This window comes from Trichosurus vulpecula, chromosome 4 (genome assembly GCF_011100635.1).
Source record: "Trichosurus vulpecula isolate mTriVul1 chromosome 4, mTriVul1.pri, whole genome shotgun sequence".
Classification (NCBI taxonomy): domain Eukaryota; kingdom Metazoa; phylum Chordata; class Mammalia; order Diprotodontia; family Phalangeridae; genus Trichosurus; species Trichosurus vulpecula.
In genome coordinates, this window is record NC_050576.1 from 129,296,485 (window position 1) to 129,440,663 (window position 144,179).

The 144,179-nt window shown below is 38.6% G+C and overlaps 3 protein-coding genes across 4 annotated transcripts; 1 reads left to right on the top strand and 2 right to left on the bottom strand.

Moving 5' to 3' along the window:
• Positions 1-860: 860 nt before the first annotated feature.
• CNIH4 (cornichon family AMPA receptor auxiliary protein 4) lies at positions 861-16,576 on the top strand. 2 transcript variants are annotated; one of them, XM_036753422.1, is made up of 5 exons: positions 861-979; positions 3,075-3,143; positions 8,796-8,908; positions 15,274-15,414; positions 16,361-16,576. In XM_036753422.1, the coding sequence occupies exons 1-5, from the start codon at positions 911-913 to the stop codon at positions 16,386-16,388; spliced, it is 420 nt and encodes a 139-aa protein (XP_036609317.1). In that variant the 5' UTR covers positions 861-910; the 3' UTR covers positions 16,389-16,576. The 2 variants fall into 2 exon arrangements, with proteins under 2 accessions (XP_036609317.1, XP_036609318.1); XM_036753423.1 differs by lacking the exon at positions 16,361-16,576 and having other exon boundaries at positions 877-979; positions 15,321-15,414.
• A 7,282-nt stretch (positions 16,577-23,858) lies between these two features.
• On the bottom strand, positions 23,859-67,570 carry WDR26 (WD repeat domain 26). The gene is made up of 14 exons (XM_036753867.1): positions 67,030-67,570; positions 64,961-65,060; positions 64,800-64,856; positions 58,631-58,767; positions 54,144-54,241; positions 52,877-53,033; positions 48,777-48,915; positions 43,175-43,315; positions 41,139-41,258; positions 39,470-39,615; positions 39,112-39,190; positions 38,728-38,857; positions 28,562-28,747; positions 23,859-25,958 (listed from the first exon to the last, which is right to left on the bottom strand). The coding sequence occupies exons 1-14, from the start codon at positions 67,470-67,472 to the stop codon at positions 25,933-25,935; spliced, it is 1,959 nt and encodes a 652-aa protein (XP_036609762.1). The 5' UTR covers positions 67,473-67,570; the 3' UTR covers positions 23,859-25,932.
• A 55,843-nt stretch (positions 67,571-123,413) lies between these two features.
• On the bottom strand, positions 123,414-123,605 carry LOC118845828 (cytochrome c oxidase subunit 7C, mitochondrial-like). The gene has a single exon (XM_036753869.1). It carries the CDS (start codon positions 123,603-123,605, stop codon positions 123,414-123,416), a length of 192 nt encoding a protein of 63 aa, XP_036609764.1.
• Positions 123,606-144,179: the final 20,574 nt, after the last annotated feature.

Genomic DNA, 144,179 nt, shown 5'->3' on the forward strand with positions numbered 1-144,179 from the left:
TACAAGGTTACACATAAAACAGACAAAACCCCCAAAACTCAAGAACTCGAGGTAGCAGAGATTCACGGTTATAGATAGATTGATGGATCCCGCTTTTCCTGTTCTTTGTATATTGAAATTTATGTTCGTGTTTGTTAAAAGGTAATAATAAAAGAAAAAGTTAAAAATTAAGGGAGCAGAGAATAAGATTCATAACGTGGAGTAGAGGATGCTAGGCTGTGGACACTCAGTTAATGGCCTTGCTGAGATCTTGACGATGTTTATTTAACTCAAGGGCCATGTCTAGTTCTTCAGCGACACAGGTTTAGAGCCTGGGGTTGACCTCGGGGGTCAGTTAGTCTGATCCCCTCCTTTTACGAAAGAGGAAACTGAGGTCCGGAGAAAGGAAGCGACTCGGTCAAGGTCACGAAACTAGCAAGAGTCGAAATTCCAAGGCAGGTCCTCCCTCCAGACCCCGACCGAACTTCCCCGAAATTCCTACTTGTTTCTGCAAGCAGCTTTAACGCAAACCCCGCAGAAGGGGATGGGATTCCACTCCCGAGCAGAACTCGCCTCCGGAAGACGAGCCTCGCCTCGCTCGGGGTGCGAAACGCCGGGGCTGCGGACTCTCAGGAATTACCCCACCGTCAGAGGCCGCGGTCTTCAAACTTTGCACCTGCCCGGCCCCGGGGACCCCGCTCCAGAAACTCGGGGAACGGAATGGGGCGGGGAGCGGGCTGCAGCGCCGCACTTCCCAGCATGCAGCAGGCGCCGCCGCGGAGCCGGGCGTTGGGAGGGCGGGGGGCAGTGGGGGGCTGACAGGCGGCGGACTACCATTCCCGTCATGCAGCGGCGCGGGGAGGCCATTGGTGGGCGGTTCCGCGGACGGTAGCCGGTTTGGCGGAACTGGCGGCGACGAAGGCGCCGAAGGATGGAGGCGGTGGTTTTCGTCTTCTCGCTCATCGATTGCTGCGCCCTCATCTTCCTTTCCGTCTATTTTGTATCCTTGCCACTCGTCTGCTGTCCTGCCTGGGACTCCGTCCGCCGCCCCGTGGCGTGGCGTGGCGTGGCGGGCTCGGGCCCGGGCCCGGCTCGGGGGAGCCCCAGCCTCAGGGCTGAGCGGCCGCGGGCAGGGGAAGGTGGGGGGCTGCCCGCAGCCGCCGCGGAGCCGGGGTGCGCGCGAGCAGAGCCGGCCGTGGCCCGCTCCAGGGCAGGGCGGACTGCGTGGGTGGGGGGGTGCCGGGGTGGGTGTGTCGGGCGGAGGAGTGAGGGAGCCCCCGCGCGGTTCCGATCTCTTGATTTCCTGGGTCCGGGCTTTGGCCGCGGTGGGGTGGGGTCTCCCTGGCTGGGCCCCCTCCCCGCCCAAGTCCTATGTGCAGCCTAACCGGGGATGATTCATTGCCTCGGTCCCCGTCCCTCGGCGCTGTTCGGGGAGAAAGGTTAGGCTTCCCCAGGAGCTTTTTTTTTTTTTTTTTTTTTGCGGGGAATCTTAAGTGTGGAGCCCGGCATCGTGGGCACTGGACACCCCGTCGGGCTGATCCCGGCTGGGAGCCCAGCCTCCCTTCGGCTGATCCAGTGCTAGGGAGCCGTCTTGTCATTCCCTTTAACATCCATCCCCCTCCTTTGTTCTCCTGAGTATTGCAGCCCAGGCATTTCCCACCCCAAGCAAGACTGGGTTCATTTCTAGACGCGAACTCTGCTTTGGAATAACGTCCTTTTCTGGATGTGTTATGTTAAAACTTCTTGAAAAAGCAGTTTCGAAGAAATGTTATATCTATAAATACACTATTGCTTAACTGCCTCTATCCTTTTTGCAAGTACTTTCAACATGCTAAAAGTGTTTTACAAAACCAGGCCCATTTGAAATTGGCTACAAGTCTCATGGAGATTTCATATTTATTCTTTCACGTGTTTATGCAAGGCAGAAAGTAGTTATTGAAGCTTAGGACAGAGCTAAGGAGGCACTTCAGGACCTTGAAAAGAAACAAACTCTCAGCTCCAGAACACCAGTCTTATTAACAGTATTGCATAATAATGCCACATCACATTGTGATTAAAATTAAACTGCAATCTGCTTCCTATTCTATAGTGCCTGGAACATAATAAAGTACATACTCAGTAATTGTCGAATAAATGAACAAACGGCTTAGAAATTAATGTTCTTTCCCACCCTTTTTTTGTGAGACTTTAGGTCATGAATTTTTAGCCTTTTTTGGTGTCATGAACCCTTTTGTCAGTCTGCTGAAACATGTGGACCCTTTCTCAGAACAATATTTTTAAATGCCTATGATCATAAAGGAAACCATTTGCATTGAAATATAGTTAGCAAAATATTTTTTTTAAAGTTCATGGATGCCAAATTAAGAATCCTCATTGTTTAGACAGAATTAAACCTTCAGTTTGTTAGAACATACTGCCTTTTGGTTATCCTACAGCAGTTTTAAAATTCTTTTAAAATTGATAACTTTTGTTTTGACACAAAACAACCCCAAAGCTCCAAGGATGAACAAAACAACCTCTCCACCTCCCCCCACCCCCCCAGTGCTTTTCTCCAATGCAGTTAAGCAAAATCACCCAAAAGAGTGTTTGTAACTGATAGTGCTTATCACTTTTCGATAGAATGGTGAGCATGAAAGTCAGAATGTTGGAGGTTAAGGAGACAAGGACATTGAGGAAATGGAGGAAAGGGGTATATATATGCTGAATAATCCCATTTCTTTTTAATTTTTAAAATAGGTGTTAACTTTTACTACTTTTATAATTTCATTTTGTATCTTTTTAATCTCCCTGTTTTCCACATTGTGTTACATTTGGGGGACCCAGATGTAGAAATAAGGAATACTGGTAGGGCTATCCATGAATGTCATTGGTTGAAAAGGGAATAAGGATAAAACAAATAAAAAATTTAAGTTGTTTTAATAATCTGACTTTAATGTTCTTTGGTAAAGAAATAGCAAAACTTTTTATCTGGTCAAACCTCATTCTTCCCTTGAGCAATGTGGGTTGTATACGTAGTCATTTTCTGAGGCTTTAAAATGAAATCAGTGTTGTATTATTAGAGAACAAATTTAATGGTTCCTTATCTTGGTCTTCAGATAATCACATTATCTGATTTAGAATGTGACTACATCAATGCTAGGTCTTGTTGCTCAAAATTAAACAAGGTAAGACTTTAAAAATGTATCTTCTAATATTCTCATCAATAGGAATGTAGTCAGCTCCCAATTTCCTGCACCAACGAAGGGGAACAGTTGACTTTAGAATACTTGTTCTTTAAGTTTGAATTATGGCTGTAATATATTCAAAATAATAACAGGAAGACAGTAGGCCAGAATGAACCCAAGCTTTCAGAATTAAAAAAAATATTCCAAGGACAATAAAGAACTTAAAAAAGTATGTTTGATGTAAAGATACCAGGGAAGGGCTCAATCTGCTCCTTGGGGTAGATAATATAATAATGCTACCAAATGCAAAAGAGGAGGGAAACTAAATACTCAGCTAGTCTGCTTTCACCTTCTCAGTTGAGAAAAAGGATCCTCAAACTGATAGCGTAGGACACACTTGGTGAAGAAGAAACTGAAACTCAAGGCAAGCAACTAGATAGTAAGAAAGCACACTGAGCTACTTTAAATGACTTCAAAGAATCATGGAATCTTAGAGTTTGAAGGAATCTCAGCAGTCTTCTAGTCCAGGCTACATCTGAAGCATGAATCTGTACTATAGTCTCCCTGACATGGGATCATCTGGCTGCAGCTTGGACACATCTGATGAGAGGAAACAGAACTATTCTCTCACCCCCTCAAAGAGATCCCCATCTCATTTTGGGGCAGCTCTTAATTCTGAAGACCTTGTTTCTTACTTGAACCAAAATTTGTCACTCCCTAGTTCTGGTTCAGTTCTCTGGAGCCAAGCAGAACAAAAGTGATCTCTGTTCTCCATAAAAATATCCCAAAGAAGTCCTGTCTTAGGTGATCTACATCAACAAAGAACTAGATGAAATTGTAGAGTCGCTCAGAATCGTGAAAAATGTGAAATGTGTTAAGAGATGAAAATAGAAAAATGCTGATTTGTGGGGGAGGGGGAAAAGGAAGAATTGGATTCTCTAGAAGGTAGACTCTTGAGCTTGATGTTAATGCCTGGCAAAATACAGAGCTTTCGCAGGTGGTTTGTGAGAACTTAGAAGGTGAAATATGTAGGATAGTGGAGAGCACTGTACTTGGAATCAGGAGAACCCAGCTTTGTGACCTTAGCCAGGAGGTGGATTAACAGAGTGCTCGAATCTGTACCTCAGGAATATTAGTTAATGGGTAGATGTTAAACTGGAGAGAGGTCTTGCTACTGGTGTGCATGAATAGAGTGTCTTAAACTCTGACCTTTTCAACATTTTTATCAGTGATTTTCATGAAGCCATCAATGGCATGTATATCAGATTTGCAAATGATATGGAGCTGGGAGGGTTAGCTAAAATACAATGAATGACAGAATTTTTTAAAAAAAGGTGGATCCAGATTCTTTCAAGAGTGCCCAAATTTAACAAGATGAAATTTAATTGGTATTCTCAAATATTCAAATGGATATGTGAGCTCATTGATTCTGGAAACCCTCCCCACCCCCCCATACAGGTTGGACCGTACCCATGCCTGCCCATCCTGTGCTACTCTTGTCCATGACCTTATATAAATTTGCTATAGGGTGTGCAGTCAATATGTAGGAGGCCATCATTTCTTCTGACCCATGAACTGGAATTACGGTGCTTACAATAGGTTACAGTCATATAGTACTTTATAATTATAAAAACTTCCTTCAGAACAGTCCTGTGATATAGGTAGTATAGATATAAGTTCCGTTTTATAGCTGAGATAACTGAAGTTCAAAGAGGTTGTTACTTTGTCTCCTCTTACACAGATAGGTAAGTGGTAGGGTCCAGACTTCTAACTCCCAGTAATTTTCACTACACCAGGCTGTCTAAGATTCAAAGTTCTTAGATTCAAAAAGTTAACTTCATAAATATGGGATAGGAGAGATGTGTCGTAAAATCAGTTCATATAAAAAAGATTTAGGGGTTTTAGTTGACTGTAAATTCAATTAGAGTCATCAGTATGGTTTATCTGCTGAAAAACTCTAACATTAGGCTCCATGATGAGAAGTGTATTTCTCAGAATAAGGAAGGTATTTGTACAGCTGTTATCTCTGTTGGTGAGATCACATACAGTATATAGTATGTTCATTTCTAGGCGAGACATTTTAAGAGAGACATTGGACAAAACGAAAATCATCTGTAATGATGAAAGGACTTGGAACCAGGTCAGAGGAGGATTGTTTGAAGGAACTAGAGTTGTTTAGCCTGGAGAAGAGCAGGTTTAATGACAAACACTGTCCCTGTCTTCAGGTATTTGAAGGGTTGTCATATGGAAGTGGGGTTGAAGCTTACTCTGTGTAGCTCCAGAGGGCAGAACTAAAACAGTGGGTAGTAGTTACAAGGAGACACATTTCAGTAGAAAGAAGAACTTTTTAATAAGGCTATCCAAAGGGGGATGGCCTGACTCAAAAGGCAGTTGGGAGGGATCACAAAGGCCATTTAGTCCAAGCCTGAGGAATTGAGGCAGAGAGTCGTTAAGTGACTTGCCCAAAATCACACAGTTAACAAGCAGAGCCTGGATTAACCCCAGGCCTTCTGACTCTAAAGCCGGTGCTTGTCACTGGAAGATTCAAGCAAAGGCTAGATGACTGTCAAGGGTACCCATGCGTGAGGTAAGAGATGAGAAGGGCACCAGGTGGCTTCTGAGTTTCCTTCCATCTCACAGATTTGGTTGGTTCTGACATTGCTCAATACTTGATGTAATAAAATGCCGCTAGGAATGGAAAAAAATCTGTCTCTTCAGCTCCTCCTTTTTCCCCCTTTCATTTCCCCCCACATTTACAGCAAAGGCTGAGGAAACCTGAGGAAAGCAGCTCTCTTTCTCCAGTCTGTGTTTCCTTCACCTTGGAGTCTCATCTTCTGTGGCTGAGGATGATAACTGAAAAGGCAGACACCCTCTTAGTGATACTACTATTATGATACCTCTTTGAAAGGAAACACACACACACACACACACACACACACACACACACACACACACACACACACACACAAAACACTTAAAGGTAGGGATGCTGGAGCCATTTTAAAATTGTTTAGCATGAGTATTTACATCTCAGAAGTTGGCAAATAATACAAATCAGTGCTTGATTTACTGTTGTTGATTGTCTAGACTAAAGAAAGTGAGGAGAAAGGAGAAAATATTAACAATGCAGATTAAGTTTACAAATCTGTCCTTTGTACTCCACTACCCACTTCCTTGTTAAACATCTATCAGCACACTGCAGTTTACAGGCCATACGTTGAGTTTATATATAATTCAGATTTGGGAGAAAAAAATTCAGCTGCTGTCAGACTAAAATAGTGGGCATTTTTGTTTAAGAGATTCCCTTCAGGAAGCTGAGGCAACATCACCTTTAATTTAGCCAGAGTTTTATTTTTTTTTTCATAAATTTGTTTATTTTTAGTTTTCAGCATTCACTTCCATAATTTAAATTTTCCCCACCCCTCCTCCCTTCCCCAAGATGCAGAATTTTATTTTGGTAAAAATAATTTGAATTGCAGAAACTAAATATAAGTAAGTGAAACAATTGGTATTAGTTCCTCCTGGGGGAAGGATGGATCTATGCTTTGTGCATAAAAGGTGTTAAATACATACTTGACTTTTTAAAAAACATTTTTATGTGTATTTTCCATTTTTTTCTACTGATATTTCTCTTGCCCACGATAGAAATAAAACAAAATTTTAAAGTTGAATTTTTAATTAATTGTATCTTAATTACCTAGTAGTAATAGTTATTGAATTCTTTCAAATAAATTATTTCTTGTTAGTTGAGTGGCACTTTTTTCGTTTAGTGTGTAGGATGTTTTGTAGGTTTTTCTTTCTTTTTTTGAGGGGGGAAGGCATGGCAATTGGGGTTAAATGACTTGCCCAAAGTCACACAGCTAGTAATTGTGTCAGGTGTCTGAGGCTGGATTTGAACTCAGGTCCTTCTGACTCCAGGGGCAGTGCTCTACTCACTGCTCTACCTAGCTGCTCCTTTTTTCTTTCTTTTCTTTTTTTGAACCTAACTCTGTCATACAGAATAACTATTTCTGCTAGCTTTATGTCATTTAAGGATTTGAAAAGGATACTATCTATACCTTCCATTGATAAGAATATTAAGCAGCATACAACCAAGCATACATTCCTTTGAACTCCATTGGAGAGCACCTTCCAAGTTGATATCAAATGATTAGTGACTATCTTTTTGGTCTAGCCTTTCAGCCAGTTCAGAATTCATATAACTAGAGGGACATATACCCCATCTCTCTCCATAATTTTCCTAAGAATAGCCTGAGATATGTATTCAGATACTTCACTAAAGACTAAACAGCATTACACTATTTAAAGAAAAGAAAATAAGGCTAGTATAAATAAAATTACTGACTGCTGAACTAAATTATACATTTGCTAGTAGTTTGAAAGTTTGACTACACTTTCAGAAAATGTGAAAGAAGGAAGTATCTTATGGTTTGTCCCTAGAGAGTAACTTACCCAGTGGGAGGATTTGGTTGATTGGGAGTTATTTTAATATTCCATTTTGTTTAGCTTATTAAAATACATTATTAAAAATGATAAAACATAAGGTAATACAAAACATTTTATTAGGTCCTTCTGTTCCCACATCCTCTGCTCCCCCTTCCCCCCATTCAGAGCCAACCATAATAGTTGTCAGTGCATGAAAAATGGAATTATAAGTGAAGGAAACTAAAATTGTGTTACCATGTTAGCGTAGTAATGTAATCTTAAATTTAAGTCCTGGTTTTGCCACTGCCTCTCTGCTCTTCCAAGTGTTTACTTTAAGCTTTATTCAGTATTTAGGTTTATATCCTTCCTTGAGTTGAATGGTTGTCTCCACAAGAATGTTGTGTTTGTAAAGTACATTGAGGCTTCTGGTCGAAAGGCCGTATGGAGATGTCAGTGGTTGCAGGCATAGTGGGTACTGAGCAGGCCTTGCAGCCAGGACCACCTGAATTCAAGCCTTACCTCTGATATCCACACTGTGTGAACTTGGACATGTTATTTTTCAGTGCTGTAGGCCAGAGGCAGCAAATGTGGGGCCAGAGTCTGGCTAGAAACAGATTAAAATGTAATTGAGACATGTTTAGCAAAATAAATAAAAATACAATAAAACATAGATAATATCACATTTAAAACTAAGTTACTCTGCAGGTCCAGGGACCCTCATGTATGGATTAGTGGCCCCTGGTTCCATTTGAGTTTGACACCTCTACTCTGAGCAACTCTTTAAAAACCAGAAGTTGTATGGAAGGTACCGGCTGGCCTGTGTGGTAGAAGTTTCTTACCAGGAGCTCCTTATGCCACTGAAATTATGGTTCAGTTCCTGTCTGTTTCCAGCTGTAGTACCCTAATTTGTGTTCATGTAGTTTTTTTTTTTTTCATAAAGCACAGAGATTGAAATAAAAAGTAAACCAGACTCCCCCCACCCCCATCCCCTTTTCAGTCAAGGCTTCCAATGTGTGTGATAAAATCAAACATGAAATTTAAAACAACCTTGAATTGGTCACATAGGCAATAAATTGGTTGCACAGGCAGGTGAAGCTGCTTGGAGATCTGAGGCATCTAACCTTGGGTAAAGTTGTCCCAAGGTCTCAGCATGGAGGTTTTTTACTCTCATAGACTTGGCTGCAAGTAATATGAACAAAATGTAAAATGTGCTTCCTTTCTTTTCAGTGGGTGGTCCCGGAATTGATTGGCCACACTATTGTTACTGTATTAATGCTTATTTCATTGCACTGGTTCATCTTTCTCCTCAACTTGCCTGTTGCTACCTGGAATATATATCGGTGAGTACAGCACATTTAGTTATTTCATTAGGGCAGGTTTTTTGGCCTAGAGTAGTAAAAATGAGGGTGTACTAAGTCACATTTGAAAGTTAGCCAAAATATTTATTGTACTTTTTAAAAAATGGCCTATTCTTTTTTTTTTTTGGAGGGGGGAAGGCAGGGCAATGGGGGTTAAGTGACTTACCCAAGGTCACACAGCTAGTAAGTGTGTTGAGTGTCTGAGGTCGAATTTGAACTCGGGTCCTCCTGACTCCAGGGCCGGTGCTCTACTCACTGCACCACCTAGCTGCCCCTGGCCTACTCTTAATAAGGAGTTATTGGATAATATAGTAAATGAAAGAAAGATTATTACTTCTGTAACATGTACTTCAGAGTGGAGAAAATAGCTGTTTTCAAGATTCTCTTTTGGCAGGAAAGGCATAAATTTATGTTGTAAATATTTTTTCAAGTCTGTAATATTTAGGTATTATAAATTTGAAAAATGCTTTTTCATTCAGTATTTAAAAAGTTTTCAAACTGACTGAAAATGTTAGGTTTTTTGTTGCATTTAATATCTATAGGCATGGATTAGTCCAAACCACAGATCATTGCAGATTATGTATTACAATATGGAAATTAGATAACTGTAACAATTACTAAAGTCTTGACTTAAACATATAGTTTTGTTCCAATACAGCAAATTGGAAATACCCTCATAGTTCTATGAACATACAGAATACTTTCTAATTTGAAAAGAACTCTGAAATAACAAACAGGCTTAAAACGTTATTTGTTTTGGTAGTAGTTTAGTGCTTTTGGAAACTTTTAGCTTTTTTCTTTTGTATTTTACGTGATCAATTGACTGAGTGTTGCTTTCCTATTTTAAGAAGTCTTTTCTTTCCACTTATATTGTTACTCCTTTAGTTAAGACTCTCTTCACTCAAAAATTAGTATCTTTTGTTTTGAAATCATCTTCAGATCTCTTCTTCCCTCATTCAGAGAGCCATGCCTCGTAACAAAGAAGAAAAAAGGGGAAAAAAAAGTTTCTGCAAAACTAACATATCATTTGAGTCTGAAAATATATGCAATATTTATACCCTTGGGAGGTACATTTTCTCATCTCATTTTTCAGGCCAAGTATATTGTTATATGTCTAATAGATAGTGATCGGTTTGATATATTTTTTGTTTATTTACATTGTTGCAGTTACAAAACGTGTTTATTATTTTTTGGTACTGCTTACTTCATTTTGTATTATGTATTTTCATGCTTCTCTGTATTCTTATTTGTCCTTTCTTATAGCATAGTAACATTTCATTACATCTGCGCACCGCAATTTGTTAACTTTTTACCGTTTGGTGGGCACCTACTTTCTTTCTGATTCTTTGCTATCACAAAAAAGTGATATAATGAATATTTTGATGTAAATGAGACTTTTCATTCTATTTTTGCCTTCCATGGGGCATAGATGTAGCAGCGGCATGTATGGCTTAAAAGTGTCTGGACATTTGAGTCACTTTTTCAACGTAATTCCAACTTGCTTTCTAGAATCGTTGGATTAATTCACAGCTCCACCAGCAGAGTACTGATGGGCTTGTTTTCCCACAGTCCCTCCAACATTGTAGTATACCTATCAATTGATATCTTTGTGAATTTGATGGTGAGATAAAATCTCAAGTGATATTTTGATTTGCATTTTTTAAAATTATTAGTGAGTTAGAGCTGTTTCATGGTTGTTAATAATTTGTAGTTCTTATTTTAAGAATTGTTTGTTAAAAACTTTTGACTTCTTATCCATTGGAGAGTGGCTCTTGATTATAATACGTGTGTGTGTGTGTATTCATGTTAATTCCATTTACATCTTGGATATCAGGCTCTAATCAAGAATATTTTTTGTAAAGATTTTTTTTCCCATTCAGCGATTTCCCTTCTTATTCTTATTGCATTGATTTTGTTTGGTTAAGAATTCTCTTGTTACCCACAGTTGTTAGTGATAAAGTTTTTCTCTTTTTTTTGGTGTATGTGATATGACCTTTTTATATTTTTAAGGTTTCTGTTTGGGATTTGTTATGATATATGATATAAATGCTGGCCTATGTTTTTGAGGGTTTTTTGGTTTTGTTTTTGCCAGTCGTGGCCAAATAGGGAATTAATCTCTAGGTAGTTTATGTTCTTGGTTTATTGAACACTGGGTCATTGAGGTTAGTTATTTCTGATTCCCACTTATCTAATTTGTTCCACTGATCTTCTCGTGTATTTTTTTTAACTGGTACCATAATGTTTTGATGGTTGCTGCTTATAATATATTTTAGATCTCGCCCCTTCATTTCTACTTTTTGTCATTATTCCTTGGAGAATTTAGACCTTTTGTTCCTACAAATGACTTTTGTTATTATTTTGTCAAGCTCTATAAAGTATTTTTTTAGTAGTTTGATTGGCATAATACTAAATCTGTAAATTAGAAAATTACTTTTTATCTGTCAGTCTTTTTAAAAAAGAAGGCAGATAGACTTAAGCAGAATCAACATGTTTATGTCTCATAGATCCACCTACTGACCTTGAACTTGGTGCTAGATAAATCAAGACTTCACTACTTCTAAAGTGCTGTCTCATTCTGACTATAACACACTGTATGAGAACTACAGTGGGAACTGAAATCTTTATTCTCTAGGTCTTGCGTATACTCTTAACTAACCACAAACCATACCATCAGGAGCTTACTGCATGCAAGTGCTTACTTATCTTATTGGAAACTCAAACATACACGGAAGAAATTAAGAGGTCTGAAGTAGCCACCTTTGTACTTACAGTTAGATTGCAACAGAAGAAGGCGCTCCCCTTGGTTGCTTTTGGCTGTCAAGTCCAAAGACCGCCCCCCCCCTTCCTTGTAATTACGTGAGGACAGAATATAAGTATATGTGTTTGAAGGATAGGTTCTGTAAGAATACTTCAAAAATAACTTCCTCCTCAGTTTGTCAATCAAGTGTTTATTAAACATCTGCTATGGACAAAGCTTTACACCAAACACTGTGGGGAGACATGAAAAATTATGAAATGTAGTTCCTGGCCACAAGGACCTCATTTCTGGAAACAAGATATAAGTACATGGAAAATTAAATAATAACACAAGCATGAAATAGATGTCCCAAGAAAGTACACTACTTATTGCCAAATAAGTGGTATTGTCAGTATATGGAATGAGAGAGGATGAGATCATCATGTCACCTCAGCACAGCCTTGAAGAATAAATAGGATTTAGGCATGTCATAAGCAAAACACAGAGGCAGGAAATTGTCTAAGATCATATTTTTATAAAGAAGAATAATGGAAGAGAAAACTGGAAAGGTAGTAGATAGTATTTACGTAGCACTTTAAGATTTCCAAAGCACTTTACAAGTATCTCACTTTATCCTCACAACAGACCTGGGAAGTAGGTGCCACTATTATTCCCATTTTTCAGATGGGGAAACTCAGGCAGACAGCAGTTAAATGACTTGCCTACCATCTCACACCTAGCTGACTGAGGCTGAATTTGAACTTGGGTCTTCCTGACTCCAGGTCTAGTGCTTTATCTACTCTTCCTTCTAACTGCCTAGGTAGGTGATGGATTTGTTGTAGAGTTCCAAGTGAAGGAGTTTGACCTTAATCCTTTAGGTTTGTCATGTCAGACTCAAATAGGAGCCACTAAACTAAAAATGGGAGTCACTAAAGCGTACATAAGAATCCCTGAAGGCCACATATTAGCTGAGAAAATTTCATATTGATATCATCTATGTTATATTATATTTCTGTGTATTTTGTCACGTATTTCCCAATTATATTTTAATCTGATCTGGGCTGCACTCAAGAGTGTTGTGGGCTGTGTGCTTGACACTTAGGCTTTAGGCAATGGACTGCTGTTCTTCCCAGGAAGAGGGAGAGACACTGAGTCCAAGAGCCCTATGGGAGTTCCCTCCTATAAGGGACTAAAGGAACAGCTACGTGAATTTCAGACTAGAAGACGCTTATTTGGGGGAGAGATAATTAATGGGATCATAGATTTGCAGCTAGAAGGGACTTCAGAGGCTATTGAGTTCAGTCCCCTTATTTCACAGTTGAGGAAACAGGCCAAGGGAGTTGGTCATTTGACTTACTTGCGCTCATAGTAGTGAGCTTCAGAGGCAAGATTCGAGCCCATGTCTATCCTTTGACTCTTTCTCATGCTTCCTTAATCGTAGTTTCTTCCTTCTGAGACTACCCCTAACTTACCCTGTCAGTATCTTGTTTGTTGACAGTTGTTTGCATGCTGTCTCCTCTTGTTAGACTATGAGCTCCTTGAGAGCAGGGACTGTTTGTTTTTCTTTGGGGTTTTTTGCCTTTCTTTGTATCCTTAGTGCTTAGCGCGATGCCTGGCATGTAGTAGATGCTTCATAAATGCTAGCTGACTGATAAGAATGTTCACCCTTTATATGCAATTAGTTGCCAGATCTTGTTGATTTTACCTCCACAATATGTCTCCCAAAACCAGCTCACCTGGCTTCCAAATGATATGATAGGAGTCATCTTTCCTCACTTACACCTTATATCCAAATTTGGACAGGTTTTGGTGCTAATGCAGGTACTTGGGAATAATGGAGGGCTCTCATGGCTGTCAACGCGTTTGCTCTCATGCTGTTTTACCAGTGCTCTGCATTGGCAACGACTGGGAACTAAGTTTCGTTGTACAGTTCCAAGTGAAGGAGTTCTATAGAAGCACTGTACGTTACTTCCCAGAATTTTCTGTCTTGTGCTACTTTTGTCCCAGTTACTCTAGTTTAGGCCCTTATCACCTCTTACCTGGATCATTACAATAACCTTCTAATTGGTCTCCTTGCCTTTAGCCCCTCCTGTTTCTATCTCATCCTCCACATGGCTGCCAAGATATACCTACACCATGGATCTGCTAATGTGAAGAGGCTGTACAGGCTCGCTCTTTTGTGTAGAATAAAATACAGACTCTTTTGATTGGCTTTTCACTGTGGCTTGAGTCAGCCTTTTCAGGCTTCCTGTCACAACAAGGCTTTGCCCTGCCTTTCAAAGCTTATCACACGTTACTGTCCTTCATCATTCTATGTGCCAGCCAGATTGGCCCACTTGTATTCTCTGTACCTGATACCGAAGCCTGTGTCACCATGCCTTTGCACAGGCTGTCATGTCTGGAGTGAACCTTCTTCACCTCTGCCTCTGAGAATCCCTTGCTGCTTTCAAAGTTCAGCTGAAGTACGTCATCCTATAGGAAGCTTATCCTGATATCGCTAATTGTTACTGCCCTTGCCTCAGAAATTACTCTGTATGTAATTTGTATTGAATTTTCTATATATAAGTGTTTCCTCCCAATAGAATGTAAGCTCTTTCAGGACAGGCCCTGTTTTGTTTTTGTCTTTGTATTTTTCTTCTATTAACCCTATACACTTATTCTATATTAATCTTCTTTAAAACATCATTTTTATCGTATTACCTCCTATAAAACCTTCAATTTAATTCAGTAATTCATTAAATTCTATTACTGTGCAAGGTACTGAGGTTACTTTTTCTGATGGAGTACATGAAGGAGGGGGACAATGAGAACATATTATTTGGAGTTGGAAGGGCCTATAGAGATAATCAAAAAGAACATAAGACTGAGGACTGAACCTTGGGAAGTGGGAAGAAGCAGAGCCATGAAATAAGATAGTTATACTTTTATTAGAAATGTTAGGATAGTGTGTGTGTATGTATGTATATATATGTGAATGTATACATACACGTATATATGTATTTATAATAGTAATAGCCAATGTTTATATAGTGCTTTAAGCCTTGTGAGATGCTTTACATATATTATCTTATTTGACCCTCATTACAATTCTATGAGGTAGGTGTTATTTTACAGATTAGGAAATTCAAGTACAAAGTGGAGTGAGATTTGAACTCAAGTATTCCCCTCTCCAAGTGCTGTATTCACTATCCCAACCTGCCTGAGACTGAATTTGAACACAGGTTTAGCCACTTATACACTTTGATCATATTAAAAGACTGAAATGAGGAATCATGAGTATGAAAATAATTACTTTTCATGATGTTGTTTTTAAAATCTATTTTAATTTGATTGACTTGTAGTCAGTGGGTATATTGCTGTTTGGGTTCTTTATGTTCTTCATATTTTAATTTTTTATGACATAGTAAAATACCATATTCTGTTAAGCCATTCTACAGTCAGTGGACACATAATTTGTTTCTTCATTCCCTTCTTCCCTTATAGTTTCGGTAGTAATATTTTTGTTCGGGTAGATTGACTTTTCCTATTAGCAATTTCTTTCCTGTGTATTCCTAGTAATTGGATCAGTTGGTCAGTGAGTATGAACATTTTTAATTCTTTTAACTCCCAGGTTCATTATGGTGCCAAGTGGGAACATGGGAGTGTTTGATCCTACAGAGATACACAACCGAGGGCAGTTGAAGTCACACATGAAGGAAGCCATGATCAAGCTTGGTTTTCATTTGCTTTGTTTCTTTATGTACCTTTATAGGTAAGTCTAATATCACTGGAGTTTTCCTGTATGCTGGGGAATTTTACTTTCTTAATGTTCAATATAGTAGAGCACAGATGATTTTTGCATTGATACCGAAAGCAAAGGTGACTGGTAGAGATCACTTGTATTTCTTTTAGCTGTGCAGAGTTATCATTGTCTTTGTATCTATATCCCAAATTTTTATTTAGCTTGTTTGGAACCAATGAACTTTCAACATTAAAATTCTATTCATCAGTTAAGAATTAAACCCATTATTCTTATGCTCCTATATCTGTGAGTTTTCCCTTCATGACAAAGTCGCTGAATTCTGTGTCCTGTGCAGAATTCATAGTGCTGTTGGCGCCAGCAACATTGGCCCAGTTTGGCATCCGCAAGACAAACTCCCGCTCATCCAGTTTCCAAATGGTCCTCATGTTATATCCAGATTGCAAACAATTGGGAATGATGGGCCCTCAGGAGGGAATCATCAGAAACTGAGCAGAAACATCTACAGAAACCCTACATAGTTCTTAAAATTTCAAACATGAAATCCTTTCCTGTGTCTTCCCTGTTACTATTATGTGCTTCCACCTTCATTCTCCAGGATAAGGGAATGAAAGAATCTTATGTGTGTATTTGGATAAACTACTTCATTTGGCTTGTGAAAAACATTCTTTATGACTCTGGAAATTAGAATAGGGTATTGTTTCAAAACTTATGAGGCTTGTTTCTTTTTTAGGTAAACAAAGGAAATACATTAGGAACAGCATGGATTGAATATTAAGTAGAATACTGGACTTAAAAGTCAGGAAGTCCTGGGTTGGAATTTTTCTAATCAAAACAGTATTACCTGCTAGGCTGTACAGATTCAAAGTAGGAATTCCATTGTGTAGTTGAGAGTGGTTGGACAACTCTTGTAGGTCCTCCTTAAACACATGTTAACAACAATCTCTTTTTTTTACAGTATGATTCTGGCTTTGATAAATGACTGAACCTGGAAGGAGATGCCTAAGTTGGAGTCTTACACTACAGTGAACAGTTGAGGAGCCAGACAGAGATGAGTTTAGTTCGTACCTAGAACCGTGTCCATTAAACAGTATATTTTTTTTCCTCTTTGGACAAAAAACCCCCAAAAAACTATTTTTGCTGTATTTTTACCACATAAAGTATTTAAAAAACATGAACTGAGTTTTTGTAGATTTGTTGTTCTCAGCCTCAGCCCTAGCCCACGTAATCAAGGCACCCATTTGATCTTCTCTTTGTTGAAAATTGTCATTTGTTGGAGGAATGGTACTATCATTGAAGAATTGCAAGCCAAAGAAATAAAGAATAAATATAACAAGAAAAGTTTCTTGGATTAGCAAAAATATCCTTAAGTTTACAGTGATAAGGCAAAGCTCACCATGTCAGTATTAGTCTGGCTAAAAGAAAATTAGTTCTTTCCCTATGATTCTACAATTTCATGTACTTAATATGCTTTAAAATTTGTAAGACATACAACCAAAGGTTTTTTCACATGAATGTTTTAAAAAATGACATCTCAAGAGAATTCTTACAGAAGTTATAAAACAGTGTTGAGCTGTTTAAAGATAGGACAAACACAAAGAGCAAAATTATAGCCAGGACATTTGATTAATTTATTTGCTTCATTCACAACTCCAGTTCCTTAAACAGTCTTAATGGCTTTTGCCAATTCTGAATTTGTATGTCATGGTTTGAAATCATTGAACCAGCATTCATTCTTTCTGATTTTTGATGGTTTTAGAGTAGGAATATTTATTTGGTAGAAGCCAACTGAATTGTAACCTGGGGATGGTTGTAGTTGGAATCAGTTTGAAGTCAAGCCTATTATTTTTTGTCTGAAGCCAAATAAACAATAACTAGTCTGGCTGGCTGCATTACCACTGCTCTAATACTTTCACAGCTACCCCATAGAAATTATATTTCATTACTCTAAATCAGTTGCAGCTGATAAGGGGAATTAACCACATCAGCACTACTTGCCAAATCTAGGTTACAGTGTGAATCTTTGCAATTGAGTGCATAGACAGAATGTGGTTGTGGCCTCCCCAAGAATATTAATCACCATCTGCCATTAGAGCTGAGCCGTCAAATGTGCTCAAGGTGTGTGATCATTAGAAGATTAAATGGGCTACCCTCTCATGCCCGTGTTAGATCCAGCCTTGGTGGAATATGGTGTTCTGGCAAGAGAGAAAAGGGGCTGTGAAGGGGTAGTGAATTCCTCAACAAGCAGGCCAGAAACATGGTCCTTGTAGATACACTGTATGCTTAGAACTTATCCCTTGTAGTAATCCTGTGGTCTGCCTGCTGGGTAAAAAATTGCAGAACTATTTTTAAAAATGCTATTTTCCTTGTACTACCCTTTCCCCCTTCCCTAATAAATCTCTTTACTTCGTAATTTTAAAATGAATTTTCCTCCTTTTATTGATCCAAATTAATTTCAGTTGTTTTAACTTTCAAAGTCTCATGCATTAGGTCTACCACCTCACTGGCACGAGCTTTTTTCCTTTAAGCAAAAGGCTTTTTTTTTTTTTTTGAGCAGCCCAGCTGTCAAGTTAGTCAAGGCTGGAAGTTTAACTGTGGGTCCAAATAAGGGAGGAGTAAGCATTAATTAATCTTAATTAAGTGAGTAACTCTTACATCTTTGAGGAGACTGAAGGTCCTTCTCTGCAAAATGACTGACTTGGCAGTAACATATCTCTTCAATAAATATTTAACAGGAATACCCACTGCACAGAGTAGTGGCTTATTTGTTTTGAATATCAACTAAAAAGATTTTAATATTAACACAGATATTCTGCTTGCTGCTATATTTTAAACATTCAAATAATTCAATTTGGCTTATGGCAGAATCCTACCAGGCATTCCTCTGGTTTTCCCTGATTGCTTGAGGCCTCTCACCACACTTAAGACTTGAAGGATCACAGGATTGAAGCAGGCCTAGGGAGATCATCTAGTCAAACCCATAGCTTAACAAGAAATCCCTTTATACCATATCCAATCAGTATACATCCAGGCACTAGTTGAAGACCTCCAGTGCTTGTCCTCAGGCAGCCCAGAGAGCTCTAATGTAACAAGGGAATTTTTTCCTATTATTAATCCCAAATCTGCTGCTATACAACACATACCCATCACTCCTAGCTCTTCTTTCTAGCTCAAACAAAACTACTCTAATTCTTCATCCATAGGACAGTCCTTCAGATATATTTTTAATGACCAAATGCCCCCCATAAATCACTTCTCTAGGTTAAATGACCCCTTTAAAGAATCCTTGGATGGTATGGCATTAGTAAGGAAGTGTGGAGAGCAAACATACATCTGCCTCTGTTAATAAAGAGCCAATCATTTTTCTCCTAGGCAGCCTGAAATTCAACCTCATCCATGCTCAGATTCAGAGAAAGGGTGGATATAAGGCAGCAGCAGCATGAAGCCATGGCCTGTGATGTAAATGGAATAGACTTCATCCACAAATTATCACTCGCATTTGGTTAACACACCGTAGTTCTGAGGTTTGATGGAAGTCTGGGTCATGTTGGATGCTTCATTGATGTTTCAGTGTTAAGAAAAGCAAAGAACCTTGGATTTCACACAACCTCTTCTCCATCACAAAGACAACAGTAGAAAGCTAAGTATTATAATAACGGTTGGCACCTGATTACTAAAACCAGTAGAAAGAAAACACTTGATTTGGACTTCTGGCTTTTCATATTTCATCAAAACTACACAATATTAATACTATCTTTTGTTCCTTCACCGCAAACCTGTTTATAGACTTAAGAAATGTTACCAGTCAGATATTTACAGGAAAAGTTCCTACTTGTTCTGACTATAAAGCTTTTTATTCATCTATAAAAATATGTAAACCCAAGATTAATCCGTAATAGCCAAGTCAATCGTTCCTTGTTAGCCCAGAAGTTACCATTTCACTTACAGTTCATGGTACAGGGGGATTAAATGACACGTCAGATTTTGGGGGAGCAGATTTCAAAGAGATCAAAGAAAGGATAGGCAATGTCTTGAAGCCTAAAGTTATCAGGGAAAGTGGGCAAAAAGGGATGAAAAATAGTAACTCATCAGAAGAGGAGCTGCTTAAAGATACTAGAAAGTGGATGCACAGGGAGGTCAAAGAATGTTATGTTTATAAGGATAGGTAGAGAAGATGGACACACAGGTAATTGAAAATGTAAATGCTGCATAGTCCTCTAAGAAATATTGGAAATGATAAACTTCGCAATGAACCAAGAAATGGTAAAAACGGAAAGCTTTTAAAAAGCTTTTCTAGGAGCTAAAACGCAGTGAATAGGATCACTGCTGGTGGGGCAGTAATGATCCTGGTCTTGATTTCAAGTCCAGCACTTCATTATGCCATATTCCTGTTCTTTTATTTTAAGCTGGAAGGGACATTGTAGGTCATCTTTTCAATCTCTACATTTTACACCTGGATTGTCCAAGGTGGCGCAGGTAGTAAGTAGCCAAGCTGGGATTTGAACCTAGGGTCTTCCAATTTCAAATCCAGTACTTTTCTTTGCAGCGCTTGACACTGTTGCTAGGACTGTACTCATATGGTACAACTCTTCAGACCTTGAACTTCCTGGCATAGCCTTAAAGATTACAAGGTTGCCTCTCCCACCAAGATTACACTTTCAAGAAGAACTTTCATCACTTATTAAACACCTACGTATTTAGCACCAGGTAAGGTGAGACAATAAAAAGTTCCTGCCCTCAGGGGATTTATGTTCCACCGGAAAGATACCTGTATCCAGATGTGTATAGGATAGCATCTAGATTGGCATAGGGCACTTGCAAATGGGGAGATTCCCTTTACTGATGCAGTTAGACACTTTTATTTCAATTACTCATAGATTTAGAGGGTTGCCTATGACAGAGTTTAAGTGGCTTGCCTAAGGTCACAAAGGCAGTATGTCTCTCTTAGGTCAGTAATATAACTTGGAGAGAGCAGTTTCAGTCAAGTGGTGACAGAGTGGTACTAGCAGGGCTGCAGGGAATTTATAAAGTGGGTAAGAGATGGGAAGATAAAGGTAACCTTGCCTAGGAATTTGACTGTGAAAGTAAGAAGAAAAATAGGGCATCATATTAAAAGGATGGCTAGCAGGGGTTAACGGAAAGACCAACACTTTTAAAAGCGCAACACTGTTCTTGATGATGACAATCCAAAGGCTTATTTTTCAAGTACACTAATTTAGACCAAAGTATATTACTTTTAGAACCAGAGTAGGAAGTGTGTGTGCTTTCGAAGTTCATGTATATTGATTCTTTTCTCTAAAGAACTTTTTAGCAGTACAAATTTCACATTAGGAAATGGGTTTTATCATGAACTTTTAAGTAGTTGTTTTCTCTGCTTGTTCCTGAATAGGGATTGCTGTTTGTGAAAGCTACAGGACCAAAATGTTTTCCTAAAATTTGCTAAACCTTCCAATCAAGGTATCCATGTGTTGTGCCCAATGTCCACTGAGAAGGGTTCTCTGACGTTAAAGTGGTCCAGATAACATGATCTATTCTTTATATTCAACAATAATAGAATATGAATTCTAAATTGGGGAGATGTCAAATTCAGATCCTACAAATTGGAGTAAATTAATAATATATAAATGGTTTTTAAGTAAAAAGTGTTAATACTGAAAAATCCAGGGAGGATTAACACACTAAATTCAGTTATTCATTCTGTTTATTGAATTGAAAGAAAGGGAATACAAACAATTTGTTAAGTGCTGTGCACTGACATGGAAAAAAGTGTAATTATTTTTTTAAAAACCCTAGTAAAACAAATCAAAAGTTAATGTATCAATTGAACAAAAAAATCTTTTAGATATGTTTAATATACTACACATTTATAAAATAAAAAAGTTAACATAGGGTGTCCTGTAAATAATTAGTGAAACAAGTGAAAATAAATAGAGACCCAAAGTTCTTATGTTTTAATATAGCAAAGAAATTTTAAACTACTAAATATAATCTGAGGAAAGTAACAAAAAAAAAAAAACCCAGAAAATTTAAGAACGCAATCCTTTAAAACATTTAATATCAGTCCATAGCAAATAGTCATTACATACCCAAAGCTCTAAGTGTTAACTAGTTCCACCACAACTTCATAAAACTCTTGACAATTTAGAAATCTTGGGATCAACAATAAAGTTCTTTTCTTGATCTCTACAGCTTGGTTTGTAAGTACATACATGCTTTGTGGATCCTTTTTTCCCCATACATTTTCAAGGAGCCAATAACTTTTCCATCTGTGCCTAAAAATGTTAAGATTCAATTCTAGCACATTTGCCCTAATAATGAAAATGTTTAAGTAAAAGATGGGGCACATTTAATTTCAAGCTTATAAAAATATACTAGTATTATTAACCAAACCTTAAAGTCAGAGAGGGCACTTCACATATGCACAAGACTTGAAAAGTTTTTAATAAAACATGACAAGTACCTAGAACAGCTGGTTCCATGACTTATGTAGTCCTCTCTATTTTTCTTTCATACACACATGCACACAACATACACACACACTTTTTTAAATATTCCTTCAACTATTTTGTTTCAATGAATCCAGATTGCCTGGACTAGGAAGGTAGGAAATGGGACTTATAATTTTATTTTAGCAACTAGAGGGCAGCTACTATAGCAATAGCTTAACACCACTGAAAATTTTCAATTACTATCCTATTTTAAGAAATTATCTAAGTGTCAATGAAATTTTGCCTTTTTTTTTTTAAAGTAGCAGTTTCCATTAAATCACAGTTACTAAAATGGACTCATGATATTCAATTTTTGAAGGGGGGAACCAAAAAAAGGATAGTTGCTACTAGTTTAAATTGTAGAAAACAAACCCAAATAAATCAAATGCAGATTTTATACATTTTGGAGTTGGGGCAATAAAGGATATTAAGAAAAATGTCTTCTTTCTCCCCATTCAAAATCAGCCATTCTTCTGCTGTGAAAGATATGACATGGATATTTTTCCCTTCAGTGTATCAAAAGATGTACCATACATTTACCCACTGTGAGGCAGAGGTGGTAAGGTCAGTTCTGGTTTGCAGGAACCAACATCCTAAAAAAGAAAATTTCAAGATGGGGAGGGGGTGGGAAAGAAGAATTTTCTATTAATGTCATGAAATGCCACTAGAGGCAAAACACTCCTAATAGCAAATCACTTAAACATTACGTGTGTATTTCAGATTAAGAAAATTATCAATGAATTGGATGGTTCAATTTCAAGCTTAATGGTTTAATTGAAGCTTTCTTCAAATATTTATTGTTTGTATTTAAAACTAGGGAATTCGCTTCCCTCCGGCTAGCCAGTAATTTATGACCATAGCCCCAAATGAAGTTGTGCTCCATCTTTAAACTACTTACCTTATTCAGTGTAACTCAGAATTTACCTCGCCAATGAGAACATAAATGTAGTTGCCGTGACTTTTATCATAAACTATTAAAATAAAAAACAAAACTTATTCTGAATATCCCATTACCCCTTCCCCAATTCTACCCCCCCAAAGAACCTCCACAACCCTAAAATTTGAGTATTTTATATTGACAAATTATTTGGGAATAAGAATCTTTCATCCTTGCTCTGGCCCTTAAAAATACCAGACTAGAAACATTTTTAAGCACATGGAAATTAATCTGCTACTAACCTTATTTTTTGTCAGTCAAAATCTCCATTTTCATATGTGCAAAAAGTATTGGTACTTTTCATTTCACACATTTATTAATATCTCGTGGTTGGCTTGCTAGAAATTTAAGTTGCTTTTCTTCTTTATCTTATTATAAATTCTACAGCAGTTATCAGAAGTTCGAAATTACTGTCTGTGGACTTATTGATTATTCTGCCGGCAGGGTTTAAGTTCCATAAAATCCTAGATTGCTTCCCCATACAAACTTGACCTTTCTATCACAGTCACTTACTGGTATGTGTAAGAAACAGATGTTAACAGTAAATTGGCACAGCAAAGTACCAGAGAGTACAGGAAACTGTCAGTAAGACAATACACTTGGAAAATGAACTTGCCTAGCTGCTATAGAAACCTTTGCATAGTTAGTTGTGTTGCCCCACTTGAATGGAGCTATGTTCCTGTAAAATGGGCCTCCATCTCCTCTGCTTTTGAAGCATTCTTACTGGACTGTACTTTAAAAGTGCACTTTGAAAATTCACAAATTATGTAGAGGGGCTGGTCAGAGAGGGATTTTTTTGTTCCATCCAGATTGCCTCTTGAACGGGCATGAATTTCAATGTTACAAATGTACCCACAGCACTTTTGTAACCAAACTTGTAAACAGCTGTGGAATTTCTACAGCTCATAATTTACTAGAGATGTTACTGCAGAGACTAGGGTGTATTAACGGCTTCAGGGTATACACAAATCATTTAAAATATGAATGGTCTGAACTGTACTGAGGTAAAGAGAAGTTGCCACTTAGTTATATACAGTTACCAATAGACTTTTATTCAAGCTTAAAGTAAAAAGTAATTTTAGTTAAGAAAAATGAAGTACCAGATAAGCTGTAACATATAGTTCTTATTCTAACTCAGAAGTATCAAAACAGACAGGAATTCTTTGATTCTCTAAGTGGCGATCTCTGCAAAATGGAGAGTAAAGACACTATGAAAATCTTTAAGGTTATATACCAATTTGATAAATAATCTGTTGACCACAATCTATTAATTTCTCTCTTACTGCAAGCTTTGGGGAGAATCTGCTATTTTAAGGCCAATTTGTGTTTCTCTCTCCTCCCCCACCCCCGTATTATTCCTCCCACCAACCAAGTTTTCCTCCCCCTCTCCCCCCAAATAATGGAAGAATCCGTGATATCCAAGCCACCCATGCCTTTTCCTTCCCCACGTGGATTCTGGAGAAGTCTATCCACAGTGGTTAACTATAGTGTAGACGGCTGGTCCTAAAGGGAGCTGTAACTCCAGTTCAAGACTTGTACTGATCATGATCTTTCACTCTGGGTTCATCCTGATACCTTTTCCCCTAACCAAAAGCTGTGGTCTACCCTATCTTGTCCTTTACCTGAAAAAGAAGGGAATTTCAAGGGAGACCAAGTGTGCCATATTCAACTGTGATGGGGTAAAAAGCACAACATGAACATCAGGCTCTTGGCTTATTTTCAGAAGTGTAAAATATTCAAAATAAAAGTGCTTTTTTGTTTTTTGTTTTTTTGTTTTTTACAAAGGAAACCATTCCTTATATTTAAAAACAAAAACCAGAAAAAAGAAATCTATCCACAGCACCAGTTTAGAATGAGGTCCAGTATGGCAATATTTTTAACTTCAACTTAAAAGGGGTATTCTTTAAAATCTATGCATCCCTATAGATCAAAACATAGAGGAAAAACTTGTAATGTAGGGAAAAATGGATGTTTATAAACTCAATATGTATTATAATCTGGATATGAGCCTCTTAAATTACTTTTGAGATTTAAAAAATGTAGCCAAGATTGTAGCATTTCTTTAGGTTTCTATTCTTTTTCATCTTTTGATTTCCAATTTCATGAAAAACTTGGATAAGCATTTGAGAAATCCTAAGTTGACCTTGTTCTATTCTATCACGTTGGTTGTGCATCTAGAAGTTAGCATTTTAAAGATGAGTGATGGCTGTAAGAACAAAAACAAAAGACCTCAAAAATTTTACTCTTAATTGCCTGTGTAAAGTCCTTCTGAGCACTGTTTCTGACCATGTCTTGTATGGTACTCCAGAAGATCATCAGTTATACTGCATATCTATGTCATAGATGACACTGTTTTTAAGCTGGTTTAAGTTCCAAATGTATACAAATGAAGTCACTTTAATCCTATAAATACTTCTTAATTTATTTAAAAAAAATTGTGCTGTTAACCCTTTACGGGGCAACGAGCTATGTGAAAAGTACAAAACTTTTTGTCAAATGTGATATTGAGAGTGCTTTTGACATAGTTCACTGGTTTATCATCTGGATCAGTATATACTGCGCAACGGGCAAGGCTAGAATCCATGAACCAAGCTGCAAAGATCTCAAGCTAAATAAGGCGGAGAGATTTAGAGAAACAAGAGAAGGAAATAACTTTCCTATCCAACGTATACTCTTCAGACTAAAGCACTCTTTCTATCAAGCCTTCTAAACTGTTAAATAAAGTTTTCCAAACAAGCATTTAAACTTCATTACACAGAAGAGCAACAAGAATGGTAGCCCGCCAGACAAAAAGGCAGGAAGGAAAAAAATATATATACTGAGTTCAATGGGTAGCCTGAATGTAGCACAGTTCTTCACAACCGATGGGGGGGTAATTCAACACGGTGTCCAACAACGTTCTAACGACGTGCTTCATCTCAACTGGTTACTATGAAGCAAGGTGGTAAATGTTTGGCCCCGATCGGGCTTCAGAAATGGTTCTTTTTTTTTCATGACGAGCATGTCTGTCCAGCTATCAATCATGTTTGTTTGCACCAAATCCCAAGCCATTTAAAATACGACTAATTTTAAGTTAAACAGAAGTCGTCTGCTCCGAATTCGCCATCAACTATCCATGCTACTGCATTCCTCTGAATGAAGACAAGATGAAATGTGTGTATATGGAGGAGAGAAAGAAAAAAGTTGCTGGTTAGAAATTTTAAAAACAGCATGTTACTACAAGTTATAGTATCACTAATAAAATATTTTAAGTTATATTTTCGCCAATATTCATTTCAGGGCAAAAAATTTTAGACACATTCGCCTTACTGTACACTGGCTTAACTCCAAAGAGAAATAATTTGTTCCCATAATAACAGTTATTTCTATACCAGAAAAGTATAGTTTTGAGATTATAACCAGTTTAATTACAGCTAATCTTACATACAGATCTTGATAAATTCTCACACTACATCACCTAGCAAGTTCATCATGGGCTTCTGGGTACGATTTTACTGGAAACTACTGAGGTTCACTTTGTTCTCCCTACTCATATTCTTTTGTATTTTACTATCATGATGGTGCTGCTAATAATTAAATAAAAATGGAAACCTAAAGCACAGACATTCCTGAATTCTCCTTAAGTTTCTCTATTATCACTATACCTACTTCATCCTAAAGTCCCAGTTAAAGTGTGAGTGTATATGCTGGTCAACAGGAGCTCTCTCTGTTCTGTAGATGACTCAGGAAACACCTCAGCCAAATGGAGTCAGTGCCTTCTTTCAGTTTTTTTTCCAGAGGATCTTCCAAGATCCATTAAGACCCTCCTCAGCCATTCTAGTTTGGGTTCTTAGAAGCTGAAGAGCAATGCCATCTCTCTCTTCACCCCCTTTTTGTTTTTATTCCCCTGAAAGATGAAAAATTAATTTGGCTCCTAAATCCACTGCTGAAGGTCTTTAATCAGATGCTGGAAGCCTACTTGTTAGTGACATAGACGAAATTCATTATGTGGGTAAGGGCCAAATTACAATGAGCTCTCAAGTCTCTTCCAACTATATGATTTGAAGCAAATTTATTGAATCTTTCCTTTGTGATGATGTGGATAAAACTCAACAGATAACTTCCTGTGTGGTTATGCCCTCAGTGATACATCTAAAACAAATCACTTAAAGATCTATTTTCCTGTCACTCACATGAATTTCTTTGAAGGAAGAGTGCCAAAGGACTAAGAGAATTGTTAGAAAACTGCATATCACCACAATGTAGATTCATAAAGCATCTACCCACCCTAGAGGTTTCAGAATTGGCAACGGGATAACAGATGGCAAAATGAGCCTGCCCTTTCACAGGTAGGATTTTCTAGAAGTTAAAGTCAGAACGTTGCATGATAATCTGAAGATGTGAAATTGTCAAACAAGATTCTGAGTAGACAAGGGCTAAAATAACAAAAATAATTGGAACTATTCTTCTTCCTGCCTTGAGACATTTTTTGCATAAGAGTCAGAGATAAACTATATGAAAACGCTTCTGTTATAACCAAGATCAATTTAGTTCCCTCCAAACAAGCTAAAAAAAAAATCACAATTATAGCTAGCAATCACTGAAACTGCCACTAAATGACCTAAGTAAAACTTCCCTCTTATCTTACCACCACGTTCTACAGGTTCAGTGTTTTCACAATAAAACTTAACTCATCGTTCTAAAGCTGCTTCATTTCTGCTCTAAAGCCAAGGCTTCATCTTTAAAATTCCCAATTAAACGAAGATGCCCTAATGAAGCTCAAATCCTAAGTCATGTGGCTGAAGTAAGACCTTTAATAGCCAAAAACCCTTTTGCCACTGGAGAATTTGAATATCAACTAGCTGCCAAATCTTCAGGTGCTCCCCCACAGTATTATTCAGCAATAGTCCCTAAACCTTGGGCTGCACACCAGGTCTACACTCTCTTTTACACCCCTTTAACTCTTGATCCTGCTTGACTTACACAAGAACCCTATGAAAATCTACCAGGCTTTACCAGTTTGGGGCACCTTATTCCATCTGGGACTCCCTTGGTCTTGACCACCATCTTTCTCAACTGCCCCCTTCTTAACATATTTCTTTCTGCTGATCCATCTCATGCCACAATTTCTCTTGTAGTGTTCTGCCCTTCCTGTGTACCTTGGAAGACCAAGCCTCATTCACTGAGATACAACCCTGGTTTCATTTTTAGGTTACATATGATTAGCATGCAACTAACATGTAAGAGGTACTAAGAAAAAAAAATCTACAGTCAAGATCAGTAGAAAGTCTAAGATGGACATCTCCATTTTGTATACTGGCTAGAGATCATTTTCTTTTAGTAAAGTTATTATGTTAACCTGGACAATGTAATTTTTTTGTGCTCTTCAGTAATTAGTACAGTGCCTTACATTTGGTGGGTATTTAATAAATGCTGAATAAATAAAATTAGGTAGCATACGTGGCAATAAGACTTTTTAATATAGTAGAATTTAGTATATAATTAGATGAGGTCAAGGGAATTCTTTCTAGTTCTACCCATAAGAACCATAAAAAGGCTGTAAATATGAAATTAAGTGACAACAATGTTTAAAAGAATATGCAATACCAGTGTACAATACTCATAGGATAAATTTCTCCCCCAACACACATGCCACATACATATGCTTCAAAAATATCAATGATTATTGTAACCAATATGTACAATGCAGTTTTCATTGAAGAAAGAAACCTAAGAATGTTGTAAATGGTGTTACCTTCAATATCCTGGTTGTCTACAAAAGGTGCTGGTCCCCATATTCTAACGGTGCCATCATCTGAAGCACTGGCCATCATGGATGGAATCTGTGGGTTCCAGCTCACACAGTTAACTGTGCGTGTGTGTCCTGTTAGCTCTGCAATTGGCAGCTCACTACGTTTGTGCCAGATGTATACTTTATGATCTGAATAAAATAGCAATTCAGAGAAAAAGGAAAAAAAGAGAAATTCGCATTAACTACTATCATTTAACATTTTCAAATTATCCTGTAAGCCTAACAATAATACATACAGTTATTGACTAATAATATAGCTTGACAATAAATGAACAGAGTTTATGAAAGCTTCTCTTAAGCAAATATTCAACATCATCATCTTTCCTTATAAAGGTGGTATGATCAAACAAATAATATTTCAAGGATCTGTGACCTTTATTGCTATGTTCCTGATTCAAAACACAGTTTCTGAAAACTGCTATGGCCCAAAACCATCTCCAGGTGGATATATAGTCATCGAGCTTCTATAGCTTGGTAGAACATATTAGAGCTTATGTTTTGAGAACTTAAGTGCCCCTCCATACCAAAAGGAGGCAATAGAGGGAGACTTTTGTGGAGGGACCACACCCATAATGATTTGAATGCTAAGATAATAAATGTTAGGTTCTTTGCTAATATTAAGATAATAAGTGTTAGATTCTTTAAACCTAAGCAGACCAAGGATAAATTAATTTTGTCTATGTATGTAGTTGTCACTCACCTGTTCCCACAGTGTATTTTGTGACTTGTGATCATGTGACTGATTTTAAAACATACACTCAACTGAACCTTGTCTTTCTCAGTAGTCACCTTTCACTTTGTTTCCTTTGTGTCTATATCCAGTTCAAAGGGCTATCTTACTTTGTGTTTTATTTCTTCTTTCATTTCAATTCATATAAAGGAATTCATTTTACAAGTTAACAACTTTCCCCCACACTGCCTTCTCAAAACATGTATCTACTAACATTTTCCCCCACACTTTTATCAAGTCCCTCTCTTTGGGAGGGCAGAAAAAAACTTTTACTTTTTACCACAGTTGAATTGCAACCATCAAAGTAAATAAGATGATTGCTAACATACTAAATAAGAGCTCTGGACTCAGACTATAGCACCAAATAACCCGAATTTCAGCTCATTTATACAGCAGGCTGCAAACCATTCAATGTGTCCCTTTATAACCATGTTGGGCAGACTGGTAATAGATTATTATTCCCACCTAATAAGAAGGTTAAAAAGCCAAAACTTGAATCCAGATCTTTTGATTCCACATCTCCTTCTCAAGTCCCTAAGTCACGCAAGAAAAATCTATCCTATTACATTATATCAGCACCCAATTTTTTATTTAAAATATTAACACCTACCTTGATTACTCATTTCACTGGCTTAGTGATAAATGAATTAACTTAAAATCTAGCCCATCTTCAAAGCATGGAAGATTTGCTACTGCTGAAGGAGGAGAATGCTTTTTAGCTCTGGCGGGCGGTAACTCAACATGAGGAGGGGCTTTTGCTTCCAAATGTCTAAGAGTTGACTGCTCCCTAATTTAAGATTATGGTCGGAAAGGAATTTGAAAGGCATTTGCAACATATTTTGAGCAGTGGCAATACTGATACGATATGTAGCCTCTCCAGGCAGCCACCATGAAGGAGACACATCCATCTGCATCTAAGTGTTCGTGTACCTGTCAACAATCCAGCCAGTAAAATAAACATTAAGCACCTACTGCGTGCCATCATCTTATGGTTTTGGCTCATGTGCAGGTGCCACATTTCAGCAACGGGCTGCTTTGTTTATTATTATGAAAACTGAGTAGTGATAATTTACATTTGTATAGCACTTTCCAATCTATAAAATGTTTCCCACACAAAAAGCTTATGAGGCAGGCTTGCATCCATTCATTCATTCAACAAGAAGAGCCTAGACAGGCATTGTCAACGGAAACAAACATAAATGAATCTGCATCATCAAAGAACTTAAATTTTATTGCAAGTAAAGTAACATGAAGGGATAAGTAAATACAAAACAAATACAAAGTAAATAAAAATTATTTTGGAGAAGGCACTAGCAACTTGGTAAAGAGGAGGGGATTAAGATAAAGTACTGAGGGAAGCTAGGGATCCTAAGAGGTAAATGTAGGGAGGAAATGCATCCTGGGGATGCAGTCTATACAAAAGATGGGAGATGGGATACGGTGTCCAGGCAATAGTATTTAAATCAGTTTGCCTGGAATATAGAGTGAATGAAGGAGCATAATGTTCATTAAATATGGGAAGGATGAAGCCAGACTGTGAAGTGCTTAAAATGCTAAAGAGGAATGAATATTTAACCCTAGAGGCAGTAGGGAGCCAAGAGACATTAATGACCAAGGTAACACTGTTAGACTAGAGCTTTATGAATATCACTGTCAGATATGTGGGGTATGAATGTAAGTATGGGACCGAAAGCCAGGAGACCACTTAGGTGGCTACTGTAATAGTCCTGATCAGAAATGGTAAAGGCCTGAATGAGGACCGCAGTCATGTGAGTATAAAAAGAAGGGGATGAATACGGATATAAGTGACGTTGTGGTGGCAGATCAACAAGGCTTGACCTGAAGTGATCTATAGAGGGTGGGGAAGAGGGGAGAGGTAAGGATGACTCAATAAATTGCAAATTGGAGTGACTGGAATGATGGCAGAACACTCAACAGAATTAGCAGCTAGGAAGAGAGTAGTTTTGATTTGGATATATTGAGTTTGAGATGCCCATTGAACATCCAACTAGAAATGCCCATTAGGAAGTTGGTGGTGCATGCCTGGAGCTCTGGCCTTACTTCATAGTTATCTGGAAGAGACAGTTGAAACCTATGTCCAAAGGAGCTGATGAAATCACACAGAAAGAAAAGAGAAAAGAGTCTAGGGTAGGAGTGAGGAACCAGTGGCCTCGAGGCCACATGTGTCCTCTAGGTCCTCAAGTGCAGCCCTCTGACTGAATCCAAACTTCACAGAACAAATCCCTTAGTAAAAGGATTTGTTCTGTAAAACTTGGAATTAGTCAAACAGGATATGTAGCAGGCGAACAAAGAGAGGGCAGCGTTAGGAAAATGAGGAAGAAGAATACATCCAAGAGGAGGGGTAGCAGACTGCGTCATATTCTGCAAAGAGGTCAAGAAATATTAGGGTTGATGAAAGGCCATTAGATATGTCAATATCAGTGATGATCTTGGAGAGAACAGTTTGAGTTAAATGATAAAGTTAGAAGCCAGGATGCAAGTGGTTCAGAAATTAGGGAAGAAATGGAAAGCAGTGTGCAAAAACAGGTTTTCCTATTTCTTTTGGTTGTGAAAGGAAAGAGACATAAAATGACAGCTTGAGCAAATAGTCAAGCCAAATAAAGTTTTCTTGGAATCTTTATAGAGAATAATGGTAAGACTGAGCTGGTAGGTGGGAGTTGAAAATTAGTGGGAAGGATGGTTGTGATGGGGTAGGTTGTGAGGATTCGCTGCTGGAAGAGATGGGAACAAAAACACAAGAACATGGGTCAGCTTTGGGTAAGGAGAAATGGCTACTTCATTAGAGATAGGAAGAAAGAAAAGCATGGAAGTGGGGTGGGTATATGTGATGATGTCCAAAGGTCCTGAGATATTAGAAAAAGATAGTTCAAAGCAACAGCAAATAGCCTCTACCAACGCGTATGAGGTGAGGTCTGTCCTCTGCAAAGAAAAAAGTGGAGGTGGAGGGGGCAGGAAAAGTGGTATGAGAGGTTTGAGTAAAGAGGAAAAGACTGCAAACAGTCACTGTCGGCTGTGGGTTCTTCAACTTTCATCTCAAGATCCTTTTACACTTTTAAGGTCCCAACAGAGCACTGTTTATATGGGTTTTATCTGAGAATATTTACACATTAGAAATCAAAATCATTAAAATACCAATAAATATAGAACAATGAACTCATTATAGTTTAACATAAACTTTTTAGAAAAAACCCTAAAGTAATTTAGTGAGAAAGAGTAGCATCATTTTATATTTTTGTAAATATCTTTAATGTTAACTGGCATAACAGAAGGCAGATTTTCATATCTGCTTCTTCATTTGATCTGTTGCAATGTTATTTGAAGTACGTGAAAAGAATTTGGCTGCTCAAAGATATGTAGTTGGAAAAGGGTGGAAATACTACAATAGGCAGATAATAGTTTATTATGAAAATAGTTTGGGCCTAATAGACCCCCTGAAAAGGTCTCAGGGACCCTCAGGGGTCTGCACACCTTGAAAACTGCTGAGGTAGCATAAAAACATCAATTAGGGAAGCAGGAAAGATTGATTGCCTTATTGCAATAAGGGACCAGTTGAAATTAGGTAACAAATTTGTAGTGGGCCCACAGTGCACATTTGATCCTGGTTATTTAATATTTGTTAATATCTTTATCCAAGTGTAACAATAGGATTTCTTTTCCTAAATTAGCACTATGCCTGCATGATAAGTTTTTCTTACCACTTATCAGATGTAACTTTTAAAAGAGAAAACAAATTAATTTTTTGGGAGATTTGAACTAAGCAATACTCTACTATTTGACCACCCAATCAACTGAAAAAGGAAGCTATTCTGTTATGGTTATTCAGTTAGTGGAGTATTCATGCTTTGATATCAGGGAACTCAAGAGGTTTGAATTACTAGTAAATGGACTGGTGGTTTCAGAATACAGTCTAGTACTTAAAACAGACATATGTAGCTAAAGATCTTATTCTATTCTCCTTTGATCCACCCTGCACATTGAAACCTGATTGCCTCAAAGTAAACCATAGACAACAGATGTCTACAAATTTAAAATCTGAGACCAGATTACAGAAAGTTAACAATTATAATGCCATTTCCTCAAACTGGAAAAGAGGGCCAGAGGGAATTTTGTTTCCTAATTATAGGATAGAGAGGTATATTAATGTTCTGGCCCTACAAAATAAGGGTGCAGAGGGTAGGGCAGAAATTTGGAGAGATATTTCACATAGGAGGAGGAAAAGGTACAGAGACTGTGGTAGGGTAAGAATGATTCAACAGAAAATATGATTGACCAGAACAATGAGGAAGCAATGAAGTCACAGAATGAAAGAGATAAAAAGGTTACCAGAGACAGTGGCTTCTGAAAGCTACTGTATACCTCTGAACCTAAGGCAATGCTGTGAGATGAAGTTGCAGACTAGCTGATGATCTGCGTTGGTAGAGGGAGTTTGCTTACCCAAAAGAAGTCTATAGCAATAAAATGACAGACACTGATCAAAAATGACAAAAAGTATTCAGATTTGAGCTTCTGTCTTCTTTTCTCTCTCTACTTCAAAGGCTAACCTATTCCATGTGAATCTTTGATTCCCTCCTACCTCCCCTAAGAGGTAATGTTCCCCTTCTCTTCTTGCATTTTCCATTTCCTTTTCTTTATTGGTTTCTCGTCCCTTCTGTCAGATCTTCCCAGCTGTACTTCTGTCCCCTCAAATCAACCCTGCTACCCTGAACTAGCTTATCTCTTCTCTCAAATACTGTCTCTATCTCCTCTCCATCAATTTATTTGTTCCTCCACCTCTTACAATCTGGATCCATTCTACCCTTTCACTTTACTGAAACCACACTCTCAAAGGTCACTAATGACCAGGTCCTAATTGCCAAACCTAGCAGACACTTCTTAGTAACTGACCTTTTAAAACTGTTTGAGGATGTGTCCAGTGTCTAGTACAGCGCTTTGCACACAGCTGTCATTTAATATTTGCAGAAGTGAACACCCTTCCTTTATTCTTGAAAAGCTCTTTTTCCTTAGCCCCCACAATACCACACTCTCCAAGACCTCCTTTTTCTGCAACATCTCTTTTGTTTCTCATGGTGGTCTACTCTCCTGGCTTCAACTGTCTCTTTTATTCAGAAGACTCAAATCTAAATCAACTCATCTCTCAAGCTAGAATTTTTCACTATTTGCCAGGCAGTTCCACTTGGGCAAAGAATTAGAAATTGAGGAAATGTCCATCAATTGGGATGGCTGAACAAGTTGTGGCATATAAATGTAATAGAATACTATTGAGCTAGAAGAAATGATGGACAGGTGGATTTCAAAAAACCTGGAAATATTTACACGAACTTATGCTGAATGAAGTGAGCAGAACACACTGTACACAATAACAGCAATACTGTGCAATGACCAACTTTGATAGACTTAGCTCTTCTTAGCAATGCAATGATCCAAGATAGTTCCAAAAGACTCATGATGGAAAATACTAACCACCTCCAGAGAAAGAACTGATTGATGGAGTCTGAATACAGTTTGAAGCACATTATTTTTACTGTTTTGTTTTTTTGTGGCTTTTCCTTATTGTTCTGTTTCTTATTTCACAATATGACTAACGTGGAAATGTTTCCACGACTGCACATGTATAACCTACATCAGATTGCTGGCTGTCTTAGAAAGTGGGAAGGGGGGGGGAGAGAAAAACTTGGAACTCAAAATCTTATAAAAAAGAATTTTGAAAACTATCTTTATATGTACTTAGAAAAAATAAAATACTATTAAAAAGATACTTCTACCTGTTTATTCCAACAAATTTAACATGACCCCAAGTGAATTTATCTTCCCTCCAAAATCTGTTCTTCCTCCTGACTTCTTATTTCTCATAGTAGTTCCATTAGTTTTCTAGTAAGCCACACTTAAAACCTATCAATTTTTACTCTTGTTTTTCAGTCCCCATTCACTATCCCCAATTCAACAGGCTGCCAAGTCCTATTATTTCAATATCTACTCAATAAGTTGAATACAACCCGTCCTTTCCACTCTACCAACCTCGTTCAGGCCTTCTCTGTTACACTATTAAAAAAAACTTTCTTACTAGTCTCTCTTTTATTTTATATATTTTGTTAAGTCAGATGAATTTTCACAGAGCAGTACTCTGATCTTGCCAAGGCTTAAAACAAAAATCCTTAGTGCTTCTCCATCACTCATGAAATAAAATAAAGTCTAAACTTCTCTGACTGGCTGCCAAAGCCCAAGACTTGGCCCCAACCTATCTTTCCCTATACTCAAAGCAAAACAGGGCTACTATGTACTTCCTGAACACCTCCATTTTCACTGCTAGTGCTAGCTTTGCTCAGACCATCTTTTCTTGGAAAACACATATTTTCCCTAAATCCACTTGTGTAACACATTCTTCCAGGTCCAGAGTAGATACATGTTTTCGATGAAGCCTTTCTTGATTACTCTAACTTGAAGGTCTCTCTCCCTTCTGTACCAGTCTCACTGTACTTTCACAGTCTAAATTTGTATTATTGTGTATGTTTTTTTGGATAAATTCTATTAGTTAGGGGATAGTTTCTAGAACAAAAAAGGCCTTAAATATTTATTGAAGAACAAATGGTTGAACTTTACCTTATGCCAAAATCTAAAGCTATCATTTCCAATTTCATCTGTCCCATGCAAACACTTTAATGAAAAAAATATTTTAACGAAGCCAGAATAATAAGGCAACAAATATGACGTGAATTCTAGTCCCAAATCTGCCAATGTGAGATTAGCTGTGTGACCCTGGGCAAGTTGGTTCATCTCTCTGGGTCCAAGTTTTATGTGTAAAATGGATGAGTTAGATCATATAATCTCTAAATTTCCTTCTAGTTCTAAAGTAAAATGTGATAGTATTTGTGATACCCTGACCCATTTTCTACAAGATTTTTTTTTATTAGGACAAGAATGTTGCTGTAAAAGTTGTTTGGTAAATATAATTCACCCCAATTTGTCTATAAACAATTTAGCTTGCAGTAGCATCCTATTAACTGAGGGCTGCAAATTTAAATCAGCTACAATAATTAATGCTTGAATGCTTTAGCTGGTAATAACTGAGTAAGAAACAAAGGGAAAATACTTGTTTTGTATTTGGCTGAGCCTTTACAATTTAATTCATATAAGATTTTGGTGGTTACACATTACCTTTTGTAGTTTACGTTTTATACTTCTATCAGCTTGGGAAATTTACTGGATCCATTTTACATTTTAATTGATAGTGTCTCTAAGATCTGTGTAGATCTCCAGATTTTCTTGTCATCATAGCTATCTTTGTTATATAACAAATACAGTAATAATATGCCATTATAAAAAAAAGTTTAGCACAGCACCAAAGAATGGCTGATCTGGTTTATATGCCTTCACTTTTGATCCTTATAGAAGTATTTGAGATGTTACACCCATTTTCCAGATGACACTCAGGTCCAGGAAGGTAAGGTAACCAGTACAGGCAGAAGAGAAGTTTCACCAGCATCTCAAACACAGCATCCTCCCCTAAACCTGGGCCTCCTTTCAGACCAATGAAGGCCCCCACCCCCACCCCCAATCCACTGTCGCCTTGGGCATACCCTGGAGATTCACTCCTGACTCTGCCTCCTGCCCCCACAACCACTTTCATGCTGCTCTCCTCTAGGCCAGACCTTCCTGCTTTCTCATCTAAACCAGGGATTTTTAAATTTTTTTCCACTCCCCTTTTTGCATTTCAGCAGCCTTAACTGGGCACTGTGTGGTCTGAGGGCATGTACAGTGCAAAGTGCACATGCTGTGTGTTCAGATTCATTTTGCATTTGATTTTTAATTAATTTTTGGTTGTTTCGAGTTCAGAAAACTTTCACTATTGCCAAATTTTTCGTGACCCCTTGAGGGGTTGGCCAACTATACCCTGAAGGACAAAAGAGCATTTAAAAATACAATAAACTTATTTAAAGATGTGAAAACCATTTTTAGCTTGGCCATTCAAAGTGAGGTAGCTGGCAGAGTTTGTTAGACCCAGATATCAGCCTCTCAACCGGGGCCCTTTCCCATCCATCCACACAGATATTAAAGTGACATAATTAAGGCATAGATCTGATGACGTCAGTTTGCTGCTCAGGAATTTCCAGTGGCTTCCTATTGCTTACAGGTTCAAATACTAACACCTCTGCCTTTCAACCCAAATGGCCTATTTGCTGTTCCCCAAATACAACATCTCACTGTTCCAGCTCTGTGTTTCTGGACAGGTTCTCCATGCCTGGAGAGCCCTATCTCCTCCAACTATCAGAATCCCTAGCTTCTTTCAAATCTGAGCTCAAATGCCATCTCCTTCATAAACCCTCTCCTGATCCTTCCAGCTACCAGTGCCTCCCCCCAAAGTTAACTTATATTTATAGTTACCCATACAGCTATATGTTGCTTCGTCCCCTGAAGGCATTGTTGTTTTGTATCACAAGCATTTAGCACAACACGTAGCACTGACATTCATTAATGTCTGGTGCTCAACAAATGCTTGATTGATGCGGATCCTGGCTTCGTGTACAGCAGTCTGATACTAACACTGAACACAAAGTGACCAAAATGCTTCCAACTGGTAAAGGAGAAAACCTGATCCAAAGAGTGCAGGCATAATTATAATCAGCTTGCCTAAAATGCTAAGTGGAAGAAAAATTATATTATCTAGATTACTACTGATTTAAAAACAAAAAGAGACGTGCTTTGACTGATTACCTTTAACAGATGACTTGAAAATCATAGCTGAGTTCGACTGATCTCACCCAAGTAAAGCATAATTAACAATGGATTTTTAAACCTCAACCTACTTCTAAAGAAGCATCGATCTAATGAAATGTCCTGACTCTTACAACTATGAAAAAACAATGATTTAATCAATCTGATGCATGGACCCAAGAACCGCACCTCCCCTCCTCCTACCTACACATGTAGCCAAGATTATATGCTGGGAATTTAGCATCAGGAGAGCTTTATGTCTTTGACTGACAACTGCTACCAGTGAATAATAACTCCTACACATAAATACAATGGACAGAACCAGATCTGTGATTTCATGGGCAAAAGAAACATCTGAAGAAGAAGCTCCCTCTTACCAATGTAGGTCTTGGACTTTTTCTAACTTAAGAGTCAGTGTTGGAGCCACTTCTCAGAGCACTGAGAGGGTAAGTGATGTCCCAAGGGTCAGAAAGTCAGGATATATCAGAAGCCAGTCTTGAACCCAGGGCCTCCCTGGTTCTGAGGATGGCTCTCCATCCCTTCTACTACGTTTTCTTTCATTAACACATATTCTGAATAATTATGGATCTTCAATCTAAGCACATTAAAAATGGCATTTAATTACAATCACACATTCAACTACTATTACCTTCACTGCCACTAGCGATGAAGTCTTCATTATGGCCTCCAAAACATGAGTGAATTGTGTAAAATCCTTGTGTAACACCTTGATACTTTCTCACTAAAACTCTGTCTTGTAAGTCCCATAAATGAACTCCCTATAAGCAAAAGAAACCATAGGAATTTATTTTACCTTAAAGTAACAACATTCATCTTTTTTCTTATTTTTATTTTCTATCTGTTATGAACAAGTGAAATAGTGATCTTTTGATAAAATTCAATGTTATTAAGTATCATAGATACAGCAATTTAATATGTGACAGAACTATTTCTATTCACTTACATATAAATAAAAAAATCACAATTAGAATTCCATTTGAAGACACATCTTGGAAAATTATTATAAATTTACCTGAGTTGCTACATTTAACAAAGCTAATCGGCCATTTTTTGAAATAGTAAAAGACATAATAGGGTGATCTTCTTGTACTCTGTAATAAGAACAAACAGAAAAAATGCTAGTCAGTGTGGTAAAGATTGGAATATATTTAAAATTTCCAAGAAGGGCAGCCCCTCCCCCAGATTTTTGGTAAAAACAGCACAATTTCTGTCTGTAATTAACATGATCTTTATACTTGACAGGGGAAAATGAATTTCAATGCCATTTAACAATGCCATTGATGCCATTTAACCACTTGTTCCAATGCATTTTTTAAAACGCTTAGCATTATCTGTTATTTAATAAAAAAAAAACCCAAAACAATAGTTACATGTTCCTATCTGTAAGGTCCTCAAAGTTGTAGCCCCGAATTCGCTGGTGTGTGTCTGATGCCAAAACAGTCTTCCCATCACTTAAGCACCAAAGGCATTGCACTCTTACCCCTTCCCAGGAGTCAAGGAGATTACCATCTAAATCCTAATCAGGAGAGAATTATAATGGACAAGAGTGGTCAGAGGACACCAGAACAATTTTCCAAAATAAAAGCAAATGTTTTTGTTAGTAGTATCTTTTAAAAACATTTTCCCTACTTGATGTTAATCTCAGCCTATTATTTCCAAGTATTCCTACTTAATCATAGGAATCTAAGCACAGATCAAGTCCCATTAAAACAAATATAATCAAGACAAAAATCTTAGTGATGAAGTTCTCCAAGCTTTAGGCAAGGGTTTACTTACTGAAAGAATTACCTATAAAGAGAAACTATTTTGACACTTGGACTTTGGTCTTCTGAAGTTGACCAAGATGGGATTTTTGGAAATGTGTTTCACTAAAAATTTATCAGGAATTATGACATTAAACAGAATCTGTTTTAAGTAGGCTCATGAACCCATTATGGGCATTTGAGTTTCTTCCTGTAGAGAGACTATAAATGCAGAAATATCAGCAAAAGGACATATGGTTCTCCCTCAGAGTTTTAAGATTTACCATTTAACGAACTTTCATTTACTAGTGAGGCCAAGATCAATTCTGTATAGTTTCACAAATAGTTGACTAAATGTGTCAAGTTAAGAGATTTAAATTTTCAAGAGAAACACTTGTCATGGATCCACAGGAAATGTTTTTGAAAGGGGTTCTGCAACTATAGATAACCCCAATTTAACTAACCTATACTGTAGTGAAACTTTTAAAATTTCTTAATAACCAATACTACAATTAAATTGTTTACTGTGTACTTTGTACTGTGCCAAAAACAATGAAGTACAAAGAACACAAATTTTTTCATAATTGTACTTGTAGAATCCTGTATTTTTTCCATAGCATTTTTAATGTTATCCAGTTGTAACTTCCAATTAATCCTTCTACTTTTGCTTAAAATTTGAATCACTTCACTGCTAAAGAAGGTTCATCTAAGGAAGAATTCACATTAAATCAGACCAAATTTGGTGGGCTTAAAATGAAATCCAATCCTTTATCTCCAATACAATTTGGCAACAAATTTAGTAACCAGAAAGAATAAAATATATTGGGGCGGCTAGGTGGCGCAGTGAGTAGAGCACCAGCCCTGGAGTCAGGGTGACCTGAGTTCAAATCCAGCCTCAGACACTGGACACTTACTAGCTGTGTGACCTTGGGCAAGTCACTTAACCCTAATTGCCCTGCCTTCCACCCTTCAAAAACAAAACAAAACAAAAAAGAATAAAATATATTTTCCATATTTTATCAAATGCCTTAATAAACTCAGAAGGCAGCTTGGTATGGACAAGGAAAACAATGAAATACTGCCCTGGTCTTATTTTTAGTCACTTTATTTTTGTAAGCACATTTAAGTTTTTTTTTTTTTTTAAAGTTCTATATTCTGGCAAATATTCTGATCTAGTGAAATGGAACATTGAATCTTAAGTTAAATCAATACTTGGTAATAGATTCTATTTTCTCTGAGTGAACAAATTAAGAACTTCATTCATAATGATTCTTGAAGGCAACACAGTAGCACTTACACACTGGTAGAACTGTCCACGCTGCCCTCCAGTTACAAAGCGTTTCCCATCTGGATTCCAAGCCACACTTGTTAAACTGTCTTCATGAGACTGGCTCATCTTTGTCCTCAGCTCCCCTGTCTACAAAGAAAAAAAAATTGGATAAGACCTATCCTTCCTCACCACTACTTTAGGGAAAATGTGTAAAAAAAAAAAAGTGTGAATTAATGCCAACTATGGAGGCCTATGAGAACAGTGCTACATACTTAGAGAAATACATAATTTTAACAGCAATACTAAATAAAGATTACTTAAAGGAAATTATCTCATTTGAAGTAAACTAAGGACTTAAACCTCAGCATGCGGTATAAATGATTATTTTAAGACACAGTAGATCAAAAGAATAGATTTCATATGATATACCCCCTCTCAAAACAAAATTATCATCTGACAATTTACTAAACAGCTATGTGTATGCAATGAGATAGGTGTGCTATTTTTTCAGAATAACAGCATAAAAATAGCCCAAGGCCACTACCCCTTCAACACTTTGGGGGTAAGGATTGTCCTCTCCTCTCTCCCTCTATTTTTACTAACGCACCCCCCCACCAAGAACATGGCTTTCAGGGGACTGAAAGCAATAAATCATATCCAGGTATCCAGGAAAGGTTTGAAGAACAAGACATTTTCTAAATAAGCTGATTAAAAACTATTTTCTTTTCAAGGAGTTTCTGAAGTAAATTAAAGTGTTACAGAGTAAAAGCAGTCAGGATGTCAAAATATACTTGACTGAATGGAAACTGGTCCAAATGAAAACCCGAGATTTTTAAATTTAGAAAACAAAATACAAAGCCCTACAATCATTGCAATATTAAAGCATACACTGCCCTTTCTGTGTCACGCCAGAAATCTTAATGGAGGATTAATACTAGAATCAGAGTTGCAATTATGGCATTTCAGCCTCAGCCACATCCTAGTATTCCTGCTTCTATGGTCTTCATTTTGCTAAGTTCTTTAAATCCTCCTTTCCAACAGCTGTTCAATGAAGCAACAATGAACACATTTATAGATATGGTGGACTCAAGCCTACCCATGTGGGTTTTATCTCAACCTCAGAACCTAACTGAATTATCCTTATCCTTCTTTGAGAGTTGGGGAAAAAAAAAAAAAGCTTTGTTTCATGAGGCAGCTAGCAAATAAACTCTTTTTGGGGCTTGATGAAGAAATGAAATGGTCCTAAATGAAAAAGGCCTACTTCCAAGGCCAAAACGAAAGTAAGTATCTTATTTAGGGTGAAAAGTAAATTCCAAAACTTGAACTGTGGTGAAGCTGTGAATGGCACCCGGGTAAAAGAGTATCTGGGCATCACTAAGTTAAATCTGATTATATTATTAAAAGTTAAAAGTATTAAGTAGAAAATTGAGATTAATGCCAAATTTACCACACATATCCACAATGACAAAAGTAATTTCAATATCCTTAGATTGTTATAAAACCCATCCTATTATTACAAAGCATAAACTAAAAAAAGACTCCTGAAAGATGTTTATTAGACATGTTTTCATTTGCTTTCACAGTACCACAGTGTAGACCTATAAATCTGTAATACAAAATTAAAAGAAGTGCTGTTTGACAGTTTCTTTCTACTTAGCTACTCTGATTAATACGATGATCCCTAAAAATTCCAAAGGACTCAGGATGAAAAATGCTAGATTAGATTAACTGAGTGAAAATTGAAGCATACTTTTTTCACTTTATCCTTCTTGGTTTGGGTTTTTTTTTTTTTTTGGCAACATGGCTAATATGGAAAAATGTTTTGCGTGACTACTTCACATGTATAATTGATATCATATTGCTTGTCTCCTCAACGGGTGGTGGAAGGGCAGGAGGGAGAAAGAATCTGGAAATCAGAAAAACTTTTAAATGAATGCTAAAAGTAAGTTTTAAGAGTTTGTTTTTTATAAATGGATTAAGTTTATCACAATAAATTCACCCTGACCTTAGTCATCAAATTGAGTACATCTACAATGAATACAAAGAACAGAGTTGTCACTTACTTGTACATTCCAGAGCCAGAGCTCAGAGCAGTCATCTGGGCCACAAGCAACAAGATAGTTGTCATCTGGACTCCAAGCAATATAAGAAACACCATAAGCATGCCCTTCTAATGTTTTAAGCAATTTTAGCTGGTGTGTATCCTGAGAAAGAAAAAAAATTAAATTGACAAACATTTCAAACAAGTGTCATTTTTCTTTGGTTTGTCACTTTATTAAAATACTTGAATAGCACTCTTTGGGACAAATCTGCTTGGCTTTTCTTTCCAAGCTACCGCTTAAACAGAATGCTTCTTTTTCTTTTCTTTCAAATTTATTTTAATGAAAAAAAAATCTATTTTCTCTTCTTCCTATTTACCTCTATCATTGAAAAAGAAAAAATCTTGTAGCAAATAAGAAAGATTAATTCCTACATTATGTCTAAAAAAAAAGTCTCAATTTACACAGTGAAACTGTTGCCTGCCTCTAGGTAAGTAGATGGACATTTCACTGATTTCTGAAATCGTGGCTGGTCATTTTTTAACAGATTGCAGCTTCTCCTTTTTTAATTTTTTTGGAGACTTGGTCTCTTCAACTTGGCTAGGCTGTTAAGTGAAGGTGGCCTCTTACGGGTCCAATTCCACAAATGACTGGCATGGAAGTTTTGACCCACTCTGCTTCTGACCTGATACCTGATTGGTTTTAGCCATAGTAAGACAAGCAAGAATTGTGATCTGCATCAGAAACTTCTTTACATTACTTTTCACTCCAAATCCACTCCCTTTGCTCACTTCTCCTTTACTGTCAAGGGTACCACCATTCATCCAATTTTGCAATCTCAGTGTCATTTTTTAATTCTTCATTCTACCTCACGCCACATATAGATCTCTCTTAACATTTCTTACATCAATCTGTTTTTATCTACTCACAAAACCACCATCACTGTATAGAACTTGATGGCTTCCTAATTGGTTTTCCTACTTCAGGTCTTTTACTTCTCCAATCAATCTGGCAAAATGATTTTCCTAAAGCACACATCTGACCTATCAACTCTCCTACTCAAATTCCAGTGGCTTCCTATTTACTTTAGGCTCATATAAATTCATCATTATCTCATCCTTTTATTATTTATATTTTGGTATAAGTTATAAAATGTATAAAATTATTAGTATGATAATACATACATGAAATTAAAAATAAATATACCTATACTGGGGAAGAGATGCCCCAAAATTTATAATCTGACTACCTGGCATTGTGCTTAAGTGCTGGGGACACAAAGAAAGGCAAAAGACAGCTCCTGCTCTAAAGGAGCCTACAGCACAATGTGGGAGACAACATACAAACAATGACATACAAACATGAGGATAAAGTGGCGATAATCAAAAGGAGAGAAGCATTAGCATCAAGTGGGACTGGGAAAGGATTCTTGCAGAAGGTGGGACTTTAGCTGAGACTTGAAGGAAGGCCGGGAAACTAGGAGGTAGAGATGAGGAAGAAAAGAATTCCAGGCATGATCACAAAAGTTTGAAAACCACCGGAATAAAGGATACTCCTCAACTTTGAGAATATTAAGGTCAAAATTAAAATCACAATTTCAGGGCATGTCACATTCAAAAATCTCATTAGGCTTTAACTCTGAACTAGTATTTTATATTTGTACTTTATATCTAACTACTTAAGTGGATTTTGAACGCTGAGAAGGTCACTTTTAGGACATCTCCAAGGGCCCTCAAGCTCCATATCCTGAAAAACCCAAACATTTTGCTTTATGTAATTCAATACAGTTAGTTCTATGTGTTTAAGACAAAATCTCTAAAGAGCATTAGTCTTCCATAGCAGCTTGAAAAAAATCGTTAGACCCAGATTTTCTTCCCTTTAGTCCACATATATTTGCCTTATCCACATTCATTAACACCAACCTTCCAGCTCCTCTCTGTATTATAATAATAGAATCACACTGGTTATCTTATTAATAGAAAATACATCTAACTACTCACTTATTATATGAAACCATATCAAAAAAGAATGGAAAGATGAGGAGTTTAATTATTTTAAACCTCATTATCTAATTTTCTTAAAGCTTATTTACTTCCTCTAGTAGCAGATACATAATATTTATAAAGTGCTTTACAACAATTTTACTTGGTCCTCCTGTGAAATAAATATTTTAAATATACCTATTTGTTTCAGCGTATTAAGTTTAGAGATTTGGTCAGCCAAAAGTTAAGTCAAGTACCACGCTAAAATTTTAAATTAATTATTCACAACTCTATCAGTAGACTATTGACATTCAGTGGCCTGAGGGTACCTAGCTGGCTCAGTGGATAGAGCCCTGGGCCTGAAGTCAGGAAGACCTGAGTTCAAATCCAGCCTCAGACACCTACTAGCTGTGTGACCCTGGGCAAGTCACTTAACCCTGTTTGCCTCAGATTCCTCATCTGTAGATGAGAAAAGGAAATGGCAAACCACTACAGTATCTTTCCCAAGAAAACCCCAAATGGGGTCACAAAGCACCTAAATGACCGAACAACAAACAACAATTGTGGTCTTGGTAAAGACAGTATTTTCCCCCAAATTCATATTCATGGAAAAAGACAAGAAAGCTTTCAAATAAGTTCTGTAAAAGTTATTTTCTTGAATTTGAATGAGAAAGGTAACTTCAAATTTGCTATTTTTTGTTAAGTCTTGTAAAATCTTTTCATTGGTTGACTGAACTAGCCAAATATCTTCTATTTCTAAGCCTGAACATTAACAGAATAAATGATTAAGAAAGCAATCACTTCTCTTACACTGTTTCTCTTTCTCTAAGGGACCTGGTATAATTTATTAGATTAGTACAGCATTCAACAAAGCAAAGTAGTCTATATAGTTTAATAAGCACAAAGTCTCCCTGACTGTTTTACTGATTTTTTTTTAAATACTTCACTTTCCAATACCTTCTCCCTCTCCAATAGAACATTCTTATGTAGCAACTATAGTTAAGCAACACGTTGGCCTTGTCTGATAACATGCCTCATTCCATAGAGAATTCTGAGATCTTTCAGCAGCACTACTATTTCATAACTCCATTATAAGGATAGACACACAAAATCCTTCATTTAAGATTACCCCTGTATCTTCAACTTATTAAACTCCATTAAAAATGCTTAGTGCACGACGCTGATGTCTCTTTCAAACTAGCACGTTACAATACAGTGCTATAAAAGACAATTTTGAAGAAAAGCACTGATATAGCATTAGGTATTGAGCCCACATTATAATCACAGGACCTCTTTATAATGACAGTTCTCGATTATATGGTATTTTTCCCCCACAATAACCCTATGAAGTAGGTTGTTCAGATACTATTATCGCCATTTAAAAGATGAGGAAACTGAGGCTCTGAGCAGTAACTGCCCAAGTTCACAGAGAGATCAAATGGCAGAGCTATGATACAAAACATTTCACTATATCTGGAGGCATCTAACTAGTGCCAGGTCTTTTGGGGTAAGACTGATCTGCTAACAGGGGGCAGGAGCTTTAAGAAATTAAGGAAACACAATAATAATATCAGAACTGTAATCTTGAACTTCTAGCTAGGCCTTTCTACCCTTCTTAAAGATGCCATGAATAGAAGGAACATCAGAGATCAAATCAGATAACAACTATTTCCATGAAATATATAGAAAACATTTCTAATCCTCTTATATCAATTAACTAAAATATCAAAATCCTAGCAGCCTCTTACAGCAGTGGTGTCAACTCAAATAAAAGTGGGGGCGACTAAACAGTGTGTAAGGATCCCTGATTTAAAAAAGCCATCCATTAATATCACCTATGTTTTAATGTATTGTTTACTTACTTTGTTAAATATTTCCCAATCACTTTTTTATTTGGTCATACCATACCCAGGAGTGTTGTAGGCCACATGTTTGACCTCTGCCTAAGAGCAGACTGATAATCAGACATGATACACATCATAAATCTATTCTAATACTACACTAATTCAAACTGGGACGAACATTAACTAATTTCAGATCTGAGTTTCCCTTTGAAACTATACTCTTCCCTGCAGCAGTTTCCTTCACTTCTATTTCTCCATGCAACCAATACTCATCTCCTATTGATTCAAGGGAAAAACATTAACAACCCTATTACTCACATTTCCTATTTGGTATAGACCCCATGGACACTAATTTGCTCCTGCCACCTGCCCTAAGGCCCCCTCTTCTTGAATACTATTCATAAACTCTTCCACATGCACATTCATCTATTTTTCTAAGCTTTCACCATGGCCAAAGGATCCCAGCTCCCTCTATTCAGTCACACATATTCTGCTTCAGTTCTCAAAAAGTCATCTGCATTTGCCACATACTTTAACAATGACTGCCCTACTTCTTTATTCTCATTAATAGTTAAAAATCAAACATGCTGTCACTACCTTTCTAAGCAGCTCTAAATCTATACTATGTCCTATTACTTCCTACCAAATTTTATGCTTGACCTCTTAGTTGAGATTGGCTTCACTTATAGTTATTCCTCACTTAATCACTCTGGACTTCGTTTCTGTTGTTACTTCACTTATATAAAATTAACCAATGAAACACTTTTTGCCAAAATGTATTTTGCCAAATATTTTTTCCCTTATCCCTATCATTTTTTAAGTTTCCTGATCATTCTACCTTAGAAACTCCTTTTCCTAGATACTTCCTTGGTTTTTATGAGTATCAGATCCTGATTCTTTCTTTGGAGTCTCTTCACTGGTTCCTTCTTTGAAGTCTTTTCATTGGCTCCTCTATTCTCCATCCTTCCAATGCCCATGTCCTCAAATTCTCTATCCTAGGCTCACTATTCTCTCTTAAATCCACTCAGTGAATTCATCCACCATGAATATACGTTGATAATTCCTAAATTAAAAGCTTCTCTAGATATTTGTCTAATTCTCTCTCTCAAAAGATCTCAGGTAACCAGGCATCCTGCTGCCCACTTGAAGAAAAAAATCAACTACTTACATACCATAACCCCTCCCACCAACTTGTTTCTTTACCTATATACTTTTATAGGTTCTATTTCTATTATAAATGTTAATTGTCTGCATCTCCTTCATTAGAAGTAGAGAAAGTCAATCTTTTATTTGCTAAAATAAAAACCAAAGTTTAAAATTATACAGTTGCATATCTGAGGAGAAATCTCCAGAAAGTTCACTGGTGAGAAGAGAAAAAAACACTGAATTTATAGAAAGCAAAGATAACTCAGATGAAACATGAAATGGTTTTGCTCAGCCATTTCACAACATATAACTGGCACCATATATTCTACACAAAGGCAACGAGTGGCAAGCAGAAAGTGGAGGACATAAAGGACTTTCTACCAGCTTGCTATATACAATGATAGGACACTGGATTTAGATGGTAGAAGCAAGTGAACTTTAACCTAAGAATATTAACAAAAAAAGTGGTGAAAAGAGGCAATGCCTTAGAGAAGTAAAACATGTAGTCATAATATAAAACAATGCCACTGGAGCATAACTTATAAAATAGAAACAGTATCTACAATAGATAGATAAAACCCTCTACAAGTTCCTTAAGGCTTTTAATTAAGTAAAAATCTAATTTAATTAAACTATTCATATGAGCATACTTACCGGATCAACTTGCCATATAATAACAGTTGTATCCTTTGATCCTGTTGCTAGTTTAGTGCCATCATTAGAGAACTTACAGAACCACACTTCATTACAGTGTTCTGTAAGTATCTGTTGTGTATAACATGGGAACTGTTTCCTAAAAATAAAACCAAAAAACCCAAAAAATAAACTGAGAATGCTGAAAAATACAAGATCAGAAAAACTATAATAAAGCTTCTTGTAATAATTTTACATGTTTTTAAAGTTATGTAGATATGTCTTTCCTTTTAGCTAAGGAAGAAAGCTCTCAATTGCATGCTGAGTAAATTTAAAACATTAATATATTATAAACATATATTTGGAAAAAATCAATTGCCTAAATTTTACTTCATTATTTTCTTTTAAAAAAGATTTTAAAGACTTATAAAGATTTTTACGAATCTACTCAGAATTTGTTTTGGTCTGGTTAAGATCAATTCGTAGTAGTAGTAATTAGTTAGTTATTAGGGCCTTTATGTCAATGGGAAATAAAGATTGAATGGCATAACAACTTTATGAGGTGGTACTAAACAGCAGGTTAAACATAAATATGAAACTGTCTTGGACTAAAAACAAAACATATCCATCCAATCTCACCCCCTAGCCCTTACCCTTCTAAGCATCCAAATTATTTTAGCATAGTCAAAGAGAAAAGCAGTAACTTCAACTAACTGTCCTGTAAATATTCCCAATACTATGTGAACCTTGTTTAAGTGATTACAAATCACCAGCTAACCCTAAACACATAAAGCAAGTCCCTCCAAGAAAAGTCATTCTTTCTCTGACTAAGCTTTAACTATCAAGGAATCTAGAAAATTAGCTTGGCTAAATGTTCTTTAATTTAGGAAGGCTCCTTTGTATAGCCGAATTCTCAGTTGTTGGCCATGTGCTTTTCATATTTTTGTGATTACTTCCAGAGATTACTAGATCTAGAGGATTCGTAAATCTGCCTCAAAAAAAGTGTTTAAAATTGTCAAGAAATAATTTAAAAAAATTTTTTTTACCAGTCCATAGATTACTTAAAATAAATGGAACTCTGTTTTTACTGTTTGTCATAAACTGTAACTCGCTCTAGAAAAGATATTTGAAGATTTAAACATGTCTGCGAAACTAAGTGAATTTTTAAAAATAAAATTCTCTGCATCAAATTTACAAGCACAAAAATGTTGACTACTGTCATGCCTACTTCGATGTTACTCCTCAAACCACACTGAAAATTTTTATCTGGAGAAGTTACTTGAAATTTCAGAGCTGATATTTTCTTTCCTAATTTTAGAGCCACAATAGTTACAACACTGGCATCTAGTAATGCATAATACACAAGTTCCTAAGGCTTAAAATGAATGATTCACAATAATAAAGAACCAATAATTAATGCAAGGATGTATTTGAAAGGAGAGTGGCAGAATACCTTTATTAAGGGACTGATTCATAAAATTACAGGGCACAAACCAGTTGGTCATGTAGTCATCGCTTATATTGGAAACCCTGTCACTGTAGTGTAGAAGTGTTGTTCAAGGAGTCATTATCTTAAATATTAAACTATTTCTCTAAGCAAGAAGCAATTATGAAGTATCACCTGAGCATACCCATTAAAACAAGTTTATACATTTATCTTTAAATATATCAGTACCACCAATACATATGAAATAATTCACTTGATAAATTTTAAGCAATACATTTCTATAATGTGTATATAATTTGATACTTTACAAAATACAAATCATAAATTTAATATTTATAAAACTATATGCAGGAAAATTTATTTCCATTGGATGGTGGTTAAAAAAAACCTGCCAACTTAAAGAAACACCGTCAAGGCTAACTGGTCAAAAATGTAACCTAAGTATGCTTCCAACTCAAAAACATCTTCAATGTTTCTATGAGTAGGAAAAAGCACATCCAATGTCATTAGTTTATATGCAATCCTATCTACAGAAAGGGAGTTCACTAGATCATGAGCTCTTTGAGGAAGAGACCATATCTTATCTTGGTATCTGCCATGTTACCTAGAGCACAGTGCCTTGCCCAAAGGTGCTCAGCAAATGTTTCCTGAATTAAACTGAAAACAGATTCCAATTTTAAGATCTAATTTTTGAAATTGAGTTTAATTGGATTAAAAAATTTTTAATACCTCAACGGTGTCCTTTTAAGTCCTGTATTAGATGGGTCAGGAAATGTGAAGACAGCCTCCCTTTCCCCCTGACCATCCTCCTAAGGACTGGAAGTGATTTAGTCTGATGGGCTCAATCCAAGGCCTTTACTGACCAGTATGACATAATCATACTTAATTCTGTGTAGTAGTACTCTGATATAGCTGACAGTCCAATAAGTATTAGGGCACAATTCAAAAGAAAAATACAAGTTGTTATGATCATAGAAATAACCCTGACATTATAGGCATGACATTCTCTTAAAAACAATAGAATCAAGATTACTTCAATGTATCAAGTTTAAAAGGCATAAAATTTCAGAATTACAGCTTTCAACTCAACAATATTAAGACAGAGTGGGTTGATCTGAAAAGAGTATAAACCTTGAGTTTGAAGTGTTTTGACTCTTGGGGTAGGTGGGTGGCACAGCACAGAAAATGGTAAGAATTACCAACTTGAGAAGCCCAATCCTCCCCTTTTACCTCTACAAGGTTTAATAATGAAATTTCATAGCTTCATAGAAAAGACCCTCCTCTTCTGTTAGCCATTTCTGTGAGACAGGAAGCATATTACACTTCTCCTATGTGAACCTTCAAAGGGCTTCCCTATAGGCTTATGAAATTCTAGCTTTTCATTTAGTTTCATAGATGCTAGAAAAGCATTTGAAAAATTCAGGAAAATATAGGTCAATTTTATGCAGATTTACCTTGTAAAACAGGGATAGATACAAAATCTTTTGCTCATACTTGTCTAAATACACTACCAACATCATACCAACACTTCTTGATTTAGCTATGTCCAATCAATTAACATCTCATATGTTCCAACAACAAATTTAGGAACCAGTAGTCAAATTAAGATTTTTGGGATTATAGCTACTCTAGTTTTAACCAGTATTGTTCTCAAACTTCCCAAAGGTGTCAAGGTCTAAAACTATACAGGTTTTATCCAACACCCTATGTGAAATAATCAAAATCTTCATATTTTAAAAAACTCCAGGAAGAGTATGTATTGCCAAATAAACAGCATGATTAAGAATTGCACCCAAATTAAGCTCAAACAATTACATTGGGGTTGGGGGTGAGGGGAAGTTGAAAAACTCTAATTACGTTTCTCTTGAATGCTCTACAACTTTTTTTCCCGGGAAATAATAAAATGCTTAGATTAAAAAAGGATCTAAAGCTAGGTACCCATGTAGAAATGTTTATTACAAAATAAGTAAAAATTACGTTTCTTTTAAATCACAGTGTTTGCCTGTACCATTATTTCAGTAGCTTGTGTAGGTTCCTCATTTATAAAACGTCTATGGCCCTCACACTAAACCTTATTACTTTTGTCCTTCCTGTTCAAGCCACTTTCATCATATCTTTGATCATCTTTGGCAAAAGAAATGGACTATGTGTACTGCAGCTGTTCCCCTTCGTCCACTAGCCCCAAATTATTTCCTTCCTGAGGTTTGAAAGATTTCACAATTTGTTTTTCAGTATCTCAACTACTCTAATGACACTTTAACTTTAGAGGTCATGAAATATGTTCCTGCTTCACTAATAATTAAAAGAATCCCAGACCGAAGGACAATTTTACATTCTCTTAAGTTAAATTATGTGCACACGTAGCTGATAGCAAAATATCCCTTAAAATAATACAGTAAACAACATAATGCTAATTGTTATACTCTGAGACTATGACTTTATAGTTAACTGTGGACAATTAATAATCAAACTAATAGTCAAACCAGGGGGTGGGGAACAGGAAAACATTTTAAAATAGTCATTCTACTTTTTTTGCATGTTAGAATGAATAACAATTCAGATAAGAATTTATAGCTTCAGGGAACTTCAGCTCATGTCTCTAATAGTATTAAGAAGGAAAATTGGATCACTTATAATTCAAATCTTGGAGTAGTAGAAATGGTTTTCCTCTTACCTACTACAAACATGATCTATAAGCAGCGACACAGAATCTAGATTATTATCAAGTTTGGTATTGTGATATAGGCACCGATCCCTCTGTAGCTCCACAGCTTGACGTAGCAGAGTCTGTAAACGCCTTGGAGGAAGCATCACTGATGGTGGCAAATAGGCTTAATAAAAGAAACAAGAGTTTATTTTCAGTCAGTCAGTCAATAAGCATTTCTTAAGAGCTGGGAAGACAAAGCTGAAAACAGCCCCCTTTTTCAAGGAGCTTATGTTCTAGTGGGATTGACAATGTAAATAATTTGGCCTCTATAATACAAAATAAGGCGATATAAGGAGGGGGGGGGCATTAGCAACTAGGAGAGGGATCAGGAAAGATCTATTTTTTTTTAAAGAGACTTGCTCAACATCCTCTGGCTTTTCATCCTCAGTTAATCATTATCAACATTATGCTATTTATGTTAAGCCACCCAGAACTTTTTGTCTATAAACATTTTGTTTTCATGACTACCTGTCAAATGCTACAATTGTATGGACATTAGAAGTCACTTGGAAAGAAAGTTCACAATTTCTTTAGGTTTTCTTATTTAAGAAAAAGTATTAGCTAATAAATAGATAAGAGATAATGGCCATTCTTCAAAGTTTGGGAAGAACCTCTACTGAGATACCTAGCAATGACTGACTCAAAAGGATGAAATCCAGGTCCCACCAAACTACTACTATCCCAGATTTTGTACATAAAACCTTTACTAACACAAAATACCATTGCCCCACAACTTCTGACACTGCTGCCAATTCTACTCCAACCCTTAAATGTCCTATACCTTCCCAACCGTGCTGTTCTCTTAGGCTTCAAGCAACATTATTGGTACCCAGGCATTCCAACCTCATGAAAAAAAGGCACCCATGATTTGTCTGGAGAGGGCAAGAAAAAAGCTTTTTACAAAAAAGTTAAATTCGTAAGAATGAAGCATCCTATTGGGCCCATTTATTCCTGCTAATGGTTTTGCATTTTTTTTTTTATAAATACAAAAAACCCCAAGCATTTGCCTAAAAGGTAGGGAGGGAGGAGTAACTTTGCTATTTTATCTTCAAAAAGTGTGTAAAACCGATGTGACCTAAAGAGTCCACCTATAAAACAAGCCCTACCTTATTCTCTCAGTGGTAAGCCATTTTAAGTATTACGAAACAAAAATCTTACTAAACAGTCCACATTAGTTTTAATTTTAGGAAATACATGTTGTTATCAGATACCAAAAAAAAAAAAAAAATCTTACTCTGGAGTTTATCCAAAAGTTTAGATCGAGAAGCTGTTCCTTTGCCTTCCCATTCTGCTTTTGCACGTAAATCTTCTGCATGGCTACACATCAGGTACCTATGAATGAGATAGTAAAAGTAGCTAACACAATTTCTTTTTTGGTTTTTAAATAATAAAAATATAGCACCTTTGCAACCAACTTTATTTCAGAAACAGAAAGCGAGGAAAATGACTAGCTAGGCCATAGTTCATTAACATATGATCTTGGCATCCTGGCATATTAATTTTGAACAACCATGTTTTCATTAAAGAACTTAGACTAAATTAAAACACACCACCAGAAAATCCCTCCAAGAGGGTATTATAAAGTATTCAACCTTTAAGCAAAGGCTTGATTGATTAGGTAATGTGGTATAGTGAACAAAGATATTAGTTATAGCTGACCAAGATTTGGCAAGTCACAACATCTTACAGCATAATGTTTTCTAATCTGTAAAATGGGGATAAAACCTTTTACCACATCTAGTTCACAGATTGGTTGTCTATCTTAATATGAGCTTTGTGTGAACCCTTCACACAACTCAAGGCTTCCAGGAATAAAGCTCAGGGACTGCTTCCTTACTCACTAGATAAACTGATGGACACACAGGAAAGTCCTAAGGAAACAAATCAAGGCCTTTTGCTTTAAGTTTGCCCCTGACCTGGTTCTTGGTGTTCTATGCTATAGAAATGTCTTTCAAGCGATGGATGTTAAAGTATAATCAAATTATAGAAATGAGATCTAGAAAATATCAGGTCATATGAAGCATTCTGCTACTATGGGGACACTGTTTACATCAGTATTTATTAAGTGCCTATTGCATGCCAGGCACTGTGCCAGATTGGAGCTGGGAGTACAAGCACAGAGAGATAATCTTAACATATAACGAGCTCACATTTTGATAGGGGAAATAACAAGTATATAAGACACACGCATGCATGTGTGTACATAAAAATGAAGTAAATACAAATACTTGAGAAGTTGTTAAATTCTTCAAGGTAGTTTAGGAGAGATGACACTATCAGTTGGAGAGATCCTGAAAGGCTTCAGATAGAATATGGTGCTTGAGTTACATTTTAAGGAAAAGAAGTATTCTATGAGGTGGAGGTAAGGAAAGTTGATTTTAGGCTTGGAGGACAGTTAGGTCAAAGGTATTGGGACAGAACATGAAGTATTGTAATTGAAGAACAGAGAGCGGGTCAGTTTGGCTCAATTGCAGGGAGTAAGAGGGAGAATTTCCAATGAGGCTGGATAGAAGAGTTGGGGTTAAAGTTTAAGGAGCTTTCAGAGCTAAACAAAGGATTTTATATTTTATTCTAGATGGAACAGGAAGCCAGTGGAGCTGGTCAGATCTATGTTGAAGAAGAACTACTTTGGCAATAACATGTTGGATGGAGTTGTGAAAGACTTGAGGCAAAGAGACCAACTGGAAGGCCAATGAAATCATCTAGGCAGGAGATGATGAGGGGCTGTATGGTCGTAGCTGTGTGAGGGGAGAAAGGGTGGGATACAAATAGATATTGTGAAGGTAGAAATGGTAATATTTGACAACTGATTGGATACGTGGGATGAAAGACTGAAGGGTTGAAGACATTGGAAGAATGATGGTGTCTTTGACATAAACAGGAAAGCTTGGAAAAGGAAGGATTTAGGGGAATAGACAATGAGCTCAGTTTTAGATATGTTGAATTTAAGATGTCATCAGGAAATCCAGTCTGAAATATCTAACAGGCAATATTGGTGATCCAGGATTGGACGAACTCAAGGGAGAGAATGTGCTGCACTAGATGTGTAAATATAGATACCATCGACATAAAGATGACAGCTAAATCCATGGGAGCTGATGAGATTACTAGGAGAATACACACACACCCCTTTATCTATATCTATTCACATACAGAAAGACTAACGGCAAGTTAGTGGGGATGGGGATGGAGCGCGAGTGTGTGTACGCGCGCGCGCGTGTGTGCGTGTAACATAGATGATGAACCAGTAAAGGAAACAGAGGCTAGATAGGCAGAAGAACCTGGGACAGTAGTGTCACCAGAGAGAGTATGTGAAAGAGGGTGGAAAATAGTGTCAAATGCAGTGGGCAGGTCAAGAAGCAAAAAGACTGAGAAAAAACCCATCCTATCTGGCAACTACAAGATCACTGGTAACTTTGGAGAGGGATTTTCTGTTCAGTAATGAAGATGGAAGCCAGAAAAGAGGAGAGGAAATGGAAGCAGTGAGGGAAGACAACTTTTTCAAGGAGTTACACTGAGAAAAGGTGAGATAAAAGATATAGGGTCAATATAAACAAATTACTGGTTAACAACAGTGTGAGGTCTACTTATATCATACAACTGAGTTGTCCTGTTTTCTTAAGTAAAACCATTTAGTCCGATAGAAATTTAAGCACTTGCTTTAATCAAGGCACTAATCACGCAAGTAAAAAAGTCTCTGCTCTCAAGGAACTTGCATTTTACTAATCTAATAATGGAAATAAATACTATGAATGCAATCATTGCACAAGAAATGATGACAGGGAAATGGTTCCAGAGAATCCTAGGAAGACATACGAACAGTTGTAGAATGAAATAAGCAGAACTAGGAGAACAATTCATAAAATAACAATATAAAGAGAAACTGAAAGATCAATGTAATAACAAACCACTAATGCAAAGCAGCAATGAATAAAGGTTGTCACCCACCCCCCTGCCAGAGAGGTGAGATACTCAAGATATAAAATGAGACATGCATTTTTGGAGAGAACTAATGTGACAATCTGTTTTGCTTAATATTCTCTCTCTCTCTGTCTCTCTCTCTATAAATATACACATACACACAAATAAGGAGTTTTTCTTTTCTTTTTCAAATATGTGTGAAGGTAGAGGTAGGTCTTCCTCTCCTACCAGAAGGAAAGCCAGAAGAAACCAGACAAAAAGGACAGATTTGAAATTTATTTATATGTTCAATTTATTATGTATTTTAAAAAAGCAAGTTCTACATAATAGATGTTCCGAGTTTCATATACAACACTCTACTGTTCTACAATGTATATGGAAATGCTTATTTTATTTGTTTTTTTGCCAAGTTTGGAGTAAAAAAAATTTTTTTAAATTAAAAAATACCAGCCACTTTTCTTGTAAGTTACAAGTACATCCAAGTTAGTAAAGTACTTAAATTAAAAAAAGGCTTATCTTTCACCTAGAGTTTGATTATTAAGGCATTCTTTATTGGTAAGATATAGGTTAAGCTACCTTTAGTCTTTTGATCACTGAATAGCACATTTTCCAAGTAATATCTCAACAGACTCAAACTACTAGAAGGAACTAAATAACTGACTCTATTTTTAAAAATAGAAGGAAGCAAATTATAAAATGTGGTTTTACGGTTGTTATTTGATTTCAAATGATTTATTTTATCAATACTTCTCGAGAAAACTGGTTCACAATTTTTTTATTTCAAAAGTTCTAAGTCTGTTCCATTTGGTAACTAGACATTCAGTTTTCAGTATTCACTGGGGCAGCTAGGTGGCACAGTGGATGAGAGTGCTGGCCCTAGAGTCAGGAGGACCCAAGTTCAAATTTGGCCTTAGACATTTACTAGCTGCATGACTCTGGGTGAGCTGCTTAATCCTGTTTGCCTCAGTTCTTCATCTGTAAAATTAGTTGGAAAAGGAAATAGCCAACCACTTCACTACCCTTGCCAAGAAAATCCCTAATGGGGTCATGAATAGTAGAGACATGACTGAAAAATGACTAAAGGTGAACATTTCAGTATTTCAGTCAATGTCTATTTATGGGGAAATACTGTATGAAAGATGGCCAGAGTCAGTAAACCTGGGTTCTAATTTCATATTTGTTACCTACAAATAACCTTTACCAGGTCATTTAATCTCATTAAGCTTCAGTTTTCTCAAAATGTAAAAAATCAAGTTAGACTTGATCTCTAAAGTTCCTTTAGTTCTAAGCAATTGCAAGCACAATTCAATTAGAAAACTTGCAATAGAGAACTTTTTAAAATTCATGAATGCTGAGTTGCAAATATGATACCTTGTAGAGGTCTTCTGACTTAAGGGAACTAAACACAGCGTTAATATGTCCAACAGAATTTGCTTTGCTCTAAGATGGGAAACTCTGGCAAGTTTATTGTTATATATTCTGATGATAAAAAATGAGAATTAACCAAATTAAGCCATGTCACAGGATTTATAAAAGAATATGAAATTATTTTCTGTAGGCAATCTTCTCTCACCCATTTAATATAACTTTATCCTAATGTGAAACACTTCCTCAGATAAGGGCAATGGTCTACATAAAGGTAAAGACAAAAAACATCTCCACTGTCCCTCCATCCCATCTCAGGGAGAAAACTTCCTAAAATTATCTTAGGATTTCCAAAGCACTCAGAGAAAGTATAAAACTATAATCTTGTATAACAAGACTCCCCCCAAGCAGAGCTCATGAACTAAACATTCTTACCCACTGAGGACATGAATTCGCTCTGTATTGTATTTCAAGGGCGTCAATTCACAGCGTAGAACTTGAAGAGCCTCCAGGACCTTGCCATCCTCCAGGTATTCCAGGTACTTCTGCTGCAGCAGCAAAAACTTCATCCTCTGACATGACAGAAAGCAGCAGTCAGGGAAAAGGGTTGATGGAAGTTTCAGACAATGTTTGTGCCTAAACAGAACAGTAGAAACCATTCTACTATGCCCTTTGAAAATAAAACTTTACATAAAAGCTTCATGATTTTTAAAAAAAGGTCTTGGTTCATTAAAATCTCCCAGTTACTTCTATCTTTTGTTGAAGCAGCTTACCTACTTATGAAACCTAGAAAACATATGCCTTTTCAGGTCAAGGCTAATGGATATTTTACTCAATCCCATACTTCAATAAAACTCCTTTGAAATGTTACTTCCAAGACTCAAAAAGATTTCAGCTAGTCATAAAAACATAAAACTTCCTAAAAATTAGAACTATACTAGAGTAGATGGATTGCCTCAGGAAGTACTGAGTTTTGCATCACTGTAAATCTTAAAGCAGATGACTTGTGGATGTTGTACAGGCAATTCCTGTTCAAAAATAATTTGGAATACATGACTTTAGAACTTCCATTAAAATTAAGACTGATTTTTTTAAGCTCAGTAACCACCCTCCTTCTCCCCAAATCAAAAATATATTTTATTTCAGTTTGTTAAGAAAAAAAAAATTTAACTTCTTATGTTTAGGTGTCTAATTATATTAATATTTTGAAATGGAGTTTTTTAGATTAGAGAAGACTAAAGAAAAACATGGTAGCTATCTTCAATCATTTCAAGGGCTATCAGAAAGAGGGTGTACATTTGTGGTTCCAGAGGAGAGGACTAGGACTAAGACAAAAGTTAGAATTTGGCTCAACCTAAGGAACCATTTCCTAAGAAAGAATGGGCTGTCTTTCTGCAGCAAGTCTCTTGTTAGTGAAAGTGTTCAGGTAGTGGATATACAACCTTCTTTTGGCTGCAGCAGAAAGGGTCTCTGAATTAAAGACAGCAGATAAGATAAACCTTGAGGTCTCTTACAACTTAACTATTTCATATTTGTAATAAAGATGGGAATCTTGACTGCTATTGCCTCCAACACCAAAAATATTCTGGAGGAAAGCAAAAAAACAAAACAAAGAAAATAAAATCCAAGGTGTTTTTTTTTTTTATAGAAGGATAAACTATTCTATGAAGTCATACTTTCACAAATTTGCATTTAGGTTTTGAATTTTTCTCAATATTGCTTACTTTACCATAAGTTTCACTTTTAGCTTATTAGCCATTAGTTAAAAAAAAACCTTTTTGGCAAAACTGAGAAGGCACGAAAATACTTCCACTAACACAAAATTTGGTATTTTAAACCCTAAATCCAACTTTAAGGACTATCACTTGAATGAAACCTTTAATTATATAATGCTACTTTTTGAAAGTAGGCAGAAAATGTTACTGACATTTAGCGACTCCAATGAACTCAAATCCACTTAAAAATGTATTAACGACAACATAAAAATCTTAGAGAACATGATAGCTATAATCTCTTTTGGTAAATGTTTATTTCTAAAAATACAAAACCAGTTGCTATCAAAATAGTGTGATAAATATACATAGTTTAATTATGGTAAGTTCTTGAAAAAAATGGGAAAATGACAGCTCTCCAACCAAATGAAACTTTTTGTAACTCTAGAACTATTACATTTACCAAATTCTATGCAGTATGTAAACAAAAGCTTATATATATATGGCTTACTGAATATATTTTAGAGACATAGATTAAATTACTAAAATACACTGTTGTACATATAATCTGAAGTTAAGCTTTATTTATATGTGTTAAACAACTTCAGTATGTTTTTTACCGTTGAATTGCTAATAAATTGCTTTTCACAGGCAAAAAAATGGCATATAAAACAGATTTAATATAAAAGGGAGATTTTTTTTTACAACTTTTATCTTTTGAACAAAGCTTTTATTTTTAAAATAGCTATCATTTATATAAGTATTTTTAATGTTTGCAAAGCACTTATATGTGATATCTTTTTTGATCCTCACAACTCAATCAAGAAAATAATGTGTAATTCCATTTATCAATACATTGTTAAAAGTTCAGTTGGTATGACAAACTCCTTTTACTATTTGAAAATTTCTCTTTATATAACATTCACTGTTGAAGACATACTTGTTTTTGGAGTTTTCATTTCATTTTCATGTCTAACTTGCCAACATCTGTGTTAATTTCTTCATTTAGCTTTCTCAGTTCATAAGAATTTCTGGTAAATACTTTTAGTTTTCTTTAAGTCATTAGGTACATATGCCATTTTCCTAGCATTCATTCATATTAGGGTTCCTCCCTCACAAATCTGCAAATTGATAATCTACCCCCAAACATTAGACATTTTCCCCCTTATTTTCTCCACAGAGATGCTGGTATAATTGCAACTCAATTTTCATGTGACCGAAATGGGGCAGGAAAAAGGTGAGTAAAACTTCAAGTGAGGCTATGTCAACATTTTTCTACAGATAACATGGGGAAGACATAAAAGCAGGTCAAGAAGCTTTGTCTCTGTGAGTCACTTTGTCCACAGAGCAAAGAGAATCCTGAAACAGATACTAAAGCATGATATTGGACACAGAAACTCTGGTAATGTGCTACTGCCAAACACAGCAAGACATTTGTTTAAATATATGCTTTCTTTGTAAAATTTAATTACTTGAATCAAAAATATCTTTCTAAAAAATGTACAACAGAAGCATTTATATAAAACTGGGCAACTGGGAAAGGGAAAATATAAAGGAGAACTAATACTATAATCTTAAGAATTATACTACTGGTACATTTTAAGCACACATCTAAAATGGCTCAAGTGTAAAACTCAAGCCCAATGATGTAGTATTCCATTTGATGGCACAATAGATATTGAGCTGGCCTTGAAACCAGGACCACCTGGGTCCAAGTCCTATCTCTGACAAGTCACTTAAACTCCTGATGCTCTAGGCAAATGCCTAAGATTCTGAGCTGCAGAGAAGGTGCCTCTGTGCATTAGCAGAGGGAGTTTCCTATACCAATGAAGCCACAGGTTCAGCCCCTATCCTAAAGTCTCCCAGAGTGGCTTTTAAGATAATGTTGACTAGTGGATTCTGAATAGGTCAAACGAGCTCACTAAGTGGGCAAAGATCTTGTCCACATCAGGCTATTTCAAAGGTCTCAATATTTCCAAAGCTCTATTCCTTTTACTTATCTTTCCAATTTCTGATCAGACTGATCAGATCCAACTTCTGATGTTATTTGCGAAAGGAAGGATGTAGTATACAACTTCAGTCCGGCAAACTACCTTTGGTCTACTAATGTCTGATTAATCAAACCAGTAGGAAATCTAGTATTACAAGATACCTCTTCAAGCTATCTGAATAATGCATATTTTTAAAAGAAAATTTTGAAATGTAATACTTTAAATTTTGCATAACAAAATTGTTTGGACTACTTTTGTGCCCTCAATACTATCTATTTAGATAATTTCCTAACTTAGTAAAAATTCAAGTAGTATACAATCCCTAAGAAGCAAGACAACCACCAATATAATAAAATGACAGGTAGTCATTTCAGTGGTAATACCTTAATGCAACTTTAAAGGGATTAAAGAAAAATAAAAACTCTAAAAGTTGATTGTGGCAGTAACGACTTACAAAGCAAAGATTTCAAAAGCAGAACTTAAGTACTTAGTGAAAAATTTATTAAGGCCTACAGTTACACTAAAAAGCTTAATTCTCTGGTATATGGGATTTTCATGTAGATCTAATGCTGTAGCTACATCTGACACACAACACCGGAGACAGTAAAATGGATTTAATCAGCCTGATTAGTTTCTCGTGGGAATGTTTTATTAAAGATGAGATGTAAGATAGAGTTATTTGGGGTTGGGGGAGGCAGTACAAGATACCATGTAGCAGGCAAAGTGAAGATAAGTAAGCAGATGCTTTCTTTCCACATCGCACTGAACGTAAGTTAACTAGAATGCCTCATGTTCTAGAGCAGTCTCTTCTATATAACTAAATAGTGAAGATGAACTGCTGCAAGATTTTTATACAGAATTCAAGACAAATGTTAAGCATCTCTGTGTAAAGCATGGACCATAATACTGTATTTAAAGTTTAAATTTAAGAGCTAAAATTTTTAATATGATAGAAATCTTATTAGTTAACTACCTTCAAATCTCCTCACATAAAACTTTCAAACAAGCCTAGACATATCTGAAGCCAAACTAAAATGCTACTCAATCATGTTTAAGAGAATAAAAACCAAATGCTGTGACTAAAATTGTTTTGAGATAAAACAGTAATTGGATATATAAGGTTATTAGGAATAATTTTTTCTAAATCTACATTTAAAGCTCATAATCACTTTTTGCTAAAGTTTGGCTGAAAGTCACAAAGCTGCTCTCCCAATCCACAATTTCCATTTTAAAAGACTTGAAATATCAAGCTGAATTCCAAGGTATCATTATAAATATGAGAAAAATCACATTAATTTTTTATCCTTCCATTTTGGGATTAAGTAAAATAAACTACTTTTCAGGTAAAGTACAATTTAAAAAGTTGAACTGATTATATATGTATTCTAGACTAGCAATCCATAATTCTACTTACTGAATGTCAAATAATCAAAAGTCCTCTTTTTCTGTCAACAAGCTGCCTATTATAGGCTTATCTTTCAACTTTAACAATTCAGATTGCAAATTGAATACACTTACTTTGAGACTTTGGAGTCCCAAAGACCAAACTTTGGAAGCAATCATAATTTGTTTTAAGACATAAAACCTTACATTTTCTTAAATAATAGCCCCTTTATATTTAAAAAATTCACAAAGGAAATATTTTTATAAATACCTTTAAGCCACTCATTTCAGAACCATTCTCTAGTACAGCTCCTCTCATATTATATGATTACATTTACTTAAATTCAAAACACAACAAATCTAGTAGGTTAACAGGCCAAAGAAGTTATAAAATTGACCCAATTTAAATAAAAAATAATATAATCCTCACTAATGTTTAACAAACAGCTGTTTTCCCTACTTCCTGTTCTTTTCCATCCCCTCCCCCACTGGACAGGAAACAGCTTTTGACAACAAATGAATCAGTCAGAAGTCTAAAGCAAGCAGCCACCAGCTGATTCTCCTTTGTTTATAATCACAGGCACTTCAAAAAACATCTTTTTCCCCTTCCTCAAACACCTACTTAAGAATTAATGCCTGATAATTATAATAGAAATTAAAATAGATGATGATTTCTGAAAATGGCCCAACTCCCAATCTGATTTTATGTCAGAAAGGACCAGTACACAGAGCATTAATATTCTAATCTGCACAAAAATCACCAGATGACTCCCATACAAATTTCAAACTTTTACACTGTAAATTCACACAATTGGAGAACTTGAATGGAACTGGGTAATTATAACCCAATTTGAATTAACACACATGACTCTTCTTTAAAACAAAAGCTTAAAAATAAAAAAGACAAAACTTCTTTATCTACTCTAGCATATCTATGCTTTTCTTTCCTCAAAGAAGCCACATACATAGACATATGTAATATCCTTTCCTTCACTCCCAAAATATATTCAATATTAAGCCTTTAAACATTAAAGTAGAAATTTGCATGTCTTCCTTGACTTTGAATATCTAAAACAAATGAAAGGGATTTAAAATTTCTTAGCATAAATACTGAAAATTTGACAACTTTAGTATAAAAGATTAATTCAAAGGTATTTTCTAGGTAAACATTTGAAAAAAAAAAGTTCAAATTTTAGAGCACAATGAAGACTGACTATTCTATAACTTTAAAACACACAATACATTTCCAGGCAAATCAATCTTTCTAGGCATCTGCAAAATGAGGGGGGCTATACTTGATGACCTAATGGACACTTAAATGCCTGTGTGAGGCACTGTTCTAGGCGCTCCAGATACAAAGACAAAAATTACTTATGTTAGAGAAGTGGCAGATGCCCTAAATTATTACTGAGACCATTCTGCTTACTAAAATTAGCATAAATGCAGAACTAAGAACAAAAGTGTATTTACCACAATTATTCCCAACAACGTTTGAGAGATTTCAAGTGCGCCTCTTACCACAATAGCATGAGGAGAATGCACTAAAGACTTAAGTTCATTCAGGTCGTTTTCCGCCTGCAAAAATTGATATAAAAGAGAGAAAAACAAAAGTGTTATGATATGCACATCAGATGTATAACTTTAACAGCAGTTATACAGTTCCATATGCCCTACTTTACCTTATCCCAGTCTCCTTCCATGACATGATTTCGGAATTTGGTAGCAGAAGGATGTTCTAAACGACATCCTGACTCTTGCATGAGGAGATCAACTGTCTGGCTGCAGGAGAGATACAGTGTAAAAAGACCTGACCAACTTTAGGGTTTTACTTTTCCAAATACACCAATACCGATGCAACAGTGTGAATTTTTTTCCCCAAAAGAACTAATTTTATTTTTTTTTTAATTATAAAGTGACATAAGGAAAAAAAAATCCCTACAAGCCCAAGTTTGATGAGCTACACACACTGGAGCAATCTCCTACATTCACATTGGGGCAATAGGGTAAAAAACTTGTACACAGCTTCAAAATAAGCTTATTTTCCCCAGTTTTGCCACTTAAAATATTAATGCTTTGAGAAAATAAAAGTTTTAAAATATAACATTTGTTGCAATCAAGTGGCCATCGGGAAAAGTAGGAAACCACCTATTTATATGATCACTATTTTAAATAAAATTACTATACTACACAGGTTGCTCTCAGTAATGTCTAGTATTAAAATCCTCCCAAATATATCCAGGCTTTGTGTCTGCATCAACACTTTAAGAGGTCAATTTATTAAAAATATTTTAAAAAGCAAAACAAAATCATCCCCCACCTTTCTAACTAAAAATAGCAAATTTACTATGCTGTAGGCTCCAAACAGTCACGAGTTATTTTCTCCCTCTGCTGTCAGCTTGCCTGATTTCAGTAATACATTACATTTACTAAGCTCATTTAATACCAAATCCATCTTTATCATAGTCTGTGAAATCTTCTCTCACGGCAAACAGTTCCTTTTGGGAGCTGGGGGAAGAGGAGATAAGTATGGCTGTTTGGCTTTTTATATGTGGCTTGTCCCTTCAGTCTTTTGTTATTTCAAAAGTCCTAATTTATCAGCCTAATGTTTTCTTGTTTTAGTGGGTTTTTTCCACTTCTATTACTCATTAAGCAAAATACAGCAGACCTCTAAGTACGGCTTGTGTCGATGCACTTATGTCACTTTTTAAAAGTTCTTATTTCCTCCTCAAACAAATCTATAAATCAAAAACTACACAGTGGCAAGCCCAAAGGCTTATTTTAATCTAAGCTTTGCAGCCAGGAAACTTTGACTGCTGGAGGTGGTTTTGTGTGTGTGTGAGTGTGAGAGTCTCCTTTAGGTCCTGCCCCTTCCACCTCCTCCACCGTTCTCAATAGCTTTCAGTCTCTAGAAGAACCCTTCCCCCACTCCCTGGGTTTTTCCTTTATTGATGTGTAAACAAATTGATAGCAGTTGGTGGCCAAGGTTAGCCCCCTTCACCCTGTCTCTAGGGTGCATCAAGCCACCTAGCCTAGAACACGAGTGGTCAGATCAGAGATCCCTTCCCAAACACTTATCTATCTCCCTGATATTAATCAGGATTTGACAGTAGTTTGTGGCCTGTGTCCTTAACACACAAAGCTTCACAAATGACACAAACATGTCTCCTCTGCGCCATTATTCCTGTTTGATTTCCTCAGCAACTCTTCTTTCCAATTGACCATAACCACCAGCTGTACACCCTCCTAACCCACCCCCCTCCCGTCCCCTCAATAACCCAAACACTTGTGGGCCTCCAGCTTTCCTGGTGGGTAACCATGCTACGGTCTTGTCCTCTATGGGAGAAGCTTCTCCCTGGGCTCACAGCACAGATGTCTAAAATATACTCCGAAGGCCAAGTCCTCCAAGATTCATTATTTCCACCAGATCGGGTCCACTCCTCCCCCTCCCCCAGCATTTTTATACATCTGTCTTTACCGACGGATAATTAAGTTCCAATGGGGGTAGTTTGTGGTGGGGTGGGGGAGGGGGAAAGCTGGGGGGAATTCAAGGCCTGGCTCTGCCAGTCTTTCAGAGTCTCCGTCTGATTGTCTCCTCCTCCTCCCGGAGTCTGTCTGTCTGTCTGTCTCCCCAGGCATAGCTCCATCGCGGGGCTGTCCGTCAGTCTCACCCCTTCTCGGTCGCTTCGGTCCAGCCTTCCCCCCGCCCCCCAGGCCCCTGAATCACCGGCTCTCTTCAAGGAATACTTACTTGAGCCCTAAGCCATGCAAGTGCTGTCCTATTAACCTAATCACATCCTCATCTGACTGGGAGAGTCTCTTCTTCTTTTTCAGGCTACTGCCCAGCTCCGAGGCGGCCACAGCCGAGGAAGACGCGGCCGTGGTGGCCGAGGTGGCCGCGGCGACGGCGGACGAGGCGGAGGCCGCCCCGCCGGGGACCCCGTTATTGACATTCAGGCTGTTGCTATTGTTGCTGGCGGCGGAGGGGGCAGAGGGCAGGAGCCCATTGGCATGGGCCAGGTCCCCCCCGGACGAAGTCGACGAGGGGGACGACTCCCCATTCTGGGCCGAGAGGCAGGCGAGCTCCTGGGTCTGTCCCTGGCCCCCGCCGCCGCCGCTGCCACCGCCGCCGCCACCTCCTCCGCCTCCGCCGCCGCCTCCTCCTCCTCCTCCTCCTGCCCCGTTGGCCTGCATGATGCTGCCGCTGACCAAGCTGTGGCCGCTACTGCGGTGGGGGGCGGCAGGAGGGGCAGCAGCCGCGGGGAGTCCCACCACTACCACCACGGAGGAGGAGGAGGAGGAGGAGGAAGAAGACGAGGACGAGGAGGAGGTGGAGGAGGACGAGGACGACGACGACGACGAGGACGGGGGGGAGAGGCCTGCTCTGCCTGTCGAAGCCCCGGGCTCTCCTGCTCCCTCCGCCGCCGAGGCTCGGGGTTTCTTCCGCGGGGGCGGGGAGGCTCCGCCGGTGTCCGAGTCGGAGGAGGAGGAAGCGGAGGCCAGAGTTTCCTCGCCGAGAGAGGCCGTGGTGGGAAGCCGGTGGGGCGAGGCGGAGGAGGGGAGGAGGGGAACGGGGAGAGGGCCGGGGTGAGGAGGGGGAGGGAAGAGGGGACGGGGAAGCGGGGAGGGGGGGTAGGGACAAGGGGGGATGAGGAAGAGGAGGAGGAGGAGGAGGATCTGGGCCCTGTCCCCCCCCTCCCGGAGGCAGCTGGGGTGCCCGGCCCGGGGGTCGCTCCCGTAGGGGGGGGCGCCGCTTGGGGCGGCGGCGGCCGCTGCTGGGGAGGGGGGAGCCCGCCGCTGTGCTGAGCCCCGGCGGCGGCGGCGGCGGCGGCAGCGGAGGCAGCTGCCGCCTCTGTCTTCGGGCCCGCTCCGCTCCCTGGTGTGTTGATTCTTCCCCCAGCTGCTGCCTAATGGAGTCCAGGCGTCCGCGTCACAGGAAATGCCTATACTGCCCTCCTCACTCACTTCCGGTGGCAGGTATGGAACCTATAGGGGGGCCTGTCACCCAGCACGTGCGCCAGGGGGCAGGCTCCCGGAGAGTTGGGAGGGAGGGCAGGCCGGAGCGGCCCCCGGCGTTGGCCGGCTGACAGGGTCCGAGGACCAAGTTTCTCCTCTTTCTCCCTGTGACTGTGTGTGCAGATGACTAATGGCTCTGTGTGTGTGTGTGTGTGTGTGTGTGTGTGTACACATCGGTGTGACCTAGAACATGCGGGACAGGGATGACACTGCAAACATCCCCCTGGACATGAGCCGGAGATGGCGAGGCTGGAGCGCCTCTTGCTGGGGCGTGTGTGTGTGTGTGTGTGTGTGTGTGTGTGTGTGTGCGCGCGCGCGCGCGCGCCCTGGGAGCGGGCGTGACTTTTCTGCTCTTGGTACCCCAGGTGACAGGGCAGGGGACAGCCCATAGGCCCTGTCAGGCCGTCCAGTGGTTGCCAACACTAAGACCCCACTTTATCATTGAAAATCATGAATTTACACCACGCAAAGCGCTGTGTTTTGCCGTATCCATGGCCTTTCCTTAGATGGTCCAGGGCCATCTTTGGGCAGTGGAGGGCCTAGAACAAGCCGTGCTGGTGGTGCTGGTGGTGGTGGAACCAAACCTAGGCTGGCCATTCCTAGACATGGGCAGCAGCAAAGCGCATCACATTTAGATCCTTACCTCGAACATGGGAAATCAGGTTTAAATGAACCTCAAGGGCAGCCTTAAACTGCAACATACGCTATTCAGTGTTTAGTGATTGTGGGTACCTATTTTTCTAGAATGGTCTCAACTTCAAGAAAACAATGTGTAGAGGCAGCCAAAGAGTGTTGGGCTTGTAATCAAGACACCTAGGTTCAAAGCCCACCTTTGACTCTAGTTCTGTGATCCTGGGCAAGATGCTGCTCATCTCAGTTTTTTCATCTATCCAAAGGAGAAAATATTTGTACTACATAAGTGATCATTGTGAGGAAAACCCTTTGTAAATTTTAAGATTCTATGTCTATGTGAATTATTCTAATGTACTCTAAACAAGGTTTGGAAAAGGAATATCTTTGGTCAGATCACATGTGTTTTGACTTTTTGGTTCAGAAAATCTTCACCATATTTTCTGGTTATATAGAAGATCTTTTTTTTTTTTTTTGTAATATTGGAATGTGTGTTAACTACATGAGCTACAAGTCTCTATTAGCACCAGGGAGAGCACCTTGTTTATTAATTTTTTTTTTTACCAGCTTCCTTCCTGAATCATTGTCTGTCCAGTTTCAGCAATTGGGAGAGGATGAGGGAAGCTCAAAGCAAAGACTGGAACAATCATGATTTCATAGGATTTATGGCTGGAAGGGACAGCTCCAGGCTTGAAACACTAAAATTAAGTGTGACGTTAACATGTCAGTCAACATGGCTTATTCATACTTAAATGGTTCTGTGATCTCATCTGTTTGGACATCCTTTCCAGTGGTGCAGATGGCAACCTTTCTACTTCTTATCCTGGTCCATGTTGTTCCTTAAACCCAATACCATGAAGTCTTCCTCTGGTTCTTTAAATTTCTCAAAGTTACCAACATAGCATTTAAAGCCCTTCACAATGTGTCTCCAGCCTACCTTTCCAAGATTATTGCATATTATTCTTTCATGCACTGTACATTCCAGTCAAACTGGTCTCCTTGCTGTTTCCTGTATTCTACATTCCATTTTCCATCTTTGCCTTTGAACAGGCTGTTGTCCATGCCTGGAATGCACTTCCTCTTCCCTACCTCCTTTTAGAATCCCTAGCTTCTTTCAAGGTCCAGTTTATATGCTACTATCCACACAAAGCCTGTCTTGATTTCCCCCCAAGTGCTTGTGCCATCCCCTCTTGGAGCTTACCTTGTCTGTATTTTTTTTTAATTTAAATTTATTTATTTAACATATTTGGGTTTCAGCATTGATTTTCACAACAGTTTGAATTACAAATTTTCTCCCCATTTCTACCCTTCCCCCCCATTCCAAGATGGCATATATTCTGGTTGCCCTGTTCCCCAGTCAGCCCTCCCCTCTATCACCCCCCTCCCCTCTCATCCCCTTTTCCCTTCCTTTCCTGTAGGGCAAGATAAATTTCTACGCCCCATTGCCTGTGTATCTTGTTTTTTAGTTGCATGCAAAAACTTTTTTTTTTGTTGTTGTTGTTTTTGAACATCTGCTTTTAAAACTTTGAGTTCCAAATTCTCTTCCCTCTTCCCTTCCCACCCACCCTCCCTAAGAAGTCAAGCAATTCAACCTAGGCCACACATGTATAACCCTTCCACAATACTCATGTTGTGAAAGACTAACTACATTTTGCTCCTTCCCAACCCATCCCGCTTTATTGAATTTTCTCCCTTGACCCTGTCCCCTTTCCAAAGTGTTTTTTTGATTACCTCCACCCCCATCTGCCCTCCCCTCCATCATCCCCCCCCACTTTTATTTTTTTTTTTTATCTTCCTCCCTCTTCTTTCCTGTGGGGTAAGATACCCAACTGAGTATGTATGGTATTCCCTTCTCAGGCCAGATCTGATGAGAGCAAGGTTCACTCATTCCTCCCTCACCTGCCCTCTCCCCTCCTCCCACAGAACTTCTTCCTCTTGCCACCTTTATGCGAGATAATCCACCCCATTCTATCTCTCCCTATCTCCCTCTCTCAGTATGTTGCTCTCTCATCCCTTAATTTCATTTTATTTCTTTTAGATATCTTCTCTTCATCTTCAACTCACCCTGTGTCTGCTCTCTCTCTTTTACATATATATATATATATACACACACATATATATACACATACATACATGTACACATAGATATATACATATATACACATTCACTTCTATATATACATAAACATATATATATATGTATATGCATATTCCCTTCATCTACCCTAATACTGAGGTCTCATGAATCATACACATCATCTTTCCATGTAGGAATGTCAACAAAACAGTTCACCTTCAGTAAGTTCCTTGCAATTTCTTTTTCTTGTTCTTTTTCTTGATTACCTTTTCATGCTTCTCTTGATTCTTGTGTTTGAAAGTCAAATTTTCTATTCAGTTCTGGTCTTTTCACTGAGAAAGCTTGAAAGTCCTCTATTTTATTGAAAGTCCATATTTTGCCTTGGAACATGATACTCAGTTTTGCTGGGTAGGTGATTCTAGGTTTTAATCCTAGCTCCATTGACCTCCGGAATATCACATTCTAAGCCCTTCGATCTCTTAATGTAGAAGCTGCCAGATCTTGGGTTATTCTGATTGGGTTTCCACAATACTCAAATTGTTTCTTTCTGGCTGCTTGCAGTATTTTCTCCTTGATCTGGGAGCTCTGGAATTTGGCGACAATATTCCTAGGAGATTTCTTTTTGGGATCTATTTGAGGAGGTGATTGATGGATTCTTTCAATTTCTATTTTGCCCTGTGGCTCTAGAATATCAGGGCAGTTCTCCTTGATAATTTCTTGAAAGATGGTATCTAGGCTCTTTTTTTGATCATGGCTTTCAGGTAGTCCAATAATTTTTAAATGATCTCTCCTGGATCTATTTTCCAGGTCAGTGGTTTTTCCAATGAGATATTTCACATTGTCTTCCATTTTTTCATTCCTTTGGTTCTGTTTTATAATATCTTGATTTCTCATCAAGTCACTAGCTTCCACTTGCTCCAATCTAATTTTTAAAGTAGTATTTTCTTCAGTGGTCTTTTGGACCTCCTTTTCCATTTGGCTAATTCTGCCTTTCAAGGCATTCGTCTCCTCATTGGCTTTTTGGAGCTCTTTTGCCATTTGAGTTAGTCTGTTTTTTAAGGTGTTGTTTTCTTCAGTGTATTTTTCAGTATTTTTTGGGGTCTCCTTTAGCAAGTCATTGATTTGTTTTTCATGGTTTTCTCTCATCCTTCTCATTTCTCTTCCCAATTTTTCCTCTACTTCTCTAACTTGCTTTTCCAAATCCTGTTTGAGCTCTTCCATGGCCTGGGACCAGTTCATGTTTTTCTTGGAGGCTTTTGTTGTAGGCTCTATGACTTTGTTGTCTTCTTTAGGCTGTATGTTTTGGTCTTCTTTGTCAGCAAAGAAAGAATCCAAAGTCTGAGACTGAATCTGGGTGCGTTTTCGCTGCCTGGCCATATTCCCAACCAACTAACTTGACCCTTGAGTTTTTCAGTGGGGTATGACTGCTTGTAGACTAACGAGTTCTATGTTCCACGTTTGGGGGGGATGCGCCAGCTCTGTCACCCCAGCACTCCTCCTTCCCCAAGAACCCCCAGCCCAAACTGGGCTTAGATCTTCAGCAGGCTGTGCACTCCTGCTCTGATCCGCCACTTAATTCCTCCCACCAGGTGGGCCTGGAGCCGGAAGTAACAACAGCTGTAGCTGCCCCACCTCCGCTGCCCCCGGGGGCTGGAAGCCGAACCGCGAACTCCTTCCACTCCCGCAGCTTTTCCCACTAACCTTCTCCGCAGTCTTTGGTGTTTGTGGGTTGAGGGGGTCTGGTAACTGCCACAGCTCACATATGCAGGGCACTAGGGCCCTTTCCGCCCGGCTTCTGGTCTGGATGGTCCACGCCGCTCAGGCTGGACTCTGCTCCACTCCGTTCCCAGCTCCCAGCTCCCAGCTCCGTGTAGGATAGACCTCACCCAGAGACCATCCAGGCTGTCCTGGGCTGGAGCCCTACTTCCCTCTGCTGTTCTGTGGGTTCTGCCATTCTAGAATTGGTTCAGAGCCATTTCGTATAGGTTTTTGGAGGGACTCGGTACGGAGCTCACTCTAGTCCCTGCTTACCAGCTGCCATCTTGGCTCCGCCCCACCTTGTCTGTATTTTGTATCAACTTCTGTTTCCATATTGTTTCCCCCAATAGTAAGGAAGTTCTCCAAGAGCAGAAACTTTTTAGCTCCTGTCTTTTTATCCCTAGCATGTAGCACAATGTTTTGCACTTGGTAGGTGCTTAGGATAAATGCTTGCTGAATGAATGAACAGCACTTAGAGTGTCTGTTGTTCCTTCCTCCCTCTAAATGACCAGTCCATTTCCTTTTCTGGTCATATGTGTGGATGATGGAATAATTTATGTCTCCTCTTGTCAAAAGCGTTGGCAACTCAACTGTTATCAGGTTGAATTGTGATCATCTAATTACATTTTACAAATACATAGATCACAGCTATTCATTCATAGAATCATAGATTTTAGAGCTGAAAGGAACCTTAGAAGCGATCATCTAAATTAGTGGTATCAAACTCAAATAGAAACTGGGGCTATATATTGACATAGAAAACCACAAATTTGCATAACCTATGTTGTATTATAGGTAGCTAGATGGCTCAGTGGATAGAGTATTAGGCCTAGAATGAGGAAGACCTACATTGAAATCTAGCCTCAGACACTTACTAGCTGTGGGACTCTGAGCAAGTCACCTAACTTCTGTTTGCCTTAATCTACTGGAGAAGGAAATGGCAAACCACTCCAGTATCTTTGCCAAGAAAACCTCATGGACAGCATTGGTGTGCTATGGTCCACGGGGTCAAGAAGAGTCAGACACAATTGAACAACAACAAAAATGTTGTATTGTGTTTTTATTTTGTTAAACATTTCCCAATTACGCTTCAGTCTGGTTCTGGCAGGGAGTTTTGCTGTCCCTTTGGGGCCCACAGACCAAAAGGAAGTCACCTCTGATTCTACTTCAAACACTTCATTTTACAGATGGGAAAATTGAAGTCAGAGAGTTTCGATGACTTGCCCAGCATCATACAAGTTGTAGCAGAGCCTGGATTTAAACCCAAATCCGTCTACTCCAGAGTAAGCGCTCTTTCAATTGTACTAGGATGCCTCTTGTTCTACATATAAGCTACAGAGTGACATCACACGCATACCAATATTTAACCATTATATGAAATTTTCCAAAAAAACTTAGGTTGGTTAACTTTATAACATTAGTAGTTTGTAAATTACTTTGAAGATTAAAGAGATTTAAAATATATAATGAAGTGATTTTTATATCAAATTAATTTAAATTTGAGCTTCATTGAGTTCTCATTAAGAGAAAATTAGGAGAGTGGGAGGAGTGAAAATTGAGAGATACTAATGTTACATTTTCAGTGATAAATATTTTTTAATGATCTTCAGGTGCCAGCTGTGACTGCAAGGTGACTCACATGAGCTATTTTTATTTAGTTGAGATAGGCCCTAGGTTGTGTCTACGGTCTAAGGGCACAGTCACTTTATCCAGCAGAGCTTGAATTACTAGATAGTAAACACCTTCAAAGATCATCGTTAGCATATTATAGCCTTCAGTCAACCTTATTATTAGTGGTACTATTGTTATTATGGTTTATGTAGAACTTAATGTTTGCAAAGTACTTTGCAGTAACTTATTAGGCCTGATGCTGCACTCAGGATAAACTTCTGATTAATGTCTGTAAGTCTCATCAAACATATAGGTACTCAAAGATAGCTAAAAATGCCTCACACTTCATTAGTAAAAATAAAAAGATGGAAGGGAAAACACTGGACTTAAGAGGCACTATCAAGTATTAATACCTGAAGCCCCCTTGAGTAAAACACAGTAAATGCTTTCCAGCCTTCCTGTTTCTTCTCTACATAACAATGTTCTCATTAGAACTGCATACACAAACCTATCTTTTCCCTTTGAAACCACTGATTTCTTAAAAAATACCTATTCTCTGGGCAATATGGAATATTTATAGTGTACAGGGCCAAAACTTCTGACTCAGGGCTGTCCAACCTTAGGTTATCTTAGGCCTGCATTAAAATAAAATAATTGTTTGAGGGCCGCACCCAGAATAAAAAATACAGTACACTAATAGAAAATGGGGGAACGCACGTCAGCAATACGACAGGCCAAGGCAGGAAGTGTGAAAGCAAACACAAAACCGTAGGGCAACAACACAACAGTATAAAGGTAGGTGCATACTGACTAGTCTGCATCATACAGATGGAATGCATCCCACAGATCAATTGAAAATTCCATGTGATATGTTCTGTCCGTAATATTGCTTAAAAACACTAAAGAAAATTAACATCAACAAGATTATTTATTAGTGATGGAATTAAAAAAATCTAATACACGTTCCACGCAAATTATTATTTTATTTTTTCGCTCGTGAAAATTAAAACCTACATGTGGGCTGCATAAAATTGCACCGCGGGGCCGCATGCGGCCCCTGGGCCGTATTTTGGACAGCCCTGTTCTAACTCATACCACTTCCATACATCCTCCAAAAGCAAGGTTTTTTCATGTTATTTTACATGCCACTCAAAGACCTTCAATAACTCCCCATTATATACTGGATCAATTTCAGATTTCTTAGTCTAGCCCTGTACAACATTGTTCCAACTAACTTACCTTTCTGACCCTGCCACTCATTACTTTGCTTTGGAGTCCCAAATTTACCATGTTTTTTCTTACCTCTGTGGCTTTGCTTGCGCACAGCTACTTGTAATAACCTACTCCTTCCTTTCTACCTGTTCAATTATTACCTGTCCTTCAAGACCTGCTGAGTTCCAACCTCACCTATTTAGCTTTCCTTGGCCATAACAAATCACAATGATCTCTCCCTTTCACTGAAGGCAATCATTATCTATATCTACTTAAACACAATCTGCCTTGGGCAAATCCACCCCTCTGAGCCTCAGTTTCCTCATCTGTAAAATGAGGGGATTGGAATAGATGGTCTGTAAGGTCCCTTCTGTCTCTAGACCTATGATCTTGTGACATGATCTGCCTTTCGACATCTCTTATGTTGGTCTTTTGTTGTTAAGAGTACTAGCCCAGGATCATATAGCTAATATTTGAGACAGAATTTGAACCCTGGTCTTGCTGAATATAAGCCCAGTGCTCTATATGCTCTGCCATCTAGGTGCCTGAAAATAGAGATAGTATCTGCCCTGTCCCTGGACACCACTCACTGAGTTGGCACCTCCAACCCCTGGATGTAAAGATGATTTCTTCCCCAGATTACAGATGGTATCTTTCTTGCAGTTCCAAAAGTGGGATTTCAATGAGCAGATTTAAGAATAAAGATTCAAATAGTCTTTCAGAAATATATATATATATATAATTTTAAAATTTAAGCTTGCATTCCTACTTAATTTATAAAACATGGTGGGTATGAATAGGCTGCAGCACGTAACCTATGAGGAACCTTGAAGAACAAGAACAAAAGATTTCACCAGGGAAATGTATGATGGAAAGAGAGGATGGGCTAGTCAGGTGGTGATGGTGAGGGATGAGGGGTGGAGATCCTAAGAGCTCCACTGATAAACTCAGATTGTTAGGAGATATCAAAAAAGGCCTCCAGCATTATGGAGCTCCTGGCAAACCTGGAAGAGGACATGGACAAGTCTTGTAGGATAGGCAGGCATGGATGGATTACAATCTGCATCCTTGGAGGGAAGATCTAAATTGATAATCCATGGAGAGTATTTGAGCAATGCGTCTTGATCCTTTTGAATTAATAAATGGGTCTTTATTGATCACCTACCTTGTGGGGCTGTAACTACATTGGGATATTTGGAGGTTTTACCCATGTTTCAGATGCTGAGATCCTGTGTTTGTCTCTTGTCATTTTCTGCTTCACTGCACTCTTTTTAAGGGCAGAGATGATGCCTTACCTAGAGTTTATATTTTGCCAAGGCTCTGTACAGTGATTCGCACACATTGGACACTTAAATGGGTGTGGAAGGAATGAATAGCCATGACATGGATATAAGACATAAAAACCTTTCCAGTTTAATTAAGACAATGGATGTTTAATGAGACACATAAGTCACAAGCTAAACAGGGACTGAGATATCACTTGGGTCTATAGTATTTATTCAGATATTTGTGTTAGATGACCTGTGACCCATCTAGCTTTAGGTCTATGATCCTGTGAAATGTAATGCCTTATGAAATCATCAGTTAACTTTAATGAGCCTGTTTCCTTATAGTAATAATAGCAATATCTCATATGGTGCTTTAAGGTTTGTAACATACTTTATATATGCTATCGCGTCTGATCCAGTATACTATATTATCTCCATTTTACCGATGAGTAAACTGAGGCTGAGAGAAGTTAAGTGGACTAGCTCAGGATCACACAGTTATTGCCTGAGATGTGATTTGAATCTGTGTCCTCCTGAAAATAAATCCAGTGCTGGATTAGATAGATTTCAGGGGGTCCTTGAACTTGGATGAGAAATACTACATCTTTATTTCAGTCTAATTGGTTTACTTTATAATCCTGTGTATTTAATTTTATGCATTTTAAAAATACCATTCAGAGAATGGGTATATAGGCTTTACCAAATGGTTAGAGGGATTTCTGACACACAAAAAAGGTTAAGAATTCTTGTTCTAGGATTATGAATTTCAGAGAAGTTGCCGATCTGCATGGACAGATGGAGTTTCCTCACCAAGGATTTCACTATGCCAGTGAGATCATAGGTCCAATTCTTATCCCTGTTCTCATTAAGAAAATAAGCACACTGAAAACCACATTGAAATCATTACAGTTTGCACTGCTCATGTGGACTTGGTATCAGTTAAAATGAGAGAAATGTTATTGGTACTCGGCTGAAATTAAATGTATTAAGTTTTCTTTTTTAACTTTTGTTTACGCCTTCATCCATTCCCCTAATATGATCTGTTTGGCCACTTTTCCCTCTAGCTGTCATTTGTTTAAATTCATCAAGGGGATAAAGGGTAAAATGACATTCCTATTTATTAACATTCAAGAGTGGATAAATAATTAATAGCACTGGGAGCCCCTATGTAGAATCTAGACAGCAGGGCCTTCTGGGCTGTCTTACATATTCTTGATTTCACATCTGCTGCTCAACTTTTATAAAGTGCTGTGCATCCCTATGGTGTTATAGTAATAATAAGTAATGATTAATGGTAAAAACACCACTAAGTACTAAGTTAAATACCCATTTAAAATTAAATCATATTTTAAACTGAAATATCTCTATGTATGTATATGTAAGCCACATTCTGTTATAGGCAATAATAAAATTTGATTGTTAATTAACAGACTTCTTTCAGTTTAGAATCCTAAAGCCAATGGTAGTTTCTTTTCAATAAAAGCAAATATGTTGAAAGAATTGCGGACGTTTGCCAATTAATTGGTATTTAAAAAATCTAAGTTGAGCTTACTGTTAAATAATACTATATGTGCATATGGCAATGATAAATTACAATAAGATAAACTTTTAGGAAATAATATGGGACAGATTTGAATAGTTTTTACTAAGAAGAAAACAGTAGCTCCTCATTACTATACAATTCGGGTATAGTAAGTCTCTATTGCTCAGTATTTGAAAAACTTTCCAAGACATGCTTATTGACTAAAGTCTGATGAACTTTTGTATTCTGAGAGATAAAAGCAGCCTTCCTCTATGACCTTCTGAAAAGGACTGATGTCTATGTTTACTACATAGAGATTCTGACCTTCTATCTCCATTCCATCAGACAGAGATAGAAAGATAAATAGATGAATAGATAGATATGAAGAGATGTAGATATGGATAGATATGGTACATATAGATAGATGTAGATATAGATATATAGAGATAAAAATAGATATACATAGGTAAATCGATTATATGCTTTCTTGCTCTTTATTTGTTCATCTTAATAGTTGTAAAACAAAGATTGTATAGAAAATGTGTGCTATATGAGCAGGCCTGAATCCTAGGACCGTAAATTGGAAACCCTGGATTTTAGGGGGAACCTAAAATCACTAACCCTTCCCCCCCATTTCTAGGAGAAGTACTGCTACATTTGGATAAAGATCTGGGTTCGAATTCAGCCTCAGACAGTTACTAGCTATGTGGCCATAGGCAAGAGCTTCAATTTCATTTACAAAATGAGGATAGTAATAGCGCCTACCTCACAGACATGTTGTAGGGATCAAATGAGATAACGTCTGTAAAGTACTCTGCAGACCTTAATTAATAGCAGTGGGAGGCCTTCCGTACAATCCAGGCTGCAGCCCCTTCCGGTCTGTTTTACTTATTCTTGGTTTCACATCTGCTATTCAGTTTTTATAAAGTGCCATATAAATGTCAGCTATTATTATTATTTCTACTTTTATCTCCTTACTTGCGAAGTCAGTCATACACAGTACAGTTTTCACAGACTCATAGGTACTGGAGGCAAAACACTGTTGCATTAAATTAACTAAGCGTTAATGCAAGAAAAGAAATTGTTTGCCGTATCTGTGGGTTATTGAACTTTGTCCTGTTATGTGTATGATGGCTTGGTCCTTCATCTCTGAAGACTCGTAAGTGGCATTGCATCAGTTCTCCTAATAGAGCCAGTCATGGCTATATGAAGGGATTTTCTCCTTCTGAGGTCCCACCAACTTTGAGAGGACAAATTCCCTGGGTGAATTTGAACAAGTCTTTTTCTTCATCTGTAAAAAGGAGAGGGTTAGATTCCTTGATGATCTTTAAGGGTCTCCTATCTCTGAATCTATGACCTTATGACCTCTCTGCACTTCAGTTTTCTCATCTGTAAAATGAGAAGATTGGACTTTACTGGATAATATGGGCCCTTCTAACTCAGACATTTTATGGTTTTATTATATTAAATCACGTTAAAATTTAGGGGCAGGAGATGACTGTCAGTCTTTTGCCTCTGTCTCCGTGTCAGTCTTAGTGTCTCTATGTGTCTCACTCTAACTCTGTCACCTTGTCTCTCTGTCTCTGTTAATGTCTCAGTCTGTCTCTGTCATGTCTGTCTCTCTCCCCTCCCATGAATTTTATTGGTGGAGTCATCTGTCAATCATTTAGCCTGCTGGTGATAGTTCTCATTGGTTGTCATATTGACAGTGGCTAGTCTGATGGCGATTGACAGTTCAACCAGCCGGTGATGGGGGAACCCATGCACATAGTGGGCTCTCCGTGTCTTTTTCCTTGGCTGCTTCTTTACCCTCTTTCCTTATAAGGAGAGTTGAGTGGCAACCTGAAAAGGCTAAAAGTCAAGTTATTGTTCGGGAAAGGCCAGAGCGATAGTGGACATTTCTTGACCCAAAGTCAACTGCTTGGTTTCTCCTTTCATACCTACTAAGTAGCTAGGGAGGAGAAAGTAGGGGGAGGGGAATGAGAATTTATTAAGCCCAGACAATGTGCCAGGCACTGTGCTAAGCCCTTTACAAATATTATCTGAGGCCCAGGGGATTTTAACAGTGCCCATGCCTGTGCAGTGTCATCACGGCCTTGGAGCAAATCCTATAGGTGGAAGGGTAGGTGATTGCCCTCTTGCAATGTTTTTGGAGATTCCCAAAAGCCCACCTGCCTTCTGGTAGGCCCCAAGGGACAGCCATAATGCCTAAAATGCTCACCATCCAACTGATTTCATAGGGTTTGCCATTATCTGTAGAAGGCCCAAGTTAAAATGTAAGGTTGACATATTAAGTCCTTAGCACCTAATAAAAAGATATCCAGATCTGGAAATCATTTGCATAGAGATGATAATTGAACCCTTGGGAGCTGATGAAGGCACCAAGTGAGAGAGTAGAGAGGGAGAATAAAAGGCCTGGGACTGAGCCTTTCGATTCATTCATTTGCCAGGTTAGTTAGCAAATTTTGGAAAACAGAACAATAGGACATAGGACAATTAAGTTTTAATGGGACAGAATAGTAAGATTTAGAATCAGAAGATCATTCTAGTTTTCAAATAATTGGAAGCAGTACTTTAAAAAAAAACTGTATCTTTCAAGAGTTAGTACTTTGTTGAAAAGGTTGCCTTTGCATATTATACCCATGTCCTTTTATTTTCCTGCAGAACCCTCCTCCTTGCCCAATTTGGTTTCACCCCCAAGAATATACTATTCATTTAACTTTTAAAAATTATACTAGAGTAGAGTAAAATAATCAATTTAGCCATCAACAAGCATTTAGTAAGTGCCTATCATGTTACCACACTCTGGGCTAGGCTTGAGGGACACAAATACACAAGGGTATGATGCTAAGTTGCAAACCAGGTGTCTGTCATTGATAGAGGGAGTTTCCTGAGCAGTGAGTGTCCCCGAAAGTTCTCTCTTTTCTTTTTGATCTATAGTATCCCACTTGGTGACCTCATCAGCTCCCATAGTTCAGTTATTATGTCTAAGTAAATCATTCCCAGATCTATACGTGCAGGCCTACTCCCTCTCCTGAGATATAGGTCTACATTGACGTCTCAAACTGGATGTCCTGCGGACATCTGGAAATCAATATGTCCAAAATAGAAATTATTATTTTTTTTCCCCTAAAACCTTCTTCTTTACCCACTTTACTGTCAAAGGCGCCACCATCGTCCTAGTCACCAAGGCTTGCAACCTAGGGTATCATTCTTATCTCTTTTCACTCATTCCACATATTAAACCTGTGTTCAGATCTTATCACTTCTATATTTATAACATTTCTCACACACTTCCCCTTCTCTCTACTCACAGAGTCACCACTGTGGTTCAGTGGTTCTCATCACCTCTCACCTAAGCTATTGCAAGAGCCTTCTAATTTATCTCCCCACCTCATATTTCTCTTCACTTTAATCCATATCCACTCAGCTGCCAAAGTGATTTTTCTAAAGCCTAAGTCTGATCATGTCATTTGCTTACTCAGATTCTCCTTCAGGATCAAATATAAAGTCCTCTGGCTGGCATTTAAAGCTATTCGTAATCTAGCCCCTTCCTACCTGTCCAGTCTTCTTTTACTTTACTCCCTTCCATGAATTCCATGATCCAGCTATACTTTCTATTTGCTGCTTCCTTATTAACCTCCCTGACCCTCTTGGAGACTGAGTTCAAATTCTAAATTCTTCAGGAGGCCTTTCCTGATCCCTTCAGCTGCTGGTGTTTTCCTGTTTGAGATGACCTTCTATCTATCCTGTATGTATCTTGTATATATATCTAGTTATTTATGTATTGTCTCCTCTGTTAGAATGTGAGGTCCTTGATGACAGAAACTGTTTTTATCTTCTTTATATCCCTAGCACAGTACCTGGCACATAGTAATGGTTCATAAATGGCTGTTGATTAATAGCAAGTTCCCTGCATCACTGAAATCACTGGTCTGGCTTTAAAAAAATACATATACACACTCTAACTTGAAAAAGAGACAATAGGAAATTGGTCTAGTCTGATCTTTATCATCTCTATGTAGTATTACTTGTAAATGCATATTGACTCTGGTTTAAACATAGTTGTATAGTTGCCCCTCTATTCTGGCATGTAAAGAACTAGAATAAAAATGGTTTTTTTTTCTTTTTCTTGAAATAAATTTTTATTGATGTCTTCTTTTTCTTATATCATCATAGCTATCCCCAGTATCCCTCATCTTCCACTTCCATATAACTAAGCGATCCCAATAACTGATAGTATTTTTAAGAAGAAAAAAAATCAGCATAACTGATCAATACATTGAAAAAGTTCAAAAACATGTGCAATAGCTAATACCTATGGACTGCCTCCCTTTCAGAAAAGGATGGGTTGAGGGTGTCTTCCCATGATTGACCACCATAATTTTATTACAATCGCTTTTGATTTTCTGGTGTATGGTTGTTATTTCCATTTACAGTTGAAATGACTGTGTATATTGTTTTCTTGATTGCTTACTTCGCTGCATCAGTTCGTGTAGATGTTTCCATGCTTCTCTGTGTTCATCACATACATCATTTCTTACAGCATAGTATCACAGTGTGGTTAGCCTTTCCCTAATTGATGGGCATCTATTTTGTTTCTGATCTTTGCTATCACAAAGAAGTACTGTTATAAATATTTTGCTGTGTATGGGGACTTTCTTACCAATCAATAACTATTGTTAAGTGAATCAATTAAATATTTATTAATACTATGTGTCAGGAACTGTATCAAGTACTAGGGATGCAAAAAGAGACAAAAGATAGCCTATGCCCTCAACGAGCTCACAGGAAGGGAATATAAGGGAAATAATATTCAAACAGATATATACAAAGCAAGCTTTGTACAGGATAAATAGGAAATAACAGAGAGAAGGCCCTAGAATTCTTATCAATGGCTTCCTTGGATTATAAGCCCAGCAACATTGTTTCCAGTCCAAAGGGTATTGAAATTTTAGTCACTTTATTAACGTAATTCCAAATTGCTTTTTAAAATGATTATACCATTTTGCAGCTCCACCTGCAATGTAATGGTGTGTCTATCATTTCACAACCCCTCCAACATTGACTGTTGCCATTTTTGGTCATCTTTCCCAGTTTGCAGGGTGTGAGGTAAAACCTCAGGGTTGTTTTGTTTTGTATTTCTCTTATTAGTTGTAATTGAGACCAATTTTTTTTTTATTTTAAATTTATTTAACATATTTAGTTTTCAGCATTGATTTTCACAAGAGTTTGAATTACAAATTTTCTCCCCATTTCTACCCTCCCCCCCACTCCAAGATGGCGTATATTCTGGTTACCCTGTTCCCCAGTCAGCCCTCTCTTCTGTCACCCCACTCCCCTCCCTTCCCCTTTTCCCTTCCTTTCTTGTAGGGCAAGATAAATTTCTATGCCCCATTGCCTGTGTATCTTATTTTCTAGTTGCATGCAAAAACTTTTTTTTTTTGTTTTTGAACATCTGTTTTTAAAACTTTGAGTTCCAAATTCTCTCCCCTCTTCCCTTCCCACCCACCCTCCCTGAGAAGTCAAGCAATTCAACATAAGCCACATGTGTATCATTATGTATAACCCTTCCACAATACTCATGTTGTGAAAGACTAACTATATTTTGCTCCTTCCCAACCCATCCCCCTTTATTGATTTTTCTCCCTTGACCCTGTCCCCTTTCCAAAATGTTTGTTTTTGATTACCTCCACCCCCATCTGCCCTCCCCTCCATCATCCCCCCCTTTTTTTATCTTCTTCCCTCTTCTTTCCTGTGGGGTAAGATACCCAACTGAGTATATATGGTATTCCCTCCTCAGGTCAAATTTGATGAGAGCAAGATTCACTCATTCCCCCCTCACCTGCCCTCTCCCCTCCTCCCACAGAGCTGCTTCCTCTTGCCCCCTTTATGCGAGATAATCCACCCCATTCTATCTTTCCCTATCTCCCTCTCTCAATATATTCCTCTCTCATCCCTTAATTTGATTTTATTTCTTTTAGATATCTTCCCTTCATCTTCGACTCACCCTGTGTCCGCTCTCTGTCTCTCTCTTTATATATATATATACACACATATCCATACATACACATTCACTTATATATATATATATATATATATATATACATAAACATATATATATATATATGCATATTCCCTTCATCTACCCTAATACTGAGGTCTCATGAATCATACATGTCATCTTTCCATGTAGGAATGAAAACAAAACAGTTCAACTTTAGTAAGTCCCTTGCAATTTCTTTTTCTTGTTCTTTTTCTTGATTACCTTTTCATGCTTCTCTTGATTCTTGTGTTTGAAAGTCAGATTTTCTATTCAGCTCTGGTCTTTTCACTGAGAAAGCTTGAAAGTCCTCCATTTTATTGAAAATCCATGTTTTGCCTTGGAGCATGATACTCAGTTTTGCTGGGTAGGTGATTCTAGGTTTTAATCCTAGCTCCATTGACCTCCGGAATATCGCATTCCAAGCCCTTCGATCTCTTAATGTAGAAGCTACCAGATCTTGGATTATTCTGATTGTGTTTCCACAATACTCAAATTGTTTCTTTCTGGCAGCTTGCAGTATTTTCTCCTTAATCTGGGAGCTCTGGAATTTGGCAACAATATTCCTAGGAGATTTCTTTTTGGGATCTATTTGAGGAGGCGATCGATGGATTCTTTCAATTTCTATTTTGCCCTGTGGCTCTAGAATATCAGGGCAGTTCTCCTTGATAATTTCTTGAAAGATGATACCTAGGCTCTTTTTTTGATCATGGCTTTCAGGTAGTCCAATAATTTTTAAATGATCTCTCCTGGATCTATTTTCCAGGTCAGTGGTTTTTCCAATGAGATATTTCACATTGTCTTCCATTTTTTCATTCCTTTGGTTCTGTTTTATAATATCTTGATTTCTCATCAAGTCACTAGCTTCCACTTGCTCCAATCTAATTTTTAAAGTAGTATTTTCTTCAGTGGTCTTTTGGACCCCCTTTTCCATTTGGCTAATTCTGCCTTTCAAGGCATTCGTCTCCTCATTGGCTTTTTGGAGCTCTTTTGCCATTTGAGTTAGTCTGTTTTTTAAGGTGTTGTTTTCTTCAGTGTATTTTTCAGCATTTTTTGGGGTCTCCTTTAGCAAGTCATTGATTTGTTTTTCATGGTTTTCTCGCATCCTTCTCATTTCTCTTCCCATTTTTTCCTCTACTTCTCTAACTTGCTTTTCCAACTCCTTTTTGAGCTCTTCCATGGCCTGGGACCAGTTCATGTTTTTCTTGGAGGCTTTTGGTGTAGGCTCTTGCACTTTGTTGACTTCTTTAGGCTGTATGTTTTGGTCTTCTTTGTCACCAAAGAAAGAATCCAAAGTCTGAGACTGAATCTGGGTGCGTTTTCGCTGCCTGGCCATATTCCCAACCAACTAACTTGACCCTTGAGTTTTTCAGCGGGGTATGATTGCTTGTAGACTAAAGAGTTCTATGTTCCACGTTTGGGGGGGATGCGCCAGCTCTGCCACACCAGCCCTCCTCCTTCCCCAAGAACCCCCAACCCTGACTGGGCTTAGATCTTCAGCAGGCCGTGCACTCCTGCTCTGATCCGCCACTTAATTCCTCCCACCAGGTGGGCCTGGGGCGGGAAGCAACTGCAGCTGTAGCTGCCCCACCTCCGCCGCTGGGTGGTGGCCGAACCTCAAACTCCTTCCACTCCCACAGCTTTTCCCACTAACCTTCTCCGCTGTCTTTGGTGTTTGTGGGTTGAGAAGTCTGGTAACTGCCGCAGCTCACTGATTCAGGGCTCTAGGGCCCACTCTGCCCAGCTTCTGGTCTGGTTGGTCTGCGCCACTCTGCTCCACTCCCAGCTCCCAGCTCCCAGCTCCGTGTGGGATAGACCTCACCCGGAGACCATCCAGGCTGTCCTGGGCTGGAGCCCTGCTTCCCTCTGCTGTTTTGTGGGTTCTGCAGTTCTAGAATTGGTTCAGAGCCATTTTTTATAGGTTTTTGGAGGGACTCGGCAGGGAGCTCATGCTAGTCCCTGCTTTCCAGCCGCCATCTTGGCTCCGCCAATTGAGAGCAATTTTTAATGTGATTGTGAATACTTTGTAGTTCTTTTGAGAACTGTTTGTTTCTATCCTTTGACCACTTATTTTTTGAGAATTGGCTATTAGGTATTCCTTCATTCATTTGTTTATTTATTTGTTGTTTACATATCTTAGATACCAAACCCTTATGATAGAAATTTGATACAAAGATATTCCCCCCATTCAACCACTTCCTTTCTTGTCCTATGTGCACTAATCTTGTCTGTACAGAAAATTTTGTTTCATATAATCAAAATGATCTATTTCATCTTTTGTAATTGCCTCTATCTCTTGTTTGGTTAAGAACACATCTATTGCTCCTAGCTATGAGAGGTATATGATCTGCTTCTCACCTAATTTTTTTTATAGTATGATCTTTAATATTAAAATTGTGTATCCATTTAGAATGTATTATGGAATCTGGTAGAAGATGTTGGTCTAAGCCTAATTTCTGCTGTACTGCTTTCCAGTTTTCCTTGAAGTTTTAATTAAATAAGGAGCTTTTTCCTAGGTAATTTATGTTTTCTACTTTTATCAAATTCTGGGTTATTGAATTCCATTGTTTCTGGTTCTTTCTTGTCTAGTCTATTACAGACTCTTCTAGACTATTTTTTAATTAATACCAGATGGTTTTGATGACTGCTTTATAATTTAATTTGAGGTCTGAAAATGCCATTTCCCCTTCATTCCTATTTCTTTCCATCATTTCCTTTGATATTGTAGATCTTTTGTTTTTATAAATGACTTTTATAATTCTTTTATCAACTTCTGTAAAGTATCCCCTTGGTAATTTCATTAGTATAGAATTAAAAGTATAAATTAACTTTGGTAGTATTGTCATTTTTTATTATATTGGCGTAGCCTAGCCAAGAGCACTGAATATTCAACCAGCTTTTTCAGCTGTTCTTTATTTCAACTTGTAATTGAACCTAAATTTTGTGTGGTCCTGTCTGTGGCTCCATAGTATCTGAATGGTTTCTTTCTGACTTCTTGAAGTAATTTCTCTTTGACTTGGGAATTCTGGAATTTGGCTATAATATTCCTGGGAGTTTTCATTTTGGGATCTTTTTCAGGTGGTGATAGGTAGATTCTTTCAATTTCTATTTTACCCCCTTATTCTAGGGTATTGGGGCAGTTTTCCTTGATAATTTCTTGAAATAGGCTCTTTCTTTGATCATGACTTTCTATTCTAATAATTCTTAAATTATTAGATCTGTTTTCCTTGTCAGTTTTTAAAAAAGATATTTCACATTTTCTTCAATTTTTAAATTCTTTTGACTTTGTTTCATTGTTTCTTGATCTCTCATGGAATCATTAGCTTCCACTTGCCCAATTCCAGTTTTTAAGGAATGATTTTCTTCAGTGAATTTTTGTACTTCTTTTTCCATTTGGTTATTTCTGGTTTTTTTTTCCCCTTGAGGCAATCAGGGTTAGGTGACTTGCTCAGGGTCACACAGCTACTAAGTGTCAAGTGTCTGAGGCCAGATTTGGAGTCAGGTCTTTCTGATTTCAGGGCTAGTGCTCTATCTACTGTGCCACCTAGCTGCTTCATTTCTGTTTTTTAAGACGTTATTTTCTTCAATATTTTTTTGCCTCTTTTAGCATGTTGTTAATTATCTTTCATAATTTTCTTCCTTCACTTTCATTTCTTTGCCTAATTTTTCCTCTACCACTGTAACTTGATTTTGAAAAGCTTTTTTTTAGCTCTTCCAGAAAATCCTGTTGGACTTGTGTCCAATTCACATTTTTTTGAGTTTTGCTTGTAGCTATCTTGACTTCATTGTCATCTTTGAAGTTTAGAATTGGAAGTGATACTGTTCTTCAGGGTTCCACATCCTTTGGGCCCAGAAGTGATACTGTTCCTCAAGATCCCTGATCCCTTGGGACCAAAATTGATATTTCTCCTTAGGGCTTTTGCTCCCTCTTGACTGCAAGTGCTTCTCTCAGCCTTTGAACTATGACCTAAAAGTGGGTAAAGGCAGTGGAGTTGCCAAACAGCATCTGTTCTTGTGTCTTGTGCTAGCACGGGGCTCCCGTGTAATCTCCTTCTGACCAGTTGCCAGATCCCCTTATTGACTCTGGCTTGAGAACTCCCAAAGCTGCTGCTGCTTCTGTTACCACCACCTAGTCCCAGCACTGGTATTTCATCCACCTGGGCTCTTGGTCAGCATTCCACCCCCGTGTCACAGATCTCTCTTTTGGACCTCCTAAGTTGTCTTAGGCTGGAATAATATCTTACTCTGACCTTTTGTAAGCTCTGCCACTCCAGAATTTGATTTGAGGTGTTATTTTGAAGTTATTTGGAAGGAAATGTTGAGAGAGCTTGGATGAGTGCTTTTTCTACTCCACCATCTTGGCTCAACCCCCAGAAAACTGGCTTTTGTATTTTTAAGGATTGAGGAGACCTGAGCATATTTATAGGCAGATAAGGAGGAGGAGCCAGTGGAGAGAGAGAGAGAGAGAGACAGAGAGAGAGACAGAGAGAGAGACAGAGACAGAGAGAGAGAGAGAGAGAGAGAGAGAGAGAGAGAGATTAAAGATTGATAGGAGAGGTCATTGTTTCACTGAAGTCTTGGAGAAGAACAGAGGGGGAAGATAGAGGAACTAACTTGCAATAGAAATAGGGATGGCTCTTTCTCTTAGATACAAGGAAAAGAAAGAATGCTGGCTATGTGAAGAAACTTTGAAGAGTGAGGGGGAGGAACTGAAGGATTTCTTTTTGAATGGCTCCATATTCTCTCTCAGTGAAGAAGTCTATATCCTGTGGGGTAGACATTGAGTGATACAGGGCCTGGGAATTATTAAAAGTTTGCAACCACAATCAAATGGACTTGTGTTTCTTAGCCTCAGAGGGCAGAGCTAGGAGCAAATCAATGTTGATGGATGGGTGGTAGAGGAATGTTGAGGGCCCAATTTGGGCTCCATGTAGGGAGGCATTTCTTGGTAATTAGAGCTATCCAAAAGGAGGTAGATCCCCTTTACTGGGGGGCTCTGGGTGGAGGCTGCATGAACACTTACTGATGATGTTATCAAGGGAATGAATGCTTGTTCAGATCTCATTGGCTTATGAGGTTCCTCCCAATCCTGAGAGTCTGTGATCTAGTCCAGTCCCTTCCTGATAGGGATGAGAAAATGGTTTTTGTTTCTGTCTTTGTATTCCCACTCTCTAGCATAGTGCCTGGCATGTAGTGGGTACTTACTAAATGCTGGTTGAATTGCAACCATGGCCTATGATGGTTAAGTGGCTTGGCTGAGATCACATAGGTATGTATAAGGTGGTGAAGCTAGGATTTGAACCCAGGTGCTCTGATTCGGGGGCTGGAGTTGTTCAAAACTTGGAGTAGTACTACCTTGGAAGGAGAACTAAGGTGGCTGGCACTGCGCAACCCAGGGATAGGATGAAGATGCTGAGTGTCTCATAAGGTTTGTGGAGAGAGGATATTAAACAATAAGAACAACAAAACCCAAAACTTTCCTCTGGTCACTGGGGCTAGTTCTGCCCGCTAAGCCATCGATGGCCTCAGAGCTCAGAACTGAAGTAAGGAAGAACTCTTTTTGGTGGAACACTATTTATTCTCACTCCCTAAATTGCCCTGGCAAAGGAAGTTGGGGGAAGGGTTGAATAAAATAGAAATGGCAGCTGTCTCCCCAAAGCTATTCATCATTTCGTCTTGTCAACCACTTCCATTATTGTGGTGAGGATTACTAAACTGCATGGACCTGTAAGAGAGTAGAGGAGCCTAGGAAGAGAAACAAACAGACTTGACTTACATAGGCCTCCTCATTTTATTATCTAAGCTCCATTAGCAGCTCTAGCCAAGTCAGCTGGCAAAGGAAGCCACTGCTATAGATATCTAACAGAGATAGAGCTAGATAGCTTCGGCTCAGTAGCTAGGAACCGATGTCCAGGTAGCTTATGGAAACTCCAATTAGGAGTCTGCCACTCACCTAGAACAGGGATTCTTCACCCAGGGTCCCTGAACTTGTTAAAAAAAATTTGATAACTGCATTTTAATGTAATTGGCTTCCTTTTTAATCCTGTGTATTTTATTTTATGCAGTCGAAGATACTCTGAGAAGGGATCCATAGGTTTCATCAGACTGTTGAAGGGGTCCCTTACACAAAAATAGTTAAGAACTCCTGGTCTAAAAGGTGCAGCCAGATACCCTGAAGTGCCTATGTGGGCACATATGCTAAGGAATGCAGGAAATAATTCTCAAAGGCCTCATCTTTTTCTTGGCACCCATACTTGCTCAGTCTTGGCATAAAACCTCTGGTCAAGGCAGCTCTTTACATTTACGTTGTTGTGCATTAACTAAAGGTCTTCCTAGGATCTTTAGTTAATAATCCTTTTTCAGTTGTTTCGTTAGGTTATTCACTAATGAATAAGCACATTATACCTTTATACTCAGGCAGGTGTGCAAAACAGAATTTAGATTCCCACATGGGATAATTTAGAGTGCAGGTCTGCTTACAGTGTAGTGGATAGAGCCTTGGGGATCAGGAAAGCCTGATTTTAAAACTACCACCAGACACTCAGCAGCTGGGTGATCCTGAACAAGTTATTTAACCTCTCTCAGCCTCAGTTTCTTCATCTGTAAAATGGGGATAATATGGGAACCTGCTTTCCGGGGTTGTGAGGATCACATTAGATAATATGAGCAAAACAATTTGTAAAAAAAAAAAACCCAAACATTTTGTAAACCTTGAAGTGTCATACAGATGCTACATATTATCATTATGGCAGGGGGATGGATTTGATGGCTTTTTAGGGCCCTTTCTAATCTGAGGATTTAAAGGTTATACCTGTTCAAAGTCATGACTGAATGAATTTTAAATTGATTAAGCCTTTTGGTGAAAGATGCCTCAAAAGCTTAATAAGGCAGCTGACCCCCAACCAGAATTCTCCTCTAATGTCTTCTGATGATATAGATGTGATACTTGCCAAATGTGAACTCTGGCAAGTCCTTCTAACTTAGAAAGGCTTTTAGTGCAACTTGATTATATATTTGCATACATGCAAATTAGTCAGTGTTTTCCATTCATGTGTAGATTATCATTCTAAATTCTAACATCATTATTACACATTAAAAGTCAACCAGAGTCAATAATAATACTGCAGGCCAGCTTTGAAAGCTGGTAGAAACCTAGAAAATCTTGGTGATGGATGAACATGATAAAGATGGTGATAATACTTTGACATGTCAATGTATCTATCAAACCAGTTTGGGAGCTACCTTCTTCAGGCCAGATTGTAACTCTCTGTGCTCAGGTTCATTGGCTGAATTCTATATATGAGAGATCTCCGAGACCATATAAGCTAATGAGGAAGTCGAGGCTGAGAGAGATTAAGTGATTTGCCCAATATCACATCCCATAGGAAGTATTGGAGGTGGAATTTGAACCCAGGTTCTCTGACTCCAGAGCCAATCTTGTTTCTGATTTTTACCTTCTTCATCCTGTGCAGTTCTTGTCCGTGTATTTCTGTAAACCCTCCATAAATTACCCTTTGCTCTGGAGATCTTCCCCAGGATCTTTTTTTTATTTAACATTTCATGATAGTAATATAAATCAGTCAACATGCCTACTGTGTGCCAGGCACTCTGTAGGGGATATAAGTATAAAGCATAAAATGATCTTTACTCACAGAGAAACTTACATTCTAAATGGGGAGATAACATGTGGATATAGAAATAATATAGCCTAAATATAAAGTGGCTAGATGGCTAATATGTGCAAAGTAGTTAAGTACAAGGTAGCTCAGGAGGGAGGTCATTAGTAGTTGAGGGAATCAGGAAAGACTTTGCACAAAAGATGGTTCTTGAACTTTGTCTTAAAGGAAAAGGGGGAGGAGAAAGTGAGGTTGGTGACTTTGCACAGCCCTCCATCACTTAAATTCAATTCACTTGCAAGTCATGGCATCACCTTCCTGATGTCATGGTCCTCTTTGAGAACAAAGGACAAACAACTTGTGAGTAATCGAAACTTCCCATTGGGGACCCAACTGGCCAGTTCCAGTTGAGCAATGCAGCTCCCTCCTTCTTCCCTTCCTTCTCTTCCCTCTTTCCTCTCCCTCTGTCCACATAGGGTATCATACCCTTACCTGAGGATGCTCTGCCCAAAGGAATGTAAATTTTGATGACTGAAACCTCACAAGATATTTTGGATTTACAGGCTAGATTTCTTTCTTAAACACCATGCCTTAAACCCAATTCTCTCTAGCTTTCATTGATTAGCCAACAATAAGTACCAGTCCAAGCCAAACTTACTGGTCATTGTTTGGGCTCCAGTGGCTCCGAGTGAATGTAAATATAATTGTTTCTATTTTGGCCAGAAACCCTGAGGGTCTTCCCATCCAAGATTTTTTTTTTTTAAATTAGGTAAAAGAGGCCATTCTTTGGCTCATTTCTTACCTACCCTTAATCACTGAATGGGCATCCCATCATTCAAAGTGAGAAGTTGGAAAGATCCTAGCTTAAAAAGGCCAAGGTCTCTCACTGCATCCTGGGCCATCTCCAGTCATCCTGATCTATATCTTGCCACTGGACTCAGATGGCTCTGGAGGAGAGAGTGAGAGAGTGGTGACTTTGCCTAGTCCTGCCTCACTTAAATCCAATTCACTTGCAAGTCATAGCATCACCTTCTTGATGTCATGGTCCTCTTTGAGAATGAAGGACAAACAATAATAACAATAAAAACAAAGAAAAAGCCCTCTATGAGGTGTGAGGAGAGAATGCATTCTAAGCAAAAAAGGATCATCATTGTAAAGGTCAAAGATGGAGCGCCATGTGTCTCCTTCAGGGAAGAGAGAATGATTTCAACTGTTGAACTTTATGTATGCACACTCAGTTTGAGTTCAGAAGCCATTTGAAAGGCTTTTCATCACCACACAGTAAGCTGACAAGAATCAGAGAGTCAAGGAGTCAGAGGGCCCCTTCTGTGACGCATTTCAAGAAATAGGTTCAAGCCTCCATATGGATTGGCAGCTGGCAGAGGAGAGTATGCATGCCCTCATTTTCCAGTCACCCAAAATGCATGGAAAATTACTTTGTCAGCAGTTATAGAGGCTTTATTGCTGTACTGAGACTTGGGACAAGGAGACCCATTAGGAGGTTGCTGCAACAGTGTAGGTGAGAGGTGATGAGGGTATGAAATAAGGTGGTAACTGGATGAGTTCAGAGAAGAGGTCCGATGCGAAAGATGTGGTGCAGACAGAAATGGTAAGATTTGGCTACTGATTAACTATGCAGAGTAATCGTGAGACGCTGGAAGGATGGTAGTAACTTAGACAGAAGGAAGAAAGTTTGAAAGAGGAGAGGGTTTCAGGGGAAAGCTAATGAGTTCAACCTTGAATATGCTGAGTCTGAGATGTTTCTGGGATATTCAGTTTGAAATTTACAATCATCAATTAGACCTGGACACATAAATATGTATAGCTGGTACCACCATAAACATGTGTGTGTTTATACACATATCTTTCTCTTCTCTCTGTGTCTCTTTATTTTATCCATGTGTCTCTCTCTATTTCTCAGTCATCTGATAACTCCCAACCCATGGGAGCTGATGGAGTGTATTAGGATACAATACAATGTAATGCAATACAACATGAAATATAGCACAGTACAATACACATTTATTAATCACTTGCTATATGCCAGGCACTGTACTGAGTGTTGGGGACACAATTAAATGACAATCCCTCCTCTTAAGGAGAATAAACAGGGGAGTGAGTGGATGAGGCACAAAAGGAAGCTGTAAAGTGTTGGGGGTGGGGCAGAATAGTGTTCCCAGCACAGAGGCATGATGTTAGTGTAGTCGAAACCAACCTATGCAGCTGGTAGAAATGAAAAGTTGGATGTGGTATCTTTGCCAAGGAACCACAAAGCGTCAGACACTACCGAAAACAACTGAACAGCAGGAGTCAGGGCTGAGAAAAGGATATTAGACCTGGTAACTAAGAGATCATTGGTAACTTTGGAGTCAGTAGCTTCAGTTGAATAAAGAGGTTAGAAGCTGGATCACAAAGAGCTAATTAATTAAGGAATAAGTGAAAGGAGGGTGAGGGAAGGCATCGAGTGGAGAAAGCTTTTTCATAGATTTTGGCTAGGAGAGGAAAGATATAGGAGGACAACTTGAGAATGGTAAGGTGTAGTACAATATGAGAATATATGAAAAATGTGTTCATGTCACGTGGAGAACTCCTGATATGGGCATACCCTCTACTGGTACCCTACTCTGAATTAATTGATAAATCCTAGGTTTTTGCTTGAGGGACATAGAAATTAAGTAACTTATCTAGGGTTACTTTGTCAGGAGCAGGATTCGAACCCAAACTTTCCTGACTCTAAACCTACCACTCTATGTGGGGCTTAGGGGTCTTGCTATCCCTATGTGAGGGTAATAATGACAAAATAATAATTTAGTGTTTATATTGTAGGAATTTGTTAACTTCCTGATGTATCCTGCCTTCAATTTTCAACAGAATGGAGCATTTCCCTCTACATTTATGCAAATATCTATTCTTCTGTTGTGCCGTATCAATGCGTATTTATGGAATGGTAATATATTTGATATATTAATGTGTATAACTGTATAGCAAAGATAAATCACTAACATATAGATTTGGTGTTTGTATCAAGATGGCTTTCTATATGGCTTTTTAATAAGTAGATGAACCTAATACTTATGATAGGACAATTAAATTGCCACTTAGGCAGGAATCCAAGAAATCAAATGAGCTTTAACCCTTTTCCTAAAGCCAAACAGATTCATATGCTGTCAGAGCAGATGCACAATGAATGCTCTACTTCTCCAACCTAGGGCTTGAGGACCATGAGAGGACACACTTTGGTCATTTGAAATTGTAATAACACAAAGAAGAAAATGGCCCCTGAATTGTCTGAATTTAGGGGCCCATACAAAGCTTTGTGGTCAAACTTCTCAGTTTTAACTGGCAAACCAAGAGGAGAGGAAGAAAATATGTTGATTAGCACTGCTGCAAAAGGTGTGGAGGAATGTGGCCCCTTTACCCTTGAAACCAAGCTGCTTGCCTGCAGGAAGATGGCCAGTGAATTTACCTCTTGTGTGACAACTTGACTGGTTGCCATTGCGGGAGGGGCGGGATTTCTGCTTTTCTACATATCTTTTTGATAAAATACATTTTATTTAAAATGTTCCTCATTTTAACATTTAACTGGAGAAAATCCATCCATTTCCCAGTTCCTATCACTTGCCCAATAACAAGTTAGTTATGCATCTATTCCCTTCTTTCCAAGGAAAAAGATACTGGTCCTGGCATCCGATGAATTCTTAGGTAAGTCCTGACATCCCAGGTACACATATTATCATCTGGGAGCTATGCAATAAGAACTACTCTGAATGAACAGTATCCTCAAAAGAAATTACAAATATAAGAAATTCAGAGAAAATTGTGTGAACTGATGCAGAGTGAAGTAAGTAGTCCCAGAAACGAGATACATAAGATTACAATAATGGAAATAAAAACAATCCAAAAGGCAACTGAACACAGGATAAATCTCATGACCAATATTGAATCCAGAGGTGAGATTATTATAGATGCCAAATACAACAGAGAGTTGCTCAACAACAATTCAGGTGACTGTTGTTCTTTATTATCAGGGAGAGTGATGGAGGGTGAGGAATAATATACAGGAAAATTATTGAAGTGTAAAAAACATAAAGATAGCTGAAAATTGTTTTAAAAAAACATTGTCCTGAGTGCTGTTTGCATGAGGTCTCATGTTTAAATGTAGCTGGTTCAGCCAGGTTTTCTCTGAATCAAATGTTGGCTTCAAAATCTGAGTCCAAAAGACCAAAGGCAATTCTGTATACAATTTAATTCAAATTAATTCAGTCTGGGCATGTTGTAAGAGAGACTACTAGTGGATGGGTAATAGGAACTACCTGTATTCTTATAGATATATTAATTGTATGGATGAAACATGCTGATGGCTAGATTATGCAATAGACTCTTTCATGGTGCAGTGAACCATTTTTTATTTATTTTTGCTGTCTTCATAAGCTTCGTGTGTATGTAAATCAACTTACATGCATTCAAAAATTTATATGTATATATAAATCAATTGTCTAAAAATCCAATTCATTCTTTTTTAGGGGAGGGAAGTGGGGAAAGAGGGTCTGGAACTGTGATTTCATCGATAGAAGGAACTCCTGTTGTGGAGATTCCTTGTAATGATGTTGATGGGCAGCTCTTCTGTAATTTATAACCTTAGAGAGTTGCCCGGTGGCATTGAGCAATTCAACTATGTAGCCTGTATGTGTCACAGGCAGGACTTGGATCCAGGTGCTCCTGATTCCAGTGCTGGCCCTTTATCTGCTATACCAGGCTACCTTTCCAATTCAGTCAGTAAGTTATAGAAAATAAGCTGGCCAGCGTAATCATTATTTCATCATAGTATTCTGGAGGTACTCCTAATAAGTTTGAAATGATTACAATAATGGCAGCTAGATTAATATAGCACTTTAGGGTTTATGGAGTTCTTCATGTGTGTTATCTTGTTTGATCTTCACAACAAGCCTGGGAAATAGATGCTCTCGTTTGAGGGGGAAACTGAAGCTGGGAGACGTCGAGTGACTTACCCAGTGTCACACTGCTAGTGAGTGTTGGAAGCAGTATATGGATTCAGGTCTTATTCCCAGGCCAGCATACTAGCCGCTACTCCGCCCAGATGTCTCATAATAATAATAGTTTTAAGGTTGGCCAAATGCTTTACATAAGTTCTCTCATTTAATCTTCACAGCGACTCTGTGAGGTGGGTGATGTTATTATCCCACTTTTACAGATGAGGAAACTGAGGCTAAGTTGATACATGCAGGATCACAAACCAAATAATTTTCTGAGGCAAGATTCAGACTTGAGTCTCCCTTACTCCAAATCCACAGCTCTATGCACTGTGCCACCTAAGGGGCCTATATGAGCGCCATCATATCAACAGTACTGCGAAACAACAAACAAATGTTGCCCTTTTCCTCTAGATAAGAAACCCTAGAATCAGAAAATTAGAACTGGAAGGGACCTTGAGGTTGTCCAGTCCAACTTTATAATCTTATAAATGAGAAACCCAAGGCCTTGAGAGGCTAAGTGAATCATTCAGACTCATACAGCTATTAAGGAAAAGAGCCAGGAATAGACCTCAGGTTTTCTGACTCCATTGCTAGCGTGGTTTCCACAACATAACACACCACGGCTTCCTTTTAGAAGTAAAATAAGTTTGTTTTGATTTCTGTGGAAAGGCTTTGTGTATGTTTAGGAACTTCTGTGTAATCAACCTGAGGCATGAGCATCTCAAACTGGCTTGACATTAATAAGTAATACCATGGGTCTTTCAAGAAAGTATAAACCTAGGGGTTCTCCTTAATTGTCCCATTTATTTTGCAGTGTAACATTTGATCAATGATTTCAAGGACCTTGTATCCCTGTCTATGAAAAATCAATGACAGCAACGGGAAAGTGGAATGAGTGCTAGATTTGGAGTCGGGGTCTTGTGTTCAAATGTTGGCTCTGCTATTTAGTTCCTGGGTGATCTTGAGCAAGTCTGTTGGCCTCTGTTTGCTTATCTATAAAATGAGTGGTTTGGCCTCAGGCTTTCTTAACCTGGGGTCTGTGAACTTAAAAAAAGTTATCACTATATTTCAACACAATTGGCCTCCTTTGTAATCCTTTTGGTTTTATCTTATGCATTTAAAAATATTATTCACAAGAAAGGGTCCATAGGTTTCACCTGACACTGCCAAAGGGGCCCATCATTACAAAAAATGTTAAGATTGATGGATGGATGGCTTCAAAGGTTCCTTCCAGTTTGAAATATGTGATTCTAGTGGAGCTCTTTAAAGAAGATATGACATAAAAATCTGAGCAATAAGGAAAAAGGTAAGGACCAGCCTTTACCCAGACTTAGTGGTTCAGATGCTCCAGTGAGTGGTGGTGTTACCATTTTATCATTTCTAAGTGACATGACCGAGACTTCCAATTAATATTGTTTGTGTGTGGCTTCACACATTGAAGAATTTCAGTCATTCTTCAATTCTGTCTAATATTCTTTGTCATAGGCTGGAGGCTTCTTAAGAGGTGAAAAATAACTCAGCTGTATTGTGTTAAGCTTAATTAAAACTTTACAAGCCATTTAGAGAGTGGGAGAGCAGAAGAACCAGTTTTTGTTTTGCTTCTATTGGGGCTAATATGTTTACCCTTCTGGTACCAGTCATTGGGGTTTGGGTTGAAAGACCTGGTCAGGAATGTTTGCTCCGAAGTTTCGAAGTTTCGACAGGTAGGGAAGGCTCAGTCACTGCTTTGGAAGCTGCTCAGTGGCAGGTTAAGACTGAGAGGCAGCTTAGGAGAGGATTAATTACAGCTAATGATGACTCGACTGACTGTATGGGCTTTCAGGGCGGCCTTGCTCGGCTTCCATCCTCATGTCTGATTTGGGGAGCTGTCCTTTGTTAAGGACTGATACCTACTGAACTAGTAAACCTTTGTAAGAAGGGAGGCAGCCTCTGGCCATCAAAAAGAGAAACCTGCCTTTGGGGATATGACCTAAGGAGGATATTTTGCCCTCCCAAATGAAAGAGGACATACTGTGTTGTGGAGGCAGGACTAGCCTGGAGAGAGGTTCTAGTTATTTGCATACCCGTGCAAAATAACAAAAACAAATGCATCTGTCCACCTGACTCCACTGACTCACTAGCTCTAAATGAAGGTGGAAGTGGGAGTGGCAAATAGATGTTTGGATCATCTAGGCACACCTTGTACTTGTCTGCTCCTATGCCAGAGGCCAGGGAAGTCTGGGGGAATCCGAGGACGGGATGGAGGCACTAGCTGATTGTCACAATTGTTTCAAACACATACTTCCTCTATTATTAAAATAGCAGCACCAGGGGGAACCTGCTGGCAAACCTTTGGGGGTTTGGGTTGTTTCTGACAAGTTAGGCTTGGTCTGAGACTCCCTTAGCATCGCTAGACAGTGCCTACCAAGTTAGGCTTCTTGTGGTCCATAAGCCAAACTTATTCTGTCTAGTTCTCATGAGGTCTGGTTACAACCATCACTGTTCCTAGTAAGCCTGATAACTGTTTAACCTGCAGCGTTTTGTTTGATATAATCCTTTCCTGGAGCTTGGGAGTGGGACATTTCAGTTTAAAAAACAATCCCCCTGAGCATTGTAGCATGGACTTTGAAATAAAGAACAGATTTGGCCGTGACAGAAGGGAGCTAGATTCTTATTTAAAGTCCGTTGTCAACTTTTAGTCATTTAATCAGTAAACATTTATTAAGCACCTCTGTGTGCTAGGCACTATGCTAAGCACCAGACTTTTTGTAGTGAAAAAAGCACTGGACCTGGGGTTGGAAGACCTGGATTCAAATCCCAGTTTTGATGCTCATTAGCTATGTGACCTTGGGGCAGATCATTTCAACCTCTCTGGCTTTTGCTACCTCATCTGCAAAATGGGGCTAATAATACTTTTATTACCTAACTTACAAGGTTCTTGTGAGGCTCAAATGAGGCGACTCGTGTGTGTGTAAAACACTATATAATTTTATTACTTTTGTCATTGGGTCCTTCCCTCCTGTTTCTTCATAAATGGAGATACTATGATAATATTTCACTTTCTTTCTATCTTACAATTCCTTTTTTAAGGAAGAAGAAGATATGTGAATCCCTTCAAGGTCCTAAGAGAAAAGACATTATAATAAATCCAATCTATTTTTTTTAGTATTATTATCTTTATTATGCCTTTGAGTCCAACTCTCCCTTCTTGATGAACCAGTAAGTATTTATCAAGACCACACTATGTACAGGACACTCTGCTAGACACTAGGGGATATGCCAGTGCTACAGTGGATCTGTGATTTCATCAAAGTAGGTGTACGCTAAACCAGTAAAGATTGAAACCCATCCATGCATTTTTTTTATCCTATTTGATTCTTATCCATGATCTTCCACAGATTATTTACCAAATAGAGAGAGACAGCTGGGTGGTGCAGTGGGTAGAGCACTGGACCTGAGTTCAAATGTAGTCTCAGGCTGGGCAAGTCACTTAACCTTTGTTAGAAACATACTTACATTTAATTTTGCAAAATATTAAAGAATTGAAAAATGTATATTGACAATACAATAGATGTGCTAGTAAAATGTACTTTGTGTAATGTACAAAGGAGAAAACTACCCAATAGTTTTTATTTTTTAACATCAGAAGAGGAGGACTCTAGACAAAGAAACAAGTTTAGAAGGAAACTCAGGGAAGAGGAATTTACCTTTGTAATCAAGGACATTGAAGTGGAGTTGAAGAGATAGTTGCAACAGAAACCATTTTAAAGAGCTTTGAATAGCTTGTTTTGGATAAGTTTGAGGGAGAGTGTTTGATGAGGGCAGATTGGGGAGATGCCTCTGAATCAGAGGCTTTTGGGCTTCTCTTGCATTTTACCCCATTAGCAGGGGTTCTTTCACGTGTCATGGCAGGAAACAAAAAAATTCTTGCCTGTCAGACCTGTGTAGACCACATGAAAGCAAGTCATTATTTCAGTCATGTTATGTTAATGCAGATTCTAAATAAGAAGTATATGGATAGTTTTCCTTTATTTTAAAGTGAAGTAGTTAGCTTATACTTACATAACTCACCCCCAAAACCATTAATTATAATGCATAGTCACATGTGAATAAGTACACTGCCTACATTTTAATGATTACTCTGACTTCTTATTATGTGTATACCATCACAAGTATATATAAAACAGGTGTAATTTTAAATTGTGTATAGACCATTTTGGGTATGGATTGACTAAAATATTTCTATTGTTTCATATGGCATACCCAGAACATGCCATCTTAGAGTGTATGATCTTCTCTCATCTCATCTAGAAGGTCAAGTTAGTATACCCATCTGACCTAATGGGAACGATGAAGCCAGTGGGTTTAAATGATAACATTGTCCATGAAATATTGAGTCTTTCCTTTTCCCATGCCTGGCATCCTCTTACATCCTAATCAGTGGTGAAGAGGATGATGTTCTTCTGGTATGCATAGGAGTGGTGTGACCTAGGATCTCTGAGCTTATATGGGTCAGGTAGTTCAGAATTCACATTCATCACAGAGCATGCCAACTATAGGAGCCAGTTTTGGAGTACTGTAACTAGCTCTGTAGTCTTTTTGATATGCTATTGTTGCCCCCTCCAAGAGGAAGAGTTATGATTCCTTAAGAGGGAAGGCCAATGTATTGGGGATGTGCCAGCAGCAGTACAATCACACCCTCTTTCCTCAGTCTTTTGGGATATGCAGAAAGCTCAAGAATGCATGGAGAAGGAAAGATGGAAGATACATATGTAGGAAATTCTAAGCAAGAGCTTCTGGGTTAGTGACTATGTGGGAATAGTGCTGTAGCTTGGAGTGGTTTGGGATACCATGTAAGAGAGATGAGATGGATGTTCAGGAGCTGGAGTGTCGTGTTGAGAGAGTCTGGCAGTAAGGCCAGCCATAGAACTGACTGATGGAGGTATAGCTTACCAGTGCTGTACTGGCTAAAGACCCACCGCTACCTGTGGGAGTGTATGCTAGAGGTCAAGGAGAGGTGGTAGCTTGATCTTGCACTAGAAATATTGGTCCTTGCAACAGAGCCATGATTCAGGATCTTCCCTAATGATAGATACTCATGATATAGGCTCTTCACTAATTAATGCTGTGAGGTTGTGGAGATTCTGGGTGGGAGAAAGAGCTTGCTCGGATAGGCTTACTATTGTCCTGCTGAGGGCTTAAATCCTAAGATTTTACGTGTTTTTTACTGTCTTAAGTAAACCTATTCTATGTACAATGCCATTGCTAGCCTGAGTACTTGCAAGGGATCTAGGCTCCTTGAGAAAAAATGAGCCAGATTCTGCACTTTCCAGGGAAAATTCTGGTTGGGAGAATTATTCATCAAGAGTTATTTTAAGAGAGTCCTGAGTTTGAATTGCATCTGTCTCATCAGAGGCTACACTTAGTATTCTTTTTTTATAGTAGTTGTACAGTGATTATCTCAGCAGTAATGCTGAAGGGGGTGTGGATGATAGCCAACTCAATAAACATTTATTAAGTGCCTTCTCTTTACCTGGTACTATGTTAAATGCTAGGGATACAAAGACAAAACCCCACCACAACTACTTGCCCTCAAGGAGTTTACATTATGCTGAGGAAGAGGGGTCAACATGTACAAAGATAAGAAAATATAAAATATATAGGAACTAAATAGAAAATATGAAAGGTGGTGAGGGAGAAGTATTACTAACAACTTGGACAATCTTTGAGGAAAAAAGGTTTTAGACAATATGTTCCATGGAAAGGAACTAGGAATTCTTAAAACACATGAGTGAAGAGGGACAAGAACAATTCTTGATTCTTTTGGGAGCCTCCTGGAATTCTTTGAGGTTTTCTCATCTCTAAGAACATTACTGTCTTCTTCCAGGCACTCGGAGGTGTGAAGCATCTGGCAGGCAGGTCCTGCTGAAGTGGAGAAGAAGCAGGCTACATACATACACCTTGCCTCCGGTGGAAGAACAAGGCAGCACAAGGGAAGAAGTGGGAGAAGTACTACACTCCTAGTTTCCAAAAATTTCAGACCTAATAGGGAAGTCTCTCCTGGGCTCATAACGTCCCTGATAATTTCAATCTTCTAGACTAAACCAGCAGGTTCAGGGTTAGGTAGGGGCACACCAGGGTGTAGCCCATTTGTGAGGGAGTCAACTTTTCAGTGAATAAGGAACTATGTAAAAATAGACCATGAGGTCAAAGGTTAATAAGAAGAGCTTTAAATGATGACTAAACCCATTGGAAGGAACTTAATCACATACACTTGAACCCTAGGGGTAGATGAGATTCTAGTTTGCTGGAGTGTAGCATGAAATGAAAGACTATGTGGAGTCCAGTTCTTCTCTGCAAACATAGGACAGTGCTAAGCACATTGCTTTCTGGATGTTTGCTTCTCTTGTCCTTGTTGATTGAGTGATTGTCCAGTTGGGAGAGGAGAATGTCCTAGTTCTAGCCACTGTTAAGAGCACTGGATTTGGAATTAGAGGACCTGGGTTCATATACCAACTCTTTTACTTCCTTACCTGTTTGATGTTAGACAAGGCTTCTTGGGCCTGTCTGGGTATCAGTTCCCTCATTTCTAAAACAAAGGGTTTTGTGACCTTGGGTGGATCATTTATCCTCTCTGGGCATGTGTCTCCATCTGTAAAAAGAGAGGGTTGATTGAAATTACTTCTAAGGTTCTTCCAGGTCTGAGACTACATTCTTATGAATTTCATAGATGGTCTAAGGGGGAATCAGCTTAGTCATTTTATAGCTACCATTAATTTTTAAAAGCTTGGTTAAAGATCCAGAAGGATATAGTAGGGTTAGAACTCAATTACTAAAAGAATTTTAGATTTTGAAAAACCTAGTGTTGACCTCTAGATAAGGCAAACCCTCCCTGACCAGCATATTCTTTAGTCTTGTCTTTATTTTTAAATTAAACTTTCTTTTTTTTTGTTATGAATATAATCAACATCAATGAAAAATTTTAATGTAGAAAGAAAAGAGGATTACATTTGAAACTAAATTTGTTATGTATGTTTTTTTAAAGTATATTTTAGCTTTAACATAAAGTAACAAAGCTACCTTGCTTGTCTTTGTACCCTTTTGAATTTTTCTCTGTTTTCCTGTGTGCTTTTAAAAATGTTTCATTGATGTTCTTTGCTTTCTTTTTTCTTTGTTGCATCATGGCCCATTTACTGCCTCCTCCATGAATTACCCCTCCCCAAATAGACACCCTCCCTTGTAACAAATAAGTGTAGTCAAACAAAACAAATCAACAAGTTGGCCATTTTTGAAAATGTAATTGTGTCTTACTCTGAATTTCTAATTCATTACTTTTATTGACAGGAGGTGGAAAACGAGCTTCACCAACAGTGTTTTGATGTCCCAATTGGTCGTAACAGAATTCTTTCTGTTATGGGAAATCAAAAATGAAACTGTTATCTTTTACATTATAGTAGTCATATAAATTGTTCTTGTGGTTCTGCTCATTTCACTCTGCACCAGTTCATAAAGATTTCCCAGGTTTCTTGGAATCTATCATCTTCATGTTTTCTTATGTTACAATAATTTTCCATTATGCTCACATGCTATAATTTGTTCATATCTTCTCCAATTTGTAAGTGCTCACTTTGTTTCCAGTTCTTTGTTACATCAAAAAATGCTGCAATAATACCTGTCTATATAAATAATTTACCCCCATCTTTGGATATAAGACCTTAATTATAGACATTTATTTTAAATGTCTTCCCCATTTAACTGTTTCCCTTACGGTTATTTTTTAAATTGTATTTTATTATTTTAATCAAGGAAAATCTATCTTCCCTATCTCTTCAACCCTTCCTCTTTCCCCAATCGAAAAAGAAAATAAAACAAACTCCTTATTATAGACATGTAGTCAAGCAAAACAAATTCCTGCATTGGGCATTTCCAACATGTTTATATATGTGTATGTATGTATGCATGCATGTATATGTGCACATATGTATATATACCTGTATGTGGGTGTCTCAGTCTACACTGTGTCCTTAACCTATCAGCATATGGGTAGCATGTTTCATCATGAGTTCTCTGGAATTGTAACTGGTCTTTGAAATGATCAGAGTTTCTAAGTCTTACAAAGTTGTTTGTCTTTACAATATTGTTGTTATTGTATAAATTGTTCTACTTATTTCGCTCTGCATCGGTTCATACAAATCTCCTCAGGTTTCTCTGAAATCATTCCAAATCATTTCTTATGGCACATTATAAGAAACTCAATTTCTTATAGTACAGCCCTTTCACCATTTCTTATAGCATTTGCATGATATGCCACTTGGTGTATGTATGTATGCGTGTAGGTATATATGTATACATGTATGTATGTATGTGTATATATACATGTGTATATACACACACATACATATTTGGTATTGATATTAAATCATTGTCTGTGGTACCTTTCAGCAAAATGTGGTTTCCCTGTTTATTTCTTTTAGTTAAGTCTATTTTTACTGTGGCTTTGCTTGAGATCTTGGTTGTTCTCCCTGCCTTTTTTTTTTTACTTCAGTTGAAGCATAATACATTTTGCCCTAGTCTTTATTTTAATTCTGTGTGCATCTGAAATTATCACTAATGCAAGTTAAGAAGTTATTAGCTGTTCAGCTTTTGACAGAGAATGAGCTCCAGCAGACGTGTGGATAATTGAAACCTCCCCATCACTTCACTATCATGCTTCTGTGCCAGGCTTGTGATCCCTTTCCCAAAGACTTCATCTATTTTCTCTCTCTCTCCTTATGGTCTGTAATATGCTTCGATGACAAAAATAATTTATTTCCCCATCCTTGTGACTTTCACCCAAATATTCTGTTATGAATATACTTTCTTAATATTCGGTGACAGACCTTTTGCGTATCTTCTTTCTTTCAAGTAAGTTATACCCTTTTGGAAAGCATAGTCTAGTCATGGTTTCATCCTATCAAGTCTCAGTGATACTTTTGAAATCAAAACCTGTAGTTCTCTTTGTTTGTTGCTTAAACTTGGGGCATCTGAGATCCTGGGTTTTACTACTGGCTTCTTTCTTGGATTTTATCTTCTACATATTTCTTAGGTGTATCAATTACTATTCTTTCTTTTTTGTGGCTAATCTCTGTAGGAAATATATGTAAGTGGTCTTTTACCTCTCCTTTAAACATTTTTGTGTAAAACCTTTTTAAATTAAATTTATGAGACACCTGGCAAAATATTCTTACCATCCTTGTTAGATGGACTCCATCTTTGGTCAGGAATCTGTGAACCCTGTATTGTAAATTGTGATGTAGAAATGCAGATCTTTTCTGAGCCATCTGTTCATTTCTTAAATCAGTTTTTCTCTTCTACATCCCTTGCTTTCAGTGAACAACAGTGAGGAGCACACAACTTGTGCGTCTAGGGTCTGCGGTCTCTTGCCCAAGACTTCCTAATCATTGGCAATATTTTTTAACTTAATTTTTTCTTTTATTTGGAACTTAACAAGGACCAAATAGAATGGGTATTTCTATGTACATAGTAAAACAAAAAAAGAGGATCGTATATGAAACCGTAGGTCTCTATTAGGTACAGATTACTGTTCTTTGAAAGTGTTTAATAAGCTCAATCTATAACTTTCAATGATGCTCAAATGTCAAATTAGTCTTTCTAAAACGCAAGTTTGACCATGTCATCTCCCTATTCAATAAACTTCAGTGGTTTCCTAGTGCCTCCAAGGTCAAATATAAAATCGTTTGTTTGACTTTTAAAACTCTTCCTAACCTGGCCCCTTTCTACCCTTTCCAGTCTTCTTTCCTCTTACTCTGTCATCCAGTGAGACTGGCATTTGGCTGTTCCTTGCAGAAGACCCTTCACTTCCCAACTCTGAGACATTTTCACTGACTGTCACCCATGCCTGGAACTCTCTCCTGCCTAATCTCTGCCTCCTGGCTTCCCTGGCTTTCTTCAAGTCCCAGCTAAAGTCCCACCTTCTACAAGAAGTCTTTCCTGGCCCTTCTTAATCTCACTGCCTTCCCTGAGATTGTCACTAATTTATCCTGTACAGATCTTCTTTGTACGTGGTTGTTTGCATCTTGCCCCCACTCCAAACTATGAACTCCTAGAAAGCGTGACTATTTTTAGTCTTTCTTTGTATCCCCAGGACTTAACTTAGGGCCTGACATGTAAGAGCTTAATAAATGCTAGTTGAATGACTCTCTAATCTTTCTGGCCTTCCTTTTGTTCTTTTGTCTCCATCAACAGCAACAAAGATGCCTCAGTGACTCTCCTTTCTTTTTTGCTACTCTCAGTAGCTAAAAAAGAAAAAAATAGCTGCTTCAGTACCACGGAGAAGAAATTATTGTGTGATTTCTAACTTGAAAACTCTTGTGGTTCTATTTCATTTTTGGAAGGACGAGAAGCTCCTTCCTTTTCCGAACATTCAGCTACCTTTTCTTAAGGAAGAGCCTCGAATCTGATTTTAGTCTCTAACTCTACAGCTGTCCTTTTCCTGATGTTTTTAATGGGCTATTTTATATCCTGTTACTTTTACTGAAGTTATTGTTTTGGTTTTTAGTTGAGTCTTTTGAGTTTTCTAAAAAAACACATATTATCTATAAAACTGATAATTTTATTTCTTCTCTGCCTATGTTTATTCACTTAAATTTCTTTTCTTGTCTTCTTACGGTAGTTTGCATTTCTAGAAATATAGCAAATAATAGTGTTAACAATGGACTTCCTTGCTATACTCCTGATCTGACTGGAAAGTCCTCTACTATTTCTTAATGACAGATAATGCTAGTAGTTGGTTTTCGAGAGATATTTTTCACAGTATTTAGATATATACTCTTTACCATTTCCTTTTTTTTTAAAAAAACATACCTGCTTTTTCCCTCTTTCTCTCAGTTGAGGACCTTGCTTTTTACTTTACTGAGAAACATGGGGCCATTGGAAATGAGCCCCTTATTCTCTCATTGTCTTCATCCCAGAACTCATCGACATCATGTCTCACTCTCTCCTTTCCCCCCTGCCCACGTCTCTGACAAAGAGGTGGTGCTTCTCTTGGCCAGCTCCTCTGTATGCATACTTGATCTGTTTCCCTTCTGTCCCTTTCGCTAGATTGCCACTTATCCCATTTCTCTTTGGAATCTTCAGCCTCTAACTATAGACTGGTTCCTTCTGTACTGCCTGCAAACATGTCCAAATTTCCTTTATCCTTAAAAATCCTTTATTATGCCTTTTAATATCGTCAAACTATCATCCTGCATCTCTCTTTCCTTTCTTAGCTACATTCATTGCCTCCTCTTCTTTCCTTTTCATTCCTTAACTTTTGCAATTTGACTTTTGACCTTATCTCTCGACTGAAACTGTTCTTTCCAATGTTACAAAACGATCTCATTATGACCAAATCTGATGGTCTTTCCTTAGTCTTTATCCTTTTCTACTGCATTTGATGTTGTTGACCACCGTCTCCTATGTTCCCTTTGTGTTTTCATAACACTGCCCTCTCCTGATTTACCTCTTACATGTCTGACTGCTCCTCAGTCTCCTTTGCTAACTCATAATCCATGTTATTCCCCTAAACTATGAGACTCCCTCAAAGTTTTGTCCTGGGCTTCCTACATTTCCCTTCTTCTGTTTCTTGGTGACCCCATAAGCTCCCATGGGTTTGATTATCATTTCTATGTAGATGGCTCCTAGAACTATACATTGGCTCCAGTCTTCCCTCAATTTCATTCCCTCATTGCCATTTGCCTGTTGGCAAACTAACTCAATTTGTCCAAAACAGAACTCATTATCTTTTCCTCCAACATGACCTCTCTTCCAGATTTCTCTATTTCTGTTGAAGGAACCATCATCTTTCCAGTCTCCTAGATTTAAAACCTCAGCATTTTCCTCAGACCTTCATTCTCCCTCACTCCTCATGTCCAATCAGTTTTTTCTTTTCTCTGTCTCTACCTCCGCAACATCTTTTGCATTCCACCCTTCTCTCTACTCACACAGCTACTATTTTATTTCAGGCCCTTAGCACCTCTCACCTAGATTATTGCAAAAGCCTCTCTCAAATTTCTCACCACTCCAGTCCATCCTACACATCGCCGCCAAAGTAATTTTCTTTAGGGGCACGTCTGACCGTGTCATGGCCATATTCACCCAACTCCAGTTTCTTCCTATTGACTCTATGATTAAAAATATAAACTTTGCTTAGCTTTAAAAATTTTTCACAATTTGGTCCTACATTATATATGCAGTCTCACTGTTTATTATTTCTTTTGCTGTACACTGTGATCCAGTCAAACTGGCTTTTTTTTCCTGTTTCTTATGAAGCACATGCTCTGAAGTTTTCATCCTAACCCTCATTCACCTTAACAAACTGAGTACCTAGAACTTAACTACAATACTTTTATTTTTACATATTCTCCTTTTACATTTTTTATTTTGGAATTTGTTTTTCCTGTGTCTTTAAAAAAAATCAAAATAGCTAGAAATTTGTCTGTTTTATTAGTTTTTCCCCCAAACAGATCTTCAGTATAGCACTTTCATGTTAGGTTTCTTTTTTCTCTTCTTCTTCTTCTTCTTCTTCTTCTTCTTCTTCTTCTTCTTCTTCTTCTTCTTCTTCCTCTTCCTCTTCCCCTTCCTCTTCCCCTTCCTCTTCCCCTTCCCCTTCCTCTTCTTCTTCTTCTTCTTCTTCTTCTTCTTATCCCCACTCTAAGTGGGATTGATGGTTTCTTGAAGGACAGCCTTGTGATGCTGGGTGATACACACATGCACACCCCCCCCCACATATATATACATTAGTTGTGTGACCCTGGGCAAGTCACTTACAAAGAGTTGGACATGACAGAAAATGACTTAACAACTATATCTATATCTGTATATCTATATGTGTGTATGTGTGTATATGTATGCATACACATATGTGCAATATGCATATATACATAGGTATACATATATACATATACACATGTGTGTATTATATATGAGATGACATTGCATACATATATATCTCATATAGATATATGAGATGACATGGCATATGTGAAGGAGAGGGACACTTTGAAGAAAATGGAGAGAGAAAGGAGTTTGAGGGAGATGGCTGGGAGAGAAGGTACAGATATGTGGATAGCTTAACAGGATTCACTGCAGCCACAGGCTTATGAGAAAAGCCTGCCCCACAACATGTCTCTTGATTGCTAATGTGCTAGTGTCTGCACCTCCCCCTCTCCCCCTTCCACCCAAGACTGCTAAGAGAAGGCTTCTACAAAGAGCTTGTTCACTCCTTGGTTGAGCTTAACAATTTATCTCACTCTCAAATCAAAGTCAAATTTGTCATTTATTCTTGTGTATTCCATCACCTACCCTAACTTACATAACTTTCCCAATTTATGTTTATGGGTTATTTGAATAAACATGTTTGCTCACTATCCTATCACACATGGGAACTTGCCTATGGGAATAATTTTACACTAATTCCTATTTGCTCTAAAGGGAAGGGTAACAATTTACTTTTGGTCAGTTTAGCTCCCTTTGGCCAAATGCTCATACCCAAGAGACAATTACAGAAAACTAGCAAGCATATTTTTACAAGTAAGCCATGAATAGAAATTTAAGAGATCATACAGTTTAAGGTAGATGATAGCATACATAAGGATAAATGGTGTCTTCAGTTTGGGAGTGGAATAAAAGCTCAGCTATACCAAGGAGAGAATTAATTCATCGGAGAAGTCCACTCTTAGAAGTCCCCAAATACAGGGACAGACAGACTTTTGTGCATTAAAAACAATCAATTAAGACAAACTAATTAAAAGAAACAATTATCCTGGATACAAAATTAGGTGCTCTGATTTCTAATTGGTGGAAAGATTAGAGACTTTCCAAGTAAGGAGGGGGAGAGTGAACAGATTCAGTTCTCCAAAATCAGAAAAAGAGGTGTCCTACTCCCAGCAAGGGTCTGTATTCTATCAAAGAAACATGGAAACAATAACTGATTGACCAATATGGGGCCAGTTTTTAGATATGACATGTGGATTGCTTGACATGTATAATTGTGAGAAAATTCCTCACATCAGTCTTCATATCTGAGTTTCTGGTCAGCATAACCTAGGTCCTTAGTTAAGGGTCTTTAAGCACCAGGTAGAGGTGATCTAATTTCCCAGCATGCAGTGCAAGGTTCAAACAATGCAATAGGGTTTTCTCCCAGTTCCCACAATTGAATAAAGTTTTCCTAAGAGACAGAAATTGGACTAGACCCATAATTGAATAGAAAGAGAACTGAGCTAGCTCCCAATCCCCACAACTACTTGCTGTTCTAATCCCCTCAATTACCTCATGAGAACTTGCTGCTATAATTGATTTAGCCATTCCCCAATTGATTGACATCCCCTTAGTTTCTAGTTCTTTGCTACCATAAAAAGAGCTGCTATAAATATTTTATACATGTGAGATATATCAGCCTCTTTACTTGATTTCTTTGGGATATAGGCCTTGTAATAGTATTGCTAGGTTGAAAGGTATGCACAATTTAGTAACTTTTTGGACATAATTCCAAATTACATTACAGAATGTACAAATCATGGTTCTGCCAACAGTATATTAATGTGCCTGTTTTCCACAGTCACTCCAACATTTGTCATTTTCCTTTTTGGTGCTTTTGACAATCTGATGGGTATGAGGTCAAACTTGACAGTTGTTTTAAATGCATTTTTCTAATTATTAGTAATTTAGAATATTTTTATCTGAGTATTGATAACTTGAATTTCTTCACTTAAAAATTATCTGTTCTTATCCTCTGATCATTTATCAATCTCTTTTAACCTTCTCTATTTTTATTGTTGTCCTGTCTGATATAATTAGCACTCCTCTTTTGGATTTACCTGAAGCATAATTCATTTTGCTCTAGCCCCTTCTATAAGTCTTTACCTATGTTTTTCACTTTTACTAGCTTAAAGATAGGGCATTAATTTAGAAGAGTAGTGGGATACTAGGTTGGAAAGGTAAATTAGAACAAGATAATTGAGTGCCAGCCTAAAGGATTTGGACTTTATCATATGGGCACTGATGAGCCCATCAGGAGCTTGACATGATAAAAGTGGTGCCCCCTTTACTGTTGAAGTCTCAAAAGTACTCACTACCTCTAATTCTCCCAGTCCCTAGAGATCTGCCTTCCATCCAAACCACTTTCTGGAAACTGGTGTCTCCAAGATCACCTAGTGTCTCCTAGTTGACAAATTTGTTGTCTTTTTCTTAGTCCCATTTTTAACTCATTAGATAAGGTATCTTAGACATCATCTGGTCCAATCCCATCATTTTAAGATTATAAAACAAAGAAAAGTGAAGTGATTAGCTGAAAGTCACAGAGAGTTGTGATATGAACCCAGGTCATCTAATTCTAAATCTAGGACTTTTTTTATACTACACTGCCTGTTCTCGCTCTATTTGAACTTTTCTAGAATTTGACATGGTTAATCACAATACTCTCTTCTTCCTTGTTGACTTCCAAGACACTGTTCTCATTCTTTTCTTACTTCTTTGACCATTTCTTCTCTGTCTCATTTGCTGTTTCCTGTACCTCCCAAGCATGTGTCTTTTCTTTCTTTAGATTTCTCCCTTGGTAATCCTACCCATTTCATTCCTTTAATTATCATCTCTCTGCAGATGGTTGATATGTCTCTTTATCTTTTGACCTGACCTCTCCCTTGGCTTCTATTCTTGTATCTCCAGTTGTCTACTAGAAGTCTCCATTTGGATATTGCCTTCTCAAACTCAACATTCCCAAAACTGAACTCATTATCTTCCACTTAAAACCTGCCTCCTTCTGAGTTCTCCCTATGATATCATTTTTCTTAGAATCATTTCTGACTCTTCCTCTTTTCTTACTTCCTGTGTCTAATCAGTTGCCAAATCCCATAATTTCTGTCTTCAAAATATCTCTTGCATTCATCCTTTCCTTTCCATTCCTACTGCCACTACTCAAATTCAGGTCCTTATTACTATTGATATGGACTATTGTAATGGCTTCATAACTAGTCTCACTATATCTAGTGTTTTCACGTCATGTAGCTACAAATAGCTTACAAATGTGGATCTGATTATGTTGATTCCTGACTCAGAAATCTTTAATGATTCTCTATTGCCTATTTAATAATATTCTATCCTGGCATTTGAGACCTAGGTGATCTGAATATAAACTTCCTTCCCAGTCTTAGTTCACACTTTACACACTCTCTGTTTGAATCAGTCTATACTTCTGGCTTTCACTGACATCGTCCTGCTTTCCCTCACCTCTGTACATTTGCTGTCCCCTATGCCTAGAACAGATCCCCATCTAACAGCATCTGTTGAAATCTTTTTCTTTCCTTAAGTCACAGCCTAGCTGCTATCCTTTCTATGATGCTTTCCTTCAGCTAGAAATGATTTCTTCTTCTCAAATGTCTCATCCCAATGTGTTTGTCCTTCTTTATGCATGTATCATATTCAGATTGGGCTGTATGGGTGCTCAGGGAGGACTAGCACTTCTGGTGTGAGTGAGGGCTTGCTGAGACCATTTCAGGGCTGCTCATCCACCGTTGGTGTCCACCTATCATCCAATTCATATCTGTGGCTCTAAGAAGCTGTAGCATGTGCAGCAGCCACATGGGGGTAAAACTCTCTTGGCGGATGGGCTAAACCAGGTTGAGGGAAACTGCCAGGCCTCAAACTCATCAGTGAATCTACCTCCAGCATGTGAAGACTTACCCTGGCAGAATGGTTAGATGAGAACAATTTATTCCAATGGTCATGAAGGTGCTGAAAGCTGGCATTGTAGACTGCTTAGAGCTTGGTCAGACATCAAAGATGCCAAGGTCCTCCACTGCAACCTGAACCATTGCCAGTTTCTTGACTTTTGTTTTGCCACTTATAATGTTAATGGAATAGGAAGATCTTCCCTGTCCATTTATAGGCCTATTTGACCCGCTTTGAGCTCTGGCCCAGCTCACAGCTGTAATACATCTTGAGTCACATAGGGCCCATTGGGGGAGGAACTTGCTTAAAGGGGAAGCTTGCTTAGAGGAAGGCTTTCATACCTTTTGGTACTAAGCTAATTAGGCATTGAGTCATGATTGTTGTGACGCCTTCTGGCTCTGAGCCTATTAGCCAAAAGTATATATATATTCTGAGTTGGTATTTTGCTTTGGGGGTGTGCTTATGAGAAGGAACTTTTGATTCCCTGGACTGGACTCTAAATAGCTGTTTGTTCAGAGAGCCCCGACTGCCCAGATGTATCTGTGCTCCTCCAATCCAGTGGCATATGTAGGTGGTTGTATTACCTTATTCAGGCGGATGGTGCCCTGTCTGTTGATCTTTGTGCTGATTTCTCTGCTTGTATGTTCTCTGATGTTCAGAGTACTGACCTTTGCTCTGAACTAGTGAATGTAATTAACAGTAGGATTGTTAACCCCTTTTTGAGTAGTCTTTCCTAGAAAAGCAGATCAAAGAACCTATGCTAGCAGGCCATCCTTGGTGTGCCAGGGTGCTTGCTGTTATATCATTGGACTTTGATGATGCTGGAAGAGAGAGTGATACTGATGACTTCATGCAACTCTGCTTCATTTAAATCCAATTGATGCACAAGACACCATCCCATGATGTCATTGGCCCTCTTTGAAAATGAAGGATGAACAACAATCATTCAAATTGTAGTTACTTGTGTACATGTCTGTCCCCTCTCACAGATTTCAGTAATCTCCATAGCAACAGTGATTGTGGAATATTCCCAGAGCCTAGAACTATGCTTTATACATAGTAGGTACTTTAAAAATGTTTGCTGAATTAAATTCATCCTAAACCAATTTATTTTTCATAAATATGAGGCAACAGGAGAATTAATGCATCATTTTCTACACAGGCACTTTCCCTTCTTTCTGTCATACACAAGCACTTCTCCTCAAATCTTGAATCTGTAAGTTTTCATAAACCTTTCCCAATGTCTTCAGTGAAAGCAATGTGGAAAGGCAAGTGAGCTTCAAAGGGTTCGATTTTTGAAGTGTAAATTATACTGTTGATAATTCTGACACCTGGTGGTAATTTGAAGAACTGCAATCTGATCTGACATGGAAGGCTTACATTTATTTTATTGAATTCTATTTTTAATAGTGAAATTTTGCCTCTAAGGGAACAGTTTTATTTAAGGTAGGGCATTAGGATATGGAAGTAACATTACATATAACACTGAGTCTAACCACTATAATTTACATATGAGGATATAGTTTAGAATTTAATGGTATTTTAAATTTTATTATATATAAAATTCTTATAAATACATTCTAAATAATATTTTTGGGCCCTATTATAGAGTCATTGAGTCTAGGCCATATCTCAAATGGGAAACATTGGAGTTCTCTTTAAGTCTTCCTCTTCTTATCTTCATTATATTCACTAAATAGTATTTTTTTTTCCTTGGGATCATAGAATGTTGAGGTGAGTTACCTAAAGTCATACAGATAGAAATGAGCAGAGCCTGGGATTCAAACCCAAGTTCTATAAGGACAATGCTCTTACCATTACACCACACTCTCTTTTATTCCTTCCTCTATTCTATTACCACTCTAAGATAGGCTTTTATTGTCTAACATTTGAGTTACTATAGAAATTTCTTAGCAAGTCTCCTTATCTTCAGTTGCTTTTCTAGCTTCTCTGAGATACTACCACTGAATTTATGTTAAAAACTCACTTTCCTCATAGGATCATAAATTTCATGCTGGAAGGTACTTCAGAAGCCATCTAGTTCAACCCTGTTATTTTATGGTCTGGGGTCTAGAGGTCTGGAGAGATTAAATTATTTGCTCAAGGTCAAACAGGGCTGGGATTATTCAAATTTTGGTTCTGTGACTCCAAATCCATTCTCTTTGTCAAGAACTTTCCGTGGCTGTCCTTTCCCTGAAGGATGAAGTTCTGACTTTTCAGCTGACATTCAAAATCAAATGTAGCCTAACCCTAACCTACCTTCTCAGACTATCAAACTGGGCTGTCTAAAGTCCTTGAGAGCAGAGACTCTGTTTTATTCTTTCACCCACATTCCCTGACACAGGGAGTCAGCGTTTTCCTAATAAATACTTGTTGATTGATTGATCCCTCTTTACCTCAGTGCAGCTCTCTTAATATTACATGAACAGGAAATGCTTAATGAATATTTCTTAATCAAATGGATAGTAGGTAATAACTGTATTAGAGAGGCTGTATGGTGCAGTGGCTTTAGAATCAGGACGACCTGGATTTGAATTCTGTCTTTATCTTTATCTGTATGAGCCTTGGTTGCCTCTCTCAGTCTCAATTGCCTCATGTGTAAAAAATGGGGATAGTAAAACCTGTAGTACTTATCTCCTAGGATTGTATCTCCTAGCCTCAGCTCAAATGAGAGATTTATGAAGCACCCACTCTGGTCTCACTCTTCTAAGTCCTACTTGTACTGGTAGGTTGGGTCCACTACTCATTCTCCTCAGAGATCTAGGGGTAACCTTGAAGGGCTGGGATTTCTAGTACTTTTACTTATGAGCCGCCATCCAGAGTACTCCCAACTGTCAGTCATCAATCAACTAGTAGAACTTGTAATTTTCAGAAAAGGAATTTTCTGAGAAGGGATAACAAAAACAGTAGTTAGAAAAACAATCATTATACTTCCGCCCGGATTGGGAGATTCCCCTTTATACTCAAGGTCCCTTGGGAAAGTGGGATTAAGCTTAAAATACAAAGGTAATTAGACATGGATATAGAAAACACATGTGACTTCTGGCCTAGAAAGTTTTTTTTTCCCTCTTTCTGGAGTTTTCCTAAAGTTCTTCTTAGCTATACATTTCTGCTGGATTCTGAATATCTATGACTTTCTAGAGTCCAAGCCAGCGCTTCTCCCTGTCGCCAGGGCCATTATGTTTGAAAATGCTGCTGATTTCAGGTGACTAGTTTTCCACATCTGTCTGCTAGTGCTTCCTCTGTCATCCTTCCCTCTCACTCTGGTGGCCACTGCAGCTGTCTCCAGTGGACTCTGCTACTGACTTGTTGTCAGTGGGACCTGTGATGGAGCTCCCAATCACCTGAACATTGCCTCCCCAGAATTCAAGATCAGGAAGGAATTAACATAAAACATTCCTCAAGAGATAAGTGTTCACAGGGTATAAATAAACACTTCTCAAAAGAAGAATTGCAAAGTGTTCACAATCATAAGAAAGAATGTTCCAAATCACTAATAGTAAGAGAAATGCCAACCAAAGCAACTCCGTTGTTTTATTTCATACCCTATAAATTGACAAAAATGACAAAAAATGGCAATAGTGAATGCTGGGTTTGTGGAATGATAGGCACACTAATACATTGTTGGTGGAGCTGTGAAATGGTATAACATTTTTGGAAAATAGTTTGGAATTATGCAAATAAAAAGACTAAAAATGTCTTTACCCTTTGAACCAGAGACTCCATTACTGCTCTTAATAGCCTAAGGAAACCATCACTAAGAAGAAAGTCCTCATATTCACCAAAATATTTATAGCAGTACTTTTTGTGATAGCAAAGAATTGGAAACAAAGTAGATGCCCATTGATTGGGGAAAAGCTAAGGAAATTGCGGCACATGAATGTAATGGAATATTAGGTATGTGATGAATACAGCAAAGCATGGAAAGAGCTACATGAACTGATATAGAGTAAAATAAGCAGAGCCAAGAAAGCACTATACACAGTGACTATAACAATATAAATGGAAAAAAAAAACCAACAAAAAAAATCCAAAGAGAACATAACAAAATTACGAAGATCAATCATAACTCAATGAAGAGATATAAGAAGATGCCTCCAGTCCGCCCCTTTGTGGAAGTGAAAGGTCCATAGGTATTATATATTGATCATGGTTTTGGACTTTTTCATTGTATTGATCAGTTGTGCTGATTTTCCCCCTCCTTTCTTTTTTTCTTTTTTCTTTAAAAATACTATTTATTATATGGGATACTCACTGAGAAGAGCAGGGGGGAAGAATACTGAGGATAAAAATGATGATGTAAAGAAATAGCAGACATCAATAAAAACATATTTTAAAAAAATAAACACAAAAGAAACAGCCATATGCTCATGGAAACATGGCAGCCACATTGGAGATAGGTCATCTATTCTTCCCCCAAACCAGTAGCTTGTAACAGTTCGGCCTCAACATCAATAAGGAAAAGAATCAAAAGCGCTGGCAGAAGGGTGGATCATTGCTTTTGTATGGACACTTAGTCTCAGCTTAGCAACTCATGAATCATCTGTCCTTCAGGCTCCTCAGCCAACCAGGAGACTCTTTATCACCTCACAGAATCAGCTCCTCAGTTATTCATGGATGGAAGTAGGATCACCATGCCTCCACATGTTGAATGGGAACCAGGCCAGGGATATCTGTGTATGCTCTAGGAAGGGTGGATCTGAGCATGCTCTATGGATTGGGCCTTCATTAGCCATTCCTGGTATCTTTTCCCTCTCCCCACCCGCCCCCATCCATAAATTGCTTTGTGGACTTTAAAGGCCCCTGTAAATGTCATTCATTATTACTAGGTCCCCAAACGAATGCTAGTCGAATTTGATTGACTTGAATGTTCATTCCTACTCCACAGATAGATAAATTCACAGATATTAATAAATTTACCTCCACCTTCATAGCAAGTCAATTGGAAGAGTTCAGTTGAACTTTAGTCACTCAATTTTTGGTTCAGTGCCCTAAATGTTAATTCTCTCAGGTTGCCTCTAGGGCAGAGGAGACTAGGACCTGGTTCCAACGAGAATGCTTTGTAATCGAATGGTACTTTTTATTCAAGTCCCTCAAATTATCCACTTGGTTTGTGTTCCCAAGATTCATAGACTATTTGTAATCTATTACTTTCAACTTATTTATGTTTCTAGTTGTTTCATGTGGCTTTGTCTTGTCTTCCCAACCAGACTGTATCCTTCTTGAAGGTAGGACCCACTCTGTTGATTTTGTATTCCCCACAGCATCTTATACAATGTTCCGTGTACAGATAACAATCAATAGAATGTTGGATGAATAGATGAATGAGCAGAAATTACAACCTTATTTATCAGTTTATCCAGGATTGCTATGAAAAGGACAGCAAGGTTTATTTTCCCAAATTTTTAACTGAGTAAACTGAGGACCTAAGAGGCTAAAATATTGTCCAACGGCTATATAAAAAGGGCCAGTAACAGATCTGGTAACAAAACTGATGAATGCTTACTCCTGGACAAATAGGCTCCAGGAAATATACCACAATTTAATTTCTGCTTGTATATTTATGGGTGAATTTCATTTTATTATAGAAAGGAGATGTTTTCAGCAACTCATTTCAAAGGGATTTGCTAAACTCATGACCCGGGTCAAAGTCATATGGTCTTGAATGCTGTGCCTGAAACTATGTCCTCACATGCACAGTGTCATGTGAGACGTGGATATCAGGTCAAGCCATTGCTGCTGAATTTTACTGCTGTTTTTACATTCAGACAGCCCAGTTCTCTTACTCATAGATTTATGGTGGGTTATTGTAAACAGAGAGAGGGGAGATGTGCATGGATTTCTGTTGGGGAAAGAATATCTGTCCGTATAGATGATATAGATGGTTGTGGTTACACACACACACACACACACACGCACACTCAATCTGTAGGTAATAGAAAGGCCACACAAACATCTGCATTTTTCTACAAGTAGAGCCATGGTTCATGCTAATATCTTCTCCTTCATCTCTTACTGACACAACAAACTATGCCACGTATTTATGTATATACAGGTTGTCTCCCCCCAAAAAGTATAAATTCCTTGGGAGCAGCATCTGCTTGATTTTTTTCTTTTGTCAGTAGCACCTGGCACATGGTAGGTAGGCACCCAATCGGTGCTTGCTGATTGATAGTGAGTACTTTGAGTCTGTTTTTTTTTTTTTTTGTGGTGAGAGACTCTGGATCTATGATTGGAGAATCTCCAATTTAAGAGGAGGCCCAGGCCAACCATGTCTTCATTCTTCTTAAAGCTGGTTTGCTGAGTCATTTCCTCAGGACTTTGTCTCCAGTGCCACAGAAACCTCTGCTCACTCCACCCCTGGACTACTTACACTGGAAGTACCCTTTGCCCCTGGAGACTCTCTGCTTGGCTGGTTCTTCTCAGAACTTTTGTTTTAAGGAGGATGTCCTAGGGCATTCATTCCTCTGTGGGCTGGACTCCACTGGACTTTCTCCATCATGCCTGGTATCTTTACAACCCTTCCCTCTCAATTCCTGTAAGCTTCTTGAGGGCACTCACTGTCTTTCTGCTTGTATTTGTATCCCTGGCACTTAGTAAGACTTAGTAAGTAAATGCTGCCTGCCTGCCTGACTAGTTTATTTGGTGGAGGGGAACTCCCAGTGTGGATACTCAACTGATATAAATCAGGAATTCACCGAGAGGTTAAGTGGCTGCCCAAGGTCACACAGCTACTTTGTGTGAGAAATAGGAGTCATCCTGACTCTAAGGCTGGCCTTCTAGCTACTACTACACTTTGCTGTCTCTGCTGGATGTGGTTGTAAGAACAACAATCTGTCCTATTCAGGGCTTTACAGTCCCAGGAAAAAGTACTAGAAAGAATACAAAAAGCCCCCTCTTCCCTTATTATGAGGGCATGTGGTAAGGACTGAATCTGGCTCACCCAAAGGAAGCCAGGAAAAGAGATCACATAATTCAAGTTCTTGGCAGATGACTCATGTGCTTGATAGGCTCCTGCTAAAGATAGGGTCTGTTCCTACTCCAAGATTCTATGGTTGAAATTCTGTAGAGAGATCTGGTGAGGTTAATTTTCTTTATTCTCATTGACACTAAAATCATAGCATTTGGAGGCAAAGAGGGAGCTTAGAACCCCACCCCCTCATTTGACAGATGAAGGAATTGAGGCCTAGAGTGGTGAAATGACTTGCCCAGAGGCTTGCTGAAATTTGTTCATGGAAGAATTCAGACTAGAACTCAAGTTTTCTGACTCTTAGGACATTTCACAGCGTAACAGGGTAAACTATAAAAAATGGCAGGTTAAATTGTATATATTCATTGTTCCCCCTTCATTATGTCTTACTCACTTCTCCAACCCTTGCAGTCTGTCTTCTGACCCTATCACTTAATTCAAATGTTATCTCTCTCCAAGATTATCAGTGGTCTTTTAATTGCTAAATCCAGTTTTTTTTTTTAATTCAGTTCTCTTTCTTACTTTTTCTGTAGTACTTGAAAATGTCGACCATCCACTCCTGGATATTCTCTTGTTGGGTTTTCATAGCAGGGCTGTCCCTCCTTTTCCTCTTCCTCCTCCTTTTCTCCCTCCTCCTCATTATTGAAGCAGTAATGGAAGGAGCCCCCTGTGCTTATACCAGGGGTCAACAACTGGGATGGGGTGGAGTGGGGGTGGGGAGGAAGGGAAGGGGATTTTCTCCTCATGTCCCTCCATATTGGTAATATCATTATGTCAATGGAGATACTAGGACCAGCGGGAGACATTTCATCCAGTGGGAAGCAGAAACATACACCGCAGACAAACATTGATACAGAGGGACAGTCAACTGAGGGAAAAAGAGCTACAAGACATGGGACCTCTGGCAACCAAGAGTCAAGCTATTGGAGTGGGACAAGATTATGCAGGGCCTTAGAAACCAGACAATTTGATAAGAAATAGTTCCGAGGATAGTAAGAAAGTCATTGTAGATTTGGGTCAGGGAAGTGATATAACACAAAAATAGATCACACAAAACATAGCCTTTTATATGTTATTATTCATTAGTAGGGATAACAATGGGTGAATTAAAGATATTCAAGCTATGGATATGGTTCACCACATATCTGTTTCTTAAGGTGGTACCCAACTGACCAACAAGCCAGGGATGACTGCTTTAGACGGGTCTTGCTGGTTTGCTAGGAAGTTACACCTTTGTTGTTCAGTTGGGGAGCTTCTCTGGGTGGGATTTCTATCTTCCACAGGTATACAAGGAAGGTCTTAACAAAAGGAATAAATTCCTCAGGCAGCACTAGGAGAATTAGAAAAGTAAACATCTTTATAAGGAACAACTAGAAGGCTTCCTGTGTAAGACAAAGAACAAAAAGGGTGAGGGAATCCTATTTTAACCCCCAAACCCTGAACAGAGCTGAACTCAGGGGGTTGAGTCTTGATTTTTTAAAGTTCCCTTTCTAGTTTCAGTGGGTTGGTGGGATATAGCATTTTTTCCTTAACTTAATATTATTATTCAATGTCCAATGTCACTATTTGCTGCTAACACATTTACCCACATTTTACTTTTTACATATAAACTATTGGGAAAGGGGTAGTTTTGAAATGCATCTTCTTTTTTTTTAAAAAATCATTTATTTAGTTTTTTTTGCAATTCCATATAAAAACAATTTTTAACATTAATTTTAAAAATTTTGAGTTCCAAATTCTCTTCCTCCCTTCCCATCCCCCTCATTGGGAAGGCAAACAATTTGATATAGGTTATACGTGTGTAGTCATGCAAAACACATTTCCATATTAGTCAGTTGTAAAAGAAAACAGACCAAAAAAAAAAACCAACCCCAAAACAAAACCCAACTCCAAAAAAAATAAAGTAAAAAAAGTATGCTTCTATCTGTATTCAGATTCCATCAGTTCTTTCTGTGGGGATGGATAGCATGAAATGCATCTTCTTTAGGTAAAATCCATTTTAGGAGAACTAATATTAACAGAACAAATTTGGGGATGTTGGTTTGCTTTACCAAAGGATTCTTGATGTTATTAGAAAATTTACTTTAGAATCTCTTTGAAGGATGAGCTCACTCTCTTAATTGCATTAAAATATTTCATTTTCAAATATTTAGATATTATAAATATATTTAAACACAACTTTCAGGAGTACAGCTATTGTGTAAAGTGAGGCATATCCACAATAATCCCCTATTGAGATTGATTCATATAGTGGGTTATCTTCCACCAAAGTCTTCCTCTGATGTTTTATCACCTAGTCGCACTTAATAAATATTTTTTGATTGATCGATCATAGAGTGGAGGTAAATTGAGTTCTTGGAAGATCTGCCAGCAGAGCACAAGATCCAGGGGGTTCTGCCAGGCTTTAAATACAGGTCTGTCTGTGGATCAGCCTAGATAAGTTTAGAAAGGGTCATCACTACATGATCGGCTATGGAGTAAATATTTTCTCTGGCTCTAGGAACTTACTAAACCATCTGCTAAGTGGTGAAGGTCTTGCAGTCTGTCTTTGGGAGTACCCACATGGATGAAAACATGGATCCTTGATATTTTTCTATCTATGATATTATTATTATTTTTTCATTTAATAGGTTTATTTACAAACACATATACTATGGTAAATAGTTTGCTTACTCCGTTCAAAACTGCTTTTATAAGGGGTTGTTCTTCAAATCTGATTCCTATATAGGAGAATCTTATTTCTTAAGCTGCTGAAGTCTTAATATAAGGAAAGGTGCAGCAAATCCAGATCCAAAGAATACAGTCATCATAGCCAACAACCACCATTTGTTTTCCACTGAAAAGGGCAGGTTCTTCCGTGGGCCCTCCTCGTAGTGGCTCCTGCGAAACAAGGAGGTAGAGAACCTGTGCAAACTCTGCCCCAACATGGCACTTCTGAGGCTCCTTGGAGGACTTCAGGAGAGGCCGCCTATCTATGATATTATTGATGGAGGAACTCCCTCCAGAGATACAGATCTCAGCTCATCCATACCTGCCCACCTGTGAGATTCCTATCCATGTCTCCCACAGTTGCTAGGGATCCACCCAGAGGACTTGCTCTGGCTCTTCTGACATTGTGAGGACACCACTAGAACATGCAGGCTACTCATTAATTAAACTTCACTTTCCCTCCCTAAGCAGCCTATTTTTTTTTTCTGGTCACACTTTTTTCTAATGACATCCTAGCATGAATACGTGTTGAAAAGATGAAAAGTTTGTTGACGGGAAAGTAAATGGTAGGAAGAATTAGAAAAGAGCACTAGAAACTCCAGTTCAATATAATTCGTAGATGTATTGGCGTAGAGTGACTTGCCTCTTACCTTATGATGGTATGTGTACCTCTGCTTTCTATAGCCCTGACCATGAGAAGGCCATATTCCTCAAATGTGTGGGTACCTGAGAGATGCTGTTTTTGACAGTCAGCCAATAAACACTTATTAAATGCCTACTATGTGCCAGGCATTGTGCTAAGTGCTGGGGATAGCTGAGGATACAACTATGATAAAGAAAGACGGTTCCTGCCCTCAAAGAGCTTACCATTTAGCGGGGGAAGAAAACACAAAAAAGAAAGCTGAAAAGGATGGAGAAAAAGTAGTCAACCAATCAATAAACATTTATCAAATGCCTACCATATGCCAGGCACTGTGCTAAGTTCTGGGGATACAAAAAGAGGGAAAAGACAGTTCTTGCCCTCAATCTAATGGGGGAGACAACAGGCACACAAGTATATAAGAAGCAACCTATATACAGCAAGAATAGGAAATAATTAATAGAGGGAAAGTATTGGAACTAAGGTGGGGGGGGAAGGGAATGTGATGGGAAAATCTAAAGCAATGCAGCCTTGGGTGGAAATGAAGGGATGGCTGGCCTGGTCATCTTTCTTCAGTGGAAGTTTTGGGGGGAGCTCTGTACTCTGTCCTCTAGTCAGAGGGGTGCCTGGGCTGAGGGTACTGATGAGGTATGAGTACCAAGGCCGATGCAGAATTGCAGGATGATAATAACTTTGCATACTTTCCAACTTTTAGCTGAGTCATTTCCTGGGGAAGTAAAATGGTGATTTTCTAGTGTAATTGGTCTGAAATAGAACGTTTACTAGGTGCTTCCTATGTTCCAAGCACTGGGGATACAAATACAAGAACACACACACACACATGCATACCCCATCACCATCACCATCACCACCACCACCACCACCACCACCACCAACAGCAACAAAACAAAACAAAACAAAACAAAAATAATCCCTAATCCCTAATCCCAAGGACTTTACATTCCAATAAGGGAAGGCAAATCATCCAGGGATACTAAAAAGGGGTTGAAGAAGGTGCTGGTGAGGAGGCTGAGCAGTTCTGAGAATGAGTTGAGGTGGGGATGAAGTGGGTTAGGCGTCTCATGAAATGGCAGTACCAGTGAAAGGCCCACCAGTAGGGAAGGCAGTCTCTAAGGTGGACACTTCTCAAGGTGGGGAAAGCTGCTGGTGAGGGGGTGGAGCAGCCTGGGGAGTGTTTAGCTGGGAGTGAATTGAGCAAGGCTGGGGCCCCTTGTGAAATGTATCCCAGTCAAAAACTTGGATATATGGGAGAAGGCAGGAAATAAAGCAAAATGAGCCTAAAAAGCCTTTTTTCTTCCCCCTCTCTACTCCAGGACGCAGAGTCACCCACTTAACCATTCACCTACCCCAGCAAATAAAGGGCATTTTTTTTCCTATTGGAACTCATTAATTAACATTGATTTGTGCTTATTGCTTTCGTTAAAAACAAAATCTTATTTGAGCATGATACCGGAACGCAGCATTTTAATGAACAATAAACTCGGAAACATTGATCTGGGGAGAAAGCACGACATAAAATTGAGCACATTTCTTCAGATTAATAGCAAAATCAGTAATGTGTCTGAGTTGTTCAGTCTCAAAAGCTAGAAGAGTTGATTCTTTAATATACTGTACTGCAGATGTCTCTGGACAAAAGGCTGTAATGATATAATTTCTGAATATTTTATCAGTCACGTTCACATTTCCTGTTTGTTACCGATATAATTCAATACCATTACATTCCAATTTGTTATTATTACATTGAGATTACAATTACAGTTAGAAGTAAATAGATGTCAGGTTCATCTTGGGAAGATTCTCCTCAAATCACTGGGCCCACAGGCTATAGCCTTTAGATTGTACAATTTTCATTAGTCTTTCTCACATTTATTGGTGTCCTATCTTTTCATTTTTCTACTGCTTCCCCAACCTCTTCTCAAGAAAGCACTAACTAGCCAGGAGGTAGATACAAAGTCTCTCACCATCCTTTTCCAACATAGTTTCATTCGCCTGAAAACTTTCTAGGTCCAGTTGTGGGTTTCACATCTGTTGCAATATGCAGAGCCTAAGAGTTCATATAAGCAATTCCTTTAATAAAATATATATATATATATATATGCAAAAACTTCCAGGTAAAGCAATCTACAGGGCAGTAAAGAAGTAGCCCACCGGAATGTAAAAGCAGGTAAAAACAATAGCAAAGATGTTCCTTGGGGTTTTAGGAACTCCCTAAGTGCTAAAACTACTTTTATGTATTCTTTGCAGGGTCCAAAGTCTTTCCACCTGAGGGGCAAAGTTACTCCCATTGCTCTGGGTCTATAGTCTTGGTTTGTAGCTGCTGGCTGGTGTTGTGGAAGTGGGGAGGTTAACTGCATCCTTAGCCCCACTAGTGTCCTGGCCCACAACGATCCCTTCAAAAAAAAGTGGAAAGGCAGGTAGAATATAATAATTGTACCAGACTGGTACAAATTGATCCCTACCTGACATTTATGGGACTTTGCTCATATCTGTGACTCCGTCAAACTCAGTGCAGTATAGTAGATTGCACACCGGATGAGGAAGATCCTAGTCTTCTTGGTCTGCCATTTTTTGCTTTGTGACCTTCCTGGCTTCAGGTTCCTCATTTACAAAATAATGGGGTTGAACTAGACAATCTTTAAGTGCCCATCTAGCTCTGCTTTTAACTTTTCTGGTATATTTGGGTATTAAGACATCTTTCCAGTTTACTGCCTAAACCAGAGACTGTTTTCTTCCTCTTTGGCATCTAAGAGCTGAACAAACTTTTGAGACTGTCTAATATAAATCCCTTGTTTTACAGAGGTGGGTAAATGATTTGCCAAAGGCCATAAAGTTAACTGGTATCAGAGCTGGGACTAGAACTTGGGTCTATAATCCAACAGACTTCTCACAGCTGCATCAGAGCAAAACCTTGTTAATTGGCAGATAAAAGTGGAGCAGAGAAGGAGTGGAATGTCTGGGAGAAGAGGAGAATTTCCCCTATTCCTGTTCTGAGTTTCCAACAACTAGTGGTACAGTGGATAGAATGCCTGGCCAGGAGTCAGAAAGACCTGAGTTCAAATTTGGCCTCAGACATGTACTAGCTGTGTGACCTTGGGCAAGTCAATTAACCCTGTTTGCCTCAGTTTCCTCATCTCTAAAATGAACTGGAGAAGGAAATGGCAAACTACTCCGGTGTCTTTATCAAGAAAACTCCAAATCAGTATCTTTGTCAAGAAAACCTCAGATGGGGTCACAAAGAGTCAGTATTGCCTGAAAAGGCTGAATAACAAATTTATTGAGCTTCAGGCTGGCCATCGGCAAAATGATGACGTAGCAGCAGTATGTTGGGTCATGGCCTCTCCTTTCCCTTTTGTGTTCAGATTTTCAATCTGTTCTTTCAGTGGGTCCTCTCATAAATTCTAATAGAGATCAAAGCTCCCCTACTGCCCAGAACTTCCTGTTAGTGAGGCCAATGTGTTAGTAATTGAATGTTTTGTCCCTCCCAGGAGCATTTGCATTTTCAGGGACCACTGAAGGACTAAAAATAAAGCTATTAGCCAGAGAGAGACCATTTGTGGAGACCAAAAGAGAGCTTTCCCTTTCAGCAAAGCTTGAACCAAAGCAATGAGTCACAGAAATTGTTGCAACTGGGTGGGGGAGATATTTTTGGGTTGTAGAAACTCCCTGCTACGCTTCAAAACACAGCAAGTCAGTTTCCACCTACTCCACCTACATTATGGTTGGCTTCGCTTAGCCCATACTCACTGCTTCAACTGCTAGTGGTTTCGTGGAAGAGCCTTGGATTTGGACTTCAGTTCAGCTGCTGGCTCTGGTCCTTGTCGGCTGTATGAACTTGGCCAAATCACATCACTCCGTTTCCTTATCTGTAAAATGTAAGGGTTTGCCTAGATGTTGCTAAGATCCGTTATAACTCTAAATCTTCTGATTTTGAATTAGGAAAAGAGTCTTTACTTTCTTGTTCCAAGGATCAGGTATTTAACTTGCAAGAATCATAGCAGAATCAGGCTTTGCGAGAGTGGCCAGAGTCTGTGAACTGGTTCAGGCACAAGAGAGTAAGTTGCCCAGGCCTGGTTAGCCCAATTTGGCCTGAAATGTTTTGCCTTTTCTCATCTCTCCTTTCCCTTCCCCCCTCACCCCCCAAAATGTTGTGGTTAGGGGCGCCTTGTTGAATTTCAAGTCTTTATTTAAAACTGCCAGAAAAAAGGGACAGAAGCTTCTTTTCTGACCCTGATCCGGATTTCCTGGTGTCTCATTCACTATGCAGGGGCTAGCTGAGCAAACCAACTTCTCTATAACTTCAGTTAGGGGAATGTTAGGATTGTGGATTCAGGTGTTTTTGTTTCGTTTTGTTTTTGTTTAATGCTCCAAGTGAGTTCCAAGTGAGTTGTTTCTTAAGAAACAGAAAAAAAATATCTAGGGTTTTATTAACCTTTAACCTGACTAGGCAATCAACAAAATAATAAATTAAGCCCTGTGGTTTAAGTGTTCACAATGAAAATTTAACAATCAGCTCTCCTGAACTGGTTTGAGCTTCCCCCAACACATTCCTGCTTAGGAATTACTGATTTCAGGGAAGCAGTGTAAAAAAGGCAGAGGGGACCTAGGTTTATAATAATTCCCAATTTGCCACTTACTACCTACATGACCTTGGGAAAAAGCATGTCTTTTTAAGCCTCGGTTTCTTTATTTCTAAAATCACAATCCCTTAAATAATTCCTCAGGCACCTCACAGCTCTAATAGTCAATGCTTCTGCAATCCTATGGGTAATCTAACTATTCCATAGGGCTCCTAGAACCCTCTATTCTTGGTAGTTGGACCAGGTTCAATTTTGGGGAATTTCTCTTTCATAACAGAAGTATGCCTCATATTTCTTTCTCCCTGTGCAGAAGTCATATCGAGAAATGTAGAGGGCCAGCTCTGAGAAAGTCCATTCTGGGATAAGATACAGGCCAGAGGCCTGTTCTTGTCCTTGGGCTGATAACTCGGCATGTGGGCTCTCCATCCCCCACCTTGGCATGCAAATGCTACTCAGGATGAAGGCTCTTCAAGCCTCCTCGGTACATACTCCAAAACCCCCAAGGCACACATGTGCTAAATACCACCTGTGGGCTATTAATATTGTTTACAGCAAAAGGGGAACAAGAGCATGAGGAACTCATGCATTATGCAAATGCCTGGCACATGGATTTGTTGACTCTGCTTGCCTAAAAGGTATATAAGCCCTGTCCCTCAGTTAAATAAATGGAGCTGTTCTTTACTCTTCTGCCTGGCCTGTGATTTGTGTTTTCTTTTCACTCTCTGTGGCATTTGGCCATCTCCGGCCATTTCAATACCACAGCCACTGGCGGCAGGGAAACATCTAGATTTGGCTTGTTTCTAACTCTCTCTCTTCAAAGAACAGGCTCCTAATAAATATTTGAATATAAAATGTATTTATTTCAATATATAAAGAACAGAAACGGGACTTGCTTCTAAGTATCAGTTAGCAATGAAATAGGCCTATCTTCTCACCCATTTCCAGATAGTTGGTTCCATTTCCCTGCATAAAAAGACTTACAGCACCAATAGGCAAAGTTTTAGTAGCATGAATGGATTTGGGAATTCAGTGATGGAGATTCTGTTCCTATTTTGGTTATGTTCCCATATGTCCTGTGTCTCTGTACCACACAGCCATTGCTATGGCTCCCATGCTTTTCTTGGTTCAGAGATTCCTTGGCTTTGGTCAGATAAGCTGATGCCTGGTCTCCACAACTGATGTATTCCTAATGGGCACCATGATTCCCATAATCCTCTGCTATCCCCATGGATGCTTTGATTGTTTTTCTCCCAGCAATCCCTGCTCTTCTCCAGGCAGCACCTATGCCTCAGCCCCGAAGCATTATAGGCATGTCCATCTAAGATGGTAAACTATTGGGGTTTTGGGTCATGTTTCTGGAGGTCTCTCTGTGAAACTTCTAGCCCAACACTGCGCCCATTTGGGTGCTTTATGGACACTTTGAAATGAACAGGATGCTGCTGCTGAAATTGGTGGAATGACGGGAGGATTGGCTTGTCCTCCTTGTTCCTCTGCACTCCAGGATTTGACACCTTCTAGGGCCAGGTGGCAAAAACTCCTTTCCTTTGAGTTGCATATACCCTGAAACCATTGTCTGGTGGTCTGTAGCAATTGAAATGTAATTGAGTGTACCTATCTTAACATTTTATACAATAACAATAACTTGCATTTATAAAAAGAGGCTTTATGGTGCAGTGGGAAAAATGCTGGTTTTGGAGTAAGGTAATGTAGGCTTAACTCTCAAATCTGCAGCCTATTAGCTACGTGACCTTGGATAATTCACTTATCCTCTTTGGCCTGAGACCCTTCACCTATAAAATGAGGGTCCATTTATGGCCCTAATGAATGCTTTATATGTGTTTTCCTTATGACAGTCCTGTGAAGTAGATAACCAAATACGACTACTACCAGTCTACAGATGAGGAAATTGAGGCTCGGGGATGTTAAGCAGTTTAGATAGGTACACACAACTACTACATGTCAGATCTAGGATTTGAACCTAGGCCTTCTGACTGTATACATCCAGTTCTCTTTCCACTACACTAATTGAGAAAGGACAACAACTCACTGTCAAGACCATGGATCTAGGCCTAGAAGGGACCTTTGAGACCATTCAGTCCATAGACCCTCCGACACTTACAAGCTGTGTGACCCTGGGCAAGTCACTTAGCTTCTGCCTCAGTTCCCTCACTTGTAAAATGGAGATAATAACAGTATCTATCTCACAGATTTGTTGTGTGTCAAATGAGATAATATTTATAAAGTGCTTAGCACAGTGTCTTGTACAGAATAGATACCATAGAAGCGATCATTCCCTTCTCATCCTCTTCCCTGAACCCCCAAGGCCTCCATGGATACCTTTCAGGAAGTCTGTGAATCTGATGGGAAAAAAAAGTACATCTGTGTTTTCATCAGCCTCTGACTGAAATTTAGCATTTTCTTTAATTATGGATGTAATCCATAAACATTATTCTGAAAAGAGGTTCGTGGGGGTTTTACCAGACTGCCAAAGGTCCATGGCACAAAAAAATGACTCCTGATGTAGTGCAATCTCTTACAAATGAGAAAACCGTGGCCCTAGGAGGTTAAGAAACTTACCTAAGGTCACTTATGCAGTAAACACGAGAAGTGGGATTTGAACCTAGGTCCTCTGACTCCTGAGTCAATGTTCTTTCCTCTGAGTGCCTTTGAGGGGTAACCCACAGAGAGGGAACTAAAGATGGGAAGTTTGAAGTCCTAGGTAGTGGGGGATACCATTTAGATATATCGCAGGGGGAGGATGCATGACATGGTATTGCTCAAAGTTTTAGTCTTTGATAGACATTCTGGAGTCATAAAGCAAGAAGAGGGCTTCAATAAAAGGGAGATGTGATAAAGGAACCTGGAGCCAGGACAGTGTACCTGGAAGGGAAGAGCTTGGTTCAAGGTAGTTTTGTGAGCAGTACTGAGGTGTGCTGTTGAGAGAGCGGTCAGGTAACTTCTAAGCACACCACTTTAACCAGTAATTGAAGGGAAAAAGATGAATAAAATCCAGGGACAGAAAGGGCATTGCTTTTTTCAGATACCAAGACAAAAAGCTTTATAACTGGGATGAGGGAATGGGAAAAAAAATGGGCCTTAGGAATGGGACCTGGAAATCATGAGCTCATAGGATTTGAAGTTGGGAGCAAATACAGAGATTTGTCTAGTCTGGTCCTCAGAGGGAGGATGCAAATGCTCATCCCTGATCCCAAATCTAGTGTTCTTTCCAGTACATTATCCTGCCTCCTGTCTTTTCAAGACCATGCCAATTTAAAATTAGTCTTTTGAGATGGTGTGTTGGGCACGGACCTAATGTGTTGATTGAACCTGTCATTCTCTCACATTGTAATGTGTACAGCTTAAGAGGCTGAGTGTATGTAGATGATTTAGGAAAAGGAGATTTAATAATTCAATTTAATAAGCATTTATTAATGTGTACCAAGAACTTAGCTAGTTGCTGGGGATACAGAGACTAAAATGAAACAGTCCTTTCCCTTTATGAATTTATATTGGGGTTATAAAACATTGACACAGATAAGTAAATTAAAAACATATAAATAAATAAGTACAAAGTCATTTATGATGGAGGCAGGGCATTAATAACTGAGAGTCTGGAAATCTTCTTGTAGGAGGTGGCCCTTGACCTGAGCAAGGACAGCGTTCTAGGCATAGAAAGATGTGACTTCCTACTAGGCTCTTGCAAAGATGTGGATATGGGAGAAAGGAGATGGGATGGCATGTATCGGGAGCAAGCATGACCATTTGGCTTTTATGTAGAATATATGAGGAGGAATAATGAGTAATTGGCCTGGAAAAACAGGTTGGAGCCAGATATTGAAGGGTTTTAAATGACATATAGGGGATTTTTTATTTTCTCCTAGAAGCAATAAGGAGCCACTTAAGTTTTTTGAGAAGAGTAACATGGTCAGACTTGCACTTTAGAATATTAGTTTAAATGTTTGTGTGGGAGACGGATTGGAAAGGGGAGAGGACTAGATGTGGAGAGAGCAATGAGGACATTGTTTTCTCATTTATAGATTTAGAGCTAGAAGAGGCCTCAGAAATCTCCTCACTTTGTATATGAGGAAACTGAGGCCAGAGAGGTTAAGAAACTTGCTTAAGGTCATGCAAATATTCAACGTTAGAACGAGGACTTGGACAATATTCCAAGTGAGAAATAAAGAGGGCCTTCACTGGGGTGGTGGCTGTGTGACAGATTGAAAGAGATTCATAGGGACCTTAGGGCTTGTGTAGTTGAAACCCCTGATTTTACCAGTGAAGAATTTGAGGCTCAGAGATGTTAAGGGACTTAATAAACATCCCTCACATAAACAGTGAGGGATGTAAGGAAGATACAGTGAACAAGAGCTGATAGCTGGATTGGATATGGGGGTTGGCATTGAGGGAGAGGGGAGAATGAAAAATGACTCTGAGCTTGTGAACATGAATCATAAGAATGGTGATACCTTATATAGAAATAGGAAGTTAGGAAGAGGGAGAGGCTTAGGGGGAAAGATAATAAATTCTGTTTTGGACATGCTTTTGAGACATCCGAGTGAAGATGTCTAGTGGGAAGCTGGAGATGTGGGACTGGAGCTTACTGAGGAGCGATGTGAGGATTGGATATGTGGATTTAGGAATAATCTGCATATAGGTGATAAGTGAATCTGTGGGAGCTGATGAGATCACTTCTAGCGATGTTATCCAGTCATTTGTATCTCTGGCTTCTGCCCTTCTTCCTTCTACTTTCTCTGTACTCCACCTAGTCCGAGCCCTTATTATATTTTATAGAGGCAGCTGGGTGGTACATTGGATACAGTATTGGACTTGGAGTCAGGAAGATCTGAGTTCAAATCCTTCCTCAAACCCTTACTGGTTGTTTGACTCTAGGCAAGTCATTTAACCTCTGTCTACTTAAGTTTCCTCACATGTAAAATGAGGGTCATAACAACAGCAACAAGACAAGCCATTTAGCCTCTGTCTACTTTAATTTCTTTACATGGGGATAATAATACTATTTACCTCCCAGAGTGATGTGAGGACCAAATGAAATATTTATAAAGCACTTAGTGGAGTGCCTAGCTGTTAGCACATAGCAGGCACTTAATAAATACTTGCTGCTTTCTTTCCTCATTTTTTCTTGCCTGGACTATTATAATGGCCTCCTAACTGGTTTTCCTGTCCTCAGATACTCCCCTTTCCGAACGTTCCTTCATAGTGATATCAAAGTAATCATTTTTATGCACAGATCTAGTCATATCTCTCCTCTGTACAGAATTCTTCAGCTGTTCCTTGTCCACTATGAGATCAAATAATACTCAGCTTGGCCTTCAAAGCCATCCACAGTCTGGATCCAACTTACTTTTCCAGCCTGACTTTTCACTACTTGCCTTTTTACTTTTATTTTTTAAACTCGATATTACAGCCACACAAACACCTTGTACTTCTTTAATTTCACTCTGCCTTTTGTTACCCCAGTGCCTTAGTTATGAGCCACCCTCCATGACTGAAATGCCCCCCCCCCCCCCCCCCCCCGCCCCATTGAAATCCTGTCCTTCCTCTAAGGCCCAGCTCATTTACCACCTCCTCCTGAAAGCCTTCCCTGATTTCTTTATCATTCCCTCTTCAAATTTCTGGTACCATTTTGTTTGCAACTCTTCTGTGTAGTTGTTATAACTGGTAGAGTTAGTTGCGTGCTTTTCTCATTCTATCACCCTCCCTCCTTTGTTAGCCTGAAGTCTCCTTAAAGGCAAGGGCTGCCATTTTTTCACTTTTTTCCCCCTATCCTTAGCAATTAACACAGTGCACTTCAAACTTTTTTTTTTTCACCCTAACCTGGGATTTTCTTGGCGTAGAGAGAATCCTGTATGGAAATTTCCTCCACAATGCAGATCACCAGTTCCTCTCTAAGGGCTAGTCTTAGAGAATTGCCTTCAGGCATCAGCCTGTTCATGGTCACCCAGCCAATATGTATTAGAGGCCAGATGTGAAGCCGCCTCTTTCTGATTCCAAAGTCTGATCCTCATTCACTACACCAGAAGGCCTCTCTCTGAACGTTGCAGGTGCTTTAAAAATGTTAGTGGAACTCAATTCATGCACAGTCTTTAAAAGTGACTGATGTTATTCCTGTGCTAAATTCTATATGAAAAATCATTTGAAACGTCATCATTGCCGGGAGTTTTCGGTCTAATGAGAGAATAATTTAAACACTGACAAATACTGAGGAAGTAATTTCCTCTTCTACTCCCAGCCCCACCCCCAAACACTCAAAGTAAAGGAAGGATTTAAAAATAGTGGGTGGTAAGGAACAGGGACAAAAACATAAAAAATGAGAGAGGACGGGAGGCATGAGGGATGATGAAAATATGGACGATGATAGGGGAAAGAGGATTGAGGAAAAGTGATAGGAAAGGCAGGGGAGGAAGAAGGAAGGAAAATTGCAGATTAGACCAATATTCAAGGACAGGAGGAATCAGATGAGGTGATGAAGCTATATTATGACAAATGTATTATAGCAAATACGTGGGCCAAATCATACACAAGTAGAATAGAAGCAGAGATTTGGGAGACTGCTTTCCTTATAGGGGTGGAAGGAGGAAGGCAGTTTGTGTGTTAGGAAAAGGAATTGTTGTTGGGGATTTCAGAGAGGACTCAATCACTGTACTGTTAGGAGGAGGATATGAAAAGAGATGATGGCTCTTTTGGTATTAAAATAGAGATTGGTTTAATATTTGTTAAATATAAACTAAGAGAATATCTTAAAAGTCTTGTTTCCTCACTAAGTTTGAATTTGAAGACATTCAGCAAAATCAGCATCTCTATCTCCTTCCTTCCTTCCTCTTCTTTCTTCCATCCCTCACACACCCCCTTCTCTGTTACTGTTTGCCTCAACCTACATTTCTTTTCCCTATTTGTACCTCTGATTTAACAGAGTTGTGTAAGAAAAGTAAGTCTTAGAGTATTATTACCCTCCTTTCTTACCTTTCTTCTTTCCTCTCCCTTTTCCTTCCTTTTGGTCTTTATTTTCCATTTCTACCCGTAAGGGCAGCTTAGATGGTTAATTTACTCAAGCACCTCAAGATGAACAAAGTGGTTTCAGTAACAATGCTGAAAGGAAAGGCATCACCATTACTTCAGTGCCCCTATAACAGTTATGAATGCTGAGGAGGCCTTCAGAAGGCACTGTAAAGGTTAACATTTACAGTTTGGAGTCCATCTTCCAAGAAATGAACACAAATATTAAAGTGGAAGAATTAATGATTAAGTCAGAGGCAGCTCTTTACATAAGGCACTAGTAGTAGGGGTTTGAATCTAGAACCTTGCAGGAGGAGGAAATGAGGGATCCACCCTCATAATCTTATCCTCACACAACCCTTGACTTGATTGCACTCACATGCATAATATATATAAAAAGGCCAGTTAGAGCTAAGTCCTTCCACGAGGAGAGGTGAAAAGGAGACTTTCTGCTAAAGGAAACACAGCTGTTGCAGAGGAGATAGGCAGGAAAACCTGACCCAGCCCTCTTGTAGAGGTTGGGCTGCCACTGAAGCAACATCAGCAAGTGCCAGCCGCCGGGAAATAACAAACCCAGGCTGGTAGGCATGCATTGTCAGCTAGTGTCCTGCCTGCTGCCTACCACAGGCAACTGTTATGCATAAAATATTCCATTTGACTTTTCTTCCTTTTTCTTCATTTCAAAACCCCTTGACATCATTGCTCACTCTCTCCTTTTTTCCCCTGCCTTTGACAGTCAGATGGCCCTGTCTTTGTCAAGGCTAGCCCCTCTTCGTGTGTCCTTAATACTATCTCCTCCCTACTTCTCCCAACAGATAATCTACAAGTTTCTCCCATTCTTAACCTTCTGTTATACCTTAGCCTGCCTTCAAGTTATTGGACTGTATCTTGTCTCCTTTTCTTAGCAAAACTCTTAGAAGAAACTGTTTATGTTCACTGTTTCCACTTCCTCTCCTTTCACCCCTGGGTCTTTTTTTGTATTTAAGCTTTTGATCACATCATTCAATTTTAAGATTTCTCTTTTCCAAAGGTAGGAACACTCTCTTAATTGCCACATCTGATAGTTTTCTCAGTCCTTATCCTTCTTGATATGTCTGCAGTGTTTGACATTGTTCATCACAGTCCTCTGGATGTTCTTTCCTCTTGAGTTTTCATGATACCGCTATCTCCTGCATCTCCTCCTATGTGTCTGACTATCATCATTCATGTCAAGCTCCCCACCTGTGGGTGTTCCTTTAGGGTATGTTCCGCACTCTTTTTTCTTCTCTCTTTAGGCTTTCTTTCTCTCGATGCTCTCATCAGCTTTCATTGGCTTAATTATTATCTTTATGTAGTCGACTTACAGTTTTGTATATTTATATATCTGCCAACCTCTGTCTGTCTATCTACCTCTGTCTCCAGCCCTGCCTTTCCCTTGAGTCACAGTCCTGTCTCACCAGCTACCCACTACTCATTTTAAACTGGGTATGTGCCATTTAGTGACTTTTTGGTTGTGCTAATTCATAGCTCTATCAGCAGTGTATTAGTGTGCTTATCTTTCTCCCAGTCCCTCCACCAGTTGTCATTTTCCTTTTGTTTCTTCTTTGCTAATCACATGAGTTTCCTGGTTCAATCCCTCTACCAACCTACACTCTCTTCTATTTGTTTTTGTGTGCAGTTCTTGACTGGATAGAGAGCTTCCTTCTGAGTCTTTTCTAATTTTTTTTCCCCATTGGTCTTTCTTGGATTGTTTTCAAATGTTTACTGGGGTTTCTACAGCAGAGCTGGGCTTCTCTATAACTTTTCACATTACTATCTTAAATGGTCCTGTCCCCCTCTGTGATGGAACCTCAGAGTTGTAACTTGACTTGAGAAACTTAAGAATTGTTTGCTCATATCCTCTGACCGTGTATTTATTTTAAAATGGCTCTTGTCCTTCTACATTTGCATAAATTACCTATATATCTTGGGTATCTCTTGCCCCATAACATTTCTTCATTGTATTTTTTTATCCTTTTCTATTTCCACATATTTTCAGGAGTAGGCTCCACTTTTTGTCTCGGTCTTTTGGCTTTTGGCTTGGTTTCCTGGCAGTCCAGTTAAAGTATCAGTGGGTCTCTTTGTTCTTCTCTTTGCATGATCTTCATTTGAGAGTTGGTTCCTTTCTCTGATACAGTTCCAGTGGGAGGGTGGAGATCATGCTGGTGTCTCAGGGCTCTTACACAACCACACTCCAATCCTTCCCCAACCTTTGCTGTCACTCAGACTTGAGTTGGCTGCATCTCCTGCTGTGTCTCCCAACACTCCGAGGAGTTTACAGCTAGACTCTGCCTTCCTGTGTAGTGATCTGTTGGGGTTGTTTCTTTCTTGGCTTCTGTTTTGACAGGCTTTGGCCAGAATCTTACTTCAGGGGCTTAATTATTTGAGCTGTTGTTGGTTTGCGATGCTTCTTTCAGAGGACTTGCTGGTTTCAGAGCCATTTGCCTCTGCTATATTCTGGCTGGGTTTCCAGAGTTCCTGCTGGTTTACATGGTTCAACCCCTGTCCTTCTACTTTTATGTGATTTGGCATTGACTTTCCTGGTTCAATTCCTCTACCAGCTTACATTCTTTTCTGTTTGATTTTTTGTACAGTTCTTGACTGGATGAAGGGGCTTATGTCTGAATTTTTTCTAATTTCATTATCATTGGTCTTTCTTGGATTGTTTCCAGATGTTTGCTGGGGTTTCTGTGGAAGAATTGAGCTTCTTTATGACCTTTCACATTGCTACCTTAACTGGAAGTCTTTCAATCTGTCACTTTATCAAGTGGGTTGGGAGGCTTCATTTGATCACTTCCTCCTCTCCATTTATACACATACTAGCTATGCAATCCATAGGCAAGTCACACAGCCTCTCGGTGCTTCAGGTGATTCTCTAAGACTAAATTTCTGGCAGGTTTCCCACCTGTATCAGTGGAGGAAGCTTACTCAATAAGATTTCTGGCTGGGCATTGGGAAAACCTGTCACTATCAAGGGTCTTCTTCCCCCTTTTATTTTACCTTTCCCCGGCCATCTAGAACCCATTGGAGCTGCTACTTGACCACTCACACAGCTTAGATTAGTTGGGGGTCAACAACTCTATTTTTTTCCAGTGAAACAGAAGACTACCGGGTCTTTGCCATCGCCTTTGCAAAGGTACTCCAGAACTTAGGATCTGTCCTGCCTCCAGACCCTTGGCAATGTCATTTGACCTACTGATACAACCACAGGACCCCTGGGCTTTTCCATCTGCCCTGCTTTTGCACCCATAGGACCTCCATACCTTTCCATCCTATCTGCACCTCAACTTTCTTTCATGTATTATCTCCTCCAGTTAGAGTATGAGTACCTTAAAAACAGAGAATGTCTTTTTCCCCCTCCTATTTGTATCACTAAACCTTAGCAGAGGGCTTGGTATATGGTAGGTGTTTAATAAATGTTTTTTCACTAATTGGTTCATCCACCCAACCATTCATTCATTCACTCCAAGCAAATCTCAGTTCCACACCCAAATAAATAAGATCAAGGATCATACTTATTCCATTGGGATGCACCTTTATTAAGAAAATTTTTGTTTAGGATTTCCTTTTTCAGTATCCACATCTTGACCTGTAGTTATTGTTTTATTTGTGACTTATTATTATAGAAATTTTGCAGTCAGCTTTTACAGTTACATTTCAAGCAGTGTTTGGCATAAAGTTGCTCTCTGAAGGCATATTCTCCCCACTTAATAAATATTGCTGAACTGCCTTGGTTGCAAAAGGGGGAGGAGGTACAAAGTCCTTAGAAAAGGTGAAAACTTTTTACTGAAAGCCAGTAGTCTTTGAACCCTGTGAGTTATTTCATTAAACAGTGTTTGACTGCTTTTCTTGATAATACTTAAAGGCTTAAACTTTTTTAAACTTTAAAAACACAGTTTTTGGATCCAGCCATGTGCAGTTGTCTTCATTAGCCTGCAAAAGGACATTCTGGGGTGCCATTTTCGTGAGCCTGTAGTTTCCTTATTTAACAGACTTTTGAACTTGCAGCATTGATCAAATTAGACAATAGAGTGATGTCCTAATTAGCAAAATCATCTACAAATAAGACTCCTTTATTCAAGTCAAACATGCCTAAAGAAACCAAGGAGCATAGCAAAAGCAAACCACAACGCTGAAAACCACAAATCAGGGAAGCAGTGTTACTGTATACACCGGTGGCTCAACAGCAGTGCTTCTGGCAAACCACCCCCCTGTGCAGACGTTCAAGACAAGAGCACTTTGGCCAGAAGTTTCTATCTTTCCTGGAACACAGGAGGGTATTTTGAAATCAGCCAAGTTTGTTTTTTCGCTCCCCTGGCCTCCCTTTCCTACTCCCTGCCTTTCCTTAGCCCCAGTCCCTTTCTATCTTTAAGAGCCCGATGCTATTCCGTTTTCCCCCTATCAAAAGAAGAAAGGATTTGATGGTATTCTCTACGCACTGGTTATTGACTCTACCCTTTAATATAAATTGTGCATCATTTACTATGTGACCTCAGCCAGACATTTACATTTTAAGCCTTTTGTATCTAATTGTGGAATGAAAGGCTCTTTTCTCTGGTAAAAGCATTAGTAAGGAGGAGAGTAGACTTTTTTTGGTCTCGGGGTGACAGTGAAAAGAACCCATAAACCATGCTATAGTGACATATGAGGTGGTCCCAAAGGTAAGCCAGAATGAGAGGCTACTTGGTGGCACAGAGGACGGAGCATGGGATTTGTAGTAAGGAAGACCTGAGTTCAAATTCTACTTCAGACACTACCTGTGTGACCCTGAACAAGTCACTTAACTTGTATCTGCTTCAGTTTTCTCTTATGCAAAATGGGGATAATAATAGCACCCTGGCTGGATTTAAACTCAGGTCTTACTGACTCCAGGGTTGTTGTGAGGATAAAGAGAGATGTTTATAAAGCACTTTGTAAATATTTGGTATTATTTAGCCTTTATTGGTTGACTGGTAGGAAATCAGAAAGGATAATCTGTACCCTTTGGAATGTTCCCATGCTCTCCTGATGATGATAAGCTGAAGGCTAATCCTCATTTTGCCTGCTAGAGACCCATTTCCAGGGTTGGTTAAAGTGGAAGAGAGTGGAAGAGTCATTTTGTAGACTTGGGGATTCTTCTGGACCTTGGAATCCACTTTACCTTAGTGCAGTCTGGCCTTGTCTGCTCCCTCTTCCTTCCCCTGATTTCACCATAGGAGAGATTTCCCTCTACTCCCTATAACATCCTGTTCCATTCCTCATGACCCCATCCCCACCTCAGCCTAAAGATCATACATATATATTTTGTATTTCCCGGAACTTTGGACATGAATCCTTTAAGCATGAAATGATACTTTTCTGTTCTGACTCTTCTGTCCTGATTTTTGAGATCATACTCTGAGGCCAGCTCTATTATTTATGCCGATGGTAACCGAGCTTCAGAAAACCAAGTGTGTGGTTTGAACCCATTCTTTAGAGAGGTGGCTTGGCATAGTGGGTGGAGTCCTGGGCTTAGTCAGGAGGCCTTGAGTCTGGGTCCCACATCAGACTAGTTGTGTGAGCCTGGGCAAGTCAACCTCATTTCTCAACTTCCTCAGTAACATGAGGATGATGATGATGGTGATGGTGATGTTACCACCTATCTCATCAGGTTTTTGTGAGGACCAAATGAGATGATCTATGTAAAGTGCTTTGCAAAACTTAAAGGTCTAAATAATTGTTAACCATAATTAGTAATTCACAGAAACGTTACTGTAATTCATTTTAGGGACCCTGGAACTTCAAACCGGTCAGAATATATTACATATGAAGGAATGGTCCCTATTGGCATAGTCTGATAAACATCTAGAAAAAAAGAGGAAAGGCTATGAAATATCAGAAACTCTGAATGGAATAAAGGATTCCTTCAGTCATTGGGAGAAATTCCTGTGATGTAACAACAAGAATTGGCTATTGTTCAGTGACCCCATTTGGGGTTTTCTTGGCAAAGATACTGGAGCGGTTTGCCACTTCCTTTTCCAAGTGATTTTACAGATGAGGAAACTGAGGCAAACAGAGTCAGGTGACTTGCCCAGGTTCACACAGCTAGTGAGCATCTGAGGCTGGATTTAAACTCAGGTCTTACTGACTCCAGGCCCAATGCTTTATCTACTGTTCCACCTAGCTGCTCTAACAATAAAAATAACCAACATTTACATAGTACTTTAAGGTTTACAAAATATTTCATGTGTCTCATTTATCTCATTTAATCCTCTCAACAGCTCTTTGAGGTAAGTGCTGTTATCTTTTCCACTCTACAAGTGAGGAAACTGGAGTTAAATGTTAAGTTACATGACTCTGTTCAGGGTCATCCCACCTGCTAGTGTCTGAGGCAGAATTCAAACCCAGGCCTTCCCGACTCTAAGCTTTTCAATAGTAGCTGCCTCCAATGCAGAGAAGAGAGAGGAGAATGTGTGAAAGCAAAGAGCGGGATCTAAAACTGGGAAAGCGCTGCTGTATTCTGGCAACGTTGCAGAAACACACTGAGGGTTGCAATTCCAAGCATACTTTGGGCCTGACCACCAACCATCTTCTGCAGAAAAAAAATCCTTATTTCTATTGGTACCTTTTGTTTTTGCAACACGTTTGTTTCTAAACATATCCTCCTTCCTTTCCTAGTGAGTCATCCCTTCAAAGGAAGATTTAAAAGATAGAAAAACAGTTAAGTAAAATAATTACTCAACTGTATCATATAGTATATGTAGTTACCACACCCATAAACCCCAACCTGTGCAATGGAGGGAGTAGGTTTATTTTCTCAAGTCTTTCTCTGGGGCCAAGCTTGATCATTCTAATTACATAGTATACAGCTAAACTTTTTTTCAATCTGTTTGTAATCATGAGTATATTTTTCTCAATTCTGCTTACTTAATTTTGCATTAGTTCATACAATTCTTACCATGCTCCTTTGAAATAGTCGTTTTTTGTCATATCTTTGCCATTTGTCTTAACCTTTCCAGTGCCTCTTCCAAGGACATATTTCTGTTGAAACATCTTCTTTGAGAGTAAATCTTTTTTTTTTTTTTGCTTTGTACTTTTTTATTGTAAACTTAACGAACATCAATAAACATGAACATTTCCAAATAAAAGAACAGAATGAAAGGATCATTACTTACAGCTTTTAACAAAATTATATTTTAAATTTAATATGTTAATGCCTTTGTTCCTTCTGAACTTCCTTCTGCTTCTTTGTGTTTTGAAAAATGTTTTGTTGCTTCCCTAATTTTTTATTTCTGTACAATAGTACAGAAACTTTGCTGGAACAATGGGTAAAATCTCATTTTGGTACAGCTGCCACGAAGGTTACATTGCTTCTAGTTTTGTTATGTTTATTTTGAGTAACACATTGCTAGAGATCACACCCTCTTGTAAGGCTTCAGCCAAGTCATTTGCCTTTTCCAGTCTCTAGTTTCCTCCTTTGTAAAATGGGGGGTTTGAAGGAAATAATCCCTAATATCCATTTCCAGCCTGAATGTTCCATGACCTTGTTACTCTATGACTATAGAATCAAGTGATGAAAGAGAATTGTGCTCCACCACTCACAATGAATGGACAAGTAAAAATAATCTGGTACCTCAAGGTTTCACACCTTGAGATTCTTCTTTGGTAGTGTCTGGTGAAAGCTATGAACACTTTCTCAGAATAATATTTTTAAAAATGCATAAAATTATACACATAGGATTACAAAGGATACCCATTCTATTGAAATATTGTGCTCAAAATATTTTTTGAAAAGTTCCCCTGACCTGAGTTTTAGAACCCCTGCTAGGGGACAGAAGAGGTATCATGCACATGCCTTTACCCCAAACCTATCTCTCCTCTTAACTGTTGAATCTTTTTGTGTTTCATTTTATTGTGTGGTTTGAGAGCATAAGTGGGATGTTTGATGTGGGAAAGCTTGAGAGGAGGTGAGGGCCCAGCTTGATGGCAAAACAAAATAACCATAAAGTGAGAGGCATTGTGTGGTGTACTGTAAAGAATGTTGCTGGACTCGAGGCCAAGAGACCTGGCTCGGAATCCTGGCCCTGCCACTTGCTGACTGTGTGAATATAAGCAGATCCCTTAACCTTTCAGCCTCTTTTTTTTTCCATCAGTAAAACGAGGATAACAAATACTTGAACTCTTTCCCTCATGGGCTGTTGTGAAGAGAGTGCTTTGTATGCCTTCAAGGGCTGGAGAAATGTGACTTCTTGTTATTATGATCTGTTCAGCTGAAGCTCAGCTTTCTTTGTCCTCTCCTCACCTAGAATGTTATCAACACATGCTTAAGGATCTTCATGATGGAGTGGCAGGTGACCAGCTTTGGCACTGCATGATTATACTTTGTATGTATTTGAATGGGTCTATGATCTCATTGATTTGGGAGACGCCTCCGAGGATTCAGATCACAACCTGTCTGTGACTGCTCAGCCTGTGCAACTCTGACCTGTGCTCTCCCACAAGTTCATCATGGGGGTCTACCCAACGTGTAGGAGTCTTTCCTCGTTATATTTAAGTGAGTTATA

Coding starts and splice junctions, on each gene's coding strand:
- CNIH4 (XM_036753422.1), top strand. CDS start 911: ATGGAGGCGGTGGTTTTCGTCTTCTCGCTCATCGATTGCTGCGCCCTC. Junction 980..3,074: donor TCTTCCTTTCCGTCTATTTT/GTATCCTTGCCA, acceptor CTTGGTCTTCAG/ATAATCACATTATCTGATTT. Junction 15,415..16,360: donor TTCTTTATGTACCTTTATAG/GTAAGTCTAATA, acceptor TTTTTTTTACAG/TATGATTCTGGCTTTGATAA.
- WDR26 (XM_036753867.1), bottom strand. CDS start 67,472: ATGCAGGCCAACGGGGCAGGAGGAGGAGGAGGAGGAGGCGGCGGCGGA. Junction 65,061..67,029: donor TTGCATGGCTTAGGGCTCAA/GTAAGTATTCCT, acceptor TCTCTCCTGCAG/CCAGACAGTTGATCTCCTCA. Junction 28,748..38,727: donor CATCGCTAGTGGCAGTGAAG/GTAATAGTAGTT, acceptor TATTTTATTCAG/ATCATAAAGTATACATCTGG.
- LOC118845828 (XM_036753869.1), bottom strand. CDS start 123,605: ATGTTGGGGCAGAGTTTGCACAGGTTCTCTACCTCCTTGTTTCGCAGG.